The 144,179-nt window shown below is 44.4% G+C and overlaps 5 protein-coding genes and 6 non-coding genes across 12 annotated transcripts; 7 read left to right on the plus strand and 4 right to left on the minus strand.

Annotated features, from left to right (window-relative positions):
* The first annotated feature begins 27,453 nt into the window (after positions 1 to 27,453).
* Positions 27,454 to 27,525, plus strand: trnag-ccc (transfer RNA glycine (anticodon CCC)). The gene has a single exon. It is a non-coding gene; the product is annotated as a tRNA-Gly (tRNA).
* A 1,632-nt stretch (positions 27,526 to 29,157) lies between these two features.
* On the minus strand, positions 29,158 to 29,231 carry trnan-guu (transfer RNA asparagine (anticodon GUU)). The gene has a single exon. It is a non-coding gene; the product is annotated as a tRNA-Asn (tRNA).
* Positions 29,232 to 29,348: 117 nt separating this feature from the next.
* trnam-cau (transfer RNA methionine (anticodon CAU)) lies at positions 29,349 to 29,420 on the minus strand. Its single transcript has one exon. It is a non-coding gene; the product is annotated as a tRNA-Met (tRNA).
* Positions 29,421 to 58,482: 29,062 nt separating this feature from the next.
* On the plus strand, positions 58,483 to 58,554 carry trnad-guc (transfer RNA aspartic acid (anticodon GUC)). The gene has a single exon. It is a non-coding gene; the product is annotated as a tRNA-Asp (tRNA).
* Positions 58,555 to 59,748: 1,194 nt separating this feature from the next.
* LOC132383854 (late histone H2A.2.2-like) lies at positions 59,749 to 112,120 on the plus strand. Of its 2 annotated transcripts, XM_059955052.1 has the most exons (4): positions 59,749 to 59,902; positions 83,097 to 83,496; positions 84,195 to 84,412; positions 111,398 to 112,120. In XM_059955052.1, exons 1-3 carry the CDS (start codon positions 59,780 to 59,782, stop codon positions 84,338 to 84,340), a joined length of 669 nt encoding a protein of 222 aa, XP_059811035.1. In that variant the 5' UTR covers positions 59,749 to 59,779; the 3' UTR covers positions 84,341 to 84,412; positions 111,398 to 112,120. The 2 variants fall into 2 exon arrangements, 1 of the variants encoding a protein (XP_059811035.1); XR_009508779.1 differs by lacking the exons at positions 83,097 to 83,496; positions 111,398 to 112,120 and having other exon boundaries at positions 59,766 to 59,902; positions 84,195 to 84,329.
* LOC132383883 (histone H2B-like) lies at positions 69,427 to 71,062 on the plus strand. Its single transcript, XM_059955083.1, has one exon. The coding sequence runs from the start codon at positions 69,663 to 69,665 to the stop codon at positions 70,035 to 70,037; it is 375 nt and encodes a 124-aa protein (XP_059811066.1). The 5' UTR covers positions 69,427 to 69,662; the 3' UTR covers positions 70,038 to 71,062.
* Positions 101,738 to 102,798, plus strand: LOC132383899 (histone H1-like). The gene has a single exon (XM_059955097.1). It carries the CDS (start codon positions 101,741 to 101,743, stop codon positions 102,401 to 102,403), a length of 663 nt encoding a protein of 220 aa, XP_059811080.1. The 5' UTR covers positions 101,738 to 101,740; the 3' UTR covers positions 102,404 to 102,798.
* LOC132383871 (histone H3) lies at positions 103,086 to 103,948 on the minus strand. Its single transcript, XM_059955070.1, has one exon. It carries the CDS (start codon positions 103,915 to 103,917, stop codon positions 103,507 to 103,509), a length of 411 nt encoding a protein of 136 aa, XP_059811053.1. The 5' UTR covers positions 103,918 to 103,948; the 3' UTR covers positions 103,086 to 103,506.
* On the minus strand, positions 104,524 to 104,928 carry LOC132383900 (histone H4). The gene has a single exon (XM_059955098.1). The coding sequence runs from the start codon at positions 104,926 to 104,928 to the stop codon at positions 104,617 to 104,619; it is 312 nt and encodes a 103-aa protein (XP_059811081.1). The 3' UTR covers positions 104,524 to 104,616.
* Positions 112,121 to 141,524: 29,404 nt separating the features above from the next.
* On the plus strand, positions 141,525 to 141,596 carry trnam-cau (transfer RNA methionine (anticodon CAU)). Its single transcript has one exon. It is a non-coding gene; the product is annotated as a tRNA-Met (tRNA).
* A 589-nt stretch (positions 141,597 to 142,185) lies between these two features.
* trnaa-ugc (transfer RNA alanine (anticodon UGC)) lies at positions 142,186 to 142,257 on the plus strand. The gene has a single exon. It is a non-coding gene; the product is annotated as a tRNA-Ala (tRNA).
* The last annotated feature ends 1,922 nt before the right edge of the window (positions 142,258 to 144,179 follow it).

Below are 144,179 nucleotides of genomic sequence, written 5' to 3' on the forward strand. Positions count from 1 at the left end.
TCCCACAGATATCTGATGGTGACATTTCAACATTGTGCAATAATGTGTAACAATTGCCATCACGAGGGAGAAGCTAACAGGAAAAAAAGCAAACATTACCAGGTCCCAGTGACAGGCACTGAAGCCTGGAGAGAAAGTAGAGACACTGAAGTCTGTCAAAACTCACTGTTACAGAAAGGTCCCAGTGGAGTTGAAAACCATTGTTGAAGAAGGGTGGAAGATAAAAACCAGGTGACTGTAGTCCAGTTAACTTCACTTCAGCTACTGGAGCCTATAATCTGTGAAGAAATAACAAGTCATTTGGAAAAGTCTAATGCATTGAACTAAGTCAACAGGGTTTACAGTCAGATTCACACAGCACAGATATGAACCCCTCAGCTCAAAAGGTCCACGATGACCAAAGTTCCCATCTGAGCTTGTGCTCTGTAACCCCCTCGCCACCACATTATGAACAAGGCTATTGTCCCATTTCCCTGCATTTAGCCCATATCCTTCAAAACCTTTCCTTTTCATCTACCTTTTTAATGTACCTGACTCAAACACTCCCCTTGACAGCTCAATCCATTTACCGATCAGCCTGCATGTGGAAAAGTTGCCCTTCAGGTTCCTATTAAATCTCATCTCAAACCAATGCCCCCAGTTCTTGATTCCCTTACCCTGGCAAAACTCTGTTATCTTTGACCCAACCCAGGCCCCTTATAATTTTATACACCTCTGCAGTATTGCCACTCATTCTCCAATGTTCCAAGGAAAATTGTCCAAAACAGTTTTCACTAATCAGTCCGTTGAGATCCAGTAACATACCTGTAAATCTCCTCTGCACTCTTTCCAGCTCAATGCTGCCTGTCATATAGCACGGTCACAAAAACTAAACACTATTTATGAAATGCGGCCAAACCAACGTGTTGGACAACTGCACCATTTCATCCCAGCTTCTATATTTGGTGCCCTGACTGAAGGCCGGTGTTCCAAAAGCCTCTTCACCACCCTGTCCATCTGGAACCTGGTTTTTGTCTCTGTAACTGGGGTTACAGAATGTTAAGTGAATGTTTGACAAACATACCAGAGATTTGAGACTTTACAGGGGAAGTTGGAGAAGTGGTGATTTTGGATTGTCAGGAGCCATTTGCCAAGGAGCCACACGAAAGGCTGGTGCACAAGACCAGATCTCCGTACTGGGAAGGAGGTGTGTTAATATTGACTGAAGACTGGTTATCATACTGAGACAGAATAACAGGTCTGTTTCAGGCTGGGATGACATAACTACTGGAGTGTCCCAGCAACCTGTTTTGGACACTCCATTATTTACTATTGATATTAATGACCAGGAGGAGTGGCAGAGAGTGAGGAATCCATGATTGTCAATGACAGGGAATGTGGTATGGGCATGTTCTGATTGGACATTTGGTCTCTCCAACAGGATATGGGGAAGCTGGTGAGTAGAATACTTGGTAAATGGAATTTAATGTATTAAGTGTGATGATGTAGTAGGAGGAATCAAAATTCACTACTATTTATGTGGAGATAAATTGTAAATGAGAGAAATAGAGAGGGGTCGAGGTGCTGCCTGCAAAACAAAATAGAAATGGATGCAGTGAAGGGTTCATAAGACCATATATGACCAAGGTTCAGAGGTGAATGGTTCATTGACATTTATTGCTGGGGCATTAGTGCAGCGAAACAGAGAAGTATTGTTACAGTGTCAAATAAACACACAATGACTGATTTTGGGAAGTTAAAGCAGGTCAAAACATATCCAGTGAATGGCAGGGCCCTGCAGAGCACTAATGAAAAGATGAACCTGAGGCACGGGTACATAGTTCCCGGAAAGACCCAACACAGGTAGAGAAGGTGGTGAAGAAGGTGCACGACATGCTTAGCTTCATCGGCAAAGGCTCTGAGAGGAGTTTGGACATCACGTTACAGATGTACAAATCAATAATTAAACCACACCAGGAGTACACTGTGCAGTTCTGTTCACCACGAGAGGAAGGATGTGATTAAACTGGAAAGGTGCAGAAATGATTCACAGGAATGTTACCTGGACTGGGGGATTGAGTTACAAGGAAAGATCAGACCGACTGGGACTGTTTTTCCTGGAGTGAAGTAGGCTGAGGGGAGACCTGACACAAATTTTTAAAACTATGAGAGGTGCAGACAAGGTAGACAGTCAGAATCACTTCCCCAGGGTAGAAATATCAAATATGAGAAGGCACAGCTTTAAAATGCCAAGGTGAGAATTTAAAGGTGGTTTTCAGGGCAGGTAAGATTTCTGTTTCTGTACAGAGAGTGGTGAAGGCTGGGTTTGGTCTGCCATGGGGAGTAGTGGAAGCAGATACGATAATGACATTTAACAGGGTTTTAGATAAGCCATGAATATTCAAAGAATTGAAGCACATGGATTACACGCAGGCTGAAGAGATTTAGTTTCATTTGGCATCCTGTACAGCACAGACAAAAGAAGGGTCTGTTCCTCTGCTGTACTATTGTGTGTTCTCGGTGAGCCTCAGTGACGGGGAATTCTTTAGCCGGGGTCACAGACAGGCGTATCTGTGGCAAGGAGAGAGACTGCAAGATGGTGCATTACCAGCCTGGTACCAGAGCCAAGGATGTAACTGAACAAGTACAGGCCATTCGGAAAGGGCAGGGTGAGCAGCCAGAGGACGTGTCCATATTGGTTCTAACAAAAGAGCCAAAGTCCTGCAAAGAGATTTAGGGAGTTCAGGAAAAAGTTAAGCAGAGTCTCTTGGGGGGGGGGGGGTAATCCCAGTGTCACCTGCTAGCGAGGGAAGAAATAAAAAGGTGGTTCAGTTTTATGTGTGGCTAACAAGCTGGTGCAGGTTAGTTACATGGATCATTGAGTTTTCATCAGGAGAGGCGATGGGAAGAGTTGACAAATAGACAATTTACAGTGTCTCAGGAGCACTACAAGTGTGCAGATAAACAAATATTAGAAGTAAGAGAAAGAATGAAAAGTTACCACAAACAGTCTGACATGAGGGGTGTCATCACTTCCCCGGGGGTCAGAATGACTTCATACAGCGCTCCTTGGAGCAGCACAATGGTGTTAGTCTGTTACTGAAGATGCTCCTCTGTTCAGCCATGGAGGCATGCAGAGGGTGAAAAACATTGTGCAGAATTGTCAGGATTTTCTGTCTGGTCCTTTGTTCCACCATGGCCTCCAGTGTGTCTAGTTTGACTCCAGTAACAGAGTCAGCCTTTCGAATCAATTTATTCTCAGATGGCATCACCCATGTTGATGCCACTGGCCCTGTACACCACTGGATAGTTAGGCCAAGTTAATGAACACAGGGGCACCAAGGGGCAGAAGTGTGTTTGTATCAGTGCCTAGTTAATCCAAACGTACTTAGAGTCTGAATTAGTACATGGCACGGAGATTCAGCCATTACAGTGAAGGGTAGGACTGGGAGCTAAGCATTCCAGGATTCAGATTCAGACAGTTCAGAGGGAGGTGAATGAGATTGGGGAGCTGTACTGCTGATCAGGCAGAATGTCACAAATTCAAGGTCATCCCGGAGGCTCATCCAGTGAGACCATGTGGTGGAACTCAGGAATGAGAAAGGCACAATCACTGTGATGGGATTATACTGTAGGGCTCCCGATAACCAGTAAGAGTGAGGAACAGATATTTTGGCAGGTTATGGACTGATGTAAAAACAACAGAGTATCTATAGTGAATAAACTCCCCAGAGTGACTGGGACTCCCTTATCATCTGAGTCTTGATTGGGGCATTATTTGTTAAGTGTTTTCAGCAAGGTTTCCTGAAACAGTATGCAGATGGTCCACCAGGAGGGAGACTTTCTTGACTTTGCCTTGGGAAATATGGGACTCACCAGATTGTGGTAGGAACAACCAGTGTTCAAAGAGGAATTAGACAGGTCCTTCAGGGGAAATAACCAGCAGAGCTGTGGGGACAGAGTGGGAAATGGGACTGTGGAAATGTTGTAACAGGAGTTGGTATAAACTTGATGGTCAAATAGTCCAGATCATCCCAGAATGATCCTGTGATCTGTAATAGTCTGAAAAAATTATTCTAGTCACCGGTGAACCTTCTAAGCTCCAGGGTGGACAAGATCAATTGTGTAATAAGGACACACTTCGGTAAAATCACTGACACCATATTCCAAGCACACTGAGCTGAAAGAGCACAGCACCGGCCAGTGAGGACACAGACCAGTACAACACCCGGCTCTCTACTACAAAGTTCAAAGCTGTAAGTAAATGTATTATTAAAATACATTTCTGTCATTGTATGCAACCCCGGGATATATTTTCTTTTGGGCATACCGTTGGTTTGTTAGAGCTGTTGGGCAGGGTATAAACTAATTTGGCAGGGGCATGAGAACTGGTGTAAAAGGACTCAGGACAGTACAGATGGTAAAGAAAGAAAATATAGCATGCAGTCACACTGTCAGGAAGAGTGAGCAGATGATAGGACATAACTGCAGCCAGCAGAGGGATGCAGAATCAATAAGGGTAGCAAATCCAATACTTGTAGCGTCATTCATCAATGCACAGAGTATAAAAAATAAGGTGGATAATCTTATTGCCCTCTTACAGATTGTCATGTATAATGTGATCATCACAGAATCACAGATGAAAAATATTTATAGTTGAGAGCTACATGCCCAATTTGACATATCAGAAGGACAGAAAGGTAGGCGATGGGGATGGCATGGTTCTGCTGGTAAAGAATGTTATCAAATCAGTAGGAAGATGAGCCATAGGATCGGAAGATGTTGAATCATTGCGAGTAGAGTTAAAAAAAACTGCAAGTGTAAAAGGACGTTGATGCAGTTATAAACAGGCCATCAACAGTTGTTTGAATGTGGACCACAGATTACAACAGGAAATAGAAAAGGCATGTCAAACGGGTAATGTTATTGGAGATTTCATGGGAGATTCAACATGCAAGTCGACTGGGAAAATCAGGTTGGAAATAGATCTCAAGAGAGTGAGTTTGTTGAATGCCTAAGAGATGGCTTTTTAGAGCATTTTGTCATTGAGCCTACCAGGGAATCAGCTATACTGGATTGTGTGTTATTTAATGAACAGGAGGCAATCAGGGAACTTCAGGGAAAAGTACCCTTAGGAGGCAGCGATCACAGTAACATTGAGTTCAACTTGAAATTGGATAGGGTGAGAGTACAGTCTGACATAGCAGTGTTTCAGTGGAGTAAAGGTAGTAACAGTGGTATGACAGAGGAGTTGGCTAAAGTAAATTGGAAGGAGATGCTGGCAGAGATGGTAGCAGAGCAGCAAAGGTGAGAGTTTCTGAAAAAAATGAGGGAGGTACAGGATAAATGTATTCCAGAAACAAATAAATACTCAAATGGCACAATAGTACAACTGGTTCAGCTCGCTTCTCCACTCTGCACTGAACTAAGCATCTGTGCACAGACTCTCTTTGAGCATTTCAGTTCAAAACGCTACAGAACTTGCTTGTGTTTATTGTTTGCAGGATTTGTCTTTCTTTCTGCACATTGGGTGTTTGATGGTCTTCTTATTTTATTAGTGGGTTCTTTTCACTTCCTTTGTTTTATGGCAAACTGTTTGAAACAAACCTCAGTTGCAGAATGTATACGTACTTTTGATAATAAATTTACTTTGAACTTTGATTCAAAAACCTGATGCTTGAGGGATAAAGTAAGGACAAAAATTTAACAAAACTTAAAACTGATGCTCCATTAGTTACAGGCCAGGATGCAGAAAAGTGGAAAATGATAAATATTCTTCCTCTTTTTAAGAACTGCAATAGGGACAAGACAGGAAAGTATACCCTGGTGATTCTTACATTCGTGGGAGGGATATTACTCGAAAAGATATTTAACGATAGGATCAGCTCAGGCTTTATAAGGCATTGGTCGGATCACACTTGGAGTACTGTGAACTGTTTTGGGTCCGTTATCTAAAAGGCTACAAGTTCGTAGAGGAGGTTCACAAAAATGATCCTGGCAATAAAAGGATTAATGAACAACGATTGTTAGATGGCTTTGGGCCTGTACTCTCTGGACTTTAGAAGAATGATGGAATCTCATTGAAACCAATCAGATATTGAAAAGGCCTAGAACAGAGTGGGGAGGGTATTTCCGATAGTGGGGCAGTCGGGGACCACAGGGCACAGCCTCATAATACCATTAGAGCAAAGATATGGAGTAATTTCCTTAGTAATGGGTAGTGAATCTGTGCTGCCGATGTCAGGATGTTTTTCTTTGACCAGAGTTCAGCGATTAACACCATCATTCCCACAGTCCTGATCAATAAGGTACGGAACCTGGTCTCTCTGCAATTGGATCCTCAACTTCCTAATCTGGAGACAACAGTCTGTGCAGATTGGTGATAAAACGGGCTAATCCCTATTGACATCAATGGATCTGGGGTTAAATGTGATGCTGGTCCTGACTCTGAATTCATCCCCACAGACGGATGTGGCCAACTTATTGGGTACATTGAAAGTGGAGGTTCTTGATTGTGGGGGCGGGGGCAGAATAAGCGTGTTCGAGAGTGTTAAGAGATGTGACATGATCTCTTATTCCTGGCAGAATGGGGCAGCAGACATGATGGGACAAATGGCCTAATTCTGCTCCTGTGTCTTATGGTCCGCTGGTCTCGGAGCAGCTGCAGGACATTTCAAAGGGAAGGTTGAGCAGCCAGACACCGTGGTGGACGATGCATGTTGGTAATAGCAACGTAAGGAGGAGGAGGGATCTGGTCCTGTGCAGAGAATTTAGGGAAATAAGACAGACAGACATACTTTATTGATCCCGAGGGAAATTGGGTTTCGTTACAGCCGCACCAACCAAGAATAGTTAAGAAATATAACAAAATAAATCCATAAATAATTAAATAATAAGTTAATCATGCCAAGTGGAAATAAGTCCAGGACCAGCCTATTGGCACAGGGTGTCGGACACTCCGAGGGAAGAGTTGTAATGTTTGATGGCCACAGATAGGAATGACTTCCTATGACGCTCAGTGTTACATCACAGTGGCTGAATGTACTCCTGTTCCTAACCAGTACCTGATGGAGTGGATGGGAGTCATTGTCTAAGATGGCATGAAACTTGCACAGCATCCTCTTTTCAGACACCACCATCAGAGGGTCCAGTTCCACCCGTGCATCATCACTGGCCTGACAAATAAGTTTGTTGATTCTGTTGGTGTCTGCTACCCTCAGCCTGATGCCCCAGCACACAACAGCAAACATGATAGCACTGGCCACCACAACCTCACAGAACATCCTCAGCATCGCCCGGCAGATGTTCAAGGAACTCAGTTTCCTCAGGAAATAGAGACTGCTCTGACCCTTCCTGTAGTCAGCCTCATGGTACTTTGACCAGTCCAGTTTATTGTCCATTCGTATCCCCCCCCCCCAGGTATTTGTAATCCTCCACCATGTCCACACTGACTAAAAAGTAGTAAACTCTGTATTACTCCCAGTGACACTTGTTAGTGGGGTGAGATATAGAGAGGTACCACTAATGAATGTGTGGCTGAGATGCTGGTGCAGGGGGCAGAGTGCCAGATTCATGGATCAATGGGACATCTTCTCGGGATGGGTAGGCAGAAACTGTTCACCACCTAGGGTCTTTTAGGGAAAGACCAGTTTTCTTCATCCTAAAACTGCACGGAATAGTTTTGTTTGTGACAGGGCGGAGGTTGAAAGGGAATCTGAAGGTTGAGTTGATGCAGGTGGATAAAATTACGTGAGGCATACAAAGGTTAGTGAGACAGAGACTGTTTCCAGTGGTGTGGCTGTCGAAAGGGAATAGTTGTAAGGTGATAGGGGGTGATTTAAAGGGAATCTGAAGGGTAAATATTTGACACAGAAAATAGCTGGTATCCCGAATGAGCTGCCAGAGGAGGTGGTGGAGGCATAAACACACAAAGTCTCTGTTGATGAACAATTTCCAGGAACCTTTCATTACTGTGTTCATCCTGCCCTGGTTTAACTCCCTGGTGCTGGGTCCATTGTTGTTTTTCCATCTGTATGAACGATCTGGATGAGAATGTGGTAAACTGGATCAGCAAGTTTGCAGATGACACCATGATTATGGGGTATGATAGACAGCAAAGGCGGCTAGAAAATCTTGATGTGGGATGTGGACCAGCTGGAAGAATAAAGCAGGCTACAATCTGGAATACACTGTCTGAGGGGTAGTGCAGGCTGGTATTTCAGAACCATCAGGATGAGCATTTGAATCTCCAGAACAGGGTAGGAGACAGAACAAGTGCTAAGTTAGTGGAGACAGATTCTCGATGGTCAGTATAGACATTCAGAAACCACTGACTGTGAAAGTGCAGTGGGAACCTGGAAGACAGAACTTCAGGACGGACATACCCAAAACACTCAGAACCCAGGACAATGCATTTTTGTTGGACAAAGGTATTAATGCATTAGGGTTAATAGTGCATCAACCCCCTCAAAAGGCTAGCAAAATGCACCCATTCCCCGTGCTCCAGTAACAGTACTTTTAAATGGGAATTTGGTGAAGAACGCTGGTTAATATTAAGAGAGATGGCAGACAGCTTGGTCACAATGGAAGGATGCAAATATCTTCTCAGAGGATAAGGGGTTCAGTGGAACAAGCTCACAGCTGAGAATGAAGGTAACAAACCCCACTGCAGTGGAGCACTGCTGTTTCCAGGGTTGTCCAGGGCAGAGACAGACCCTCTGGCCCATCACATTTATGCTCCCCCATCACACACAGCTATACTAATCCCACTTTCCTGCATTAGTTTCATATTCCTCCAGGCCTTACTCAATGAAGTACCTGTGCATGTGTCCCTAATATTGTTACACAGTTCCCTGTATGTGGCAGCACAGGTAGATAGGGTCTACTTGCCTTGTCAGCTAAAGAACTGCTTCTCATTAGAATTGTACAAAACTGCTTAAAGACAGATGTAAAGGGGCTCTGAAGGGTACATACTTCACACAGAAATAGCTGCTATCCTAAAGCAGCTGCCAGAGGAGGTGTGGGGGCAGAAACCCACAAAGTCTCTGTGCTGTCTTTACGACAGTTATTTAGTTTATAATATTTTCGCTTAGTAATTCATTCAATAGTATTTTCTAGTTAGAATTAGGAGTGTTTAAAGTATATTCATTGCATGTAAAATATATCGGCATGCGATGTCGTCACATCCGGTTTCGCCGCTTCTTGTGGGAAAACACCGGTTTGAAATTAGCGCGAGGGTGGGGGCTTTCCACGAGGCTCACCTGAGTAGAAGTAGTTTGCAGGCATGAGAAATCACAGTGAGAGCAACGCTGTAAGTTAATAGATAATCGATATATTGAACTAAGATGTTAATGCCGATCCTGTTAGAAGTAACGACGGTAGATAATGTTTATGCTTTCGTTAGTTAAAGAGTCGCGGATAGTTTGCATGGAAGTGTATTTAAAGTAGTCAATGGAGCAGGTAAACTCTCCCTGTATACTGCACCTTAGTGTAATGTAGTTATAGTCACCTTTGCAAGTATTTACACTTGAAATGTGATATTAAGGAAGGAACAAATACTGTATCAATCTTGTATTGTTTTATCAACAGTTTTCACCATATGTTAATGTGAAGAGTGAACAGTAAATGGTTAATCTTACTGCGATCTGGTTTGCATTGGCTGTGGTTTATCCGGACGTTAAATTCGGCGTTCGTTACACCCGAAGGAGAACGTTACAGTCTCTGTTCACTAAACATTCTCAGGAACCTGTCATTCACTGTGTACATCCTGCCCAGTGATTTATACAGAACTGAAACCGTCCCTTCGGTAAAACTCATCCACGCCGACCAAGTTGTCGACCTGAACTCGTCCCATCCACCTGCATTAGGCCCGTGTCCCTCTCAACCTTTCCTATCCACGTAACTGTGAAAATATGTTTTAAATATTGTACCTGAGGCAGGGAGCCGGTGCGGTGAGGCGCTGACAGACACTCACTGTTCCGTGGGCAGGATGAGGAAAGGCCATTCCCACAGTGGAGCCAAAACCCAAAGTAGAGACCGACTCCACTTTACTACAACCCCGTGCCCACCATCCCGGACCGTTCCCCAGGCAACAACGTCTGTGCAGGTGGGACCTCGGTGACGTCAGCTCGTTACAGAACGGCAAATGCGCTGTCTCAACAGCCCAGGAGGCGGTGCAGAGTGAGCTGTCAATCAGTGGAGCCGCTGAGAAATTACGAGCATTGCAACAGAGTGGGTACAGGGGGGAATTTCCGGGAACGGTGACCCCACCCACAGGAACTGAGTGTTATAGACAGTAATATTCACATTTTAATATGATTCCTCGGTCTTATAAATATTTAATATTTGTATTTTGTATATTTTTGTGTGGATAATCTTTTATAATCTGGGGTAAAAAATATCCACTGAACCATAGAACATGACAGCACAGAAACAGGCCATTAGGCCCATCTTGGCTGTGCTGAACCATTTTTCTGCCGGGTCCCACTGCCCTGTAACTGGGCCATATCCCTCCATACACCTCTCATCCATGAACCTGTCCAGGTTTTTCATAAATGTTAAAAGTGAGCCCGCATTTACCACTTCATTTGGCAGCTCATTTCACACTCCCACCACTCTCTGTGCGAAGAAGCCCCCCCCCCAATGTTCCCTTTAAACTTTTCCCCCTTCACCATTAAGCCATGTCCTCTGTTTTTTTTTCTCTCCCCTAACCTATGTGGAAAAAGCCTGTTTGCATTCACTCTATCTATACCAATCATAATTTTATATAACTCTCTCAAATCTCCCCTCATTCTTCTATGCTCCAGGGAATAAAGTACCAGCAACATCCTTGTAACACTTCTCTGCACTATTTCAACCTTATTAATATCCTTCCTGTAATTTGGTGACCAAAACTGCACACAATACTTCAAATTCGGCCTCTCCATTGCCTTATACAACCTCACTATAACATTCCAACTCTCATACTCAACACTGATTTATAAAGGCCAATGTACCGAAAGCTCTCTTTCCAACCCTATCTACCTGTGACGCCACTTTTCGGGAATTTTGTATCCGTATTCCAAGATCCTTCTATTCTACTGAACTCCGCAGTGCCCTACCATTTCCCTTGTATGTTCTACCTTAGTTTTTCCTTCCAAAGTACAATACCTCACACTAGTCTGTATTAAACTTCATCTGCCGTTTTTCAGACAATTTGTCCAGCTGGTCCAGATCCCTCTGCAAGCTTTGAATACCTTCCTCAGTGTCCACGACACCTCCAATCTTTGTATCATCAGCAAATTTGTAGATCCAATATACCACATTATCATCCAGATCATTGATATAGATGACAAATAACAATGGACCCAGTATTGATCCCTGTGGCACACCACTAGTCGCAGGCCTCCACTCAGAGAAGCAGTCCTCCACTACCACTCTCTGGCTTCTCCCAATGAGCCAATATCTAATCCAATTTACTATCTCACCATGTATACCTAGCGACTGAATCTTCCTGACTAACCTCCTATGTGGACCTTGTCAAAGACCTTAATGAAGTCCATGTAGACAACATCCACTTCCTTCCCTTCATCCACTTTCCTTGTAATCTCCTCAAAAAACTCTAATAGATTTGTTAAATGTGACCTACCATGAACAAAGCCATGTTGACTCTCCCTAATAAGTCCCTGTCCATCTAAATACTTGTAGATCATATCTCTTACTGCTCCTTCCAATAATGTACCTACTACTGACATCAAACTTACCAGCCGATAATTTCCCAGATTTCTTTTAGAGACTTTTTTAAACAACGGAACAACATGAGCTATCCACCAATCCTCCAGCACCTCACCGTAGATACCAATATTTTAAATATATCTGCCAGGCGCCTGCAATTTCAACACTAGTCTCCTTCAAGGACCGAGGGTATACCCTGTCAGGTTCAGGGGATTTATCTACTCTGATTTGCCTCCTCTTCAATCTGTATAGGTTCCGTGGCCTCACTACTTGTTTGCCTTATTTCCATTGACTCCATGCCAGTTTCTTTAGTAAATACAGACACAACATACCCATTTAAGATCTCCCACATTTCTTCTGATTCCATACATAGCCGACTACACTGATCTTCAAGAGGACCAATGTTATCTCTTATTATCCTCTTGCCCTTAATAAACCTGTAGAAGCTCTTTGGATTATCCTTCACCGTGACTGCCAAAGCTACCTCATGTCTTCTTTTTTCCCTCCTGATTTCTTTAAGTATCTTTTGTAATTTTTATGCTCCTCAAATACCTTATTTGCTCCCTGTTTTCTGTTCATGTCATACATGTCTCTCTTCTTCTTTATTAGAGTTCCAATATTCCTAGAGAACGAAGGTTCTGTATCCTTATTCACTTTGCCTTTAATCCTGACAGGAACATACAAACTCTGCACTATCAAAATTTCTCCATTGAAGGCCTCCCTCTTACCAATAACACCCTTGCCAGAGAACAACCTGTCCCAATCCATACTTTTTAGATCCTTTCTCATTTCTTCAAATTTGGCTTTTTCCAATTGAGAACCTCAACCCAAGATCTATCTTTATCCATGATCAAGTTGAAAGTAATGGTGTTATGATCACTGGAACCAAAGTTTCCCCTGCACACACTTCCGTCACCTGTCCTAACTCGTTTCCAAATAGGAGATTTAATTTTGCATCATCTCTAATTGGTACCTCGAAATATTGATTTAGAAAACTTTCCTGAAAACACATTACAAACAAAAAATTGTCTAGACCTTTAACAGTATGGGAGTCCCAATCAATATGTGTAAAATTAAAATCCACTACTGTCACAACTTTATGTTTCCTGCAGTTGCTTGCTATCTCTCCGCAATTTGCTCCTCCAATTCTCACTGGCTATTGGGTGGAAAACCAAACAATCCCATTAACGTGGTCATACATTTCCTGTTTCTCAGCTCTATCCATATGACCGCAGTAGAAAAGTCCTCCAATCTATCCTGCCTGAGCATCACTGTAACATTTCCCCTGACTAGCAATGCCACCCCCACTCCCTTCATCCCTCTGCCTCTATCACATCTGAAACATCGGAACTCTGGAACCTTAAGCTGCCAGTCCTGCCCCTCCTGTAGCCAAGTTTCACAATTGGCTACAGTGTCATAGATCCACGTCATTTCACACCCTCAGCTCGTCAGCCTTCCCGACAATACTCGTCACATTGAAATAGACACACCTCAGAAGATTACCCCTGCTCCACTATCTACTCTGGCATTCTGGTTCCATCCCCCTGCAAATCTGGTTTAACCCAACCCCCCCATAACACTAACAAACCACCCTGCAAGGATATTGGTCCCCCTGTAGTTTAGGTGTAACCTGTCTCTCTTGCATAGGTCCCAATGATCCTGCAATGTGAAACCCTGCCCACTACACCAGTTCCACAGCAACGTGTTCATCCTCCAGAGCATCCTATTCTTACCCTTACAGGCACGTGGCACAGGTAGGAATCCTAAGATTACCACCCTTGTGGCCCTGCTTTTTGACTTCTTACCAAGCTCTCTATACTCATTCTTCAGGACCTCCTCACTCTTTCTTCCTACGTCATAACGTCATAAAACATTGTAACTAGACCACTGACCCCTTGCTGAGAAAAGAAAGCTACGGAAAAATATTGTCAAAGCCAAAATTTTAATCTAAAGTAAGTTAATAGAAACATAGAAAACCTACAGCACAATACAAGCACTTTGGCCCACAAATTTGTGCCGAACATGTCCCTACCTTAGAAATTACTAGGCTTACCCATAGCCCTCTATTTTACTAAGCTTCATGTACTTATCCAAAAGTCGCTTAAAAGACCCTATCCTATACGCCTCCACCATGGTTGCCAGCAGCCCATTCCACTCACTTACCACACTCTGTAAAAACTTACCCCTGACATCTCCTCTGTACCTACTCCCCAGCAGATTAAACCTGTGTCCTTGTGGCAACCAATTTAGCCCTGGGAAAACACCTCTGAATATCCACACAATCAAGGCCTCTCATCATCTTTTACACCTCTATTAGGTTACCGCTCATCCTCTATCGCTCCAAGGAGAAAAGTCCCTGACACCCTTTCTATGGCTTCCACATCCTTCCTGTACGTGAGGAAACCAGAACTGAGCAGGTACTCCAAATTGAGTCTGACCAGGTTCCTGTACAGCTGCAGCATTACCTCTCGGCTCCTTAATTCAATTCCATGGTTGATGAAGGCCAATACACCGTATGCCTTCTTAGCCACAGAGTCAACCTACCCGGCTGCTTTGAGTGTCCTATGGACTCGGTTCCCAAGATACCTCAGATCCTCCACACCGCCTAGATTCCTAACATTAATACTATATTCTACCATCATATTTGAGCTACCAAAATTAACCACTTCACACTTATCTGGGTTGAGCTCCATCTGCCACTTCTCAGACCAGTTTTGCATCCTATCAATGCCCCATTGTAACCTCTGACAGCCCTCCAGACTATCCACAACAACTCCAACCTTTGTGTCATCAGAAAGCTTATTAACCCATCTCTCCACTTCCTCATCCAGGTCATTTATAAAAATCACAAAGAGTAAGTCCCAGAACAGATCCCTGAGGCGCACCACTGGTCACTGAGCCACATGCGAAATATGACCCGTCTACAACCACTCTTTGCCTTCTGTGGGGGAGCCAGTTCTCGATCCATAAAGCAATGTCCCCTTGAATCCCATGCCTCCTTACTTTCTCAATAAGCCTTGCATGGTGTACCTTATCAAATTCCTTGCTCAGTTCTGGTTTCCTCACTACAGGAAGGATGTGGAAGCCATAGAAATCCTTGTACCCTATATCTACTGCTCTTCCTTGAACAATGTGTTTAATCACATCCTCAAAAAATTCAATCAGGACCATAAGCACGACCTGCCCTTGACCAAGCCATACTGACTACGACTACTCCTATTTATGATACCTTTCCAAAAGTTCATAAATCCTGACCCTTGAGATCTTCTCCATCAAATTACAAACACTGAGATAAGACTCACTGGTCTATAAATTCCTGGGCTATATCTACTCCGTTTCTTGAATAAAATAACAACATCTGAAACCCTCTAATCCGCCAGAATCTATCCCGTCCACATTGATGCTGTGAAGGTCATTGCCAGCAGCTGAGCAATCTCCTCCCTTGACCCCTGCTGTACCCTGGGTTACATCTCATCTTGTCCAGGTGACTTAAACAAATTGATGATTTCCAAAATCTCCAGCACATTCTCTTTCTCAATATCTACATGCCCTTGCTTTTCAGCCTGCTTCACATCATCACTACAATCACCAAGATATTTTTCCAGAGTGAATACTGAAGTAAATTATTCATTAAAGTACCTCCACTATTTCCTTTGGTTCCATACACACTTTCCCACTGTTACACTTGATAGGTCCTACACTTTCATATCTTATCCTCTTGATCTTCACATACTTGTAGAAGTCCTTGGAGCTTTCTTTAATCCTGTCTACCAAGGCCTTCTCATGGCCCCTTGGGGCTCTCCTAATTTCCCTTCGAAGCTCCTTCCTGATAGCCTTACAATCTTCTAGATCTCTAATATTGCCTTGTTCTCTGAACCTTTTGTAAGCTTTTCTTTTCTTCTTGACTAGATTTATTACAGCCTTTGTACACCACGGTTCCTGTACCCTACCATAACTTCCCTGTCTAATTGGAACGTACCTATCCAGAACTCCGCACAAATATTCCCTGAACATTTGCCACATTTCATCAGTACTTTTCCCTGAGAACATATCTTTCCAATTTAAGCTTCCAATTTCCTGCCTGATAGCCTCATAATTCCCACTTACTACAAGAGAATGCTTTTCGAACTTGTCTGTTCCTATCTCTCTCCAATGCTATTGTAAAGGAGATAGAATTATGATCCCTATTTCCAAAATTCTCTCCCACTGAGAGATCTGACACCTGACGAGGGTCATTTCCCAGTTGTTATAACAGTGCGCATATTTCACCATGTAGTTCAAAGTTCAAAGTAAATTGTATTCTCACAGTGCATGCACGTCACCACATTCAACCCTGAAATTCATTTGCTGCAGGCCTCCTTTGTAAATCTTTTGAATAGTAACTGTGAACTGTAAATATCAGGAACTATAAACTGTAAACAAACAGTGCAAATGCAGAAAAATAAATAGCAATAAGTAATGAGCATGAAATAACAATATAACAGAGCCCCTAAATGAGTCCTTGCATGAATGCCGCTGTCCCCTTTTCTTCAGGTCCCTGATGTTTGAGGGGTGGTAACTGTCCTTGAACCTGGTGGTGCAAGTCTTGAGGTACCTGTTCCTTCGACTTGATGGTAGCAGTGAGAAAAGAGCATTGTCTGGATGGTGAGGATCTTTGATGATGGATGTTGCTTTTCTACGACTATGTTTCATGTAGATGTGCTCAGTTGTTATGTATGTATAACCCGTGATGTACCTGAGCTGAATCCACTACCTTTTGTACGATTTTCCACAAAGGGCATTGATGATCCTATACCAGGCCATGCTGCAGCCAGTCAGCACACTTTCCACCACACATTTATAGAAGTTTGGCAAAGTTTTCGATGACATGCTGGATCTCTGAGAGCCCTGAGAAAGTAAAGGTGCAGTCGTGCTTTCTTCACAATAATATTTATATGATGGGTCCAGGACAGATCCTCTGACAGAGACACACTGGAATTTAAATTGACTCTCTTCACTTCTCATTGTCCAATGATTACTGGCTCATGGTTGTCTGGTTTCCCTCTCCTGAAGTCTGCAATCTGTCCCTTGGTCTTACTGACACTGAGTGAGAGGTTGTTGTTATTATGCCATTCAGACAAGCTTGATCTCTGGAGTCTTGCTCTGTAAGATCTGTCTGTATGCAGGTAGGACAAGTACAGTCAAATTATCTGACTTAGCAAAATGCGGTGTTGGGAGCAAACAATAGGCATTCCTTATTGTAGTTCAGTAGAGGTGTAGTGTGTTGGGACCTCTGGCACAAAAGGGTACTACTTTCAGATTCACTTTTTTCAGCTACTTACAGGAAAATGAATACAACGGAACTTATGAAAACTATAAACAGCAAAGACTGACAGACAACTAATGTGCAAAAGACAGATCATGCAAATAAAAAATTAATTTTACTGTGACATCCAGTTGTAGAATACTTGAAAGTGAGTCTGCAAATTGTGGAATCAGTTCAGTGAAGGAACCTGTGTCATTTCAAGACCATGACTGCTGGAGGGTAAAAACTCTTCCTGAAGCTGGCGGTGTGGGACCTAAGGCTCCTGTGCATCCTTCCCGATGGCAGCTGTGAGAAGAGAGCATGAGGTGGATGAAGGATGTTGTTGATGATGGATGCAGTTTACTTGTAGAAGTGCATCTTGTAAGTGTACTGAATGATGGGGAGGGCTTTGCCTGTGATGAACTGGGATGCATCCACTAGTTAGAAACATTGAAACGCTACAGCACAATACAGGCCCTTTGGCCCACGATGCTGTGCCAAACCTGTACTTTATTTTAGAAAATTTGTTTTAAAAATTAACTGTTGTTATCCATTGCCCTCTATTTTTCTAAGCCTCACATACCTATCCAGGAGTCCCTTAAAAGACTCTATGCTATCCGCCTCCACCACCTTTGCCAACAGCCTATTCCATGCACTCACCATGCTCTGTGTAAAGAACTCGCCCCTGACATCTCCACAAAGTTCTTGTAGACCTTTCCTTTCCATTCCTAATCATTGTGTTTCCATATCAGGCCATGATAAATCCAATTAGGTTTCTCTCCACTGTGCATCTATATATGTCAAAGTTTTAGGTGTCATGCGGACTATACTCAGGTAGAGTCGCTGCCTTCTTTATAACGGCACTTACTGCTAGTCCCAGGACAGATCCTCTGAAATGATAATGCTGAGAAATTTAATGTTACTGACTCTCTCCAACTCCAGTCCCTGATGATGACTGTCTCGTGGATCTCCGGTTTCCTCCACCTGTCGTCAGTGATCAGCTCCTCGGTTTTGCTGATATTGAGTGAGAGGTTGTCATTGTGGCATCATTCAACCAGATCGTCCATCTCCCTCCTGAGGGCAAATGTGTCAGAACCTTTGATAAATCCAACAGCAGTGATGTCATCGGCAAACGTAAATATGGTATTGGAGTTGTATTTAGCCACACAATCGCTGGTATAAATTGAGTAGAGTAGTGGACAAAGCTCACAGCCTTGTGGTGCACCAGTGCTGATGGTGATTGTGGAGCAGATGTTGTTAACATCTGAGAAGAAGATTACATGAAAATCAGCAAAACATAAGAATGAAAATAAGTTATTTTTTCCACAAGCATCTGAAAAATGGGGGCCCATTTGTCCATGCTGACGTTTGTCCATCCGCAAGGAGTACTGTGAGCAATGCTGGACTCTTTATCCAAGGAAAGATGGTCCAGAGCAGTTCACAAGAATGACCCAGGGAACTATGGAGTGAGTGATCCCGGCTGAAAGTGGAGAGTGGGGTGGGTGGAAGGATGTGTTTAGTGCTGGAATCCCTTTGAAGATGGTGGACTTCATGTAGAATGTTGTGCTGAATACGAACACTCGTGAGGTGGTACGTAAGGGCAAGGGGAACTGTAAACCTGTTATGGCAATGAGAAGATGGGGCAAGGGCAAATGTCTGGAAAATGGGGGAATAGCTGAGGGTGAAAGCAGCAGCAATGAGAGAGGAAGGGAAACCTTGTTCTTTGCAGAAAGAAGTCATCGCTGTTATTCTGGCAAGGAAAGCCTCATCCTGGGAACAGATGTGGTGGCGACGAATAAAAGGATGACATTTGTACAGAAGACAGGGTGGGAAGAGCGGTAGTCAAGATAGCTGTGAGAGTCAGTAGGTTTATAGAAAGATATCACCAGACAGTCTGTCTCCAGAGACCAACTGCTGCTGTCGCCTTTTATACACAGTGTCCCGACCTTCCCGAAAATCGCGCAGAGAGAGGCGAGGAGGGGAGGAGACAGTCAGTATGACAGACAGAGCTGCAAGCGGCCTCTCGTCATCCAGCTCCACGTTCACTCTCCCTCAACCACCAACTTCCAATGGTTTATCCGCAACAGAACAGAAACACAGCGCTTGGATAAACCTTCAGGCGCACAGTGTTGGTACTGATCAGTCTGTAAAGTTTACACCTAACACTCTGGATACCTGACACATAAACTCTCTAAATTTCTGCTGAAATCTCCTAAAACTTAATAATGTTAATCTGGAACAATGATTGACTCAAAGATGGGAATTCTGACATTCCAGTAAAACACAGAGACAGCTGGAAACACACAGCATGTCAGGCAGTGCCCGTGGATAGAGATACAGAGTTAACGTTTCAGGCCGAAGCCCCTTCATCAGATACATTCAGTCCACATTCCGAATTCCGTCTGAGGCTGCGAATGGACTTTTGTGAATGATGCACCAGGTCTCCAAGTTCCCTCTGCACCACCAGACCCTGTTGCCTTTGAACAATTAGAGAATGTTCTGTATTAGTTATTTTTCCTGTCACACTGTACAAGTTCACATCCTCCCTCCCCCACAATATCCCAGCTGCCAGACCTGGGTCCAATCACATCACCCTTTGTAATACTCCTCACTGCTCTTCACAAATCATTTCCCATCTCTGTTTGTCATCAGCAAGTTTAACACAGTCTGCACTCATTTTCCCCAACCCCCTGTGATGGAGCGGCTTATCAAACGTGTCCTGGACATTTCAGATCAGTGTGTCCCTGGGTCCCTTTATCCACAGTTGGTGTTACTGCTCCAACCACTCAATTGTACTTGTTAAACGTGCAATCACTTTCACCAAACCCTGTTGAGTTTGCCTGATGGTTTGAAGTTTAGTAGGTTTGCAATAATTTCCTGCTTTGTTACAGATCCATATATTTTCCTGGTACAGGTGGTGATCTGACAGGTCTGGAGTTTCCTGTTTTCTGCTTTTGCTTCAGACTACAGAATCTGCAGCATTTATTTTAATTATTTTCTATTTGCTTATTTTTTTCCTACTTGGAATGAAGGACTTACTCAATTTGTTTTCTCTACAGACGCAGTCTAGTTTATTTTTCCTGACCATCCTCACCCAGGTCTGCCGTCACATCGAAGTTTATTGATACGGTTCATTTGGTCCTCAGTCTGGCTATTTAGGAAATTGGATCCAGAACTGTCTTTGCAATAGGAAACAGAGTGATGGCAGAGTGCGGTTTTGTGATCAGATGCTGGTGACGTGCTGTTTCACTTCGATCTGTACTGGGACCTTTGCTGTTTGTGATATGGCTGAGTGATTTGGGAGTGGATGTAGGGACCGTGAGCAGTAAGATCACACTGAGTGTGAGATGGGTGGAGTTATTGCTGTGTGGAGGGTGGTCTTAGGCTAAAGGGTGACATCGATGTGGTGGTGAAATAGACTGAGAGCAAAACAAGTAGGTCAGTTTGTGTGAGAGCTGGGATTCCCCATTAAACAATCCCAAAGCCCCGACAGGGAGAGGTCAGGGGGATAATATGTGTCATCTCTGCAATAGTGTAATGAGCAGGAAGAGACAACCCTTTCATCTGCCATATCAGTGGCTCTTAAATGAGCCTTTTGTTGTGTTTGGTGCTGAGGCCAGGCTTAGGCTAGCTTCTGGCAGATGCAGTGGGTCATCTGAATGTCTTTGGGCACAGGGGTGACTGGCTTGGTGTGGATGGTGCAAAGAGCCTCACCAGATAAGCCTCGCTGGCCTCCTGCAGGCCTTTGATGGCTGAGGTCTGGAAGCGTGGATCGGTTTTGAAGTCTTGCGTGATCTTCTGCACCTGATGCTGGAAGGGAAGTTTGTGGATGAGCAGCTCGGTGGATTTCTGTAGCATCGCTTCCCCCTCAGAGTCACGGTGATGGGCCAGTAGGGCCCCAAGAATACGTACACAGACACCCAAGGATATACAGTGCTCCTTTACATTTAGCAATTATTTTACAGGGATCGGTATTTTACATGTTGCTTCCATGTCGGCTCATTAACCAGCCACATGCCACAAAATCGTACCACTGACACTCAGTCAAGAGTTTGACCATAAAATTTCAAATCAATTAATATTGAGGATGATATGGATAAATAAAGAGATGTATTGATCCTTTGTAAAACACATATATTTTAGCTACTGAAAGCTTAAACCTGCATCTATTCACCCGCTGTTCAACATTATTAATCACGAATCACATTCCATTTACAATTAAACTGAATTTTCTACCTCTAATCCATTAAGATCCATTCATCTGCAAAAATTGATATCCCCGCTCCCACCAGTACCTATCTCAGAGAAAGTATCAGTAGTCATAATATTAAAAAATAAGGACTACAATCTCATTCTCCAGCACATAGAAGCCCAAATGTACCTTAACCACCCTTACCTGCCTGGAACCTACATAAAAAAAACTTTGGAAAAAATGTACATCCTTCCTCTCACTCCAAATTTCCATAATTTAATCCTCTCATAACATATCATATGATTTTTCAATATCAAAATACTGCATTTTGCAACTTCCTTATTTCCCTGTGCTTTCCTAATATCATCTTCCAAACATAATGTCATTCAGCTCTTTTAAAATCCGCACTGATAAAATGCTATATCACCTCTCTCTCCCAAAATAAAATTCAATCGTTCTATTACCATACGTTCCATAAGTTTACCCTAATGATATTGGGCTATAAATAGAAGGATCCTATGGGCCTTTCCAGGTTTTGGACCATTTTCTCTGAGGAACCAAGATGGCCTAAGCTCCAAATATGATCCAAAAATGGTAATATTATCTCAAGAGTTGTAAGCCATCTGTTGAAACATGCAATAACATATATCACCCTTTCCTGGAGCCGTCTGACCTGTACTATCAAAACCTTTCTTAAATTCGCACAAAAAACTATACATCACTATCACTGCTAAAGATGGCTTCCAATACATCAGCGGATTCACTTAAAACCTCATCCTTACATCATTTAGGCTCTTAAAATTAAATTATATTGATTATGAATTGCAGAAAGTTACTAAGCCGGTGCTTAGCCTTCTCTAGATCAATACTGGAATGTTAATTCTATGAGTTAATAACACCCCCCCCCCCAATTTTCTTAATCGTTCCCTAAACATCTCTAAGTTTAATGTCGTGTCAACACTATCACAAGATAACCTCCAGTAAACCTCTTTCAGAACCTTCAACAATTTCCTCACCACACCCTGTGGCCTTTCATACTTAATAAGATCACTTGGAGAGTGATAATTCCCAACTCTCGCAACCACCTTATGTCTCTCCCTAATTGCCTCTGCACACTCCTCCATCCTCCATGGTACTGTATTCATCCTACCAATGCCATTTTAACAGGAGACACTTACACAGCAGTTTGATGAATAATATGACATAAACCATTCATTGCAGAAATCCATATAATCTTCGATGTTCAGCCCTGACCGACATTCATAACATAAAAACTCTCCCAATTTGCTTTACCAAAATTCCAACTCGCAAAAGCAGATTCTGTTCCCCTATATAACTCCAAACACAAGCTTAAAAATATAGGATAATGATCACTCCCCAATGTTTCATCACCTATGACATCACTCACTCCAACCAGAATGCTTGATACTGGAGTTAAATCTACAGCAGTTTTCAGCCTATTATAAACATTAAATCTCATAGCCCTCCTATCATTAAGGCACAAAGGTTAGAAATAACTAAAAATTCCTTTACCAACAAACCATTCCATGAATGGCCCCACAGTGAACTATGTGCACAAAAATCCCCACACCACACCATCCTTAGTGAGCTGGAGCTAGAATTGAATTGAAAATACACTTGGACTAAAATGTTAAGGGACCTGTGCTGTCGCCAGTGGGATCATCAATTGATCTGTCACCTCTCCTCAGGAGTTTCGGCCCGCTTATGATCAAGGTTCCCTCGAGGTGGCGGGCCGGCAGTGCTAAAGCACCACCTCCAGCTGGTAAGCTTAAAAACTTGGCAGCTGTCTCTCAGAATTGTTGGTCGCTTCGATCCAACAGATCGTCTACTCTTCAGGTGTCTATGCAACTACTGGAAGGTTTGCAAAAGATGGAAACACTGTCCGATTATCTGCCACTCCGGACGTCCACTCCCATGATGATCCTTTCTCTGCTGCCTCAGTGACAGCCCAGCTGGTTGACTTGATCTCTCTTCTAGTGAAGCCCGGGTCACGCAGCCACTTCTGGAAAGTGAACACAGTAAAGCCACAGCAACCGACTTCGAATGGATAACTTGAGACCTTTCACCCTCTGTCTCTACGTATACATTCAAGCAAATCAAAGAAAAGCTTCCCACAAGAGATTTACCAATTTAAAACCCCTAACTGTTGAATCAAATACATCTACTACAAGTGCCTCACACTTTATTTACATCCAGAACTCTATGTCCGATCCCTTTCCTTATTAAACTTGCAACACCACCCCCTCTACCGATTAACCTAACACATCTAATTACAACATAATCCTGCAAAGGGAAACATAAACGTGGTAACAGTCAGGTTTCCTGAATAGATATGATATTGGGTGAAATTGATAAATCCGAAATAAATGTCTTAATGTCTTGACAATCAGACTTCTCGCGTTCCACTGCAATATTCTTAATCCCATTATTTATCCGCAGAAGGAGACTGAAGTAGAGATACACCCACCTATTAAAGCATCATTTACAGTTTCCCACATGACGCCAGTTATGAATAGACGCTTTTCAGCAGCTTTCACAATAACTTTAATTTTCTCTGAACGGTAACTGGGCAGTACAAATCACCACAGGCTTTATAAACATCACATGCTTCAGTGTATCAACAAGTAAAATATGTTTAGTAATGGAACTTTAGTAATGCGACATATAGTCACTGATTTCACATTCTGTTTTCCAACTGGTAATACTTGCTCAACATTTGGTTTAATTTTTCGCAAGGCATCTGCATAAGACACACTTTACTATAACCTTATCAACCAGCTGCCTTCTTAAGCACCTCACATCCTTATAAACTGCACTATGTTCTCCTCGCAATTACAATAATTAAACTTTCCAGCTTCACTTTCTTCATACTTATGTTCCCACTACACTCTCTACAACTTAGTTTCCCATGATATACTGCCACAATATGCCTAAAACTCTGACATTGGTAACATCGAAGCAGAGGTGGAATATAAGCTTGTCCATTACAACACATATATCAATGCAGTTAAACTCTCAATCCTTTCTCCATTTCTATCAACTTGCAATCTCTTTACCTTCTCTACCTTGCCTCCCAGTAAATGAGATTTAATGATTTCATCTCCTCTATCGAAATCTCCACCAGAACACCGGTTGTAACACCACTAATATCTCTATTTTCATGAGGCAACATAGATTCTATCTTACTTTTACCCAAATAAAGCTCTCAAATATAACGCCTTCTCACACTTTCTTATCTTGAGTCACGATTAGCACATCACCTCCTCTTCCTTTCTTTTTCAATCCTTTTATTACATTTCAAATTAATAAGGTTATCGATATTGATAATGGTACATAGAGATCAGGATTACATTAATAAAGTTTGACATGGAAAAACACAACCTTAAAATAGCAAATAGTGTTTAGCCTCCCAATCTCTCAGTAAATAACCATGAAAAAAATATATTTATAAAAAGGGAAGAAAAAAACCCAGACGAAGAAAAACTAAACTTTAAAAAGAACAAACAAAGAATGTGCTGCCATGTTTCATTGGTTAAAATTTTAATTTTTGTTAACTCTGCTCCTGTATACATGAACAAAAAATCTAAAAAGAGGATGCAGAAAGAGTCGAATTACATGATATGAAAATATGGAATAAACGGCCTCCAAGTTTCTTCAAATTCAACCGAAGGATCCATAGTACCACTGCTATTATTAGCCCAAATTGAGATATCTTATCGTGTGGGAAAAACATTGAGGAGTGGTAGGAGGACTGAAAGCTTTCCATTTAAGTAAAATGGATCTTCTGGCTATTAATGTCACAAATGCAATTAAACGACAAGCTGATGAAGATAAGTGACTGGAGTCTATCACTGGTAGTCCAAAAATTGCCGTAATAGGATGAGGTTGTAAATCAAAGCGCAGAACTACTGAAATAATCCCAAAAATATCGTTCCAATATTTTCCTGGAAGAGGACAAGACCAGAACATATGTTTCTAGGAAGCTACTTCAGAATTACATCTACCACAAAGAGGATTTTTATGAGGGTAAAAACGAGCTAACTTATCTTTGGACATATGAGCTCTATGAAGCACCATCAATTGTATCAAAGTGTCTCTGGCACACATTGAAGAAGTATTAAATAGTTTATGAATTTTCTCCCATTTCTCTGTAGATAAAGTTATCTGAAATTCTTTTTCAGATTCAGATTCAGATTCAGTTTATTGTCATTTAGAAACCACAAATGCAATGCAGTTAAAAAATGAGACAACATTCCCCCAGAATGATAACACAAAAACATATGACAAAACAGACTACACCAGAAAATCCACGTAACGTTTGGCAATCCCCAATCCAGAGTCCGGAGAGGCTGCTGCGTATTAATATCGCGCTAGCGTTTAGCACGTTCCCCGGAAAGGAGCTCCAAAATCCACCAGACAAAAACAAGACCAAAAACTAAAGCTACGACATATAGTTACAACAGTGCAAACAATAGCATAATTGATTAAAAAAAACAGACTATGGGCACAGTAAAAACAGTCCAAGATGTTAAAGGTAAGTTCTGTAAGTTCAAAAGAAATCACTACAGTTTCCACAAGTCCCCAGGGTCCCGACAGACTCGCCATCCCAGTATTTCTTAGTTTTATCAGATGTATATAGACGTATTTTCGTAATCAAATGAGAAGTAATTGCTATTAAACTCTTCTTAATGTTGAGCACAATCTATAATCCCTAAAGCAGATTTCAACTCTCTGGTTAAATTGCTGGAGGAAATCGGGGCTGATGAATGGTCTCGGCATGAATTGTCGACTGAACTCTTTTCCATAGATGCTGCCTGGACTGTTGAGTGCCTACAGCATTTTGCGTGTTGCAACAGTTAATTTAATGGGATTGATAAAAGAAGGTTGTTCCGGGTCAAATTTAAACAATACTGTAACTTGAAGTTGAATTTCATTTTTTTTTTTTCAAAATATCCAGCCCTTCCTCTCGATCAGTTGAAATCATTCCCAGATTATGCAACTTTCTTCCGTTTTCCAGATCTAGATTCAACTTCATTCCAACCTTCACCCGCACTCGCCAGACTCTTCAGTTCCGGTTCCTTTTCTAGACACTCGCCCCCCCCCCCCACCTGAACATACATTATTTCCCAACATTCCCACGCATTCACAACCAGCATCATCAACCGCCACTGTCAGCAACTCGAACCCTCTTCATGTGTTCTCCTATGAATCAGGTCTAGGGGCCGAGCCACGCAACCCGTGTTGTAAAATCGTCACAAAATTTAAGCGTACATTCCTCCAGTGCACTTTGTAAGCGTCTGTTCCGAGGGTCCTGTGTTGCAGGAGGGGCTGCGTGGCTTTACGCCCGGCGGTAAACACGTCCGCATGGTATCGTTCTCTCCAAAGTGTTTCAGCTGTTCCTTTCTCTGTCTTCTCCACACAGTCACCCAGACAAACTGAGAGCGTCGGCAGGAGTGCTGGGAAAGTGCGGAAGTTCATATCTCACAGCAACTGCCCCTGTTTAATGTTTCGGAGTGAAGGATTTGGTCACCGAGTGTAACGCCGAACAGCGTTGAGATACAGTCACGATGAGGGATGACTGAAAAAAAACGCTGAACAGAACGTTCTCGTTCTCGGGAAACTCTCCAGTTCCGGGCTATTTGCACACTAGATTGTCCCATCTTCTCATACCGGTTTCATGTGAAGCAGGAAAATTTTCTCCCCATCGGTAAATTTCACCCCGGTCTCCTGCGTGACAGGCGGGGATTGAACTAACGAGGTATAAACAAGAGTGTGGAATCTCATACGGATGTCAGGGTTCAGGAGAGTTCATAAAGTCACTCTGATGTTTGTTCGTTGAGAGTAGAGCTGGCGCTTTTTACTCATCCCCTCCTCACTGTGTGACTGGAGGAGTCTCAGCATTCTTCAGTGATTCAGTCATTTACTGAGTTCAAGTACTGGCCAAAGGAAGGGTTCCATTAGCATCCAACTGCGTGTTGTTTGAACGGACAATTATAATCAGCAGTTGTTTCCCCCTTCCTGAAACGTGAAGCAGAAAACCATTTGCAGCCCTTCGAATCTCTCGGGTCGATTCTCCATTTACTCGGATCCCAGGTGCTGTGTTTCTCCGGTCTGTCGGAATGTCGCGATATCCAGTGATCAGAATAGGAACTGCAACGGAGAGAGGAATGATCCTTCAGAAAACAGCTCAGAAAATGATATTCGAGTGACAGAATCTTATAGCACAAGAGAACATTCAGTATCCGAATCTCGTTTGTATCGGGGTGCGATGGTGGTATAGTGGTGAGCATAGCTGCTTCCCAAGCAGTTGACTCGGGTTCGATTCCCGGCTATCGCAGGTCGTTCACTTTTAGAACTATGAACGCAGAATTCACGGGCAATTTGCTGTGAATGAAGTTCACTCCATTGGATCAGATGGATCCCTCATGTACGATGGTGGTGATCCCTCATGTTGGATGAGCCAGGACCCCAAACTGAATGAAAAACACAACATTAGACCCGGGAAGTCCGTTAGTTCCAAGGAATCGGCTCGAGGAAACGCACACTTTCTGGTCAAATCGAACAGGCAGAATCGTGATCAAAGACACAACGCGACCCGGATATTCTCTCGTTCCCCTCGTTCATCTGGCAGAAAGTACAAAAGCCTGAAAGCACAATTCACAGTCTCAGGGATAGTTTCAGTCCCACTGCTGTGTCTATTGAATGGTTTCCCGTTAGATCGGACGGACGCTTGACCTCACAATCCACCTCGGCATGAAGCTGCACCTTATTATTTACCTACACCGTGCTTTCCCTTTCGCTGTTACACTTTATTCTGCATTTTGTTATTGCTTCACCTTGTTCTCTGCCAATACACTGTGTAATGATTTGATCTCTATGAACAGTGAGGATGAGAAGCGTTTAACTGTATTTCGGTATATGTGACCTAAACACGTAGAACAGATTCAAATCCCACTGAGCCCGTTGCGGCAGCAGTCGGGAGCGCCGGCCTCCGGACAGCGCAGAGGTACCCAGCTGGTAATGAAACGCAGCAGAAAAAAAGAGCTGAGATCACAGAGGGGGAGCAGTGAGAGAGGGTTTCACTGAACTCTCATCGATGAGAAGATTCACACTTCTTCAGAGTAGGCATCCCCTATTGACTTCAATGGATCTGTGTTGAGAGGGTGAACGGCTTTCAGTTACTCGGTGCAGACATCAGCGAGGATCTCACGAGGTCTGTACGTACCGGCTGCGTGGTGAAAAGGGCACAACAGCGTCTCTTTCACCTCAGACGGTTGAAGATATTTAACACGGATCCCCAAATCGTAAAGACTTTCTACAGGGGACCATCCGGTATGGATGCATCACTACCCGGGATGGGAACTGTAATTCCCTCAATCGTAGGAATCTGCAAGGAGCGGTGCGGGCAGCCGAGCGTGTCTGTTGATATGATCTTCACAGTATTCAGGACATTTACAGAGACAGGTGTGAAATAAGGCCTGAAGGATCGTTGGGGACCCGCGTCACCCCAATCTCAAACTGTTCCTGCTGCTACCATCCGGGAAAGAGTACAGCAGCATAAAAGCCAGTACCAAAAGGTTCCGGGACAGCTTCTTCCACCAGGCCATCAGACCGACTAATTCACGCTGATACAATCGTATTTCTATGTTATATTGACTGTCCTGTTGTACATACTATTTATTACATATTGCTATGTTGTACATTGCACATTTAGACGGAGACGTAACGTAAAATGTTTACTCTTCACGTATGTGAAGGACGTAATTAATAAAGTCCATTGAATTCAATTCCACGCAAGTGACTTCGCAGTGTAACAGTTGAATCACAGACGGGAATATGTGCAGATGCTGGAAATCCAAGCAACATACACAAAATGCTGCAGGCTGCTTCGTGATCCTGAAGAAGTGTTTCGGCCTGAAAAACCGACTGTGTACTTTATTCCACAGAAAATAAACCAGTGGATCACTAGCGTCCCTGGGTGGGCTCGAACCACCAACCTTTCGGTTAACAGCCGAACGCGCTGACCGATTGCGCCACAGAGACGACTATTTAAAAGAGTACGAATAAATGATAAATTCCAATTGAAATGCAATTTCTTGTTATAGGTGCATAGTGTTTTAAAAAACAAAGTTGAATACCAGCTGCCGCCAACAGAGAATATAGCAGAGGATGGTTTCGATCCATCGACCTCTGGGTTATGGGCCCAGCACGCTTCCGCTGCGCCACTCTGCTACAGAAAGTGTAATCAGTTGTTGAACTGTGAATGCTGCGCTTTTTCATGTGTATGTATGCATTCGTTTATGTCTGTGTCTGAATCTGTACATACAAGGTCTGGGTCTGTGCCTGTGTCTGTACATGTCTGTGTCTGTATATGTCTGGGTCCATTCCGTCTTTTTCCCGTTTCATACTCACGTTCTTCAGGTTCTTTTGATGATTCCTTGTTTCTACTCTTTCTCGTTCTCTCCACCTTCCCTATTTCTCTGACTCACCCAGTTATTATCTATCTGCCGTTTATGCTCTATCTGTCTTGCACCTCCTTCCCGATATTTCGCCACTGAAATGCATTTTACATCATTTAAATATTCAGACGGACAATTCATCTCTCTGGTCGGCTTTTTTAAAAATAAATAACGACGTTTTCACCCCAGGTGCCATTAACTTCTGTAAAGGGGGTTTCTTCCTTTTTCTTTGTTACTGTGCATGTAATCAAAAGGGCTTCTTTATTTTGTTAACTAGCAGGAATGCTAATTTACTGATAACGACAATTGTATTCCTTTGTAAACCAAATGGCGATTAATGTTCTTTCTTCTGAGTCTGTAAGCTTTTGTTGACGGGCTTTTGGGCAGATCGGCGCGAGGGGGTCGAGAGAGAGGACGCAATGCTGTAAACTGGGCGAGAACGGAATCGAAGCGGGGGTCCGAGGCCCGGAGATACTCCGAGGAGGGGGGATGAAGCTAGAAGTGCTTGGTTGACCACTTCGGAGGGTCCTGAGCTGCGAGTCGAGGAGTTCGGAGGGGATCGAATGATGGCCAGAAGACTTCAGAAATTGAGCTCCAACGGTTGTGCACGAAGTGGATTGGACTTTGATAAGTTTGGCGCCTTTTCTTTATTTTTTGTCTCTTCATATATACTGTATCGTTATTAATCACTTAGCTATAGTAATCTTTATAAATTGTACTCATTTAATCGCATATGGTGTACTGTCTGTTTTGGGGCGAGGCGGGGACATCACACAGCACCCACACCAGCTGATTACCCAGTTTGGCGGGGCCGAAGGCTGCTCCCCCTAGACGAGAACGAGTGTGAGCGAGCCCGAGGTGACCCATGGGGTTACACTTCCTTATCCTGTCCTGATGATTGGATGTCTGCCCGAGTTCCTTCAGTGTTGAAACTGCAGATCAACTAGTGAAGCGGAACTCGCGCCATTAATGTACTGCAAACGCTGACATCAAATGCAACAATTCCTCCTCCGGGATTAACTGTTGGTGTCATGTTCAGACCATCACAGCCGGAACAGTTAGTGACGGATGGGGAGATGTGGAGTAACGCTGATGCTTCGCCCCTCCCTGCCACACGGGGGGAGGGGGGGTTCCATTCCTGCACCAAAGCTGTGTGACTGACACAGTAAAGGTCGGGTTTCAACTATCCTACGTCGGACGGTGTAAATACAGACTGGCAGTTGTTAATCCCGTGGCCAGTTGAGTTACTCCAGCATTTTGTGAATGTTGCTCTGAATTTCGCAATCTGTGATTTCCCGCCGATTTTTCAATTCACAGGCACCAACCTGGATTTCGTTACATGCAAGCATACGATTTCTCATTGAAATATATCCGGGTTGTCAAACGTACCTGAAATCTTCTTTCTGAGTCACCGAGCACAAACAGCGAACATTGAAAGATAGAAAACACAAGTCGGAGGGGATATCCAGCTTCTCCGGACTGCCCGCTATTCAATCCGATCCTGCCTTGATTTCTCGAACTTCCGGTAATGCCCCCTCCCCTTCAGAATTTCCTTTTCCTTCTCTCACCTTATCTCCTTGCCTGCCCACCGCCTCCATCTGGTGCTCCTCTTCCGTTTGGTTTCTTCCATGGCCTATTGCACTCTCCTTTCAGACTCCCTCTTTTCCAGTCCTGTATCTCTTTCGCCAAACAATTGCTTGCTCCACCCCAGCCCCTCCCAGATTCACCTAGCACTTTGCTGCTCCCTTTCCTCCCTCCACCTTTTAATTCTACTACTCATATTTTTTTTTTCTCCAGTCCTGCTGAAGAGTCCTGGCCCGAAAAATCGACAGTTCACTTTTCCATAGATGCTGCCTGGCCTGCTGAGTTCCTCCAGCATTCTGTGTGTGTTGATCCGTGTCTTCTATCTCACTTACCAAACCAGTGAATCTGCTTCCTCGTAGCAGCTTCCCAAATCTTTGTTTAAGTATATATTCTGAGAAATGTTCTTATATTGCAAAAATAAATTTCGAATTGATTAATTGATTAAAAGCTATTAGCACATACCGAAACAAGCCACAGAAAATGTAAGTTAAAGACGCTTTTTGAGTAAAGAATTTTTTTTTCCCTCCCAGAGGCAGACTCTTGATATGAGCTGTTTTTCTGGTCTTGGAATGAGTTCCCAAACATTAAATTGACATTATACCAGAGACTGACTGGTACCGAATGAAACCCACACTCTCACAATGTATCAGAAACTGACTGGTACAGGAGGAACCCCACCCTCACACTGTACCAGAGACTGACAGGTAAGAATGAAACCTGCACTCTCAAACTGTACAGAGACTAATGTGTGCAAAAGTTTTTGATTTGCCTATTTTGTGAACCGTACTCAAATTTACTGCTAAACCCTGCACCATGTCCTCTTGTTTCCTCTGGAATAAATCCACCCATCACTTGACCGTGACCAGTCTCTACCTTTCTAACATGGGATTAAACTATACCTGTGTCGTCTCAAAGTGAAAGCTAACATTGTATTTGCCACCTTCCTCCCAACTCAGCTGCAAGCCAGTATTTGGGGAATCCTGTACAAGGATACCCAGCTCCATTTGTACCTCTAATGTTTGAATTTTCTCCCTATTTAGTAAATCAGTTACTTAGAAAATACATTGTTCCTTATATAATGCTTAATAATGGTGTCTGACGTCATGGTAAACACTGAAATCAGGCCATTTGACTGTTACCCACTTCTGTTCCTCAAAAATGTGTGGAGATATTTGCAATTTTCCAATGTCCGGAAACACTTCTGTATCTAGTGATTCTTGAAAAGGAGCAACTAACGCTTCCACCAACCGTTCAGCTACTCTTTCATATCTCTGCCATGAAGTCCTTCTGTCCCAGATGAGCTGGCGACATTCAGATTCTTCCGCTTCCCAAGCGCCTCAGCCTGTTCAGTTATGGGAGGCTACGGGACGACACCCAGTGACTGGGGCGTGGTAGGCGAGGCAAAGGTGGATACGCGGGACAAAAATGTTCAAAAGACATGATTAACTTGGTTGTGGGATACAGATGTAGACACGGTGTCCCGGGCCATGGAGACCAACGACTTGCTCCTTCTTTCTGTAGAAAGTGAAATTAATAGCCAGCGCTGGGACTGAGAATGATGAGCCGACATATTTTGATAGTTTTGAAGATTTCTCCCTGTGCCATAGACTGGGACACAAGTGTGCACCTTGATACATCAGAGACGAGGGACGCATGACGCTTTGATGATGCAAAGAATTAAAGCCAACACTTAAGAAAAAAATCAGGAGGGCGAAAGGAATGTAGAAGGCTGCTCTGGCAGTCAAGGGGAAGGAGAATCCCAAGGGCATCTACAGATATATTAAGAACAAAGGAATAGCAAGGACAACATCAGCGTGGTCATCTGTAAATGGAGCCAAAGGAGACTAGGGAGAACTTAAATGAAAATTTATCACATTTATTTTCCCAGGAAATGGACGGACAGTCTATATAACTAAGATAAAACAATACTGAGGTCATAGACACTATTCTGATTACAAACGAGGAGGCAAATCGTGGTCTAAACACCCCACGGCCTCGTAAGGTGCTTTCTCTTTGCCACGTCGTTTTGTACATCGAACCGTGCATAAAAGACAATCAGCCTACTACGCAGAGAGGCGTCTCTGTCGCGGACGTGCGAGTTAAAGTTGCAGTCCATTATGGTCTGAACACCCTGTCACCTGCACAGGTAGTTCTGGTCTCCATATCTGACTCAACGTGTCCGGGTTTTCAGAGGACGTTCACCAGCTCGCTCCGGAAATGAAGTTGTAACCATATGACGGAGAGATTGAGTTGCCTTGGACTATGCTCGGCGGAATCCAGGCAATTCAGAGGAAATCTTATAGAAACACGGAAAACTCCGAGAAGGATAGATGAGATAGAAACAGGAAAGTTGTTTCGGCTGTTAAATGAGAAAAGAACGAGGGGACATAACTCAAGAAACTGAGGAATACAATTAGGATGGAGATGAAGAGAACAGCGCATCAGCGGAACGATGTGCCCAGGGAGGAAGTAGGATATAAGTAGTTAGGTACATTTAACACAGAGTTAGACAGCATTTTGCACAGAAAGGAATTGAAGATAGGGGGAAAGGCTAAATTCATGTAACTCAGGCCACGGCCAGATACCCGTGATATTACTGAATGGCAGACTAGACTCGATGATATGATGGCCTACTCCTGCTCCTATTTCTTACCTCTTATTTCTATAATGCTTTATATTTTGCATTATAATGCTTCGTTCTGTGTGTGTGTGTGTGTGTGTGTGTGTGTGTGTGTGTGTGTGTGTAGGATGGGATGTGCGGTTTTCAATGCCTTTATTGTATCTTCATTACACAAAACCGAGCCAGAATTTTTTGTTGTCTCCAGGCGACAATCCCATGACATTATATTTTAGAATCTGTGTTAGATAAATATTTTGTATAGGGAATCCCACTCCATGATTAGGCCCCTGTGAAACTCTGCCCGCCACCATTTGTTTTCGTTATTTTATTCCGGAATCAGTGCCGGATGAACATTTGAATGCGGAGCCCCATCCCTTTATTAGATCCCCATGAAACGTTGTCCACCGCCTTTGCTTTCTCATCTTTACAATCCCACGTTGGGATCTTCTCATCACTCTGGCTCATAAACCTAAAATTTCTCCGCCTCACTCCCCGGCTACCATGGATACGGGTTATTTCAACCCAAGTGACAAGGGTCAGATTTGACTTATCAACATGATTGTCGCGTTGATTTTAAATATGTAAAATATGTTATCGTTATGCGAATATAATATATGTTCACGTATATGTTATCGTCCTTAAATTTTGATGAAACGTGGCAATAAAAAACACCCCCAGTGCAGCGCCAGTTCTCGTTCGTTTGAAGGACCTGTTTATACCCATGAAAGGCAGTAGTTGGAGCAGACTATTCGCACATCCGCGGTAAAGAAACTATTTCTGATACGCAGACATAGAATTGTTGATTACTGTGACAGGAAATATAGGAAATTAGCACGTTTCTGCCAAATAAGTTGCACATCAAATCCTCGCTTGATTGGTTTTGTTATTACAGCATTGGTAAAAAAAATTATATTTACCACATAGTAGCTTTCGATTCAGAAGGCAGAATGCCAACTAAGCATCTTTTTTTATTGTGCTCTACACACGGTCTTCTGCAACAGACACTGCCCTCTCCTCAGTCAGCTCCTCAGTTACCGTCTCTGCACCATCTCATTTTACCTCTGTCCGGGCCTAATTTCTGCCGTAAGGTCCATCAGCATAATCTGGCGATTCGGCCCATTGTCTGTACTGCTATTCCATTATGTCGGACTTATTACAACCCCATTCTGCAGCCTCCCCCTCTGGCGTCCTTAATCACGAAAAGGTGGGAAGCCACAGCTACGATTCTGAACCAGCGCTCACATTAACACTGCTGAACAAGTCCATTCATGGGTCTAACTAGGGCTTCGTTTGTCAATCATTGGAAGGTACCACACGCTGTCTGAACGAAAAGGCATTAGTCACATTCATTGCACTGGCACAATGAAATTGCAGATTTACCAGCTCACTTTAACAGACATCAGGTGTTCATGTTCCAGGAATATTACTCCAGCTGTCACAGATATCCCTGGAACAATCGACCATCCTGTGAATGGGAATAGAATTTTACCAGTGTAAGAAAAATCAGACTGGCTTCACATAATTCGTTGACCCATATTCCGATATTAAAGGAAATTCTGAATACACTTTTTGCTAATGTAACTATCACATGAGCTCCTCTTAATTCGTTGGTACGAGACCCATTTATTTACACTAACTATGCTGACTTCACTAGAAAAGGAAAACTACTGGCATTCGCTCACTTGGCGTCACATTTACCAGACATATAAGCTATGCATAACTTTGTTTGAACTCCCGTCAAAGCTTTCAATTCGATTTGCATTTTATCTACAGAACCGGCCATCCAACGTAAGCAGATGTTTGACGCCACTCTTCATGTCCTCTCTGAATTCCCCCTGTGACAGAGTGTAGATACACGTGTTGGTGCAGGTACTGAGAAACTGCAACATGATTCCACACCAGGATGTACCTCAGGTTATTCAAATATTGTTCTGTGTAAAAGTAATTCTGAATTTGCCAGTTAGAAGTATATTAAATAAAGGGGATCTGCAACAATATGTTGGCTGATAGAGCTAACAACAAAATCATCGACCTTCGCCGGTTCCCTCGCTCTGTATTCTTATTTCCTCTGCTGATCCTCAGACCCCGGCGGATTCGGTTAGACGCTATAATATGCCAGACTGTTAAAGCATTAAACAACAGAATCAAGCCGATTGGAAATAAAGGTGTAGTAATGGAGTTATACAACCAGTATGATTTCCATACGGTAAATTAAGGTATTCCGCTTTCAAAAGGCATCGCCAGAAGTACAATGGAACACGCCTCGCACAACTCCCCAAACCCACAATTATTATTATCACAGTCGTTGTCCTCTCGGTGCAGTATCGCTCCCGCTGCTTATGACTACAAACTGCAATACAGCGATCGAACGTGAAAGCCACCGTGAGCCGAACAGAACAGTCCATGTTTGCGACGCTCAGGCAAATGTCACGGAGCAAACCAATGGAATGAACAAAGGACCGGCATAAAAAATAAATATTATTGATCTGATCGAGTACAACACCAATGATAGTGCAGATTAAATCAGCTGCTGCCATTCCCACCAGATAACAGGAGATGCATTTGGAAAGACCACATTTTCCTCGAGACAGGATCGAAATCGCCATTAAATTAACTGCAGGAAAGCAGAGTTGTTTTCAGGAGCATAAACACTGATCCGTTTCACTTGGGAGCCATGCGGAGAGAAGCATTGAAGCGGACTGAGTGAACGTCATTTTCTGATCCTATGCCGGGACAGGCTGGTCTCAATTTGGATAGAGGAAATATGGTTCGCACGGGCTCCGTCACTGCCCTTCGATTGAAGGATAATGGCGGAACAGACCAATAGTTGTGCTGCAAATTTCCCGAAGTTGTCAGCAGAGATACCAGTGGGCGGGTTATCGAACGACTCATTTAAACGGACCCACCGTTGTAGCTGAGAACGCTGAAGGTTGTACTTATAGCGGGAATAAAATTGTCACAGGGAGATTGCTTCTTCCGACACAACATATCTCAGTTCACGAAACTTAGAGCTAAAGGTATATTTCGATGCACAGCTGCAACAAACTGAAATCTTGAATATTAACATTAAAACCAGCCAAAGAAGGAGAAATGTTAAATCGGAAGATATCTGTGCGTTATTATGGAGTTTTAAAGGACATTTGGACAACTGGAAAAATAAGTTTCTTTTTTTTGCTTTAAAATAGAAAAGAACGACCGTGAGTCGCCTAAAACCAGTGAGCTGGATGATAAAGGTGCACCGATGGAATCGATTTCCTTTTTGTTTATGTTAAGTTTTGAGTTTTTATGTTGATACCGAATCAGATTTGGAGCACATCATGCTGTTACTGCTTTGGAAATTCGAGTGAAGTAAACACTGGAACAGTTTCAATATTAACACTCATTAATTGCTAAAGTTGGATGTTAGAAATGATAGAAAAATAAACAACGTATGTTTAGTCCTGAACAGGCTAAAAACACTGATCACGTGAGGCACCATCTGTAACAGATTTTATATCGTCATTATGCCGTGCAACAGATACAGTATGAAGAACAACAGCCAGCTCCTGTTTCTTACCAGGGATACCAATCGCTGCCAGTACAGGATAGTCGATACTGGCTATGTAGTAAATTGCTGCATATCCCATTTTCCGTGCGATGAAGCGATCTGTACAAAATGGTCCAACTACCGAAATCTACTGTTGATTGTTTTGTAAGTTCTTATACAGGAGATGAAAGTGCATCTGATAATTAATCATTGCACCTCGTTAGTCACATCAGTGGCAGTCTATTGCACAAAATTCTCAGGTAAATAATTCATATGATTCGTGCAATGAAAGTCGGTCCCAGGAACAATAAAAAAAAACAATTGTTTATTCACCCTTTAAAAACAATATTGTATATTCCTTGCCTGACGCTAAATTTGCAGGTTTCAAATGTCTTCATATTTTTACAGTGGGCACTATCCACAAATAATTATCATTTGTAACAGTAGGCAGAACCCATTAAGATACTCAAATTAATAAAAAAATGGTATATTTAGTTTGTCTGTTAAAATCGATTATCTTCTTTTCTGCGTGGGGAACGTTCACACCTGTTTGTTTTTATTTAGATTTGGTTCCACAGTACTAGTCAATTTGGATGAGGAATTACTTCCTAAACGATTAGATTAGTTAAACGTATATCTCGAAGGACATCACCACGCCCACGCTGATATGTGGGTCATCTGAGATTACTGTAGACTGACTGATTCATGAAACTAGCTGTAACATATGGGAAGATTAAGTATCTATATCTACTAGCAGAAAATAGAACTGTTTAGCCCAAGGAAACGCGATTTTTCCCACTAACAGTGCAACGCATCTCTGATCTCACCATTCGCGTTGTGTGAAATTTCTTGCAAGTGTTTTATTTTCATGTATTACCCGCCGTTTTTTTTTCCTTACCTTTTCAAGAATTTAAAAGGTTCAGAATCCACAACATTTTTCATCAAGTCTGAAGGAAACAACGTCTAGAAGTGTTGATCTATCCACAGATGATGTTAGTTGCGATATTCGCCCTACTGGATTTAAGACACTTGGGTATTTAAGCCAGATTACATTGATAATTGTGAATAGAAAGCGACATAAAATGGCAATAACTTATACTCGCACTGTGTTTGTGTTTGGGAAAACTCATGCCTTCATTAAATCTCCATAAATCACAGCCAGGCCAGTCTTTTCTCTTTCTTTCTAAGCAACAATCACACGTTATTTTATTCTAGAATCTGTGCCTGATAAACACATTTTGTGGGAATTCCCACGCCTTGTTCTATCACTATGAAACACTGCACGGCCAGTCCTTGTGTCCCAGCGAGATAATCGATAATGAAATATTGGAATACTGAAATACTTGAAATATTCAAGTCAGACAGGATCTCTACTTTTACGGTTTCTTGTAGAGGATCCCGTTCCCTTTTTCCCAAACGCATCCACCTCCTTGCTGATTATAATATTTCATTCTGAAATTGTTTGTGGCAGACTACAACGCCAGCACAGGAAAAGGGGGATTATGGGCCAGTTGGCTAGTTATAGATCGATGATTGGGGAAGTGTTCGAGTCCATCATTCAGGACTAGGTTTCAGGATACCTGGAGACTAATGATAAAGTAAATCAAAATCAGCAAGGCTTCTGTGCAGGAAACTCTTGCCTGAAAAATCTATTAGAATTCTCAGAGGAAGTACGAAGCAGGGTGGACAAAGGTGAAGCGCTGGTTGTCATTTACTTCAATATTCAGATGACATTTGATAAGGTGACACACATAAGGCTGTTTAACAAGATAAAACCCTTTGGTGTTACAGGAAATATACTGGCTGTCAGGTAGGAGGCAGCGTGTGGGAATGAAGGGGACGGTTTCTGGTTGGCTGCCAATGAATAGTGGCTTTCCTCAGGGGTGAGGATTGGGGCGGCTACTTTTCACGTTGTTTGTGAATGATTTAAAAGTGGAGTTAATGGGTTTGTGGCGAAGTTTGCGGATGCTACGAAGGTAAGTGGAGGAGTGGGTCCTGCAGAGGAAGCACTGCGATTGGAAGAATTGGAAAAAACGTGACAGATGGAAAACAGTATTCGGAAATGTATGATATTGTACTTTGGTAAAAGGAGTAATAGTGCAGCCGAATCTCTAAATGGAAATAAAATTCAAACATCATTGAAGAGTGCCCAGAGGAGGTTCCTTGGTATGAATTCAGGGGTTAACATATCAGGTGTGTTTGGCAACTCTGGGCCTGTACCCACTGGAATTTAGAAGAATGTGGTGACTCTCATTGAGCCCTATCGAATCTTGAAAGGACTGGATAAGGTGGATATGGAGAAAATGTTTCCTCTAGTGGGGTTATTTTGACTGGGGGCACAGACTTAGAAGTGAGGGGCGAGCGTTTAGAACAAGGTTAAGGAGAATTATGTTTAACCACCGCACGGTGAATCTGTGACTGGCCAAGTCCGTGGTTCTATCGAAAACGGAAAATATGAGTTTCCAAATTGGTCGGGGCATCAAGGGATTTGATGAGAGGGCAGGCGTATGGGGTTGAATGGGATCCCAGATGAGCCATGATGAAATGACGAAGCGAATTCGATCGGTGACCTAATTCTGTGCCTATGTCATGGGCTTACAAGCCGAATAACTATGGTTGTGATGAGGGGCCTGGAAGTTCAACCTAACATTGGATTGGTCGAAACAACATTTCAGTAATTCTCGAGTTATAGTCGGATGTTTGGATTAAAATGTCTCGATCTGATCAGTTAGTCTTGGCACTACAGGTTTACATGTAGCTGGGAAGGATATCAAAGTTTCTACCTGCCGTGCAAATAATCCTTATTATGCTGGAGAACCGCATGGGTGTCAGGATATGACAGCAAATGATCTTTAGGGACCATTCTGTTTCCTATCCTATCCGTATCAGCCATACGTTCATATAGTACACAGGAAGCAGGTGAGAACACGGAGATAGGCTACTCGAACACTGCTACTCCCCCTTCCGCAACGCTTACAAAGAGATCCTTCGCCCAACACCCACCCCGTTTGGATAATCAGATCACTCCTCTATTTCCTGGTGCCAAAGTGCAGGCAGAAGCTGAAACACGAGACGGCCATAGTTAGAAGGGCCCACTGTTGATCCGACTAATTGGCCTCCATGCGGCAGGACTGCTCCGATGACGTCAACTGCAATGTGTTTCCTGATGAGGACATCTCCGAGTTCACGGAAGGGGTCCGGAAGCGCATCGAGGATGTTGTTCCCCAGAAATCAGTCAGGCTCTTCCCAAATCAGAAACTTTTGATCAACATTTCCGTGCAAGAACCATTTACAATAGACAATAGACAATAGGTGCAGAAGTAGACCATTCAGCCCCTCGAGTCTGCACCGCCATTCTGAGATCATGGCTGATCATTCACTATCAATACCCAGTCCCTGCCTTGTCCCCAGATCCCTTGATTCCCCTATCCATCAGATATCTATCGAGCTCCTTCTTGAAAGCATCCAGAGAATTGGCCTCCACCGTCTTCCGAGGCAGTACATTCCACACCTCCACAACTCTCTGGGAGAAGAAGCTCTTCCTCTACTCTGTTTGAAATAACTGACCTCTTATTCGCAATCCATGCCCTCTGGTACTGGACTCTCCCAACATCTGGAACATATTTCCTGCCTCAATCCTATCAAATCCTTTAATTATCTTAAACGTTTCAATCAGATCCCCTCTCAATCTCCTCAATTCCAGCGTGTACAAGCCCAATCTCTCCAATCTCTCTGCGTAAGGCAGCCCTGCCATCCCAGGAATCAACCTAGTGAATCTACGCTGCACTTCCTCAATTGCCAGAATGTCCTTCCTTAAACCTGGAGACCAAAACTGTACACAATATTCCAGGTGTGGTCTCACCAGGGCCCTGTACAAATGGAAAAGGACATCCTTGCTCTTGTTTTCAATTCCCCTTGTAACAAAGGCCAACATTCCATTTGCCCTCTTCACTGCCTGTTGCACTTGCTCATTCACCTTCGTTGACTGGTGAACTAGGACTCCTAGGTCTCCTTGCATTTCTCCCATACCTAACTCTACACCGTTCAGACAGTACTCTGCCCTCTTGTTCCTGCTTCCAAAGTGGATAACTTCACATTTATTCACTTTGAATGACATCTGCCAAGTATCTGCCCACTCACCCAGCCTATCCAAGTCTCCCTGTATTCTCCTAACGTCCTCTTCGCATGTCACACTGCCACCCAGTTTAGTATCGTCAGCAAACTTGCTGATATAGTTTTCAATGCCCTCATCTAAATCATTGACATAAATCGTAAAGAGCTGTGGTCCCAATACAGAGCCCTGTGGTACCCCACTAGTCACCTCCAGCCAGTCCGAGAAACACCCATTCACTGCTACCCTTTGCTTTCTATCTGCCAACTAGTTTTTTATCCATGTTGAAACCCTGCCCCCAATGCCATGAGCTCTGATTTTACTCACCAATCTCCTATGTGGCACCTTATCGAATGCCTTCTGAAAATCTAGGTATACAACATCCACTGGCTTACCCTCTTCTTACATCCTTGTTACACCCTCAAAAAACTCCAACAGATTAGTCAAGCATGATTTGCCCTTGGTAAATCCATGCTGGCTCGGCCTAATCCTATTTCTGCCATCAAGATGTGCCAATATTTCGTCCTTAATAATGGACTCAAGCATCTTCCCCACGACTGACGTTAGGCTAACAGGGCGATAGTTCTCCGTTTTCTCCTTCCCTCCCTTCTTGAAAAGTGGGACAACATTAGCCACTCTCCAATCTTCAGGAATAGAAGGAACATTGGAAAATGATTACCAATGCATCCGCAATTTCCTGAGCCACCTTATTTAGAACCCTCGGATGCAGACCATCTGGACCCAGGGATTTATTAGCCTTCAGTCCTACCAGTCTACTCATCACAGTTTCTTTCCTAATGTCAATCTGTATCAATTCCTCTGATATCTTATGACCCTGGCCCATCCATACATCTGGGAGATTGCTTGTGTCCTCCCTGGTGAAGACAGATCTAAAGTACGCATTAAATTCTGTTGCCATTTCCCTGTTTCCCATAACAATTTCTCCCAATTCATTCTTCAAGGGGCCAACATTGTTCTTAACTATCTTCTTTCTCTTCACATAACTAAAAAAAGTTTTTGCTATCCCCTTTTATATTCCTGGCTATACTGAGCTCATACCTGTTTTTTTTTTCTCTCCGTATTGCTTTTTTAGTTAAGATCTGCTGTTCCTTAAAACTTTCCCAATCATCTGTATTCCCACTCATCTTAGCTCTGTCATACTTCTTTTTCTTTAATGCTATACAATCTCTGACTTCCTTTGTCAACAACTCTGGTCCCTTCCCTCTCTTTGAATCCTTCCTTCTCATTGGAATGAACTGCTTTTGCATCTTTTGTATTATCCCCAAGAATATCTGCCATTGCTGATCCATTATCTTTCCTACCAGGGCATCCGCCCATTTAACTTTGGCCAGCTCTTCCCTCATGGCTCCGTAGTCTCCTTTATTTAATTGCAACACTGACACCTCTGATCTGCCCTTATCCCTCTCAAATTGTAGATAAAAACTTATCATGTTATGATCACTACTTCCTAATGGCTCATTTACTTCAAGATCACTGATCAATTCCTATTCATTACACATCACCAAGTCCAAAATAGCCTCGTTCCTGGTTGGCTCAAGCACAAGCTGTTCCAAAAATACTTCCCTTAGGCACTCCACAAACTCCCTATCCTGGGGTCCAGCACCTACCTGATTCTCCCAGTCCACCTGCATGTTGAAATCTCCCATAACGACTGCATTACCTTTAGCACATGCCAATGTTAACTCCCTAATCAACTTGTACCCAATATCCACGCTACTGTTTGGGGGCCTGTACACAACACCCATTAGGGTCTTTTTACCCTTACTGTTCCTCAGCTCAATCCACATAGACTCTAATTCCCCTGTTCCCAAGTCACCTCTTGCTAAGGACTGAATATCATTCCTCACCAACAGGGCCACCCCACCCTCTCTTTACCGCGTGAGATGGAGCTTACATTGCCGGTAATCAACAAGAGCTCAGGAAAAGCAGCTTTGATCTGAGCAAAGACATCAACGCAGCGAAATAACGACACGGAGACCCGATTCAGATTCAACTTTCCACCATGTGTGATGCCTGTGTGAGAAAACTACAGCTCTTGTTGAATACTACAGTTGAACCTTCCGTGCCATAATTCCCTCTAGGCTCGACAAGAAGCTCAGAGACCTCAGCCACGGATGTATTTGAACTTGTGTAGCTGGATCCTGGACTTCCTGTCAGGTGGCCGCTAGGTTGTAAGAGTGGGCTCCCTCACCTCTGTCCCTCTGACTCTCAACATAGATGCCCCTCAGGGCTGTGTACTAAGCTGCCTCCTTTACTTTCTATATACTCATGGGTGTATCGCCACCCACAGACCAGCGTGCTAATTAAATTTGCTGCCAACTACACCGATTGGCCTAATCTCAAATAATAATGAGGCAGCCACGAGTTATAAGAAGGGATGGAAAGAGTGTTCTTTGGAAAGTTATAATGTTGAAATTGGGAGCGTGAATATAGGATTCGCTGATGGAGGGCGAACTTCATCTCAGCCATCCATAAATCTGATAATGAAGGAGAACCTTGCAGTCCCATGAACTGATACGCATCGATATTTGTGAGGCTCTGGTCTTACTGAGTTGCAACATTTCTGTCTATTGACTGGACACGATTTGTGGAGAAGGCAAAGGAGACAATCCATCAATAGGCTAAGCATACGAATGTTATTAAGGCATGCTGATAAAGCAAATGAAATGTTGAGGGTCTCAGACTAGTGGATTGACTTTTGTAGATGCGGATCAAATGTTCATTACATGAGTGGGTGAGGATACTATCGTATGCTGCGGTAATATCAATTTTATATACGATGTGTCTCACCTTAGTCAGCTGAAGGCTGCAGTTGTGCAAAAGGAACAGGCTGTCGGTCGTTTGGCTTGATCAGCGCTTTAAAGAAAACATTATGATAATTCAGGTAATCCTTCGAGATCATTTCCAAAAAAAAAAAACGTTTCTTTGATAGAATACAATATCCAGGATTTTGACTATTGTTCACCGCATCTGTTCCACGTAATTCAGGGCGGTTGCACATTTGAGAACAAAGAGCCATAAGTTGCCGATTGTCACTTCTTGGGAAGAAGACAGTTAATAAATGTTGGTCTGGGACAGAGCCGATGAAAAGGTGTTAACATTTAGACACATGACCGACAGCCAATGAAATTCGAAAGGATTATGCGAATTGGACATATCAGCAGAACCTTTTATAATACTGGAGGCGGTAACAATGGAAACGATCAATTATCGCGGATGGGACGTGCACCACGGACACGTAGAGATTCGAATCAGGACTAAAAGAAACATCCAGTCAGCAGCAGAAGCTGCTCTTTAACTGGTATCACTTTTCTGTGCTTTGAATGTTCATGAATGAACAGAAAAACTTCGTTGATGTGCACACAGTTACTGGTTGTGTAAGTTCATGTGTTCTACTGTTCAGGCAATAAAGGTACTTGTCGGTAAATACAGATTCTCCTCGTATTCCACTGACAAGGGATTACAAGGGATTATTTTTGTAATATCACTTTGGAAAACTGAGCTACAAATGGGCTTGTTGTATGAGGCGGACATTGAGGTCAGAGATTTGTTCAGTGATTTCACAGTTTACACCATTTGGATTCATCATCAACAGGAACAGGGACGAGTGGAGATGAAATGTTCAACGGTTAATCTGAAAACTAAATCGTCAGGCATTCATTGCAATCATAGCATCATCGAGAAAATTAAGCCCATCATTGACGCATCATCAAATGTGCATTTACCTTATCACAGGGTTAGAGGATCTGCAGGATTTACCATGTGTAATGCTCGCCCAATGCGCCAGCTCTACTACAAGGACAATGTCAGTATGTACACGGAATCTTCAGCAACGGACGGTCCCCGTGCCAGTGTCATTCCGTACTGAGATGGAAGTATATCATTCGTTCTCCATTGTTCTTCGTTCGAAGTCTTTCCATCCATCGAGGTAAAAAGAAGCTAACCACTACATTCCCATGGATCAGTTTGAGATCGGTGATAAATGCCACCGAGGTAGCAAAGCGCATAAGCGTAATAAATCAGCAAATAAAACCAAAGGGTCACAAGGAGACTCTTCGGGAGGCCCGAAACGTCGACCGTTCTTTTTTTCCATAGATGCTGCCCAGCCTGTTGAGTTTCTCCAGCATTTTGGGTGTGTTGCATCGCTATATAGAGTAGCGTTCTAGGTCGAAGTCTGAATCCTGCGAAGAACTATGAACTTTACCATCAAGGCATGTCAGATCTTTCGGTGAAATTTCCAGTTGACTTTCGATACGCATGCATTTCATATTACACGTCAGCAAATCAGAACTCTTGTTTTATATCTGTTTTAATGTCGCTTCAATATCGTCAATAGCGTGTAAACCGTCCGGCATTCTCCGCTGACATATGTTTACAAGTTTCAATTTTAAAGCTGTGGTTCTAGTTCCCGAACTCTTTATGCTCAAAGGAAATGTCTCCGTGACCATTATGACTGCTCTCTTCACCATTTTCAGCTCCAATGGCGGGTCAAATGCCGATGACACGAGCAATCACCAGCTCGCTTGTACGTTATAGACTTCGAATACCCCTCAGTAAACTGCTGAAGGGTTTTAGATTCAACTGTTCTCCCGGCGGGACTCTGTCTTGCAGAGTGCAGATTCCGGACGAACAGTATCCTGGCACAAAGATTCCAGGGCAGTCATTTTAACATAAAATCCGGGGGATGGGACGATTCTCTGAGGTCCAGCGGAGTTATCAAGTCAAACGGATCAGTTTTGGCGCGGACGAAATTGTTTCCATGTCTTTCCGGTTGATTTAACAGCGATTGTGATCCTGTCTCGGGGAACGCGTGGTCTGAAATGGATCAATGTTACCTGGTGAAAAAAGGTAAAAACTGATCTCATGGGATTTGTCTTCTTTGCTATTGTGTAGCAGACTAATTACATCTACAATTATTCAAACTCTTGCTCATTATCCGATTTGTCTTCTGAAATGTGGCCCAATGATTGCAATTATTGATTTTTCCGTTCAGCAAACAGCGGATTTCAATTTCGACCTCCATATCGCATTTTTTTGTCAAAGGCTGCGGGATCGATACTACACCACGAGAACAGACACTGTGGTTATAGTGACCGGGACTGCCGTGAGCTCCGCGATGAACGGTCCGTTTTACTTTGCCCTGGAACCTGTCGTCAAACTTGACAACGTACAGCGGGGCTGTTTTCCCAGGGACGATGAATTCCTTTATCAGCGTGTAAAGAACACGAGTGACCAGACAGTATCTTCACTGTCTCCGCCTCTGTATTTCTGCTGTTCAATAGGTTTGCAGTCAGATAGAACTTCGCGGCAAAGAAAGTCGAAATGGGGACGTCGAAGCAAAAGTGGAAATCAGAAGGACGAAGAGGTGGTGAGCCCGAATTTTGTTGTTCGCTGTATCAGTTAATTCCCCTGTTACTCGGGATGACCTGTTGAGTATATTCTATGATCTGGCTTGTGGTCAATTGTTCTACGCAGACAGATATTTGAATGTCCTGACATATATCCTGCAGCTGTTCGCGTATATGTTGTCAGTAATGTGTATATGAAGCAACACGTGCATCAATGGACGAACGCAGAGAATGCTGTGAAAAGAGCTGAAGAATGGATTAACTGTGTGTTTGCATTAAGTCGCCTGAAGTGTAGATCCAATCTCCCTAACTGCCAATCGGCTTCCACTGGTACTCTTCCCCCAACACTTTCTTCAATGGCCTTCTGTGCTATTCAATCAAATTCCTCCTTTTTCAGCATCTTTTTACCAATAGTCTTTCCAGTTATTTACTTCAAACAACCCCTACCCTCCAGGTTTCACCTCTCACCGTGTACATCTTCCTCCATTTCCCCATTTAAGCCTTACTTCTAATCTATGTTTTACTGTCCTGGTGAAGGTTATCGGCCGAAATGTCGACCGCTTCCTCGTTTCCATGGATGCTGCCTGGTCTGCTGAGTTCCTCCAGCATTGTGTGTATTATTTTTATTTCCAGTATCTGGAGACTCTCTTTTGTTTCTGATTTGGTCCTGACCACGGTGAGTCCCCTGTCTCCTACCACCTCTTTACTCCTGTCAACCACGTACACTGGGGTAGTTTCCCGCAGCCAATGGACGCAGCATCCAGCGCGACTTCGGTATGCCGAAGAAAACCGTTTGGATCAAGTTTGATTCTCACCATTCAACAGTTGACCTCGCTGCCTGCTGTCCGCCATTTTCAATATCACGGCGCAGCAGTATTTTTCTGAGAGATTCTCAGACGGTCAGCCCGAGTCCACTGCCTCATACCCTACCCGATACTGGGAGTTTCATTGTCAAACGAGACAATGAAACCCCGGAAATATTCAGCAGTGAGATAGAAAGCGCGGAACGAAAGGTAAAACAAAACCACAAGTTGATACTGTGCCTTTAGAGCTTGCCAGTACTGATGTTATTGAATGAGGTTGTGAAACGAAATGATCCATGTCCGACCATAGCAGTGTTCCGGCAGGCAGGATTCACGGAACGATAACGGTAGGAACTGTTACGGGAGGAATTATGCGAAAGCACAGTGCAACAACGATCAGGGTAAAGGAGCATCACCACAGCTCAGTTTGTTGTGGAATCGAACAGGCAGAGTCGGGCTTTAAACATAGACGCATTAGAAAGCAGTGAGACGAAATCCGGTGCAGATCGCTCCGGCCACAAACGGTGGTGGTGGTGTTGAGGATGGGAGAGCAGGTGCTAGATCGGAGCCGATTGCGTTGTGTTGAAAATCGAGGAAAATGCTGCATGGAAATGAGAATAAAAACCAAAACTGACGAAGTTGGAAGCACACAGAAGAAAAAGAGACTGTCAGTGTCCCGATTGGCAATTCTCCATCTTGATATTACCTTCTTAATTGTGCTTTAATCCCGTCGTCTGATTTCCAATCATTCCCAGTTCCGCCAATTACAGCACACCGGGTTCCCTTTAGCGAACATAGGAGAAAACTCGAGTGTCACAGCTCTGGTTTGCCGGTTCGTTGGTTGATTCTGGTGTGAGTAAACCTCGTTTCCTGATTCCTCTGGACTGTCGGTTCTAAGCTCCGCATCATTTCCTGGATATATCGTCGTAAACCTTGTCTCCGTGTTAAGACTCTCCCGGATACCGGTTCCTCGTTAGCGACGGTGCTAACTCCTCACGTCTCTGCCTTCGCGCCTGTGTCCTGCACTTGGGGTCGCCCTCAGCCTCGTCCTTGCAACAGATAGAACTGGCCAAGAGTGAACCCAGCGGACACGGACATCGTGCAACAGGTCCACGCCAGCCAGGGCTACCTACTGGGAACCCACGACCAACTGCTCAGAGAGGTCACGGAAATACTTCGTGTGTTGTCCACGAAAGTGAGGAAGGTCAGTGAGCAGGTTGAGCGGGCATCCACTTCCCTTACTCCGTCCCTTCCAACAACCCCGACTGACCAAACCGCACAGCCTGGGATGTTCACGTCTCTTTGGTCGGCAACACAGTCCACTGGAGAACTGTACATACCCGGGCCGGAATCCTACGCTGGGAACCTAGGGAAATGGCAGGCCTTATATTACAAAGCTCTTTGGTCTTTGAGCAACCCCCACGTCCGTACACCTCGGACAGATCAAAGATGGTGTACATCGAGAGGAGGTCTGATTCTGATTCAGCTTGGTGCTGCGCAAGCACCGCCGGACAGCTGTTATAATGCTCAGTCGGTGTGAACGGCCTGAGAGTTATATTGCAAAGTGAGCTTTGTTGACTCGATCCCCTAAATTGATATCATTGAGTCTATCTTTAAAAATAGTCATGTCAGAAATACTGCGCAGCTCTGGCGACGGAAGATTCCACTCTCTTCTTGATTTGGGTAGATTTAATCTCACCCATTCACCTCAAGCCACTATAGTTCTAGGATGTCCCTGGCTGAACCACCATAACTCCTACATCGACTGGTCCAGCGGGAGCCCGTTTAGCCACGCTACCTGTCTACGGTCGGCTCTACCCATTATGGAGGTTCCCACCACCTCTCCTGTCTTGGAAGTCCTCGCCTTGTCCAGAATCCCCGCAGAATACCATGACCTGGGACAGGTATTCAGCAAACAACGGGTTCTTTCCATGACCCGCACCTCGCGTATGATTGCGCTATCGACCTTCTCCCCGGAGCCTCGTTGCCCACCAGTCGTCTTTATTACTTATCCCGCCCGGAGAGAGAAGCCATGGAGAAATATATTAGTGAGTCCTTCGCGGCGCGCATCATTCGACATTCATCCTCCACGGTAGGCGACGGTTTCTTCTTTGTAATGAAGAAGGATGGGTCGCTTTGTCCTCGTATTGATGACCGACTAAACAATATAACAGTTAAAAAGAAGTACCCACTACCCCTCATTAACTCTGCATTTGAACCATTTCACAGAGCCACCATCTTCTCGGAGTTAGAGATTCGAAGCGCCTGCCATCTAGTCAGGATGAGGGACGGAGTCGAGTGGAAGACGGTTTTTAATACACATTTGGGCCACTCTGAATACTTCTTCATGCCGTTTCACCTCACCAATGCCCCCACCGTTTTTCAAGCCCTAATGAATCATACACAGAGGGACTTTATTAATCCTTTCGGGTTCGGCTACCTAGATGATATCTGAATATTGTCTAGCAGCGCCTAGAACTACACTCACCATGACCGTCCAGCCCTCCAGAGACTGTGGGAGAACAAGTTATTTGTGAAGGCTGAGAAATGTGAGTTCCACGTCCATTCGGTCAGCTTCCTGGGCTACATCATTGAGAGTGGGCAGCTGAGGGCAGACCTCGAGAAGATCCGAGCGGTGGAAGAATGGCCCAGGCCCACAACCCCCAAGCACATTCAGCGTTTTTTGGGGGGTTTGCAAACATTTATCGCCGACTTATCAGGGATTACACTCGGGTGGCGGCGCCCCTTACCCGACTTTCCTCGCCTACAACACCTTTTTGTTGGGATTCCGAGGCTGATTCGTCATTCACTCACCTGAGGAGGCGGTTCACAACCGCTCCCATGCTGGTCCCTCCCGTCAGTTCATTGATGAGGTCGACGCCTCCGTCTCCGGGGTAGGGTCAGACCTGTCTCAACGATCAAGTCCTGACGAGAAGCTGTACCCTTGTGCCTTCTTTTCTCGCCGACAGTCCCCCGCCGAGCGGAATTCCAACGTGGGCAATCGGGAACTACTGGCAATCAAGCTAACATTGGAGGCACTGGCTGCAGGGGGGTGGGGGGGCACCCATGCATTGTTTGGACTGATCATAAATTCCTGAGGACTCTCATTTCTAAGCTCCGCATCATTTCCTGGATAAATCCTGGTGAAAGTTGTCTCCGTGTAAAGACTCTCCTGGAAACCGGTTCCCCTTTCGCGACTGTGTTAACGCCTCATGACTCTACCTCCGCGCCTGTGTCCTGCACTTGGGTACGATCTCAGCCTCGTCCTGGAAAAGGGAGCATTAGTCTGTTGGTCAGGGTGGATGTAAAATATGAAAGAAAGCGCAGAACTCGACGGATCAGGGACAGTGGAAGCAGACATATCAATTGTCTTTGTTCCAGCCATGTGATTGGAGATGGAGGCTGACATTTTGTGAAACTGTTTTACATTCTCCGTTTTGTGAGATGGAGTTGCTGTGTTTTCTGTATTTTAAAGTAGACACAATGATGTTTCAGGAAATTTAGTGGACGGGAGATCTGTGAGGTGTCGTTTGATATATCAGAAGATGCGGGTTTGTGGAGATCAGTGGCTGCCTGGAGTGATTCGAGCTGGTTACTGAAGAGAACGAACAACCATAAATTGTAGACTATCAGTTGCTGGGAGGAGGGTAATAAATGGATGCTGGCCTGGAGCAGAGCTAATAAAATGGTATAAACGGTTAAGCAAATGACCTACAGCAAGCCAATGACACTGGAATGCAATGTTTAGTTGGTAAGGAACAGGGATACATGTGGACACTTCGATTGTGCTGTCAGTGACAACTCCGGAGAATCCCCATCGCGAGGAAGAACCCACACGCCAGGGGCTGGAGAGGAAATGATCAAATGTTTGGCCCACGAAGATCCCCCTACTCCGGTGCCATAAACTGGACAAGTTGTCTGAGTGAGTATTGGCACAGAGGGAACAGTAGAATTCACTTTCCAAGTTGTTGGCCCGGAGTCAGCATCGTTTGGCTGTTGTTTGTGCAGAGACAATAAAGCGTGACCTTCGACTAATTATGAGTTCCGTTAATGAACATAGAAATATAGAAACATAGAAAACCTACCCCACAATACCGGCCCTTCAGCCCACAATGCTGTGCCGAACATGTACTTACCTTAGAAATTACCTGGGGATGACCAGAGCCTTCTATATTTCTAAGCCTCATGTATCTACCTTCTTACAAGACCCTATTGTATCTACCTCATCCACAGTCGCCGGCAGCCCTTTCCATGCACTCACTACTCGTTGCGCACAAAAATACCTACTCCTGACATCTCCTCTGTACCTACTTCCAAACAGCTTAAACGGTCAACACTCTAACACTCACAGCAAACTACCCGTGAATTAGTGTGAGTCGACTACATGGCCCGTCGAATTCCGAGCAGATGATGTTCTGTAACAAGTTATTTCAAGATTGAAGATTGAATTAGCAGGGGAAAAGTAATTAACTGAATAAAAGACCAACAGTCGACGCAAAAGAGAAAAAAATACAAATCATGTAAACAATTGAAGCGAACAACAATTTGGATTCGGCCGAAAGTCTCCCTTATCAGTTCATCATATTAGCGGGCACGGTGCACAGCAGCCGAGGGCAGTTTTCTCAGGCTCAGCGCCATAGAGATGACCATCGCGGAGATAAAGAGAAACCGGCTCTCGTCGCGACCAACAAGAAGTCTTTTCAATCTGTCTGGGCCGGCGTTTAAATTGATTCAATGACAGAACTGCACCATGGAGAGAGGAGTAAAGATCGCGGAGAGCGAGGGAAGTCAGCTCACGCCCCCGATCTGGCCGTCGTTTATATAGTCTAAACGGTGTATGATACCTCACATTAAGACCCGGGCACCGGGCCTAGACCAAGTTGGCTAGCACTTTGTTCTGGGCCCAGATTCCGTCACCAAACGCGAAGCCGTTTTCATGCATCACAGAAACAAGAGAGAATCTGCAGATGCTGGAGTTCCAAGCAATAAACACACACACACACACGCACACGCACACGCGCACACACACGCACGCACACACACGCACGGTTTGAGGAAATCAACAGTCCAGGCAGCATCGATGCGGAAAAAGTTCATTCCACGTTTCGGGCCGAAACCGCTGGGCAGCTGGAGAGAAACAAAGATGAGCAGTGGATTTAAATGGTGGGGGAGGGAACAGGGTGAGATACGGGGTTGGAGAAGGGGAGGTTGAGTTGTAGGGATAGAAGGCCTTGGATGAAAGAAAAAGGTGAGGAGCACCAGAGGGAGGCGATGGACAGGCAAAGAAATAAAGTGAGTGACGGAAAAAGGGAAGGGGACTGGTGAAGGAGAGCGCGGGTGGGGTAGGGGGCGTTAATGAAAGTTCGAGAAATCAATGTGCATGCCATCAAGTTGGAGGCTGCCCAGGTGTTGTTCCTCCATCCTGAGTGTGGACTCATCGTGACAGTAGGAGGCCATGGATCGACATATCAGAATTGGAATGGGAAGTGGAAATACAATGGGTGGCCACGGATAGATCCGGCTTCTTCTGGTAAGAGGGAGCGTAGGTGCTCTGTGAAATGGTCTCCCAATCTTCGTCTTATTCACCAATATACAAGAGACCACACCGGGAGCACCAGACACAGTATATGACCCCAACCAGACTCGCAGGTGAAATGCCGCCTCACATGGACTTTGAAAACCAGTGAGCGAAGAGGTGTAGGGGCAGGTTCAGCACTTGCTCCATTTGTTGGTTTAAGTACCAGGACAGAGATCTGTGGGGTCGGGCAAATGGACAAGGGAGTCGCATAGGGAGCGGTCCGTGTGGAATCAGGAAGTGGGTGGGGGTGACATATTGCAGAGAAGGGAAAGATGTGCTTCGTGATGGGATCCAACTGGGGATGGCGGAAGCTACAGATACTTATGTGCCGGCCACGGAGGCTGGTGTGGTGGTAGGTGTGGACAAGCGAAACCATGTCACTGGAGACGTCGCGGGAAGATGGTGTTCGAGCAGAAATGCTGGAAACGGAAGAGATGCAGTTGAGAGTTGAGTTGATGGTGGAGGGAGAGACGCCCCTTTGAGGGCATCTCCTTTGTTCTAGAATGAAAACCTGATTCTGAGAGCAGATGCAGCGGAGACGCAGAAGCTGAGAGAAGGAGATATCTGTAACGAACAGCCTCATCCTGAGCGCCCAGGACTTAACCCGGTAAACCTTCTCCACACACATCCTGGTATAATCCTGTCCTCTCCATAATGTGGCCATGAGGAGCCGGTGCTATCCGAGTGCATCCAGGTGCTAAAACACATTATCAACGGACCAAAATCAGATTCAAGGAATAAAATATTCCCGACAACCACCACAGCCACCCCCACCCACCCCCGCCACACCGAGGCTTGATGCCCAGTCTCAGCACATACAAGTCATCAAGCACATGCAGAATATCAGTAAAATACAACGACTCGGAATGTGTATGTTCATAGTCCAGACATCCCAGCCCACCGAGCTCATCTCTCAACAGGCTCCCAACGACCATCCCGGCGCATGACAATGCCGTGGCTTACAGGCGCAGTCCTCAAACATGCAGGCTCATATCTAAGGGTTATTTCTTTTTTTACTGCTATCTATCTATTTATTACTAATTTACTTATTTTCACATTGGTTGTTTGCCATTCTGCTTGTGTGTAGTTTTTCGTTCATTGATGTTGTTGTATTTCTCAGATCCACTGTGTAGGCCAGCAAGTAAATAAACCCCAGAGTGCAATATTGTGATATATACCTACCTTGATAATGATATTACTTTGAACTTTGGATGTGCTCTCAGAGTTCCCATTCCTCATTATTTATTGTTTACTCTCTGGCTTTTTCTCAGATTATGGAAGCTGGGAGCACACAGCTCCGTCCTTACAGCGTTTTTCAGGACCATGGTGTTACAGGACACAGTACAAAAACTAGACTCAGCTATGTAAAAGCAACACAGAGAAAAATAAACAACAACTACACTAGACTAAAGACCTACCCAGGACTGCATAAAGTGCACAAAAGAGTGCAGGCATAACAAGAAATAATAAACAGGACAATAGAGCAGAAAGGTGTCAGTCCAAGCTCTTAGTATTGAGGAGTCTGATAGCTTGGGGGAAGGAACTGTTACATAGTCTGGCCGTGAGAGCCCGAATGCTTCGGTGCCATTTTCCTAGACGGCAGGAGGGAGAAGTTTTTGTATGAGGGGTGCGAAGGGTCCTTCATAATCCTGTTTCCTTTGTGGGTGAAGCGTGTAGTGTAAATGTCCGCGATGACGGGAAGAGAAACCCCGATGATCTTCTCACCTGACCTCACTATCCGCTGCAGGGTCTTGAGATCCGAGATGGTGCAATTTCCGAACCAGGCGGGGATGCAGCTGCTCAGGATGCTCTCAATACAACCCCTGTAGAATGTGATGAGGACGGGGTGTGGGCAATGGACTTTCCTCAGCCTTCGCAGAAAGTAGAAATGTTGTTGGGCTTTCTTTGCTATGGAGCTGGTGTTGAGGGACAAGGTGAGATTCTCCGCCAGGTGAACACCAAGAAATATGGTGCTCTTAACGATCTCTACAGAGGAACCATCAATGTTCAGCGGGCAGTGGTCGCTCAGTGCCCTCCTGAAGTCAACAACCATTTATTTTCTTTTGTGCACATTCAGAGACAGGTTGTTTGCTCTACACCAGTCCATTATCCTCTGCAACTCCTCTCTGTAAGCTGACTCGTCATTGTTGCTGATGAGACCTACCACGGTCGTGTCATCGGCGAACTTGATGATATGGTTCGAGCTGTGCGTTGCTGCACAGTCGTGGGTCAGCAGAGTGAACAGCAGTGGACTGAGCACACAGCCCTGGGGGGCCCCCGTGCTCAGTGTAATGGTGTCGGAGATGCTGCTCCCGATCCGGACTTCCTGACGTCTCCTAGCCAGGAAGTCTAGGATCCAGTTGCAGAGGGAGGTGTTCAGGCCCAGTAGGCTCAGCTTTCCAGTTTCTGAGGGATGATTGTGTTCAATACTGAAGTCTATGAACAGCATCTGAGCATATGTGTCTTTTTAGTCCAGGTGGGTTAGGGCCAGGTGGAGGGTGATTGGCAATGTCATCGTCTCTTGAGAGGTTCGAACGGTAAGCAAACTGCAGTGGGTTCAGTGATGGGGCTCGCAGGGTCTTGATATGCCTCATGACGAGCCTCTCGCAACACTTCATGATCATGGATGTGAGTGCAACGGGACGTTGTTATTTAGGCAAGACACTGAAGACTTCTTCGGCACGGGGACGATGGTGGCGGCAGGGTATCCTGAACAAGGGCTCCTAAATTCCCTGTGCATCTCTGCATCTTTGAATTATCTCACCAGCTAAATAGTATTCTGTCCGTCTATTTCTTCCACCAAAGTGCATGACCATACCCTTTCCAATATGTTATTTCATTTGCCACTTCTTTGCCCATTCCTTTAAACTATCTAAGTCTCTCTGCAGGGTCTCTGTATTCTCAACACCACCCACTCCTTCACCTATCTTTGTATTATCGGCAGATTTAGCCATTATTTGATTAATCCCATAGCCCAAGTCATGGACATAGATCATAAGAAGCAATTGTTCCAACACCGACCCCTGTGGAACGCCAATAGTTACGGGCAGCCAGCTAGAATTGTATGCATTTATTCCACTCTCTGCTTTCTGCCGATCAAGCAATGCTTCACCCATGCTAGTTACCTGCCTGTTATTTCAGGGCTCTTATCTGTCTCAACAGTCTCCTGTGCAGCACCTGGTCAAATGCCTTCTGAAAATCCAAGGGCACCACATCCACTGTATCCCCGTTGTTACCCTGCTTGTAATTTCATCAAATAATTGCAGTAAGTTAGCCAGGCAGTACTTTCCTTTCAGGAAGCCATGCTGGATTTGGCCTAACTTGTCATGTTTCTCCAGCTACTCCGGAATATCATCCCTAACTATCGACTCCAACAACTTTCCAACCACTGATGTCAGGCAAATTGGTCTCTAGCTTCCATCCTGCTGCCTCGTGCCCTTCTTAAATAGGAGAGTAACATTTGCAATTTTCCAGTCATCCAGGACAATGGCAGAATTTATCAAGTCTTGAAAGATCATTGTTAATACCTCCACAATCTCTCCAGGTACTTCCTCCAGAAACCGGGGTCGCATTCCATCAGGTCGAGGAGATTCATCCACCATCAGACCACTAAGCATACCGAGCACCTTCTCGGTCGTAATTTCCACTACACATACTTCACTTCCCTGGCACTCTAGAATGGCCGGTATACTGCAGCTGACTTCCACTGTGAAGAGTGATGCAAAATACTCATTCAGTTCCTCTGCCATCTCTGCATCTCACGTTAATATATCTCCAGCGTCATTTTGTATTGGTCCTGTATCTACCCTCAACTCTCTTTTATCGGATGAAGAACTTCATGCGGATGGTGTTTGGAATCTGGAACCCATGCTGAGTGGCTGGTGGAGGCAGGTACACTCACAATATTAGAGAATTGTCCGGACGAGCACCTGGAATCCTCAAGACACTGGAGGCAATAGCTGGTAAGCGAGCTCTTTTCTGTTGTGATCGGTAGTTAATTGTCAACACGGACACTGTGGGCCGAAAGGCCTGTGTCAGGGTTGCATGATACTCTGATTCTATATTATACTTGTAAATCATAATAAAATGTTTTGAAAACACGAGTAAATCTGCAGATGCCAATAGACAATAGGTGCAGAAGTTGACTATTCGGCCCTTCGAGCCTGCACCGCCATTTTGAGATCATGGCTGATCATCTACGATCAATACCTGGTTCCTGCCTTGTCCCCGTATACCCTGATTCCCCTATCCATAAGATACCTATCTATCATGTCGTAATGATGGGGCCGGGGAATGAGGAGAGAGATGCCACAGGGTATAATTACACAGAGTGGGTGGTGAGTAGACTGACACACTCAGTGTGAACACATCATCCGACATGTTTTGATGTGTCCTGGTTTGTTGTGGGAATCTGGATTAGAGTGAGTACAGGGAGCTGTACTGATCGGTTCACCGGGGAAAATGTGAGGGACAGCAAATCCATCCGTGATCCACCGGCCAGCCTAGGGTGAATAGTAATTTTACACTCACTCATCTATTTAAATAATTTCGGGAGTTCGTACGCCAGTTGGCAGGGTTAGAGCACCCGGACGCTGGAAGTCTGCACGGATCGGATTCTGTGAGCGGTTTTCATCTGATCGTTTCGATGGAGGAAGATCAAAATTCTACTAACTACGATCGTCGGAAATCGAACCTGCGTCAAGTACCTGGAAGACAGCTATGTTCAGCATTATATCACCAGCGTTCTATTATTCTGCAGGGGACTCGGGTCCTGAACCGTCTCCAATAGTGTATGACCGTGGCTGGGACTGGTTTCAAACTCTGGTGACTCAGTCTGCTGCAGTTCCTGATATATCCAGTTGAGGTCGCATTTCACCGACAGCCCGGAGATACACAACAGCCAGTTTTCAGCGAATAGTTTGAAGTGGATTCGATGAGCTACAAATCTTTTCCCTCCTGAACCATAACAAAATCTGATATATATACTGTGATTAAAAATGATCTTTCCAACAACACGGAGTTGGGCTCGAATGAGAACGGTACGTTTCACTAATCCTTGAACACAAAAAAATGACTATATCGCTGGAGAAATAGCTATAATAGCGAGATAGCGAGAAAACTGGGACAGTGTTGTGGGAAGGACACGAGTGAAAGGCTCCAGTATTGCAATCAATAAACATCAAGACAAATCTATTTATCCTCGTGTACTCTTGAATACGCATGCCAAGAGTTTTCACTTGCAGTTCCTCGTTAGTATAGTGGTTAGTATCCCCGCCTGTCACGCGGGAGACCGGGGTTCAATTCCCCGACGGGGAGAAGCAAGAGTTTTGCAACATTCTTCAAGAAGAATATTGTCTTAAAACGACAAATCAAAGCCGACAGAGAACTTGTGTTTACGCGATCAATTCATTGGGCATTGGGAAGGTGGAATAACTCGGGCTGCTGTGAGCCCGGGAAGGTAGAGGCTTCCAAGAAGAAAGGGGCGTTCACTCTCTTTCCTCATATGTCCCCTGAGAATCTATATCTCATCACCGTTCGTTGTTAAACTCAGTGATAGATTCCATCACTCCGAGCACATTAAACCGGGGTTTTGTTGTCAGCTATTAACTCCTGCAAAGTCCCACCGAGGAGTAAGTTAACTGACCAATATCAGTCCTGTTCGACGGTGCCGGTCCGAAACGTCCACTGTCTACTCTTTTCCATTGATGTTTCCTGGTCTGCTAAGTTCCTTTAGCATTTTGTGGATGTTGCTCTGATTTCAAGCATCTGCACATTTCTCTTGCTTGTAACCAACATTAACTGTCAGATCGGAACTCATCGTGTGCATCCTCATCTTGTTTTGGTGCTCAAAATGGCTCCAGTCCCCTGCTGTGCACAGGGACACTAAGCTCTCAAAGACCATTCTTGTCTGGGTTGTTTGACATTCTCTGTAAACTTTCCTTGCCACATTCTACATTCACTTGACTTGCTGTAACTTCCACGCTCTCCGCATCCCTTTTGTCTTGCAAAGGAATAATACATGGATTGTGGCTGCTGTTAAATTGCATAGAAAATTCGGCTCTCCACAGTGACCCTGTCATCAACTATCTGAAGAGGAGGACTGCTGAAAGATAGGGGGCAGCTGTTCTTTGGGTTATCACTCCACACAGTGCTCCCAGTAAGAAATTTAAACAAGTTTCAACATCAGCTGGAGTATAAACCCCCTTGCCCACTGTACACTGGAGTGACACAAACATCCTTGCAAGGAATGAGGCTAATCAAGTAATGGCCGCGCCGCATTGTTTGGTTGCTTGTCGTCGTCTATTGCCGTTCCTGTTTAAGCCACCGTTCCTGGAAATCCAACCCCCCCACCCCAAATCCCATACCGATTCTATTTACAATTCTCGCATGTTTTCTCGTGGCTGCACTGATTGACAGCTCCTTTTGCCCCACCCAGTCACGTGATTCAATCCTCACCGAACACAACGAGCTGACGTCACATATTCAACGACGTTGTTTCCCTGGAAACAGTCCAGGGCGGGGGCGGGGCGAAAAGTCTGAGATGTTGGAGTCGGTCTCTATTTGTTGGGGTTTCGGCTCCACTGTGGGAATCGGCCTCTCCTCTTCCTGCCCACGGAACAGTGAGTGTCTGTCAGCGCCTCACCGCACCGGCTCTCTGCCTCAGGTACAATATTTAAACCATATTTGCACAGTTACATGGATAGGAAAGGTTGAGAGGGACACGGGCCTAATGCAGGCGGATGGGACGAGTTCAGGTCGACAACTTGGTCGGCGTGGATGAGTTTTACCGAAGGGACGGTTTCAGTTCTGTATAAATCACTGACTCTATTTTGGGAGTTAATTCAAGATTCCAGCTGTTCTCTGTGTGAACTAAGTACCCTTCAGATCCCCTTTAAATCTGTCTTTAAACAGTTTTGTATAATTCCAATGAGAGGCAGTTCTTTGGCTGATAAGGCAGGTAGAACACACAACCCTGTCTACCTGTGATGCCACATACAGGGAACTGTGTAACAGTATTAGAGACAGATGCACAGGTACTTCAGTGAGCAAGGCTTGGAGGGATATGAAATTAATGCAGGAAAATGGGATTCGTATAGCTGTGCGTGATGAGGAGCATAAATGTGATGGGCCAGAGGGTTTGTTTCTATCCTGTACAACCCTGACGACAGCAGTCATCCACTGCAGTGGGTTTGTTACCTTCATTCTCAGCTATGAGCCTGTTCCAGTGAACCCCTTATCCTCTGAGAAGATACCTGTACCCTCCCACTGTGATGAAGCTGTCAGCCATCTCTCCTAATATTAACCAGAGGACTTCACCAATTTCCCATATAAAGCACTGTTACTGGTGCACAGGGAATGGGAGCATTTTGGTCACCTTTTGAGGGTTTTGGTTTACTGTGTGACCATTAATACTTTTGTTCAGTAACAAAAGTATTGTCCCTCGTCCTGGGTTCTGAGTGTTTTAGGGAAGTCCATCCTGAAGTCTGTGTTCCAGGTTCCCACTGCACTTTCACAGTTAGTGGTTTCTGCATGTCTATACTGAACATCGAGAATCTGTCTCCACTAACTCAGCCCTGGGTCTGTCTTCTACCCTTGGTGATTCAAATGCTCATCCAGATGGTCCTTAAATATCTGCATGCACCACCCCCACAGGCTGTGTGTTCCAGATTGTAACCCTCAGATCCTCTTTAAACCACACATTTCTCACGTTAAGCCCATGTTCAAAAACACCTCATACTTGTGTGCATTAAGTTCCATCTGCTGCTTTTCCAGCTTGTCCACATCTCATGCCAACATTTGTTTCCATTCCTCACTGTCCACTGCACCCCTAATCTGGGTGTCTCCTACCCTGCCCTGGTGATTCAAATGCTCATCCAGATGGTCATTAAATACCAGCCTACACCATCCCTCAGGCAGTGTGTTCCAGATTGTAAACTCTTTCATTTTGCCACCTGCTCCACATCCTACATCAAGATTTGCTAGCTGCCTTTGCTGTCCATCACACCCCTAACCTTGGTGTCATCTGCAAACTTGCTGATCCAGTCTACCACGTTCTCATCGAGATTGTTAATACAGATGGAAAACAATGGACTCAACACTTGGAAGATCAACCAGGGCAGGATGAACACAGTAATGACAGGTTCCTGAGAACTGTTCGTGACCAGAGACTTTGTGTGTTTCTGCATCGAACACCTCCTCTGATGGCTCACTTGGAATACCTCACTGTGAAATACTTACCCTTCAAACTCCCTTTAAATTTCCCACCTCTCAAATTAAAACTATTTCCTTTAGTTTTACACCCACATCAAGAGAAACTATCTCTGTCTCTCTCACCTCTGTATGTGTCACATAATTTTATCCACCTCCATCACCTCACCCTGCAGATCCTCTTTAAACCTCCAACCTGTGATGTTAAAACTATTCCCTGCAGTTTTAGGAGGGAGAAAACTGTTCCTTCCCATGAAGACCCTAGGGAGTGAACAGTTTCTGTCAATCATTCCTAGTAGTTATCCCCATTGATCCATGAATCTGAATCTTTGTCCCCTGCACCAGCTCATCAGGCACACATTCAGCAGTGGTATCTGTCTGTATCTCCATGCGCTAACAAGTGTCACTGGGAGTAATATAGAGCTTACTACTTTTCAGTTTCTGTCTTATTTCTCTAAATTCACTGCACAGGAACACATCCCTCCTCCTCCCTACGTTGCTATAACCAACATGCACTGTCCACCACGATGTCCGGCTGCTCAACCTTCCCCTTGAAATGTCCTGCAGCTGCTCCAAGACCATAAGACACAGGAGCAGAATTCGGCCATTTGGCCCATCCTGTCTGCTGCCCCATTCTGCCAGGAATAAGAGATCATGACAGATTAACCTTCGCGAACACTCATACCCCACCCCCACAATCAAGAACCTCATCATTCAATATACCCAATGATTTGGCCACATCCGTCTGTGGGGATGAATTCAGAGTCAGAACCAGAATCAGGTTTATTATCACCGGCAGGTGTCAGGAAATTTGTTAATTTAGCAGCAGCAGTTCAATGCAGACATGATAATATAGAAAGAATAAGTAAATTATAGAATGTGTGTGTATATGGATATTATGTAGATTAAATATAGTGCAGAAACAGAAATAACAAATAATATATCAAATACATCTGTATAAGGTTTTGAGTGTTTTAAAGTGACAAACCAAATATCTTCAAACTCCTGATGAAATATCTCCACTGTCTTGCTCTCTTTATACTGTTGCTGCATCGATATGTTGCAACCAAGTTAGATCCTCAGAGATATTGACACCCAGGAACTCAAAATTGTTCCCTCACTCCACTTCTGATCCCTCTGCGGACTGGTTCATGTTCCTTAGCCTTACCCATCCTTCAGTCAACTCTTTTGTCTTACTGACATTAAGTGCAATGTGCACTGAGGTGGAGTGTGGCAAGAAACAGAGGATAGTGATTTCCTGAATTTGAAGAAATCAATGGTCACGCCTTTGAGATTGGAGTCGACACAGTCGGAATGTGAGGCGTTGCTCATTCAACCTGTACTTGGCCTCATTGTAGTAGGAGAGGAAGCCATGGACAGACATGTTGGTGATGGCCCTCCGTTGGTCAGGGTCGACCATGGATATTCTGCCCTCGCTGTGAAAGTCAATATGCAAGCCAGGGTAGTACGTTATATAAAGCAAGCTGTTGCCCATGCAGGGGCTCCTGCTCTCCACGCAGCTGATGAATCCAGTGCAACAACAAAGACTAATGCAGTCAGGCACCAGCTGTGTCACAGGATTGCCTGTCTGCATTGAACATCGGACTGACAGGGAATCCAGTTCTGTATTTTTCCTCAGAGTTTACTCCCAATACCTTTCCCTTGAATGGGTCTAGCCTCAAGCCAGTGGGGGTTTGAGATCAGAATTTTCCTTCCACTGGATGAGCTGCCAAATGTGGGTGACAAGCCCCATCTGCCCTAAGCAGTTGGTTATATGATCCCAGTAACCCATTTGCACCTTCCGCTGGCACTAGAAACAGTTCCATCGGGCTTAGTAGCTAAGCCATATGTAAAAGCCAGGAGCTGGATTTGGTTGACAGATGCATTTTGAGGCAGCATTTGATAGGAAGTGCCAGCTTGACCCCATTACCACCCTGACACCCGGTTAAGACAGCTGTAAGGCACTGATATGTGGGTATGGGAATAGGAAACAGAACTAGAATAGGTTGCCACTGGCAGGTCGTGGTTGTTGCAGCTCACAGAGCAAAGGTACTCAGTGCAGAGGTATCCCAATCTGCTTCTGATTAAGTCTCTCATAAAAATCACAGTTCTATTCTCATCTCTCTATGATATCCTCCCCATGTCTTTCCCTTCCCCCTTTCCCAATCACTATCCCCACTATGAAAGTATTCATGCCTCTTGGAAGTTTTCATGTTTTATTATTTTGCAGTATTGAAAAACAGTGCATTGAATTTGGGTTGTTATGATACTAATCAATGGAAAAAGACTTTTTTTGTCAAAGTGAAAACAGATCTTTACAAAGTGCTCTAATTTAATTACAGATAAAAAAACCACAAAATATTTGCCTGTCCACATATTCACCCCTTTAATATGACTCACCAGATCAATACTGGTCCAGTCAATTGGTTTTAGGAATTGCATAATCAGTTAAGTGGAGATCACTGTGTGCAGTCAAGGTGTTTCAATAGATTGTAGTAAAAATACACTGATATCTGGAAGGTCCAGCTGCTGGTGCATCAGTATCCTGGGAGAAATTACACCATGAAGTCAGATTAACATTCCAAGCAACCTCTGCAAAACGGTTATTGAAAAACACAATTCAGGAGATGTATAAAAAATTCAAGTCACTGAATACCATTGGAGTACAGTTAAGTCACGCCTCCAGAAATAGAAAGAACATGGCAGAGCTGTAAATCTGCCGAGAGCAAGACATCCTCAAAAACTGAGTGACTGTGCAAGAAGGGGCCAGTAAGGGAGTCCACCAAGCGACCTGTGACAACTCTGGAGAAGTTACAGGCCTCAGTGGCTGAGATGGGAGTGACTGAATATACAGCAACTGTTGCCTAGTTGTTTCACTGTCACAACTTTATGTGAGAGTGACAAAGAGAAAGCCACTGATGGAAAAAAACTCTCATGAAATCTCACGTGGAGTTAGTCAGAAACCTTGAGGGGGAACTTTGAAACCAGCTGGAAAAAGGTCCCATGGTCTGATGAAACCAAAATTCAACTTTTTGGCCATCTGACTAATCATCAAGTCTGGTGTAAGCCAAACACTGCACATCATCAAAAACACACCATCCCTACCGTGAATTACATTGGAGGCTGCATCACGCTGTAGGAATGCTTCACTACAGCAGGTCCTGGAAGGCTCATAAAAGATGATAAAATGAATGCAGCAAAATGCAGGGAAATCCTGGAGAAAAACCTAATGCAGTCTGCAAGTGAACTGCAAGTTAGGAGAAGGTTTATTTTCCAGCAAGACAATCACCATAAGCATAACAACGAAGCTACACAGGAATGCCTCAAAACAAAGTTAATGTCCAGGAGTGGCCAAGTCAGAGTTCAGACCTCAATCCAATTGAGAATTTGTGGCTGGACTTGAAAAGATCTGTTCGCTCATGAACCACATTCAAACTGACAGAGCTTCAGCAGTTTTCTAAGAAGAAAGGAGAAAATTTTCAGTGTCCAGATGTGCAAAGCGGATAGGGACCTATCTACACAGAGCCAACGGTAATTACTGACAAAGGTGCATCAACTAATGACTGAATTGAAGGAGGTGAATACAAATGCACTGAATTATTTTGTGTTTTATATTTGCAATTAATTTAGATCACTCTGTAGAGATCTGTTTTCACTTTGACACCACAGAGTCTTTTATGTTGATCAGTGTCAAAAAAGCCAAATTCAACGTTTCAAAACAATAAACTTGAAAACCTCCAAAGCAGACTGAATACTTTTGATGGCACTGTGTCCACCCCTTCACCCGCACGTTATAAACAAATCCACCCTGCTCCTTTCCATTTTGCTGATTCCATGTGGAACATTAAACATGTAGGAATGTCAAATTCGCAGTCCAAGTCCCTGTAACCATGTCCCTGCAATAGCTGTTAGATAAAGCACTGTACACAATGTGGAACAGATGGCAACCTGCCCTTTGGCCCACAATATCTGCACCAATCATAATAATGTACTATATAAAGTACTGGTGCGATCTCAGTGTTGTGAGCTGTTTTGGGTCCTTTATCTCAGGAAGGATGAGCTGGATGGGTTACAAAGAATGTTCTCGAAAGTGATTCCAGGATTAAACAGCTTGTCATATGAAGAGTGTTTAATGGCTTTTGGCCTGTCTTCACTGGAATTTAGGAAAATGAGTGTTGACCTAATTGAAATTAAATGGTGAAAGGCCTTGATAAATTGGACGGGCAGAGGATGAGCATCTACCTCTTGCCCAACCCTCTCCTGACTGTTACCCACTTACCTGTCTCCCCAGGCCCCAGAGGGACTACCTGCCTATAGCTACTCTCTATCCCTTCCACTCTTTCCCTGACCAGATGAAAATCATCGAGCTGCATCTCAGGTTCTCTAACACGGTGCATAAGGAGCTGCAGCTCCTGGATTCTTGTTATTTACCTTCTTGATCAAAGCTGCAACATTTGCAACACACCAGCACTGTGGGACCTCACATGTTGTGATTGAGGACGCACTATTCCTTGCGAAATCCCAAGCAATCTACTCACTTGCTTCTTTCACTATTGTAGGATATATTCCTTCAGGTCCTGGAGTCTTTTCCATCTTATTGCTTTTCAGACGTCCCAGCACAACCTCCTCCTTAATCTCAACAAGTCTCTGCACATTAGCCTGCTCCACTCTGTTTTCATTGACATTCAATTTCTTCTCCTCGGTAAATATTTACACAACATTCTCATTTAGTACCTCTGCCACTTGGTCTGACTTCATCCACATCATTCATCCTTTAATCTTGAGTAGACCTTTCCATTCTCTGGTTAGCCTTGTTTTATTAATGCAAATCAAAAGGCCTTGGGATTATCTTTGATCCTACATTGCAAGTAGAGTTTGTGGTGCCATTTGGCCTTTCCTATCAGCTCCTTTAGCATTTCTCTGCTATCTTTATATTCCGAAGATTACCAGTCTGATTTTAGCTTCATAAACCTTCCATATCCTTCAATGTAGGATCTTTCCACTCATCTGAAGTTCCCTTACCTTACTATCCTTGTCCTTGCTCCTTACAGGAACATGCTGATCCTGAACTCTGAGCTGCTGGTATTTAAACAACTCCCACATGTCAGATATGGACTTGTCTGACAGTGGCTGCTCCCAATCAATGCCCCTTGACTTCTGTCTTACTCCGTCCTAACTTGCCCTACTGCAATTCAGTACCTTCATACAAGATCTGTTTTTATTCTTACTCATAACCAAAAAAAAAGTTGCGATTACTGTTCCCAAAATGTTCACTGACACTTAGCGGTCACCAGGCCTTGCTCGTTTCCCTAAACTAATTCCCGTATGTTCTCTTCTCTGGTTGGGCTCTGTACATAATATTTCAAATACTCTTCGGATTCACTGAAGAAATCTCGTGCATCTAAGTATTGAGAAAGATCTAATTAATTCTATGGAAAATAAAGTCCCCCACTAAGACAACCCTGCTTGGCACCTCTCCATAAACATAAACATCTCCGTTCCTGCACCTCCTGGTGGTAATTGGGGGCCAATACGATAATCCCATCAATGTAACTGCAGATTGCCTCTGCAGGCAACGGACAATGGTTTTGTTTGGCCACTTGGTCAGCATGGATGTGTTGGGCTGAAGGGCCTGTTTCTGTGCTACATAACTCAGTGACTACGTCTGCGGCTGTGGCAGAGCGGGACGGACAGTGTCAGTTGTGAGAAGGTTTGGGGGATGTCGACAAGAGAGTGAATGGTTGAGGATGGGACAGATGGAACAGAATGTGGGGAAATGTGAGATCACCCATTCCCAGGAACAAACTGTAAGAGTTATTTCCACATGGGAATGTTCAGAGGGACCTGGGTGTCATAAACAAATCACTTGAGTTAACATGCAGATACTACAAGTAATGAGAGAGCAAACATTATTTTGTCCTGTGATCCAGGAGGAGTGGAGAAGAGGGGTACAGATGTCTCACTGGATTCTATAGGGCCCTGGTGAGAGCACAGCGTGAATGTAGTGTCCGGGTTTGGTCACACTTCCTCAGAAAGGATAACCGTGAAATAGAGGGAGCGCAGTGACTGTTCCCCACACTGACTGGGCTGGTTGCAGGGATGGAGGGTTGGTTATGTGGGAGGAGAGTGAGTGGGTTGGGTCTGTATTCCCTGCAGTCAATGTGAAAATGAGGAAATCCGTTAGATTCTTTCAGGCTGTGACAGACAGTAGGCAAGGGGGATCTTTCCCCTGAATGAGAGCTCCATAACTGAGGAAAACACCCTCAAAACACGAGGGAATCTGCTGATGCTGGAAATCCAAAGCAACACACACAAAATGCTGAAGGAACTCAGCAGGACAGACAGCCTTTATGGAAAAGTGTAAACAGTCGACACTTCGACACTTCGGGCCGAGACCCTTCCATCAGTTCTCATCCTGGTGATGATTCTCAGCCCGAAGCATCGGCTCGTTACTCTATTTCATAGATGCTGCCTGGCCTGCTGACTTCCACTAGCATTTTGCGTCTGTTGCTCAGAATGAGGTGACAAGCATTCGAGGTGGAAATGAGATGATATTTATTTAAGCTGAGCACAAAGAACTTCTGCATTCCTTATATAAGTAATCTGGAGCCTCAGGTGCTGGACTGAGTCAAAGCTGAGATCAACAGTGTCTGGGAGAATTTTAGTCACTAAATGAGTCCATAAGACAATCAGATATAGGAGCAGAATTCGGCCATTTTGCCTGTTGATCCTTCTCTGGCATTTCATCATAACTGATCATTTTTTCCTCTTAGTCCCAATCGCCTTCCTTCATTTGTATCCCTTCATTCCCTGATCAATCAAGAATCCATCAATCTCTGCCTATACCCAGTGATTTTGCTTCCAGAGCTGCCTGTGGCAAAAAATTCCACCGATTCACCACTCTCTGCCTGAAGAAACTCCTCCTCATCTGCATTCTGAAAGGATGCCGCTCTATTTTGAAGCTGTGTGGTCTGGTTGTAATAAATAAAGACAGGTGTAAATTTAAAGTAGGAAAGTTGAACCTTACTAGGAGGTAAGACTCAGAAGATTGTACTACCCAAACGGTCAAAATAAAGCCAAGTAACAAGGTCTAAAATACCCACAACATGCAGGATTACATTCCTCTCATAATCTTGGCCCATGGGATAAACACAAGCTGGGCCTGATCAACCCTGCCTGGTTCACCTGGGTGTTGATGTCTCATGCTTAAAGACCGGAAACCGACAATGACCCAGGTTGCATTACTAATGATGTGTCCCTTTGCACACCCAGTTCATTAAGCCAAGTGGTGTCGGACCACATTAATGAAAGGCATCGGCTAGATCAAAGTGGCTCCACTACACGTCCCGATCCACCATAGCCCCACGTATCTCACCATACTAAACTCCACAGCTTTATCTCTCCCAGCCTCACGCATACATCCACCAGCCCTACCCTGAAACCTAATCCTCAGGTCCAAGGGGGCACACACCCCGATTAACCAAACCCCCACAAACCCAATGTGTAAGGAGGAGGAAAATCCAATAAAGGCAAGAGTTGGTCCTGGTTAGTGAAGGTAGGCGGGATCAAAGTGGCAGTGTTGCGTGACACTTAATCGAGAGTGACGAGATGAAGAAGCACAAGAGGTGTGATTCTCCCACTGCCCGCACGGTCTCTTTGTTATTTTAATTTTGATCTGATAGTCCTCTGTCTGTTTGAATATTTTGGTATAATTCATATTTAATTCCAGTTTGTTTTTTGTCAGTGTTGAGTCTAATGCAATGTGTCTGTGATGCAGCTACAAGTACGTTGTTCCTTTCTCCTGGGCATAAATAAACTCGATTTGAACTTTTCATTGAAATGTCCAAACCTCTCCTTCGCTCTCTTGCTGCCCTGTGTCATGAACTAAACGTTTTAGTCTTTAATTTTACTATATTTCATCTGATTTTATTTGCATTCTACTTTTGAAATTTGCGTTTCCCTTTTCAATTTTAGCCCGCACCCCCGCCTGTCTCTGCCATTCTGTACTTCCTCCTGCATTAAACAACAGCGGTAACCACCACACATTGGCGCCGCCTCCCGTCCCCCGGCGTTCCAATTGGTGATTCCTTTCTTCAAACAGCCAATGAAAATGCTCAGCATTCCTATCCTCATTAACATACCACTTTGGGCGCTGCCTATTTAATCCGGGCTCCAAACAGCTTCTGCTTATTATTGTGTTTGAAGCCGACGGGGAAATGCCTGATGCACCGAAACCCGCTCCCAAGAAGGGCGCCAAGAAAGCTCCGTCCAAACCGACGAGCAAATCTAGCAAGAAGCGCAAGAGGTCGAGGAAGGAGAGTTGCGCCATCTACATCTACAAAGTGATGAAGCAGGTTCACCCCGACACCGGCATCTCCTCCAAGGCCATGACCGTCATGAATTCATTCGTGAACGATATTTTCGAGCGCATCGCGGGTGAGGCTTCCCGTCTGGCCCATTACAACAAGCGGTCTACCATCAGCTCCCGGGAGATCCAGACCGCCGTGCGCCTGCTGCTGCCCGGGGAGCTGGCCAAGCACGCCGTGTCCGAAGGGACAAAGGCGGTGACCAAGTACACCAGCTCCAAGTAAAGACAAAACAAACGGGAAAATCAAAGGCTCATTTAAGAGCCACTCACGTTTTCATTAAAAGAGTTATTCAATGTTGAGACATGGATGTGAGGTAAATTTGTAAGTTTCTTGTTGACACGCTCATTCAGAATCTTATTTCCGTTACTCAGAACTTGCTGTCCACTCTTCAGCGTAATCCCGATTTCTCTGTTAATTCCTGCCCTCTGCACAGACACGGAATCGCTACGCACCCCTTCCCCGTTGTTACTTCTAGGTCAGGAGTCGGCAACCTTTACCACTGAAAGAGCCATTTGGACCCATTTCCCACAGAAAAGAAAACACTGGGAGCCACAAAACCCATTTGATATTTAAAATGAGATAACACTGCACACAACGCTTTTTTTGTCTTTATGCTATGTATAAACAAACTATAATGTGTTGCATTTATGAAATTGATAAACTCCTGCAGAGAAAATGAAATTACATTTCTGCATGCAACAAAAACATTTTGAACTCCGAAAAAAAGACGTTGGGTTGAAGGTTACTTTTAAGTAAAATACTCAGTCTATTTGAGTCCTTCTTGTATTTATGAAAAACGCCGAACTTAAACTGTCCGCCAGCAGCAAACCAAAAATAACGTCAGCCAGCTGTCACCCTGAAAAATAAAAGGACTATTTCACTGAACAATGAAAAAATATGAATATACCTAAAATAATAGGCAATTAAAATATTTATCATACTTGGTTAATGGGATTTCTGCTCCTGGACTTCAGCGCACAGCGTCTGCACATCAGGGCTATATGACGTCACCTTCATCGCAAGCTGTTATCTGTGAGGCGTGCACGATGTTTGTTTTTAATAAAGTTCATGTTGGAGAACACCTGCTCACATACATATGTGGATCCAAAGATCGACAGGACTCCAAGCGCATACTTCTTAATGTTTACCTAAGTGTCGGGGATAGCATTCCATGTTTCGAACACAAGTTTGTCCGATTTGGAGAGGTTTTCAATATCACTCCATTTGTGATTCTGAGCAAGAACGGACTTCTGACGGGCCACATCTTCAAGGTCTGCTGTCAAGCGTCTAAACTTGGACACCCATATGTCTTTGTCGGCTATGTCGGCCAGTTCCAGCTCAAGATCAGGTTGACTCACACCTGCCAATGCAGTCGTATTCAGTTGGGATGGATCGATGCTTAGGGGGTGGCCGGGAAGGATAATGTGTTTTTTTCCTCTCTAAACTCACAGAAGTGTTTCCCAAACGATGCTTGGATTGCGATGATTGCAGAATGTAATACTCCGAATTAATCATGACGTGAGCATGTTTGAACTCTTTCAAATTGGGGAAGTGAGACAATGTGCCTTTCTGTAAATCTCTGGCAAGCACTGTGAACTTGCGCTCGAATGCCAAAACATCCTCCAACATGTGCAGGGCTGTGCGTCCTTTCCCCTGAAGAGCTGCGTTCAGTGTGTTCATGTGCGCTGTCATGTCTACCATGAAGTGTAGCTTTTCCAGCCACACTGGCTGTTCCAGCTCAGAAAAGGTGAGCCTTTGCTGCCCAGGAAAGTTCTCACTTCTTCTGGACACGCAACAAAGCGTTTCAGCACCTCCCCTCTGCACAGCCACCGGACTTTGTTATGCAGCAGGAGATCAGAATATGCGTTTTCCAGCTCGTCCAGTAACAAACGGAATTGACGGTGATTTAAACTTTTTGCCATTATTTTATTGACAATCTGAATGACAACATCCATTACTTCTGTGCATTCCGGAGGAAATGTTTGAGCGCACAGTGCCTCTTGGTGCAAGGTGCTGTGAAAAGTCAGCAGCTTTCTGACCAGCGACTTCTGCAGTAAAGCCACAAATCCCTTGTGCGCTCCTGTCATACTTGGTGCCCCATCAGTAGCTACTGACACCAGGTGGGTGATCTTTATTCCTTTGGCTCTTAAACAATTCAAGACAGCCTCATAGATGTCTCCCCCCCCCCCCCCCCGTGTATGGCCTTTTAGAGGCGGTATTTGTTCAATGTCTTTAGACTCGTCACAGGCAATTGAGTAGGCCACAGCTGAATTGATGTCTTTAATTTGCTTGTCTTCTGCAATTCTTATGGTTCTGTCTTTGACAGTCTTTGCAGAGAGGGGCATATCCCTGATTTTCTGCACAATTTCACTCTTGTTTTTAAAGCCCGTGAATAGATGTTCTGAAATCTTAATGAAAGATTCTTTTATATATTTACCATCTGTAAACTGCTTCCCGTGCCTGACTATTTCCTGAGCGGCAACAAAACTAGCATATGTAGTTGATTTTCCAGACTTCATCCACTTCTTGAAATGATTTTTGCTCAGATCAACCTTACGCATCAGTTCTGAAACGGCTTTTTTTCTCTCATCTCCATCCGGATATTTTTGAGCAAAGGCTGCGTGTTTATTCTGGAAATGTCTTGCGACATTTGACTTTTTGTCATTTGCTACTTTCTCATTGCATATTAAGTATACCAGTAAACCAGTCTCGTCAGCAGTGAAAGCAAATGAATCTGCCCACGTATCATTAAACATTATGTTTTCTTCAGTCACTATTCTTTTTTTAGAATTCTCCATAGTTAGCCTACCTTGGATTGAAAAATTAAAAAAAATCGCGCACTGGCGGGTGTCAGGCATTGGCAGTGGTGACGTATATTAATAGCGACAAAAAACACGTTTTATTTAGATTGTACAAGATCACGATAATCTTCAAATTTAGAATTACATTTCAAAAACTAACAAACTAACGTAAGATACATTTTAATTAAATACTCATCATTTATTTTCCAAAGCCACAGGGAGCCGCAGCACAGAGATGAAAGAGCCGTGGGTTGCCGACCCCTGTTCTAGGTCATCAAATTCCCCTAACGTGACACTAATTGTTTCTGGTTTAGTTACTGCGGGGAATGCGGTTCATTAAGTTTTGTCCCATTTTGTTTACTTCTCTTAACTACATTCCAACGCGAGTGCCGAACACTGTCACGGTTCGTTCAGAATATTTCTGAAGCCCACTTTCTGAAGGGCGACCCGATGCTAAACTGACTTTAGTCTACACAATGACCGACCGCGAACAGACGCTGACAAACGGTTTTATTCGAATCATTTATCAATTGATGGAAGTCGGTGAACTAAATTACCAGACACCATCACAATATTAACTATACTTGGTTTAAATATTTTGGACTTCAGTAACGTGGGTAAAGGGTCGACAAACAAACCTGTTGTGGTTTAATTTTAGCAACAAAGGCGTTTTTGGTGTTTTGCAATTTTGAGTTTATTTCGGCGGTTAGACGGTTATTTTTTGCGCTTCAGTCGTTGCTGTCTCTTGACTGGTGAAGAAAGCAGCTCCCTAATTGGAATATTTGTTCTTTCCAATCAGATCAGTCACAGATTCACCAATCATTAACATCCCAGTACATTCCCCCAGACTCCATAAGAAGGGCACTTTCCGGAAGCCTGATTTTCAATAGTCAAGACCTCAAGTTAATTTCTGAAAAAAAAAATCTATCTGCTGTTGTATGTATTCAGGGAACCTGGTTGCTACCACATTTAAGTTCTTCTTTCCGAGATTATATTGTAATTGGGCGTTGTGTTGCAAGTTTCATAACGAGAGGGCTTAACGTTTTGGATATAAATGAAATGTATGAGGCATTTGAAGACATATGTTCTTCCACAGGTAGGGGCTTTAAAGTGGTATATTATTATAACCATTGTGGAAAGTTTTTGATTGATTTGTTGGAGAGTATACGTTGGAGTCCCTTAGCTCACTAAGGGTTGTATGGTGTGGGGATTTTAACACATAGTTAGTAAACTGTGGGTTTGTTCTCAGAATGATGGATGGTTTGATTGTAGAGGAGTTTTAGATATTTCACATCTTGTGTGTTTTAATGGTGGGAGAGGAACAAGATTTAATGTGCACAATAGTTAGGAAACTACTGTAAATGCAACTTTAGTTTTGAACATTGGAGTGAGTCGTGAGATGTCATGGGTGATGAAGCATTGGGAAGTGACAATTTCCCTGTATTTGTAAGCTTGGGTATGGATTTATATCAGGGACAGGAGGCCACTTTTAGGAGGTGGAACTTTAGTAAAGCAAATTGGGAGAAGTTTTAATGATTTATGTGGTGAGCATCTGTATGAGCTGAATGGTGAGTATGATGTGGTTTTCTGCAAAGAAACATCACATTATTCATCAAACTGGGGTGGATGAGATTCATATTAAAAAGTGCATTAATAGCAGAAAGGCTGTACCCTGGGGGTCGGAGGAGTGTGCAGAGACAATTATTGAGAGAAAGTTAAGAAGTACTGTATCACTCACTGAGTGATCATATTAAGTGTAGCAGGTCACAGGCCGTGGTGAGGAAAGTAACGAAGGTTGTGAAAAAGATTTAATGGAGGTCATATTGTGATAGTATTGGAAGGACTATTAAACTTGGAGATGTTTGGGGAATGATTAACAAAATGGGGGTGCGGGATTCACAGTGTTCCCAGTATTGATTGAAAAAGTTAATACAATTGTTCCTGAAAGAGAGAAGGTTGAGTACTGGCTCGGTCATTTGCTGCAATTCATAATCAAAATTGTTTAAGAGACTAAAGAATGTAGGGATAAGCTTTTAAGAGAATACTTTAATATATTGGAAACCAGCTGTAGCAATGATAGTGATGTAGAGTTTCCTTTGTGTGAATTGAAGGAAGCTATTAATAGTACAGGTCAGATGACTCCAGGAATGGATGATACATGTTATTGCATGTTTAAATGTATGGCCAACAACTCTTTTGAGATAATATTGCACTTTTTGAATCATACTTGGACTTCCAGGCCATCTTCCCTCCTCATGGAAAATGGCAATTGTAGTGTCTTTTCTAAAACCTGGGAAACCCCTGTTGGATACTTCTAGTTATCACTGATGTCCCATTTGTGTAAAGTTATGGAATTTATGGTGATAGAATGGTTGAGTAATATTTTGGAAAAGAGAGGTAATGTGCTTTTGTTAATATTGTTACGTATTCAGGCAACAATAAATATATGAGTTCGGCAAGGGTTTCATAACAAACAACACGTTTATTAAACACAGAAAACAAACCCCCCAAAAGTAAACAAACACTACCGTAACCGGAAACAGCTGCTGAGCGGCTGTTCAAACAGTTCGTAAAGTGATATTCCAAAAACAGTTCTTTAAAGTGGTATTGCCAAAAGTTCGATATGCTCACAGTCCATTTAAAAGGAGAGACTTTATAAGACGATTTAGGTTCTCTTTCACGTCGCTTGCTTCGATCCCCGACGTCGAACTTCCCACGAAGAATTCACGAAACAGAACGGCTTAAAGGCACTGACCTTTCCTTCTCCACTACCTTCAATCCTTTCTAGTTAAACCTAGGGATTAACACGAAGATAGTCAACAAAATCCTTCCAAATAAGGATCAAACAAATGTCGCCCCTGTTTCACCGTAGGAAGCGATTTTCCTCGATCTTTAACTTCCAACTTCGAATCTTCACTCTCCACTAATTTCGAACTAACAGAATCATAAAGAACCTGCTGGCAATGACCTCTTAAACTTTAGGCATTAAATAAAAACTTCATCCTTCAGCTAAACTGCGTCATCACTTCAAACACGCAGTGGCATGGAGTCAACCTGGCAAATCCAGCCACGAACTGTCCCTCCTCACAGGGTGGGGTCTACCTTTTATAACCTGTAAAAAAAAAAACCCGTCACATGATCTCTACTGGTGGGAAAATGACGGCACCACCATCACAAGACCATCACCTCAAGTCCAGTACAGCTTCAACCCCAGTCACATGACAAGGGCACCACTGTCATGTGTCACGAGTACGTAACAATATTCTGGATTAATTTGAGGGGCAAATGCTGGTTCAATGCCACATGTCCCAAAAGCTGTCAATATTTTTATGCAGAAAACTCAGCATCTACTTCAACACAGCAAGCTTCCACAAAAAATATAATCAATGAAAATGTCAATCCATGGCCTCCTATACTGTCCCAATGAGGCCACACTCAGGTAGGAGGAACAACACCTTGTATTCTGCCTGGGTAGCCTCCAATCTGATTGAATGAACATTGATTTCTTCATCTTCTGGCCATGCCTCCCCTCCATCGTCATTCCCCGTCCCCTTTTCACTTTTGTTACCTGCCCATCACCTCCCTCGAGTGTTCCTCCTCAATCTTCTTTCTTCCATGGCCTTCTGTTCTCTTTATCAGACTCCACCTTCTCCAGCCCTGTATCTCTTTCACCACTCAACTTCCCAGCTCTGGACTTCATCTGTCCCCCCCCCCCCCCTCCCAGTTCCACCTATCACTTTGTGTTTCTCGCTCCCCTCCCCACCTTTAAAATTTACTCCTCATTGTTTTTCAGCATTTTGTGTGTGTATTCCTTGGATTTCGAGCATCTGCAGATTTTCTCCTGTTACTCAATGACAACGGGCATTTTGTATGACAACTGTCAAAGTCCCACTCACTGAGAAATGTAGAACCCAAGGTTCAGCAGATGCTGAGAATAAACTGCAAAGTACCACACACAAAGTACTGCAGGAACTCAGCAGGACAGGCAGCATCTAAGCAAAGGAATAAACAGTCTAGATAGGATGAAGTGTCTTGGCCCATAATATTCATTATTTATTCCTTTCCATAGATGCTGCCTGGGCTACTGAGTCCCCCCAGCATTTTGCAAACATAAACCTCCTTTTTCAGTCAATCAGTTGCCAAATGTTTCTGAACTTTCATTTGTAGCCTCATCCTCCTGGTCTGAATCCTTCCTTCTACACCCTGTAAACTTGAGGCTCCATCACGTCTGGAGTCCCAAAGCCCTCATTAGTGTAGAGCCCTCTTGTTTCTGCTCCATCGAATATTTAACCACCATTCTGCTCATATTTCAGAGGATAGCATTGTATTGCAACAGCCCGGCTGTGTAAGGCACAGCCCTTCAAAATCTGTGAAAATGACCCAAAACAATGAATAGAGCAGAACACGAAGATTTTAACCACACAAGACGTCATCCTTGGTCCAGAGCTGTGAGGAATGAAGACTATTTGGGGCAAAACCCTAGTGAATTCATCTTCTGCAGTTTCCAGAAAGTTATGGATTTAATTCAAAGTAAACCTCTGCAGTCACAGGCTGAGCAGTTGCAAAATGTATATTTTAGGGTGAGTGACAGGTGAACAGCAGTGATGGATTTGAAAGCTCTGGTGTAGAATAGGAACGTGAGCTGGTACTAGATGAACTGAGTGGCCTCTCTACTATACATTAGCTGTGTGACAGGCAGGAAGCTCCTGAGACACAAGATTTGAAATAGAGCTGATTAATTTGTCACAGATCTACAACATTAATGCCAGAGTATTTTCAGACTAACATCAGCAGAACAAACACTCCAATGCTCTGGGTCCAGGGTTCAGTCACAATATCTGCAGAATCTGATATTGACAGTCTCACATGAACTTCCAAATAGATTCAGTCATCATGATGGTTAAAATGTTCATCTAGAGCTTTATTAAACTTCTTCCCTGATGTCAAGTTGCCAGTGTTTCTGCAGGTGGGATTACTGAGTAAATTTCTTTGCTGACACAAGACCGAAGTGTGTCCTCTATGTATTTTAAACTCACTGGAGCCTCACAAAATGGCTGAACCGATTGAATCTCCTCCCACACTTGGAACAGGTGAGAGACAGAGACAACTGAGCCAAGTCTAGCTGCTCACCGGTGTGACCCGGCTGATGGCGTAAGAGCCATGTGACTGAATGAATCCTCTCCCACACACGGAGCAGGTGAATGGCCTCTCCCCCTGTGAGCTGGCTGGTGTATCTGCAGGTTCAGTGGCCTGGTGAATCCCTTGCAAAATGAGAGGAAGTGAATGTCAGCTCAGTGGTATCAACTCTGTGGCCATTTATCAGGTCAGATCAAGGACATGTCAGTGTATTGGGGTTCTCCTTGCTCAGACTGGTATGCTGTCCTCTCAACCATCTCCTCCTTCACATTCAATGATTAGTAGTATTCGAATGTCGGGGAACTGATAAACACATGAGAATAGACACACTGTTGTGTTTGTGATTCTCAGACATAAATTCTTTGCCTTTTCTGCCCTGTAAAATGTTTGCAAAGAAGACCAATAGGTGAAAGACAACATTTCAGCTGAGATTATTTAGTTTTTTCATTGATGTCTGATGTCACACTGTTACAGAGAGGCTGAACACAATTTGGTGGTTCAACACTTCTAACTGGGAATAGTTCAGGCATAAGGACACGACATCAGATTCTCTGTATTCCTCTCTGCCCTTCATCAAGCTGTGACTTGGCTCAGTTTGTCTCTCTCCATTAGTACAGCTTCACATTCCGGGTATCTCCCACAGACCTACTAAGAACACGCATTTGTTGGCATTTGTCAGTGGTAAAGTCAGAGTCAGCAATGCCATTGAACCTGAAGAGAATGTGATCAGGCTTTCTCGTTGCAGACTGACACTGCGGTATTCTTGTGGTGTGAATGCTACTGGTACCCAGTATGTTATTGTGGATTTTTACAATTAAAATGGCATGGGGCATTTTATGTTTAGGGACAACTGTAACAACTCATTTATTATCCTCCAAACACAGAAACAAAGCACGGTTTAAAATTAAATGACATAAATACATCATAACATCTGTCCAGGCTTTTAAAGAGAAACACAACTCAATGTTGGTGGTTGTTAATTCTGCATGTTTCCACCCATTACATTAATCTACACAGACACCCCTCCCCCCCAGTCCTCTCACTGCTCCCCCTCTGTGATCGTTATAGCAGTTTATTTCCTTTCAATGTCAGTTCTGTCCGTTTGACAACCTTCCTCACCACCCACAACTGCACCAACATTCATATCATCAGTGATCTGATCAGCCCGTGTGTATTTTAATCAGATCATACAGAGGCCCCATCACTGATCACTGTGGACACACTGGTTACATAGCTACAGTCAAAATCATTTTCAATTCCATCAGTCCGAATGTTGCTACATGATACTGTTACGTACCCCGAAACTGGGTATCTTACCAGCAAAGAGAGAAGTGTCCGTTTGAGTCTGGTGATACTATTTTCAACAATATTTATTAGCAAAAATATACAAAATAATATCAATGCGAATATACGTTAACAATACTAAACCTAAAAGTGCAGGTAGAATAATAATCACTAGTGAAACAAGCTCCATCGTTGTCTAGGGGATAATGAATTGTCAGATGGATATATAAAGTTCCGTTCAGTTCATGCAGGTTGCGGTAGTTGTTTGTCGCGGTGTTTCAATTGTTGAGACAGAGAGAGAAAACGTGGGAACAGTAACAGCTATTATCTTGCCAACCTTCCTTTATCATTTTGACCCGTCGATACATTGTGGTTGTGGCCATTCACGTATGACCCCTCCGTCCTTCAGCTAGTCCATTCTTCCGTGGTGGACTCGTCACCCAGGCAAGGGTGGACAACACACAAGCCCCCACCAGTCTCGCTACAAAACACTGTGAGTTAAAAGTTACCAACCCTTCGTTTGGTCTCCGGTATCCCACCCTGTCTCGTGAGGTTCTGATGCTCACTAGCGTTTCTGCTGGTGTGTCTGAGGGGTGTTACCCCAGACCTCACTTTTATCCCCACTCACGGGGTTTCAGGTGTCAGTCAGGTTGGGATGATGTAACCCATCAAACCAGCCCACTCTGGTTGCCCCCTGAGGGGTTTCAATGAATAGAAATGTACCAAGTAAACAATCCTTCTCCACAAGACAATAGCAGTAAATCAATGGCTTTTGTCAGTAGGAGACGTTCCATCTCAGCTGTGTCTCTCTCTCATTCTCTTTCATGAGCTGTTATCAATAACAACTGCTCTGGCAACTTTCCTTTATCTCTCTTACTTCCTTGATAACAGCATTGAAATAGTAGTGATCTGCGATTCTCCAAAAGGCGGGGGGGGGGGCATGGGCGATATTGCACCCTTCTGCTCATCAGAGTTGTTCGTCCTTCGTAACAATACAGATCATTCAAACCCTCCCACACAGAGACTCAAGGGAAGTTACATATTTATCACAAGCCCAGAATTGGATTCAATGGTCTGGTATTGTTGCTCTGGATGCTCTGCTGCAAAGTCCATTCAGAGTAGTTCAATGTAACCAGGTACATCATCCCTGAGATACCAATATACAACATTGTGTCACAAACAAGAGAAAATCTGCAGTTGCTAGAAATCCAAGCAACACACACAAAATGCTGAAGGAACTCAGCAGGCCAGGCAGCATCTGTAGGACAAAAAAATACAGTCAATGTTTCAGTCCAAAAACATTCGGCAAGACTGGAGACAAAAAAGATGAGGAGCAGAGTTAAAAGGTGGGGATAAGGGAGAGAGAAAACAAGGTGATGGGTGAATCTTGAAAGCGAGGAATGAAGTAAAGAGCTGGGAAGATTGCTGAAAGAGAGAGAAGGCCATGGAAGAAAGAAAAGAGGGGAGGAGCACACGGCAGAGGTGATGGGTGGGCAATGTGAGAGAAGAAAAAGGGGAGGGGAACTGGTGAGGGGGGCATTACCAGACATTCAAGAATTTGACGTTCATGCTATCAGTTTGGAAGCTACCCAGATAGAAAATGTTGTACTTCCAAGCTAAGTGTGGCCTCATTGCATTGTATGATTTTTATTTAAGAAGCAAACTTGATCTAATCAGAGTTCTATAGTAAGACTGAATCTGAAAGAACTTAATACATTTACACTGCATGAGAAATTGGATGATACAGTGTGAAGTCCAACTGCCACACTGTACCAGACAGTGACGGGTACAGAATGAATCCCGCACTCTCACACTGTACTAGAGAGTGACAGGTACTGAATGAACCCCACACTCTCACACTGTACCAGAGACTGACAGATACGGAATGAACCCCCACTTTCACACTCTACCAGAGACAGACGGGTAAAGACATTCTGTTGTTTAACAAACATGGACAACCCTCATTACCACCTCAGTAGCACCACTTTGACCACTTCATAATGCAATGGGCTCTTGTTGAAATTCTGCTACCTCTTTATAATTCTGTAGAGTATGTTTTTATTTTGTAAATGTTGTGTCTCCAATACTGTGTGTCTTTGAATCTGCTGTAAGCCAGTTGTATATAACAATAAACAACTTTCACCCTCACTCTAAAATGGGTCTCTCATGATGACTTTCGATCTCCTGCTGCCATGTTTCATTACATAAATGTTTCATACTTTCAAGTGTGTGTTTTTCTCATACCTTCTGCTTTTCTATCAGATACGATAGGTTGAATGGCCGAATACTGCGCCTGTACTTTATGATCCATTTTGTATTTTCGATTTCCTTCCTGCCGAATTACCCAACAGCGGCAACTCCCAGCGATCAGCGCCAGTTCCCAGTCCACGGTGTTACCCAAAGCGACAATGGGCAGTGGAGAGAGACAAAGCAGGTTCACCCCGATACTGGCATCTCCTCCAAGGCCATGAGCATCATGAACTCGCTCGTGAACAATATCTTCGAGCGTATCGCGGGTGAGGCTTCCCGCCTGGCCCATTACAACAAGTGGTCAACCATCACTTCCCGGGAGATCCAGACCGCCGTGCACCTGCTGCTGCCCGGGGAGCTGGCCAAGCACGCCGTGTCCGAAGGGACAAAGGCGGTGACCAAGTACACCAGCTCCAAGTGAAGCTCCCCAGTGAGATGATCGAAAACACAATGGCTCTTTTAAGAGCCACTCACAATTTCAATGAGAGAGTTGTACTACCATTTAGGTAATAAATTATACATATTTTATGTCTGGTGACTTTTACAAGAGCTAAGTCACAGTTGGAATAAACTCCCACTGCACTGAAAAGGAATCGTTACCTCCCCCTCCCCATCAGTCCGTCCCACTCTGTATCCACACCACGCAGAGGATTGCTACCATTGTTGTTTTATTTCTGGCTTCAGGAGTTTATTGGTTGCAGTTGGGTAACACCCGAATCTAATTTTAACACAAGCCTAAAAGATCTCATGACTCTTTCATAGAAAAACTTTTTAAAATTGCAGACTAGACGCTGGTCACAATTTGAGAAGCGCCATTTGTCTATAACCTGATAATGTTCACACAGTGACCGACTGTGGGCAGAAGCTGAGGGTCAGTTTTTTTTCGGTTCATGGAAACATAGAAAATAGGTGCAGGAGTAGGCCATTCGGCCCTTGAGCCTGTACTGCCATTCAATATGATCATAGCTGATCATCCAACTCAGAACACCGTACCTGCTTTCTCTCCATATCTCCTGATCCCTTTACCCACAAGGGCCATATCTAACTCCCTCTGAAAGATAGCCAATAAACCAGCCTCAACTGTTTCCTGTGGTAGAGAATTGCACAGAACCACCACTCTCTGTTTGAAGAAGTTTCTCCTCATCTCGGTCCTAAAAGGCTTCCTCTTTATTCATAAACCCTGACCCCTTGTTCTGTACTTCCCCAACACCGGGAACCATCTTCCTGTCCAATCCCTTTAGAATTTTATACGTTTCAATAAGATCCCCCCTCAATCTTCTAAATTCCAGCGAGTATAAGCCCAGTCGATCCAGTCTTCCTTCAAATGAAAGTCCTGCCATCCCAGGAATCAATCTGGTGAACCTTCTTTGTACTCCCTCTAGGGCAAGAATGTCTTTCCTCAGATTAGGGGACCAAAACTGCACACAGTTTTGAAAGGGTTGAAAGGAATTAGAGAATTGAGTTCCCAGACACTTGGGTCCTGTTTCAGTAACAGAGGGAAATGCGAAATCCCAATCTTAAAACCGGTCTGGAATTATTTCATTTCAAATTATATTTAAATAATAGTTTGATTTTTGGCGGGCTTTTTCCAAATTTCAGTGCACTTTGGGGAGGAGACGTTTCCTATGCGCGCTTCTGCTTTTAAAGACTGCTGATTGGTGATTAAGGCAGTTCTTCGATTGGGACGTTTCTCTTTACTAATGAGAATAAGCAGGATCACACCAATCACAAACATCAGATTCTATTCTCAAAGAAGGTATAAAAAGGGCGAGTTGGGGTGGGGTGAACATTCCTTTATTTTGTTTTGAAGTTAGCAGTTGTTGCGACTGTGGAAATGTCTGGACGTGGAAAAGGCGGCACTGGCAAAGCTTGGTCCAAGGGCAAATCTTGCTCGTCCCGGGCTGGACTACAGTTCCCTGTCGGCCGGGTTCACAGACTCCTAAGAAAGGGCAACTATGCTGAGCGGGTGGATGCCAGAGCCCCGGTCTATCTGGCTGCTGTGCTCGAGTATCTGACGGCGGAAATCCTCGAATTGGCGGGCAACGCGGCCCGGGACAATAAGAAGACCCGCATCATCCCCCGACACCTGCAGCTGGCCGTCCGCAACGACGAGGAGCTGAACAAGCTGCTGGGAGGGGTGACTATCGCTCAGGGCGGTGTGTTACCCAACATCCAGGCCGTACTGTTGCCCAAGAAAACCGGCGCTGCCAGTAAGTGAAGCGACGTAAGCTGAACCTGTTTACCCAAAGGATCTTTTCAGAGCCGCTCACAATGTCCATGAAAGGGCTGAGCAGCGGGTGATTTCCATCCGTTTGATATTCTGTATCTGTCACAGCCTCGACATGTTTCTTCCGGAAGGTAAACCGATATAAGTCTGCACAGAAACTGGTTCGCTTCAGTCCCGACTCATTTTCTCCCCTCAGCCGGCTGAATGGAGTTCACTCCCTTTGCAGAGTGTCAGCGGATCACTGGGCGCAGGGTCGTGAAATAACCTTTCGGAGTCAGCCCCGGGAGGGTGAATTTAATCTCCGACCTCTGAACGACTCCGCTCTTGATCACCTAAAACCGCGTTATCTGGGTTCCACATTACGGTTTTACCCCGGACCGTTCCGGTTTGCAGCGGGTGGGAACATCGCCTGTTTGTTGCTTCATGAGCGATTCCCATCGCCTCACTGAACAATATTTGCGACTTTCATTTCAAAATCAGGTTTATCACCGGCATGTGACGCGAAATTTGTTAACTTAGCAGCAGCAGTTCAATGCAATTCATAATCTAGTAGAGAGAGAAAAACTAATAGTAAATAAAACATAAATACACATGTATATTGAATAGATTTTTTTTAATGTGCAAACACAGAAATACTGCAAATTAATGAACGCTGCGTTTATGTGACTCCGCTCCCTACAGATGTCCTGGGTACTATCAGCAGCTTCTTTCCGTCCTGTGCAGTAGTCCCTCCATACCAGACAGAGATGCAGCCTGTCAGAATGTTCTCCGCGGTCCGGCTATGGAGTCTACAAAGGCACATTTACCCTGTGAAACTGACGGTGTAACGTTCTCCTTTGCGTGTACTAATAACGCCGAATTCAACGTCGAGATAAACCAGTCAATGAGACCAGATCGCAGTAAGAATAACCATTTACTGTTCACTCTTCACATTAACATATGGTGAAAACTGTTGATAAACAATACAAGATTGATACAGTATTTGTTCCTTCCTTAATATCACATTTCAATTGTAAATACTTGTAAAGGTGGCTATAACTACATTACACTAAGGTGCAGTATACAGGGAGAGTTTACCTGCTCCATTGACTACTTTAAATACACTTCCATGCAATCTATCCGCAACTCTTTAACTAACGAAAGCATAAACATTATCGACCGTCGTTACTTCTAACAGGATCGGCATTAACATCTTAGTTCAATTTATCGATTATCTATTAACTTACAGCGTTGCTCTCACTGTGATTTCTCATGTCTGCAAAGCAACTTCTGCTCAGGTGTGCCTTGTGGTGAGCCCCCACCCTCGCGCTAATTTCAAACCGGTACTTTCCCACAAGACGCGGCGAAACCGGATGTGACGTCATCGCATGCCGATATATTTTACATGCAATGAATATACTTTAAACACTTCTAATTCTAACTAGAAAATACTATCGAATGAATTACTAAGCAAAAATATTATAAACTAAATAACTGTCGTAAAGACAGCACACTCCCCGCTTGACCTTCGTAAGGTCACAATGAGCAGAGTACAAAACTTAGTCTCTTAATCAGTCATTGGGTAGAAGTAGAATAACTTCTGTAACTGGCCTTTGGTAAATTTTCACATCGCCTTGGTCGGTAGTCTTCAATTCGATCTTCCTGACATGTCCATCCCCACTAGGGAATGTAGCAGTGATTCTGGCCGTTGGCCAGCTGTTGCGGGCGATTTGCTTGTCCCTGAGCAGGACTAAGTCTCCAACTTGAAGATTCCTGCGGGGTTCTGTCCACTTTTGTCTCTGTTGCAACAAAGGTAGATATTTTTGTCTCCAGCGAGACCAGAGCTGATTTGCCAGAGCCTGGACTTGTCTCCATTGCTTTGTGTACAAATCCTTGTCTGAGAAGTCTCCTGGTGGAGGAGGTGTTCCTGCCTTCTGTGTAGGGAGCATTGATGGCGAAAGTATGAAGGGGTTTTCTGGGTCAGAAGGCACAGGTAGGAGTGGTTGTGCGTTTATAATGGCTGTGACCTCTGCCATTAGGGTGCACAGTACCTCGTGGGTCAATCGGGTGCGTTGCTGCATCTCAGGTTTCCTTTTCCGGGTTTTCCGTAAGGACGTGAACCATTTGACTGCCTGCTCTTTGTTATCTGGTGAGCACTGGCGTGGTTCTCTGAAAGGCAATGGGGCAAACCCATTATTTGCTTCATCTCTGAAGACCTTGGGGTCCTTTGTTTTTAAAGAAATGGCATCTTGAGCTGATTGTGCAAGTTTATTTCCGTGCTCGGTTTGAACGAAAACTGACTGACCTAGCGTCTCGTCGGTTACTTTACGATTGTTAACGTCTTGTTGTGCTTCCTTGATATACATGGAACTTGTGCAGAGTTGAAAAATCGAATGGCGGCCACTCTCGAGCACATTGGTCTTGAGTGTGTCAACCGTCGGTTTGTGTAAGTCACCGGGGCACACCTCTCCTATCACCACCCAGCCCAGATCCAGACGTTGCGCGAAGGGGGCGTCGAGTGGTCCATTGACCTGCTGCCTAACCTTGTGTACCTGGATAACATCTCTTCCTAATAGCAGGAGTATTTCCGCTTTTGGATCCAGTTCTGGGATGTGTTTGGCGATGTGGTGGAGATGTGGCTGGTGTAGCACCGTACTTGGTGTCGGGATCCCAGTGCGGTTATTCATGATTCCATCGCACTCTAAGAGTGGAGGGAGACAGATGATGACTTTACCATCCAGGGACTCGATCTGGATGCCCTCTGCCTTCCTTCCTTGGGTTTCCATGTTGCCTGAGCAAGTTTTGAGGTAGTATGGGAACCGCTCACTCTCAATGTTGAACAATTTAAAGAACTCTGGACTGACTAGTGAGCGATTGCTCTGATCGTCCAGAATCACATAGGCTTTGATGGCCTTGTCTTTGGCTCCTTTAGGGTACACCTTAGTGAGGCAGATCTTGGAACAAGAACGGCTTGACTGAGCTTGACCGCAAACTTCTGTACAGTTCGAGCTGACAATTGTTGTCCTGGAGTGAGCCTCTCCCTCCCTGCCGTCCTGTTGTGGGGGTGAAGGAGCGTTGTCGGTTTGCGGTGGACAATCCTTGCTAGGGTCGTTGCTAGTTGTAAGGGCTTCGGTCTTGAGCACTGAGATGGGTTTATCAATGTTGAAAACATTCGAAGAGGATCTACTTGGCTTGGTGTAAATTGTACTGCTTCCTGGACCCGCGAGGCTAGGGTCGTTTTGCTTCTTCACCTCTCTGCACACAAACCTAGCGAGGAGCTCAAAGGGAGGAAATTGATCATCGTGCTCTTCCTTGTAATCTAAAGCAATGGACAGCCACCTGTCCTGCAGCCCAAAAGGAAGTTTGTCCACGACTTGTCTAATCCCGAATGAAGTATCTAGGTATACTAGACCAGCTGAGTAGCCATCTTCTTTGGTGCCTTGGATCTCCATGAGTACATTTCCGAATTCTCTTAACTTAATGTGATCTTTGGCTGACACCTTAGGAAAGTTTTCCAGACGTCGATATAGCGCCACTTCAATAGTTTCGGGGGACCCATAGTCCTCCCGAATTCTCTCCCACGCTTTGCTTAAGGCTAGTTCGGGTTTGTTGATGTACACTGAACGTATGCGTCTCACCTGGTCGCGTGATTCTTTCCCCAGCCATTTCGCCATAAGGTCCAACCTTTGGGTTGCACTGAGCTGGACTCCGTCGATCGCGTTGGTGAATGTGGAGTACCATGCACGGTAATTTTCAGGTTTATCGTCAAACTGGTACAGTCCCAAAGTGACGAGATCCCGTCGTGCTAAATACTGCATCATGGGATCGGCTGTAAGCGGCATGCGGGCTGGAGAAGTACGTTGGCGTCTATATGACTGAGAGCGTACGTTTCTCATGGAATTTGCCATCCTGGATTCGACCTCCGCGTCTCTTCGCATCAAACTTTGTAAGTTTGGTGTCAAGAAGTATCGGTTGTCAGCTCTTTCATTCTTGAATTCATCACGGAGTCGCGAGGGTAAATTTTCTTCCTCGTATGGATGTGATGCAATCGTGTCTCTCTGAGGTTCCTCGTAGCTGGGGAAGTTATCGAATATGTATGGAGAGGGGAGACGAGCCTGCCTGTCTATTTGAGATTGTACATAGTCGCTTGTGCGTTCCAGTCTGGTCCTTTCTAAAGTAGATCTTACTTCGGTCAGATCACGCGACCCTTCAGCTTCTTCTATGTACTCTGCTTCCGCCATGGCAGCTTCTTCTTCTCTTTCTAGCTGCAGCACTTGCAACTCTGTCAATATTTTTGCCATTTCCAACAGGGTTTCGGCTTCTCTGGCGGCCTCTGCTCTTTGTCTGGCGGCCCTTTCGGCTTCTCTGTCGGCCTCTGCTCTTTGTCTGGCGGCCCTTTCGGCTTCTCTGGCAGCCTTTTCTTTCTGGATTTTGGCTTCTCTGGTGGCCTGTTTCAGTTTCAAAACTGCTTCTTGTCTGGCGTAACGCAGTCGCACCTTGGCGGCTTCTGCCTTGGCTCTTGCCTGGGTGGACTTACTTGATGTCGCTCTACTGCCCTTGTCGCTGGGCGCCATCGACTTGATCCCGGATCGAGCTGACATTGCAGCACTTGGAACACCTGATAACGCCTGGGTGGGCTTACTTGATGTCGGTTTACTGCCCTTGTCGCTGGGCGGCGTCGACTTGATCCCGGATCGAGCTGACATTGCAGCACTTGAAACACCTGATAATGCCGCTTTTTCACTGTAACGTTCTCCTTCGCGTGTACTAATAACGCCAAATTCAACGTCGAGATAAACCAGTCAATGAGACCAGATCGCAGTAAGAATAACCATTTACTGTTCACTCTTCACATTAACATATGGTGAAAACTGTTGATAAAACAATACAAGATTGATACAGTATTTGTTCCTTCCTTAATATCACATTTCAATTGTAAATACTTGTAAAGGTGACTATAACTACATTACACTAAGGTGCAGTATACAGGGAGAGTTTACCTGCTCCATTGACTACTTTAAATACACTTCCATGCAAACTATCCGCAACTCTTTAACTAACGAAAGCATAAACATTATCGACCGTCGTTACTTCTAACAGGATCGGCATTAACATCTTAGTTCAATATATCGATTATCTATTAACTTACAGCGTTGCTCTCACTGTGATTTCTCATGCCTGCAAAACAACTTCTGCTCAGGTGTGCCTCGTGGTGAGCCCCCACCCTCGCGTTAATTTCAAACCGGTACTTTCCCACAAGACGCGGCGAAACCGGATGTGATGTAATCGCATGCCGATATATTTTACATGCAATGAATATACTTTAAACACTTCTAATTCTAACTAGAAAATACTATCGAATGAATTACTAAGCAAAAATATTATAAACTAAATGACTGTCGTAAAGACAGCAAAAACGGTATCAATTGAAAAAAAAACTCGTCCTCCACAGCCTCTGAATATAAATGAACAGTTTGCGAAAGCAACGGTCAGTTTGGTCAGATCTCCCGAGAGGCTCCTTGTGTGAGGACGTCTGAGATCAGACTTTGGTTTGTGCAGGGTGGGTGGATCCAGTTCTTCAGCACCGTAGTACCAGTCACTTCTCTACAAATTCCTGAGTCTGTCTAATACTTCCCTGAATACCCCTGTGCTCTCTGCCTCTGCCACCACACCTGACAGTGCAATCCAAATCCCCACCACTGCTTTCTTCACATTCTTCCTCCGATCTTAAATACATGTTTTCTTCTAGAAGACATTTCACCCCTGCGAAAAATATTAGACTGTCCTTGTAAATGTCACCTCTGGAGCAGAAGAGGTTCCAATGATCCAGAATCCTGAAACACTTTCCCTGCACCAGCTCCTCAGTCACTCACCAGCACTCCAGCCGTCCCAGTCAACATGATGTAATTTGTAATGACCCTCTATTACAACCCTATTGAGTCCTCTAATTCCTGCTGACTGTTTGATGTCCTATAATACAATCCATGAGAGAATTCATTCCCCTGTGCTCTCTGCCACCACCCCTGACAGTGCATTCTGTCCCCATTTCTCTCTTTCCTTCACTTTCTTCCTCTGACCTTAAACACATGCCTTCTAGTAGAAGACATTTCACTCCTGTGAAAAATATTACTGGCTGTCTACACTAACTATGACAAGCAGGCTTTTATAATCTTCTATAAAATTTCTTCTGAGCCAATGCCATCAGATGAAAAGGTTCCAGCATGTCCACCCTCTCCTCACCACACACCTCCTCCAGACATCCTGGTAAACCCTGTCTGCCCCTGCTCCTGAACCTCCACATGCTTCCACATACAGTGTTCAGTACACTGTACTCTCACTGTGGCCTAGCCAGCATTTTGTAAACCTGTAACATTATATCCTGGTGTTTGAACTCAATGCCTTGTCTGATGAAGGCAAACATGCCGTACACCGACTTTTCCTCCCTGTCAACCTGTGCTCACAGTCAATCTCAACATCCTTCTCTTTGCCAATACTATTCATGTTCCTACAATTAACTGTGTACCCACCCTTAATGTTGGATCTCCCAAAATGCACCCCTGGGCATCCTTTTCAGCAGAATGAATGTCAGAATGCAATGGGATTATCATTAATTCTACTCGCCAGAGATTTTTCATCATTGTTTCTAGCTCTCGAAATGTTCTTGAGTTCCCTTCTGTTTTTTAAATATAGTCCTCAAACACCCTGGTTGATTCCAGCTTCCTAAGCCTTACATATGCTTCTCACTCTTCACTGACAAAATGTGCTTCCTCTCTCATCATCCAAGGTTCCTGAACCTTGTCATCCTTGACCCTCCCTCTTACTGGAACAAACTGGCCCTGAAACACTGTGCAGCTGATCTTTAAACAAAATCATGTCAGATGTGTATTTGTCTCAAAATCAATCCTTACAGTGCTAAGCATTAAATTTAGCTTCAATCTCTCCATTCAGTGACTGGTGTTCTGGTTCACATCCCCGTCAATCTAATTTCAACCCTCTCAGGGAGCAGCAATAAACCTCATGATACAGACCCCCCTCCAGTGAAGGTGCAAGCCATCCCTCTTGTAAATGTCACCTCTGCACCAGAAGAGGTTCCAATGTTCTGGAATCCTGAAACCCTGTCCCTGGACCAGCACCTCAGCCACACATTCATCTGCTCTAACTTTCTGTCCCTAACACCACTACCACACAGCATGGGGAGTAACCGGGTGATTACAACCTTTCAGGTCCTGCCCGTCAACTTGTTCCCTGACTCTCTATATTCACTGTAGGATCTCATCCCTTTTCAGGGCCCCAGATAGTCCTTCCAGGTGAGGAAAACGCTTCACCTGCGAGTCTGCTGGAGTTGTCTATTGCATCCGGTGCTCCCGGTGCAGCCTCGTCTACATCGGCGACACCCAACGCAGATTGGGGAACAGCTTCGTCGAACAGATCAGCTCCACCCATCACAATAGACAGGACCTCCCGATTGCCACCCACTTCAACTCTGCCTCTCATTCACATCTAGATATGTCCATACATGGCCTCCGCTACTATCATGATGAGGCCCAACTCAGGTTGGAGGACCAACACCTTATCTAACTGTCTGGGTAGCCTCCAGCCTGGTGGTATGAACATTGAATTCTCCAATTTCCGGTAATTCCCTCCCCCTCCCCCTATCCCAGGTCGCTCTCTGCCTCTCTCCCCTTTCTACTTTCTGCTCCTTTATCTCTACTTTCTGCTTTATACATTCCTTTCTGCTTATCCCCTCCCCCCTTTATCTTTCCTCTGATTGGTTTTCCTCCTGGCTCCTCTGGGTCCTAACCCCTCCCCTATCTCTATTACTGGGCTTCGGCCCTCTCTTCCCCCCATTCCTGATGAAGGGTTTCGGCCCGAAATGTTGGCTACTCTTTTCTCACAGATGCTGCCTGACCTGCTGAGTTATTCCAGCGTTGTGTACATATTCTCTCATCCCTTTTCTACCTGTCCACTGGTACCGACGTGAACCACCACCTCTGGCTGAATGAACATTGCTCAGCAGCTGCTCTGAGACGTCCCTGACACTCAGTTATACAATTTACAAAACTTTTTGAAACCATCTATAAAAGTGTTTAGGAGAGGAAAAAGATCAAACAAGAAGGTAAGCTAGCCATTAATATTAAAGAGGATACCAAAAGTTACTTCAGATATACAAAGTGTAAATGAGAGGCAAAAGTCAATATTAGTACTTTCGAAGATGATGCTGAAGAGGTAGTAATGGGGTACAGGGCAGTGGCAAAGAAGCTGAATAAGTATTGTGCTTCAATCTTCACTGGAGAAGACAATAGCAGTCTGCTGGAAATTCAGGAGAATCAGGGGGCAGAAATGAGTGAATTAGCCTTTACTGAAATATCTGAAGGTAGATAAATCAGCTGGACCAGATTTTCTACACCAATGCTATGAAAGAGGTGACTGATGAGATTAGTAATAATCTTTCCATAATCCCTGGATTCTGGCGTGGTTTCGGAGAACAGGAAAATTGCAAACATCATTCTACTCTTGAAGAAGGGAGGAGGGCAGAAGAAAGGAGGCCAGTTAGTATGACGTCAGTGGTTGAGAAGATGATGGACTCAATTGTTAAGGATGTATTTTCGGGCTACTTGGCAACACATGATAAAATAGGACAAAGTCAGCATGGGTTCCTTTAGGGGATATCCTGCTTCTTGAGTGTGTTGAAATTCCTTGAAGAAATAAGCAGGATAGACAAAGAGAATCAATGGATGGGTGTGTGTTATGCAATTGGATTTTTAGAAGGCCTTTGACAAGGTGCCACACATGAGGCTGCTAAAATTAAGAGCCTATGACACAGGAAAGATATGAGCATGGATTAAGACTTGGCTGATTGGCAGGAAGCAAAGAGTGGCATAAAGGAAGACTTTTCTGGTTGACTACAATGACTAATGGCATTTTTTTGGGATCACTTCTTTTAAAGTTACAGTATATATCAATGATTTGGATGACAGAAATGATGGCTTTCTGACCATTTGTATATTAAAATAGGTAGCAGGAAGCAGAAAGGCTACAGAGAGGCTTAGACAGATTGTGAGAATGGGCAAACATATGGCAGGTGGAATAACATGTCGAGAAGTTTATGGTCAAGGACACTGGTAGAAAAATTGAAAGAATAGACAATTGCTCTAAAAGGAGAGAAACATCAAAATCTGACATGTAAAGGAACTTTGGAGTAGAGGAGGTTCCTGAAGGTTCATTTGTACTGTGAGCAATTCTGGGCCACTTATCGAAGAAAGGTGTACTGACATTGGAGAGGGTTCAGAGGAGATTCACGAGAATGATTCCAAGATTGAAAGTTTATCATATGACGACCATTTGATTGTGCAGGGCCAGACTGACTGGAATTCATGAGAATGAGAGGGGATTTCATTGAAACCTACCGAATGTTGAAAGGACTCGGTAGAGTGGATAGGGAGAGGATAGAGGGGGAATCCAGGAACAGAGGGCACAGCCTCTGAGTCTAAATGGAGATGAGGAGGAATTTGTTTAGCCAGACTGTGGCTCAACCATGGAATTTATTGCCAGAGGCCATCATTGGGTATAATTAAGGTAGAGGTTGATACATTCTTGATTTGTCAGGGCATGGTGGGTTAAGGGGAGGTCAGGATATTGGGGCTGAGAGGGAAATGGATCAGCCATGATAAAGTAAAAGAGCAGACACAATGGGCCAAAGGGCCTAACTCTGCTCCTATATTTAATGGTTTTACAACAAAAAGGCTCCATCCCGGACAAAATCTTGGTAAACCTGCTCTACAGTGTTCCTGCTTCCTGCAATTGACATGGGATGGGGACCAGAGACCCAGTTCACTCATTACAGTCATCATGTTCTTTCTGCAGTGTGTCGACCAGACCTGCAGACAGGACTCCAGCAGTGTGGGAACCCACATGTTATCAACCTGGTGCCTAAAACCTCTTTGTTAATCTATTATCTCTTTATTTTCTGCCATTAACACCCGCACCATCCCCAAAACTCACTGTGGTTTACAGATGTAGTTTCACTTCACAGCAATAAGTCTGTTCATATTAAATATCTCAGTGTTAGTTGTCAAATCTCTCTAGCTTTATATTTCACAAATTGCTGGAGGAATCAGCAGGTCAGGTAGCATCTATGGGGAAAAGAGTACAGTCGACTTTTCGAGCCAAGACCCTTCAGCAGTCCTGCTTTTCTTTCCCATACATCGTGACCCCTGTTTCCATCCAAGGGGTCAGTGTGGACATGGTGGAGGATTACAAATACTTGGGGATATGAATTGACAATAAACTGGACTGGTCAAAGAACACTGAGGTTGTCTACAAGAAGGGTCAGAGCTGTCTCTACTTCCTGAGGAGACCGAGGTCCTTTAACATCTACCAGATGATGCTGAAGATGTTCTACAAGTCTGTGGTGGCCCGTGCAATCATGTTTGCTGTTGTGTGCTGGGGCAGCAGGCTGAGGGTAGCAGACACCAACAAAATTAACAAACTCATTCGTATGGCAAGTGATGTTGTGGGGGGTGCAACTGGACTTTCTGACAGTGGTGTCTGAAAAGAGGATGCTGTCCAAGTTGCATGCCATCTTGAACAAAGTCTCCCATCCACTTCATAATGTACTGGTTAGGCACAGGAGTACGTTCAGCCAGAGACTCATTCCACCAAGATGCAACACTGAGCATCATAGGAAGTCATTCCTGCCTGTGGCCATCAAACTTTACAACTCCTGCCTTGGAGTGTCAGACACCCTGAGCCAATTGGCTGGTCGTCGACTTATTTCCACTTGGAATAATTTACTTATTATTATTTAATTATGGTTTTATATTGCTATATTTCTACACTATTCTTGGTTGTTGCGACTGTAAGGAAACCCAATTTGCCTCGGGATCGATGAAGTATGTCTGTCTGCCTGGCCTGCTGAGTTCCTCCAGCATTTTCTGTGTGTAGTTTGGATTTCCAGCATCTGCAGACTCTCTCTTGTTTGTAGCTTTATATCTCGCTCTCTTTCTTTTTTCGTACATCTTTATTGTTTTCCTTTACAGTAAGTTCTTTTCCCCTTTCCCAGTTATAGATTTAACACTGAAATGTCTCGCCGTGCAGTCACTGTCCGCTGTTGCTCCTATGATTGACAAGTACATTGCTCCTCCTCCCGGGCTGCGGCCAAGATATCATGTGATGAGCATCCCTTTCGCTGCCCTGATGTCGCAGAGTCAGAAAGCCTCCGGAACGTCGTTGCCTTAGCAACAGACCCAAGTCTCCACGTAGAAGGATCCTGGGTTGGAAGTGCAGAAAAGGCTTCCCCCCGACGGGCCTTTTTCATGAAGGGCTCAGTGATTTATTTGCAATATTTGCGGGTGACCGGCGGCTTCTCTGATTGACAGCACGCACCCCCCCCCCCCCTTCGGGCCGCAGCCTCCTGCCTCGTTGCTGTGATGTCACAGTGACGCACCTGTTTCCAAGGCAGCGGGCGCGGGAATGTGGCAAGGCCCCGCGGACGGGGGAGGGGGAGCGCCTTGGTCCCGGGGATCTGTGCTTGTTCAACCTCGCCTTATAACTGAAACTGTCCTTCCTGTGATGTGGCAACCGGCTCTGATCGCAAGATTTTAAAATGTTTCTAATGTGTCCGCCACAATCACTGGCAGTTTATTCAAAATACCCACCACCCTCTGCCCATTATGTCTGATCTGAAATACCTGCCTTGTTTTTATCAGCCATTTCCTGTGAAAAAGACTACGTGCTTTTACCCTGTCTATGCTCCTCATAATCTACAGACCTCTACTAGGATCATCTCTGAATCTGCTCTGCTCCAGGGAATAAAATACTAGTCTATACAACCTCTCTTTGTAACTCAGACTCCCCAGGACAAAGCAAATATCTGCTATTTTTCTTTCTCCCTGCACTCTCTCTAGTTTCAGAACAGTTTCCTACCAACACTATACACAATATCCCCCGTCAGTCCTCACCAAAGACTTTTATATTTACAGCATATTTTCTCAAATCAAAGAAAAACCTTCTCATCTCTGCAATGACTGAAGAAGGCCAGCAGGTCAAACACCATATCTAACTGAGATGTCACTTTCAGTGAACTATGCATTCACATGGACATTGTTTCTATAAATTACTAACAAAAAGATCCCAGCACCTAGAGGCGCACAACTAGACAGAGACCTCCAGTTTGAGGCACAGCCCTCAACCGTCAGCCTCTGCTTCCTGTCACTGAGGCAATTATGAAACCAATCAACTATCTCCCGTGGATTCCATCTCTCAGATCTAACCTCCCAGACCAGAGTCAAAGGCCTGTCTCCTGTCCATTTAGACAACATCCACAACTAACCTCATCTACGCACTTGTGAAACTCCTCAAAGAGCTGCAAGATAATTGTCAGACATGATTTCCCTTGCACACAACTGTGCTGTCTGTCTTGAATCAGACCAAATGTTGGTAGATCCTGTTTCTCAAAACCTCCTCCAATAAATTACCCAACACTGATATCAGACTGATGGGCCAGTAGTTTCCTGACTAGTTTCCTGGCACTGCATTAAAACAAAAGACCTTAAGTTATTGGAGCAGGATTGGGTCTTTTGGCTCATCCAGTCTGTTCCATCATTCCATCATGCCTGATTTATTATTCATCCCAACACCATTCTCTGCCCTTTTCCCCTTAAACTTTGATGCCCTTAATAATAATTAAATCATCCTAACCTCTGTTTTAAATAGACCTACTGACTGCCTTCATGGCCGCCTGTGCCAATGAAATGTATCGATTGATCACCTTCTGAATACAGAAATTACTCATCTCTATTCTAGAAGGGCATCTTTGTATTGAGGGTGTAGTCTGGTTCTAGACTCTTCTATTATTGGAAACATCATCTCATATCAACGCTACCTACGCCTTTCAACATTCAATATGTTTCTATATGATGCTCCCTCATTCTTCTAGACTCCAGTGACTACAGGCCCAGATCTTCAAATGATCGTTATATCCTAACTGTTTCAGACTTGGGATCATTCTCGTGAATTTCCCCTGTAAACTCTGCAATGTCAGCACAGCCTTTCTTAGAAAAGTGACCCAAACCTGCTCATGATACTCCAAATAAGTTCTGGCTAAAGCTTCAGCTTTTATATTCTAGTTCTTTTGGAATGAATGCAAATATTGCATTTGCCTTCCTTACTAGCATCTAAATGTGCACATTAACCTTTAGGGAATCCTGCATTAGGAGCCGCAAAGTCCCTTTACATATCTGATTTCTGTTCTTTCCCTGATTAGATGGAGTCTATGCCTTTATTCCTCCTCCCAGTGTTCATGACCACACACTTCCTTACACTGTATATTGTCTGGAACTTCTCTGTCCATTCTCTAAATCTGTCCAAGTGCTACTGCAGACTCCCTGCATCCATAACACTGCCTGCCTCTCTGTCTATTTTTGATTCATCCACAGACTTGGCCTCAAAACTGCAAATTCCACGTTAGTCACTCTCCAATCATGTCTAACCTCAACTGATGCCTGTGGTGAAGCAACAATCTCTCCCGTGGCCTCTACAGTGTATTCTCTAACTTCTCACAAAATACAAGAATGTACCTGAAAGGCCCGGTAGGTTTAACAACCTTAAAGCATCTTATGGCCTCCAATATAGATCCCTGCTAACTTGAATGTGGTCGAAGATATCACATCTGATTCATGCCATTTCCGTAACTCCATCACTTTCCATAATTTTCTCAATGGTGATATAACTGTCAAAAATATTCATGGAAAGCCTCTCCCATATCCTTCAGTTCCACACACAGATGGCCATCCTCATCTCCAAGTGGATCAATTCTGTCCAAATTCCCTTTTCCTCTGAATGTACCGAGAGAATCTCAGGGGATTTTGCTCAATTTTCCTTCCAAATCCTGATCTTCTCCTATTGTAGTCCTAACTTTTATGAGAGATGCTATGTCTAATAATATTCTTGAACAATTCCCCTGGCATTGATCCAGGTCTCACCATTTCATAATTTCCTGGGTTGACTCTGTTGCCGGAGGAACAACATGCCCTGGAATTTCAGCATTCCCTTCTCTGATCTCACTATCCTCCAGGACCACATTGATGAATACTAATATGAAGTAGTGGTTTAGTCCCTCACCCACTTCAGAAGTAAACTTTCTCCTTTGTCCTTGTTTTGTTGTACCCTCTCCATAGTGCCCCTTCTCCCCAAAGTTATTTCCTGTCCCCGTTTGACACGTCTGATTCTCTGTTTAACTTCTCTCTTGCTTGCTTCATATTGCCAGAGGCCTTCTCCAATTTATACATCTGAAACATTCCTTATCTTTCATTTTCTATCAGATTGAATTCATAACATCTCCTACCCCTGTGCCAGACTTTACCAACCTTGTCTTTCTTCCACATAGAAACAGTCTGAATTCTGACCTTTAACCACTAGTCACATGTCAAATGTGGATGGACAAAACACAGCTGCACCCATTCCCCTCACCTCAGTTCCTGTCCAACACAGTTTCCCTTAGTTATATACCGATTAACCACATTACCTCTATGACGAGTCCTGTGCTTACTTACTGCTCTCAGAATGAAATTTCTATCTGTTGCCAGGCTCATTTTCCAATACAATGCCTTCTGTAACCCACTTCCCTGGTTAGACTACCCACTTCTATGTTAAGAAACATCCCAGTATTCTTCTAACATACACAATGATATCTAAGCCCCTGAGTCTAAGGGAGTCCCAGTCAACTGGGGAAATTATTCACCCACTGCAACGACCCTGTTGCTTTTACATCTTTCATGCCCTGCTACATTTCAGTTTCTTTACCTCCTGCTGGCATTTGGGAGGCCAGTAGCACAACTCCATTGGTGAATGCACCTCTCTTATCCTGAGCTCTATTCACACTGGATAAACCCTCCAGTGTGTTCTCTCTTAGTCCCTCACCCACAATTCCATATAAAGGCTGATCTGCCATCAGCCTCTTCTTGTATGTTGATCCCACTTCCCTGATTTTATAAACACTTATCTTGCTCCACGTTAAATCTTTATGGTCATCCAGCGTCTCCACTCCTCTCAGTTAGGGGATTCTAGTGTTTGTTATACAGTGTTTTGTTTGTTTTATCATGTCTGGTCTTGTCAAACAGTGCAGGCATGTTCTTTGGTTTCCTGCAGTTCACAATTTTGTGCACCACAGTCACAAACAGTCATATGATTATGTAGACAGAGAGGGAGTTTAAATGAAGTGAACATGGGCAGTTGGCATATTTTGCATGTTATCGTTCCAAGGGAATCGTTTGATTGTGCATATTTAGGCACTTATCAAGATCCAATAAAAAGAAGTTAGATTTAAAGAGAGCAGTCATTGTATGAGTGGGCCAAAATTGGAGTGGGGAGATGAGGCTTTGGCACATCTGAGAGGTGTAGGCAAGAAAGATAAGTTTTTCTTTATTCCTTACTTCTTCTGTATTACTCATTTGAAGCAGAAAGGATGCCAGACAAGATACTGCCTAATATCAGCGTCACAAAATTGGGTTGATAGAAGGTGACAGAGGGTGGTTGTGTCAGCTTATCATTCAGGTTGGAGGCCTCTGACCAGTGACGTTCACAGGGATCGGTTCTGGTACTGTCATTTGTCATCGATGTGAACACTTTCTCTGACATTGTTGTGAACGTGATTAGTGAGTTTGCAGATGACAGCGATGCTGTTGGTAGAGTGGGATCCCGAATGGGATGGGGACGAACTGGGGAAGTTGGCCAAAGAATGGCAGATGGATGTTGATGTGGACAAGTATGAACTCTTGCATTTTGAGAAGTCCAAGGGAAGGACCTGCACAGTAAATTCTGTTCCTTGGAGAGTATTGCAGACAGAGTGTCCATGGAATACAGGAACATCATTCACTGAAAGTGACAACACAGGTAGTCAGGATGGTGAAGATGATGTTTGCCCTATTTGTCTTCATTGGTCAGGGAAATGAGTTACAGGATTTGGGATGTCATATGACAACTGTAATCGTCGAAGTGAGATTGCACTGTAATGTGCACAGTTCTAGTCACCCAGCTACAGGAAGGATGTCATGAAGCTGGAAAGTGTGGAGGGAGGTTTGAGGAGGGTGTTACTGACACTGGAGGATTTGAATTATTTGCAGAAGTTTGGACAGACTGGGACTCTCTTTCTCAACTGAGAGATTAAGGAGCTGACCAGTGACCATCCAAAGCTTTACAAAATCAGTACGCGATAACTGTTTGTGTCAGGGCAGGGAAGTATAAATTTATAGGACAATTGTTTAAGGTGTAGGGGAAACATTTAAAGGCTACCTGACTGGTGGGGGGATGCTGCATGTTTGATGAAGGAGACCAACACTGCAGTAATGTGACGGATTTGATGAGATTTTCTAAGTAAAGGATTCAAATAAAATGATGAATGTTGATTTTGATGGGATTACACTGCTGGCCTCCCAATAGGCTGAGATATTGTGGAGCAGACATGTTGGTAAATCACACAGAGGTGTAATGGGAACAGGCTTACAGCAGTCGGGCATATTGACATCCCCAGCATTAACCAGATTGCCTTTGTATGAAAAGCTTCAGTTTCCAGGAGTAATTTGGCAGATGCAGGATCAGTTCATCCCTCAGCAGGAACAATATATGAAAGGGAGAATGAGGCAATCATCACCAACAATAGAAGACAAAAGCAGCATAAAATAACATGAGAGAGCAGAGAATATCACAAAAGTTAGTGGGAAGCTAAAGGATTAGGGAACTTAAAAAGAACAGAAGGTAACTAAAATTGTAATTTGGAGAGAACAGATGAATTATTAAAGTAACTGGCCAATAGTATAAAGGAGAATACAAGATTTTTTTCAGACATTTAAAGAGTAAAAGAGAGGCAAGACTGGATCAGGATTCAGGTTTCCCATTCTCACCTTCAGAATCACATCCCTCCCTGATCTTCTTTTACACTGTTTAGTTTATTCAGTATTTCTTATTTAACCTGGCAATCTTGATCATTTAGTGAAGAGGGCCACAGCGTGGCAAATGCATTTCAATACAGATAAATGTGATGCAGTGCACATTGCAAAGTCAATCCAGTGTAGAACTTACACTATGAATGGTCGGTCATTAGGGAGTGTATTGGGCTGGAGAGATTTAGGGGTAAATCTCTCACACACAGTTCATTGAAAGTGGTGTCACTGGTAGACAGGGTGGTGAAGAACTGGGTTTAACATGCTGGTCTTCATTAGTCAGGGGATTGAGTATATCAGTTGGGACATTATGTTACAGTTGTGTAAGTGACTGGAGGTCACACTTATCGTTTTGTGTACAGCTCTTGTCACCATTTTAGGAAAGGTGGTTAAACTGGGGAGAGTGTAGAGAAGACTTCCAAGGATGTTTCCGGGATCTGAGATTCTCAGTTACACAGAGATGTTGGTCGGACAATGTCCGTTGTTCTTTATTCTTTGGTATCAGAATCATTTACCACCGTGTTACATGACAAGGAATCTGTCTTTTTATTTTGACGGCAGTACAATGCGATGAAGGTGCAGATGTGAACATTGTATCGGCATAACGCCAAGAGATTCTGGGAATCGTGAACAACGCGGACAAAATGCTGGGGGAACCCAGCAAGTCAGGCAGCATCTCCCACCAGAGTCTTGATGGCTGTTTATTCCCACCATTGATGCTGCCTGACTTGCTGATTTCCGCCAGCATTGAGTGTGTACTGTGTCAGAGAGAGTGAGTTAAAGGAGCGGGCGGCTTAGAACAGTGTCCCTGTGTTTGTGAGTCCGAACACATCGTAGGATTCCTCAGCGCCTCCTGTAGAAAATGAAAAGATGTTTTTTTGATACGGAAGCACCCACTCCCCGGCTCGGTCTCGAAGAGGGAATTAACTGCAAAGTTTTAATTAGTTTAAATAATTCAGCCAAAAAGCAGAGAACAGGTCTACGATCGGGAGAGAGAACGCGGGCAATGAAGTAACGAAACGGGTTAAAATAGAAAGCGCTGCCTTTAATCCCGATTAAACTTCTTTCCAGCGAACATTCTGGCCTCAGAGACAGACAGGGACTAGTCCGAGTCTCCGCAGCGTCCGATTTGAATTGGAATCGGCGAGTTTTTGAGGAGAGAGAAGCACAGAAAAATGAAGCTGCCTGGAGCAGAAAGCAGGATGTCTCCGCCCAGTCCGCTCGCTGCCTTTAAATTGCTCTGCGCCGCCGCCTTTCGCTTCATTTCTCATTCAGTTCTGATTGTGAGAAGGATTTATCAGAGTCGCCGACATGACCGAGACAGCACCCGCCGAAACGGCTCCTCCAGCCGCACCCGCCGCCGCAAAGAAGACTCCCAAGAAGAAGGCGGCTGCCCGGAGCAAACCAACCGGTCCCTCGCTGGGCGAACAGATCGATAAGATCGTGGCGGGTTGTCACGATAGGAAGGGTATGTCCGGTGCGGCCATCATGAAGGCTCTGGTTGACAGCGGTGTCGATGTGGTGAAACGTCGCCCCCAGATCAAGATGAGCATCAAGAGGAAAGTGGAAAGCGGCTCCTTGGTTCAGATGAAGGGTTCTGGTCTTTCGGGATCCTTTAAATCCGGTAAAGGGAAAAGTGCCGTGAAGGTGGTGAAGAAAGCGAAGAAGCCATCGGCAAAGAAATCTCCAAACAAGAAATCTCCCAGCAAGAAGCCTGGCGCCAAGAAACCAGCGGCTAAAAAAGCGGGAGGTAAGAAACCAGCGACTAAGAAAGCGGCAGCAAATAAACCCGCGGCTAAGAAAGCGGCAGCTAAGAAACCCGCGGCTAAGAAAGCGGCAGCTAAGAAACCAGCGGCTAAGAAAGCGGCGCCGAAGCCCAAGAGCCCCAAGAAAGCTGCAGCCCCGAAGACGAAGGCGGCCAAGAAGCCGAAGTCGAAATCCGCGAAACCCAAGAAGACAGCAGTCAAAAAGTGAATTGAGAATCCACCATATGTAACTATCTGAACCCAACGGCTCTTCTCAGAGCCACCCACATCTCAGAAAAGAGCTGATTCAAAGTGTTGTGATTCCCGTCCCGGGTCTGACTGAGCTTTCCGGGGGAACTTCTCACATAGAACCGGAGATTGACGGTACCTGACATATGGTGCGGCCGTGCCGAATCAGTGTCTGAAATGAGACACGGATGCCCGAGCTGAGATTGGGAGATAAGGGATGTGGGCAGTTTTTGGCCCAATTCCTTCTCCGATGCCGGGAGAGAGTGACTGAGACATTGACAGCAGCGGAGATTCAGCTGAGTTGATTGGGAACTGCTGAAACCTACGCGAGAGGGGAGGGGGCGTGTTGAGAGAGGGATCCGTCTCTGGGACGGACTGCAGCGAGAGGATATATGATAAACTACCCGGTGGCATTGCCGACTGACCTTCATGCAGGCCCCAGCTACAAAACTACATTGTTAATTTACACAAAACACCAATAACAAAAATGTACAAGAGAATGAAATCTAATTTAAAAAATCACTATTTCCTGGTAGTCACCGCCCCCCCCCGAAATCCCTCACTATACCCCTCGCGTCGGCATGCTCCACTCCAAGCACAGCGGAGACGAACGTATCCCCATGTCCAAAGCAAACAAAACGGTAACAGCCGCACCAGCTGTACATGACAGGTTTGTGGGAGAAGTGAAGGGCCAGATGAGACCCTGACAGGGAGGGAAGCGCGTTAATCTCTGGATGCATTCAAGAGAGAGTGAGATAGAGCTCTTAAAGATAGCGGGGTCAAGGGAGAGGGCAGGAATCGGGTACGGATTGTATATGATCAGCCATGATCACAGCGTATGGCGGTTCTGGCTAGAAGGGCCGAATGGTCTAATCCTGCACCTACTGTCCATTGTCTATTACTTCCTATCCCTCGCCGAATTACCCTGTCTGCACAGAACTGATGCTCGAGGTCAATTAGTGCAAAATCGATCGGCAGGGCAGATCGCTACTACAATAATGATGAGCAAGCTACAGCCCTTCCCTTTGCCGTGGTAGTGGCTCTTAAAAGAGCCTTTTCTGGTGTTCGGCGTGCAGGCTGGTCTTAGGCGCGCTCCCCGCGGATGCGGCGGGCCAACTGGATGTCCTTGGGCATAATGGTGACTCGCTTGGCGTGGATAGCGCACAGGTTAGTGTCCTCAAAGAGCCCGACCAGGTAAGCCTCACTTGCCTCCTGCAGGGCCATGACGGCGGAGCTCTGGAAACGCAGATCGGTTTTGAAGTCCTGAGCGATCTCCCGGACCAGGCGCTGGAAGGGAAGCTTACGGATGAGCAGCTCGGTGGATTTCTGGTAGCGCCGGATCTCCCTCAGAGCCACGGTGCCGGGCCGGTAGCGATGAGGCTTCTTCACTCCGCCGGTGGCAGGAGCGCTCTTCCGCGCCGCTTTGGTCGCCAACTGTTTGCGAGGAGCTTTTCCGCCAGTCGATTTGCGCGCTGTCTGCTTGGTGCGGGCCATTCTGCTTCGGAAGTGAGAACACAGACTGAAATACAGGAACAAGTTAGACGAAACGAGCTCCAGCACAGGCTTTTATACCGCTGGGAAGGGCCGTCCCATCGCTTATGATTGGCTGAACACCGACTGTCTATTAAAGGATCCACTTGCTGCGATTGGTTTATTAATTTCAAGCAGGCTGGCGGCGAATAACAATTTAGGACAAAATGGGAAACTGTTAACTGGCGGTCGGACTTCATCCAATCGGAATGCACTGTGATTGGCGCTCGATTAATTTCAAATCGCCCGCCAATTTCAGCGCACCCAGCAATGGTGCATGATAAATTTTTATAATTTACAATTAATTCTATCACGGATTATACATTTTCAGTTTCATTTAATATCTAAATCACTCAGTTAAAATTTGAATGCATAATTACGGAATTGTTCCTCTAAACGAGGGAACTTATTTCTGACCCAGACGGACGGGAAGATTAAGATCAATACAAATGCATTCAGCATTTACGGTAATCACCGTCTGTCAAAGCAGAATCGCGGCTAAATTTCAAGCGGAACAGAGAAATCGATTTCAAATGTCAATAGATGAATACAGTAGGATCGATAAAAAATAATTAAAAGGTTGTGGACACAGCTCCGTCTGTGAGGCGGTGGGTGGCTCTTAGAAGAGCCTTTGTGTTGTTCTCGGGAGGAAGTGGGAGTTTTTCAGCCGCCGAAGCCATAGAGAGTGCGGCCCTGACGTTTCAGAGCGTACACCACATCCATGGCAGTGACCGTCTTGCGCTTGGCGTGTTCAGTGTAGGTGACCGCATCCCGGATCACATTCTCCAGGAAAACCTTCAGCACCCCGCGGGTCTCCTCGTAGATCAGACCCGAGATCCGCTTGACGCCGCCACGGCGAGCCAGACGCCGGATGGCCGGTTTGGTGATGCCCTGGATGTTATCACGGAGCACTTTACGGTGCCGCTTCGCTCCGCCTTTGCCCAGTCCTTTGCCTCCTTTCCCTCTGCCAGACATGATGCTGCTTCACTCAGGTCGCTGCTCAGTGACAAACCGACTGCTGATGTCTCCTTTTATACACAGCGCCCCGACCTGCCCGAGAAACGCGCAGAGAGACAGAGGCGGGGAGGGGAGGATACACAGTCAAGAGTGACGGACAGAGCCGAGAGCGGCCTCTCATCGTCTAGCTCCGCCTTCACTTTATTACGCCCGCCATTATCCGACACAAAGCGCTTCAGCAGAAAAAAAACTCCCTCACACACAACATACAGGCTGGAGGATTTCTGGAAATTTGCTGATTCGCCTGCTTTAAATTATAGGAAGTGCTTTTCCATTTCGCAAATACCCAAGAGGTCTCTCCCTCCCCGGCCCCATGACCAGTGCGAGCGCCCTCACACACAGCAGTTGGTGGCCGAGGGTGCAGTCACTTCCAGTGATGAGAGGGTTAATTCATTAGAACGACTATTCCTCTGGGTCGCGAGGGAAATGAAAGTCCGGTCACACAAAGGAACAGGATACATAGGCAGACACAAGGATATATATACCGTACTTCTGATGTCTTCTAAAGCCCAGGTGAAGTGGTGGCTAAGGAGCTGGTGCGAGGTGGGTGGGGGCTTCACGTACAAGGATCATTGCGGTCCCGAAGGAAAGGTGAGACAGGTCCAAGGAGGAGGGGAGCCAATATGTTTTACGGTGACGTTTTTCGTGCTACACCAAAGGGTTTAAATGAGCAGGTATGAGGTCCAACAAAGTGATTTTCAGGAACTAGGTTAAAAAGCAGGACTTCCAGCATTGTAATTACGGAATTGTGGGTCAAACCTTGTGCTGGTGTGGTGAGGAAGTGACATGCGGTGCAGTTTAATATGTTGCTGAGGAACTGATGTAGGAGGGAGGTCTTCAGATTCATGGATCAATGGGCTCCCTTCCAGTCAGGTGGGAGACCGGGACAAACAAGGCCATTTCCATCTGAATCGGAGGGGAACCAATATCCTCACCAGGATGTTTGATGGTGTTACTTGGTAGAGTTTCAACTGGAATAGCAAGTGGGAGAATGCATGAATGACAAGACAGTCTGAAAAGAACGAGGGCCAATGTCAGGCTAACAAACATGCTGGGACCGATAGGCTGAAATTAGTTTATTTCAACATTAGGAGTATTATGTTGTCGAACAGACAGGGCTGACAGCTCAACAATCCTGTGTTTCATTGTTTTACATGTGAGTGGGGTTTAACAAGAGCAGGGGTTACCCCACTGGGAATGTCACAACAAACTGGAAGGCTCATTTACAGAGGCAATCTACAGTTACACTGATAGGATTATCATACTGGCCCCCAATGACCAGTGCGGGGACTTTTTCTTCCCTAGAATTGATTGGAACTTGCTTAATACTTAGATGCACAAGATTTCTTCATTGAATCTGAAGAGTGTTTGAAACATTATGTACAGAGCCCAACCAGAGGAGAGAACAGACAGGAGGAATTCGTTTTGGGAAATGAGCCAGGCCAGCTGACAGTGAAGAGTCAGTGAATATTCTGGGATCTTATTTTTTTTCTTAGTGATGAGGAAGAATAAAATCAGATCTTGTATGAAGGTGCTGAATTGCAGGAGGGCAGGTTAGTACGGAGTAAGACAGAAACCACGGGTCATTGATTGGGAGCAGCCACTGTCAGACAAGTCCACATCTGACATGCGGGAGCTGTTTAAAGACCAGCAGATCCAAGTTAACCAGAGAATGGAAAGGTCAACTCAAGATTAAAGGAAGACTGATGTGGTTGAAGTCAGACCAAGTGGCTGAGGTACTAAATGAGTATGTTGTGTCAATATTTACTGAGGAAAAGGAACTGAATGTCAATGAAAACAGAGTGGAGCATGCTAATATGCAGAGACGTATTGAGATTAAGGAGGAGGTTGTGCTGGGACGTCTGAAAAGCAATAAAATGGATAAGACTCCAGGACCTGAAGGCATATATCCTGCAATAGTGAAAGAAGCAAATGCGCAGATTGCTGGCGATTTGACAAGGACCTGTGTGTCCTTGATCACAACATGTGAGTTCCCACAGGACTCGAGTGTCGTAAATGTTGCAGTTTTGTTCAAGAAGGGAAATAACAGAAATCCAGGAATCTATCGGCAAGGCAGCCTCATTTCAGTGGCAGAGAACCTACTGGGGAGGATATTGAGGTACAGGATTTATGCACATTTGGAAAGGCATGGCCTGCTTAGGGACAATCAGCATGGTTTTGTGTGGGCAGATCACACTTGACAAAATTGATCGAGGTTTTGGAGGTGGTGGTATAGACTCTAAGATATAGGATCAGAATTAGGCCCATCAAATCTTCTCTTTCATTTCATCATGGCTAATCCATTTTCTCTCAACTCCCGAATCTCCTGCCTTCTCCCTGTAACCCTTCATGATCTGACCAATCAAGAATCTACCAACCTCTGCCTGAAATATACATAAAGTCTTGGCTCCACAGCTGCCCGAGGCAACAAATTCCACAGATTCACCACTCTCTGGCTAAAGAAATTCCTCACCTGCACATTTTACAAGGATGATGCTCTATTCTGAGGCTGTGTCCTCTGTTCTTAGACACTCCCATTGTCTGCACATCCACTTTATCAAGGCCTTTCACCATTCGATAAGTTTCAATTAGGTCAGCCCTCATTGACCTAAATTCCAGTGAGTACAGGCCCAGAGCAATCAAACGCTCTTCATATGCCGAGCTGTTTCATCCTGGAGGCAATTTTGAGAATCTCCTTTGAAACACATCCAGTTTCAGCTCATCCTTCCTAAGATAAAGGGCCCACAAATGCTCATAATACTCCATTGAGACCTCACCAGTACTTCATAAAGTCTGAACACTGTTATGATTTGTGCAGATATTGTGGACTGAAGGCAGGTTGCCATCTGTTCCATATTGTGTACTGACGAATATGTTGGATATTCCAGCTATTGCAGGGACATGGTTACAGAGTCTTGGACTGGGAATCTGACATTCCTACATGTTTAATGTTCCACACGGAATCGGCAAAATAGAAAGGAGCAGGATGGATTTGTTCATAACGTGCTGGTGAAGGGGTGGATACAGTGCCATCAAAAGTATTCAGTTCCCTTTAGAGGTTTTCATGTTTATTGTTCTCCAACGTTGATTCACAGTGGATTTAATTTGGCTTTATTTTCCCACACTGATCAGCAAAATGGACTCTCTGGAGTCAAAGAGAAAAACAGAACTTTACAAAGTGATCCAATTAACTGCAAATATAAAACAAAAAATAATTTAATTGCATTGGTATTCACCTCCTTCAAGTCAGTAATTAGTTGATGCACCTTTGTCAGTAATTACCATTGGCTCTGTGTGGATAGGTCCCTATCCGCTTTGCACATCTGGACACGGAAAATTTTCCCCATTCTTCTTTCCAAAACTGCTGAAGCTCTGTCAGATAGCATGTGGTTCATGAGTGAACAGATCTTTTCAAGTCCAGCCACAAATTCTCAATTGGATTGAGGTCTGGACTCTGACTTGGCCACTCCAGGACATTAGCTTTGGTTTTAAGTCATTCCTGTGTAGTTTTGGTTTTATACTTGCGGTCATTCTCCTGCTAGAAAATGAATCTTCTCCTAAGTCACAGTTCACTTGCAGACTGAATTAGGTTTTCCTCCAAGAATTCACTGAATTTGGCTGCATTCAATTTACCCTCTACTTTTCTGAGCCTTTCAGGGCCTGCTGCAGTGAAAACGCCCACAGCATGATGCAGCCTCCACCAGGCTGGGATGGAGTGTTTTTGATGCTGTGTGGTGTTCGTCTTGCGCCAAGCTTAGTGTTTAATCTGACGGCCAAAAAGCTCAATTTTGTTTCATCTGTCGATAGAACCTCCAGGTGAGATTTCATGAAAGCTGTTTTCAACAATGGCTTTCTCTTTGCTACTGTCCCAAAAAGCTGACAGGTGAAGTATCTGGGCAACAGTTGTTGTATACACAGCCTCTCCCATCTCAGCCACTGAAGATTGTGATTTCTCTAGAGTTAGCATAGGTCTCTTGGTGGCCTCCCTCACTCGTCCCCTTCTTGCACAGTCACTCAGTTTTTGAGGATGGCCTCATCCTGGCAGGTTTACCGCTCTGCCATATTCTTTCCATTTCAGGATGAGTGACTTAACTGTACTCCAAGGGATATTCAGTGACTTGAAAATTTTCTTGTAACCGTCTCCTGAATTGTGTTTTTCAATTACCTTTTTGCAGAACTACTCAGAGTGTTAATTTGTTTTTATGGTGTAGTTTCTCCCAGGATACTAACTACCAACAGTCGTGTATTTTTACTACAATCAATTGAAACACCTTGACTCACACAGTGACCTCCACTTAACAGATAATGTAATTCCTAAAACTACTTGACTGTACCTGTGATGATTTGGGGGTGAATATTTATACAGTCAATTTTTTTGTGTTTTATATCTATAATTAATTTAAAACAATTTATGGAGATCTGTTAGGAGTGGTCTCAAGATCCTCAGGTGTTCCTCCCGATGGGATAAAGCACAAAAGGGGAAATATCAAAGAGAGATGAGAATGGAAATGAGATTGTCATGAGAGATTTAATCGGAAGCAGATTGGAGCACCACTACATTGAGTACGTTTGCTCTGTGCGCTGCAACAACCACGATCTGCCAGTGGCAACCCATTCTAGTTCCATTTCCCATTCATAGACTGACACAGCCTTACAGCTGTCTTAACCCATGGTGGGGTAGTAACAGGGACAATCTGTCACTTCCTATTAATTGCTGCTTCAAATTGCCTCTGTCAAGCAAGTCCAACTCCTGGCTTTTACATATTGCTTAGCTACAAAGCCCGACAAACTCTTTCTTGTGATGGGGAGGGTCTAACTGGGTTTACTGGCATCATATAACTAACTGCTATGGGCAGATGGGGCTTTCACCCACGGTTGGTAGCTCGTCTAGTGGAAGGAAAATTCTGATCTGAAACCTCTACTGGCTTGTGGCTAGACCCATTCATGGGAAAGGCTTCGGGAGTAAACCCCGAGGAACAATCCAGAGCTGGATTCCCTGTCGGTCCGATGTTCAATGGAGACTGGCAATCCTGTGATACCATTGGTGCCTGACCCCATCGGTCTCTGCCGTTGCTCTGGATTCATCAGAAGTGTTGAGAGCCGAAGCCCCTGCATGGGTAACAGCTTGCTTTACGTATTGTACTACCCTGGCTTGCAAATTGAATTTCACAGCGAGGGTACAATATCCATGGTCGACCCTGACCCAGCAGAGGGCCATCACTACAAAGTCTGTCCATGGCCTCCTCTACTACTACGATGAGGCCAAATACAGGTTAGATGAGCAACATCTCATATTCTGACTGTGTAGCCTCCAATCTTGACAGCATGAACATTGATTTTTCCAAATTCTGGAAATCACTACCCTCTATTCCCCCCCCCCTTCCAAACTGCTCCTTTTTTTCTGACTTTTCCCCCATTCTGGTGCCATTTAACCCCTTGAATTCTCTTCACACATCTTCATGAGCTGCCCATCAACTCTCTCTGGTTCTCCACCTCCTTTGTGTCATCCCATGGTCTAACGTTCTGTACTAATGGATTCCTTTCTCTTCTTCTCTTTTCCTTTTCTACCTGTTACCCAGCTCCTCACATCATTATCCCTCCACAAACCACACCCCCACACTCACATATCCTCCTCCCCTCCCCCCAACACCTTATTCTGAATTTTGTCCCTTTCTTTCTAATCCCAGTGAAGGTTCTCAGCCTGAAATGTCGACCGTTTGCTGAGTTCCTCCAGCATTTTGTTGTCAGTTTGCTTCAGTCTGTGTATTGATCAAACTGGTACAGTTGAAGAGGAATTTGTGGAGTTGCCAGAGACAGTTTCTTTCAGCAGGATCATACCCAGGAACAGGACATTTCAGATGTAATCTGTGTAATGAGGTGGGAATACAGATAGATCTTGTGGTGAAGGATCTGTGAAGAAGTGATCACAATGTGGGAGAACTCCAGAGCCTGATTGAGGGTGAACACCAGGGTCCAGAACCAATGTCCTCAACCTAAATAAAGGCAATTACAGTGATGTAAAAGTGGGTTGTCTGGGGCAGATAGGGTAAATAGGTGCAGGGACAGGTCAGTGATGAACAGTGGCAATGTTTAAGGAGACTGTTCATAACACTCAGCAGACATTGATACCAATTAGACAGAGGGATCAGAGACAGCAAAGAATCTTCTGTGCTGAATGGAGTTCAAATGATACATTAAATTAAAGAACATATAAAGAGGCAAGGGTTGGCGTTAGAAAAGAGGATCGGGATTTTTCCAGGAACCAGTGATGAGACAAAAGCTAAAACTAATAAGGAAAAAGCAGATAAGTTAACTCAATAATCTGCAGTAGTGTTCCCAATGGGGACACAGCAAACATCCCACAGATATCTAACGATGATATTTCAAAATTGTGCAATAATGTGTAACAATCACTATTGTTATGAAGGTACCACAGCTCTGAGGGGCCGAAGGAGCAGGAGCCGCCCCCTCCTTCCGGAGAATCGCAAGATCGCTATTAATTCGGGTCTCGGAAGTGAGAGACAATGCAATGCTTCTGACCATTGTTCTTAGAGGCACCTGTGTGTCCTTACTACGTGACAGATGCCATGGACATGAACACCCTCGGGACATGTGGGGGTGGAGATTGCATCCCCCTACTTTGATGGACAGCTACAACTCTGCAAGTAAAGATAGAAGCGGACTGCAGGATGCAGTACCCTAGCGATGCACCAGAAGAACTTGCTTGCTCAAAGCTCCCTTGAGAGCTGGAAGCCACTCAACTCCTAACACCTTTGCCTGGGGAGCGGGTGGCTGATAATACCGAGAAGGACTTCAAACTAACAACGGGGAAACCAACGCTCCCCTGGTTTTAACGGAGTGGCTTCATAAAGACACGGGCAAGTTTTCTTTTCGTTTTCACCGAACCCTCTAAAACACGTGAAACCCAACGATTCCTCGAAAGGCTAAAGTCTGCAGACTTCTGAATGACTTTTTATATTTCCAATGGACAAAAATATTATCCCCTAGACAACAGCCGAGATTACTTCTTAATGATGATTATGACTATACCCGCGCTTTAGATTGAGTATTGGTGATGTGCGTTATCTGAATGTTTGCATTAACCTTACTTTTGTGCCCCTTTATAAATAAAAACATTTGAAAATAGTGACATCAGACTTCAACGGATCTCTCTATCTTTGCTGGTAAGTTCTCTAGTTACGGGATACATAACACTATCAGGAGGGAGGAACTAATGGGATGAAAAGCAAACATTACCAGGTCCCAACAACCTGAACTGGAGGGTTTCACAGGAAGTCTGGAGAGAAAGTAGAGACACTGAGGTCTGTCAAAACTCACTGTTACAGAAAGGTCCCAGTGGAGTTGAAAACCATTGTTGAAGAAGGGTGGAAGAAAGGTGACTGTAGTCCAGTTAACTTCACTTCAGCTATTGGTGTCTATAATCTGTGAAGACATAACAAATCATTTAGAAAAGTTTAATGTCATTGAACTAAGGCAAGAGGGTTTACAGTCAGATTCACACAGCACAGAAACGAACCCTTCAGCTCAAATGGTCCACGCTGACCAAAGTTCCCATCTGAGCTTGTGGTCAGTATCACCCTCGCCACCACATTATGAACAAGGTTATCCTCCTCCTTGTCCCATTTCCCTGCATTTGACCCATATCGTTCAAAACATTTCTGATTGGCCAGTTGTTCTCTCCAACAGGATATGGGGAAGCTTGTGATTAGAATACACGGTAAATGGAGTTTAATGTGTTAAGTGTGATGGCATGTGGTAGGAGGAATCAAAATTCACTACTATTTATGTGGAGATAAATTGTAAATAAGAGAAATAGAGTGGGGTCGAGGTGTTGCCTGCACAACAAAATAGAGACGGGTGCAGTGAGGGGTTCATAATACCACACATGACGAAGTTTCAGAGGTGAATGGCTCATGGACATTTATTGCTTGGACATGAGTGCAGAGAAACAGAGAAGTGTTGTTAGTGTCAAACAAACGAACAATGATGGATCTTGGGAAGTTAAAGCTTGTCAGGACATACCCAGTGAATGGCAGGGTCCTGAGGAGTGTTAATGAAATGATAAACCTGAGGCACAGGTAAATAGTTCCGTGCAAGTGCCAACACAGGTAGACAAGGTGGTGAAGAAGGTGCACAACATGCATAAATTCATGGCAAAGGCTTTCAGAGGAGTTCGGACATCACATTACAGTTGTAGAAATCATAATTAAACCACACCAGGAGTAGCCTGTGCAGTTCTGGTCACCAGGAGAGGAAGGATGTGATTAAGGTGCAGAAATGATTCACAGGAATGTTACTCGGACTAGGGGCTTGAGTTACAAGGAAAGATGAGACTGAATGGGACTGTTTTCCCTGGAGTGAAGGAGGCTGAGGGGAGAAATGACAGAAGTTTATAAAACTATGAGAGGTGTAGACAAGGTAGACAGTCAGAATCACCTCCCCAGTGTAGAAGTATCAAATATGAGAAGGCACAGCTTTAAAATGCCAGGGTGAGAATTTAAAGGTGGATTTCAGGGCAGGTAAGATTTCTGTTTCCATACAAAGAGTGGTGAGGGCCGGGTTTCGGCTGCCATGGGCAGTGGTGGAAGCAGATACGATAATGACACTTAACAGGGTTTTAGATAAGCCATGAATATTCAGAGGATTGAAGCACATGAATTATACATAGGCTGGAGATTTAGTTTCATTTTGCATCCTCTTCAACACAGACAGAAGAAGGGCCTGTTCCTGTGCTATACTGTTCTGTGTTCTCATTGAGCCTGAGTGACTGGGGATTCATTAGCTGGGGTCACAGACAGGTGTATCCGTGGCAAGCAGAGAGATTGCAGGATGCTGCATTACCTGCCTGGTACCAGAGCCAAGGATGTAACTGAACAAGTACAGGCCATTCTGAAAGGGCAGGGTGAGCAGCCAGAGGACGTGTCCATATTGGTTCTAACAAAAGAGACAAAGTCCTGCAAAGAGACTCAGGGAGTTAGGGAAAAAGATAAGTAGAGTCTCTTGGGGGGGGGGGGGTGATGGGGGTAATCCCAGTGTCACCTGCTACCGAGGGAAGAAATAAAAAGGTGGTACAGTTATATGTGTGGCTAACAAGCTGGTGCAAGATGGAGGGTTTTAGTTAAATGGATCATTTGAGTTTTTTTTTCCAGGAGAGGAGATGGGAAGAGTGAAAGGTCACTGGTGGCGTTGACGGATGTGGATTAACACAGAAAGTAAGTCCAAATAGACAAATTACAGTGTCTCTGTAGCACAGATAAACAAATATTAGAAGTAAGAGAAAGAATAAAAAGTTACCACAAACAGTCTAACATGAGGGGTGTCATCACTTCCCCAGCTACGGGTTGACTCATTACAGAGCCGGGGGTCAGAATGACTTCATACAGCGCTCCTTGGAGCAGCACAGTGATGTCAGTCTGTTACTGAAGATGCTCCTCTGTTCAGCCAAGGAGGCATGCAGAGGGTGAGAAACATTGTCCAGAATTGCCAGGATATCCATTGGATCGTTTGCTCTACCACGGTCTCCAGTGTGTCCAGTTTGACTCCAATAACAGAGTCAGCCATTCTAATCAATTTATTCTCAGATGACATCATCCGTGTCGATGCCATTGGCCCAGTACATCTTTGCATAGTTAGGCCAAGTTAATGAACACAGTGGCATTGAGGGCCTGAAGTGTGCTTGTATCAGTACCGAGTATGGAACAGTTAATGCAGATGTACTTCGAGCCTGGATTAGTACATGGCACAGTGATTCAGCCATTACAGAGAAGGGCAGGACTGGTAGCTAAACATTCCAGGATTCAGATTCAGACAGTCCAGAGGGAGGTGAATGAGGTTTAGGGAGCTGTACTGCGGATCAGGCAGAATATCACAAATTCAAGGTCATCCCAGAGGCTCATCCAGTGAGACAATGTGGGTGGAACTCAGGAATGAGAAAGATGAAATCACTGTGATGGGATGAAACTGTAGGGCTCCCAACAGCCAGTAAGAGAGAGAGGAATAGATATGTCAGCAGGTAATGGACTGATGTAAAAACAACCGAGTACCTGTAGTGAATAATCTCTGGAAACTGACTGGGTCTCCCTTCCCACTTGAGTCTTGGTTGGGGCATTATTTGTTAAAAGTTTTCAGCAAGGTTTCCTAAAACAGTATGTGGCAGGAACAACCAGTGTTCAAAGAGAAATTAGTCAGGATTAATGGGTCAAATAGACTAGATCAACCCAGAATGATCCTGTGACCAGTAATAGTCTGAAAATTATTCTAGTCTCCAGTGAATCTTCTAAGCTCCTGGTTGGACAAGATCAATTGTGTAATCAGGACACACCTCTGTAAACACACTGATACCATATTCCAAGCACACTGAGCTGCCAGAGCACAGCACCGGCCAGTGAGGACACAGACCAGTACAACACCCGGCTCCCTACTACAAAGTTCAAAGCTGAAAATAAAGGTATTATCAAAATACATTTCTGCATTAAATACGCAACCCCGGGATTTATTTTCTTGTGGGCGTACTGCTGGTTTGTTAGAGCTGTTGGGGGGGGGGGGAGGTATAAACTAATTTGGCAGGGGCATGAGAACTGGCCTGAAAGGACAGCTGGTAAAGAAAGAAAAGATAGCATGCAGTCACGCTGTCAGGAAGAGCGAGCAGATAATAGGACATAACTGTAGCCAGCAGAGGAATGCAGAATCAATAAGGGTAGCAAATCCAATACTTGAAGTGTTATACCTCAATGCACAACGTATAAGAAATAAGGTGGATGATCTTATTGCCCTGTTACGGATTGTCATGTATAATGTGATCATCACGGAATCACGGCTGAAAAATATTTATAGCTGGGAGCTAAATGCCCAAGTTAGACACATCAGAGGGACAGGAAGGTAGGCAATGGGTTGGCATGGCTCTGCTGGAAAAGAATGGTATCAAATCAGTAGAAAGATGTGCCACAGGATCGGAAGATGTTGAATCATTTTGCGTAGAGTTAAAAAAAAACTGCAAGTGTGAAAGGACGTTGATGCAGTTATAAACAGGCCGTCAACAGTTGTTTGAATGTGGACCACAGATTACAACAGGAAATAGAAAAGGCATGTCAAACGGTCAATGTTATTGGAGATTTCATGGGAGATTTCGACATCCAGGTCAACTGGGAAAATCAGATTGGAAATAGATCTCGAGAGTGAGTTTGCTGAATGCCTAAGAGATGGCTCTTCAGAGCAGTTTGTTGTTGATCCTACGAGGGAATCAGCTATTCTGGATAATGTATTATTTAATGAACAGGAGGCAATCAGGGAACATAAAGTAAAAGAACCCTTAGGAGGCAGTGATCACAGTATCACTGAGTTCAACTTGAAATTGGATAGGGAGAGAGTACAGTCTGACATAGCAATGTTTCAGTGGAGTAAAGGTAGTAACAGTGGTGTGAGAGAGGAGTTGGTTAAAGTAAATTGGAAGGAGATGCTGGCAGAGATGGCAGCTGAGCAGCAATGGTGAGAGTTTCTGAGAAAAATGAGGGAGGTGCAGGATAATTGTATTCCAGAAACAAATAAATACTCAAATGGCAAAATAGTACAACTGTGGCTGACAAGGAAGTCAAAGCTAATGTAAAACCAAAAGGGAGGGCAGAAAACAAAGAAAAAAAAATAGTCAGAATACAGAGGATTGGGAAGCTTCTGACAGCTTACAGAGAGCAACCTAAAGAGGATAAAGATTAAATATGCAAGCAAGCTAGCAAATATTATCAAAGTGGATAGTTTAAGATTTTACAAGTATGTAAAACATAACGGAGAGATGAGACTGGATATTTGACTGCGAGAAGAATAGGCCAGATAAATACTAATGTGTTGGGGTGGGGGTGGGATGGAGATGGCAGATGAACTAAATGAGTATTTTCCATCAGTGGAAGATACTAGCTGTGTGCCAGTTGTTGAAGGGTGTGAGGGGAGAGAAGGGACTGCAGTTATTATTATTATTATAAGGGAAAGGTGCTCAAAAAGCTGAAAGCCCTGAGGTTATACAAGTCACGCTGACCAGATGAACTGCACCCTAGGGTTCTTGCAGAGTTAGCGGTAGAGATTATGTTGCCATTAGTAATGATCTTTCAAAACGTATTGGACTCTGACATGGTGCAAGGGGACTGGAAAATTGCAAATGTCACTCCACTCTTTAGGCGGCAGAAAGGAAATTATAGACCAGTCAGCCTGACCTCAGTGGTTGGGAAGATGTTGGAGTTAATTGTTAAGGATGAGGTTATAGAGTATTGGAATCACAGGACAAGTAAAGACAAAGTCAGCATGGTTTCCTTAAAGGGAAATCTTGCCTGATGAATCTGTTGGAATTCTTTGAGATTGCATGAAGGAAAAATAACGGGGATGCAGATTCTGTCATATGTTTGGGCTTTCAAAAGGCCTTTAACAAGGTGCCACACATGAGGCTGCTTACAAGGTTAATAGCCCATGGTACGGCAGGAAAGTTACTGGCGTGATTACAGCATTGGCTGATTGGTAGAAGGCAGCAAGCGGGAATAAAAGGGTCCTGTCTGGTTGTCTGCCAGTGAGTAGTGGTGTTCCGCAGCGGTCGGTGTTGGGAACATTTCTTTTTATGCTGTATATTGATGATTTAAATGAAAGAATAGATGGCTTTGTTGCAAGTTTGCAGATGACAAGAAGGCAGGTACTGTTCAGAAAACAGGTAGGTTGTAGAAGTACTATGACAGGTTAGGAGAATTGGCAAGACAATGGCAAATGAAATACATTGTTGGAAAATGCATGGTCGTGCACTTTAGTAGTAGAAATAAACGTACCGACTATTTTCCCAATAGGGAGAAAATCCAAAAATCTGAGATGCAAACGGACTTGGGAGTCTTTGTGCAGACCAACCGAAAGATAACTTGCAGGTAGAGTCGGAGGTGAGGAAGGCAAAAGCAATGTTAGCATTCACATCAAGCGGTTAGAATACAAGAGCAGGGATGTGATGCTGAGACTTTTTTAAGGCATTAGTGAGGCCTCACCTTGAGTATTGTGAAGAGTTTTGGGCTGCTCATCTAAGAAAAGATGTGCTGGCATTGGAAAGATTCCAGACGAGGTTCACAAGGATGATTCTGGGAAAGAAGCAGTTATCATACGAGGAACATTTGATAGCTCTGGGTCTGTACTCACTGGAATTTCGAAGGATGGGGGTGGGGGGGGGGAATATAATTTTGAATGTTGAGAGGCCTGGACTGAGTAGATGTGGAAAGGATGTTTCCTATCTTGGGGGAGTCTAGGACTAAAAGGCACAACCTCAGGATAGAGGGGTGTCCATTTAAAACAGAAATGCGGAGAAATTCTTTAGCCAGAGTGTGCTGAATTAGTTCAATGTATAGCCACAGGCAGCTGTGGAGGCCACATCCTTGGGTGTATTTAAGGTAGAGCTTGATAGGCTCATGATAGGACATGGCTCGCTTCTCCACTCTGCACTGAACTAAGCATCTGTGCACAAACTCTCTTTGAGCATTTCAGTTCAATACAAAATTTGCTTGTGCTTATTGTTTGCAGGATTTGTCTGTCCTTCTGCACATTGGGTGTTTGATGGTCTTACTTTATTTGTGGATTTTTTGGCTTTCTTTGTTTTATGGCAACCTGTTTGAAACAAACCTCAAAGTTGTAGAATGTATACGTACTTTGATAATAAGTTTACTTTGAACTTTGATTCAAAAACCTGATGCTTGAGGGATCAAATAAGGACACAAATTTAACAAAACTTAAAACTGATGCTCCTGTAGTTACAGGCCAGGATGCAGAAGAGTGGAAAATGATAAATATTCTTCCTCTTTTTAAGAACTGCAATAGGGACAAAAAGGGAAACTGTACCCTGGTGACTCTTATGTTAAGTGGGAGGGATATTATTAGAAAAGATATTTAAGGATGGATCAGCTCAGAATTTATAAGGCATTGGTCCAATCACACTTGGAGTATTGTGAACAGTTTTGGGCACTTATCTAAAAAACTACATGCTCACATAGGAGAAGGTCTAGAGGAGGTTCACAAAAATTATCATGGCAATAAAAGGGTTAATGAACAAGGATTGTTTGATGGCTTTGGGCCTGTACTCTCTGGGCTTTAGAAGAATAACGGAATCTCATTGCAACCAATCAAATATTGAAAGGTCTAGAATGGAGTGGGGAGGGTATTTCCGATAGTGGGGCAGTCTGGGACCACAGGGCACAGCCTCAAAATACTAGGACATACCATTATAACAAAGATAAGGAGCAATTTCCTGAGTAAAGAGTAGTGAATTTGTGCTGCCTATGTCAGGATGTTGTTCACTGACTAGAGCTCAGCGTTTATCACCATCATTCCCACAGTCCTGATCAATAAGCTACAGAACCTAGTCCCTCTGCAATTGGATCCTCGACCTCCTAACCAGGAAACCACAATCTGTGTGGTTTGGTGATAATCCACACAGATTGTGTGGATTAATGGAGATGGGCTAACCCCTATTGGCATCAATGGATCTGGAGTTGAGAGGGTAAACAGCTTTAAGTTTCACAGCAGCAACATACCCGAAGATCTCACGTGGTCTGTACGTACCTGCTGATTGGTGGAAAAGGCACAACAGCACCTCTTTCACTTCAGATTACTAAGGAAGTTTGCTATGGGCCCCCAAATCCTAAGAAATTTCTTCAGGGGCACAATTGGGAGCATCCCCACTGGCTAGTATGGGAACTGTACCTCCCTTAATCGCAGGATTCTGCAGAGTGTGGCGCGAACAACCCAGCGCATCTGTAGTTGTGAACTTCCCATGACTCAGGACATTTACAAAGACCAGTGTGAGAAAAGGGCCCGAAGGATCATTGTGGACCCAACTCACTTCAAGCACAATTTATTCCAGCAGCAACCATCCAGGAAACGGGTACTGCTGCATAAAAGACAGGACCAACAGGCTGCTGGACAGCTCCTTCCACCAGGCTATCAGACTGATTAACTCACGCTGATCTGAGGGAACATCTATGTACATTGACTGTCCTATTTATTAACAATTATTATAAATTACTATGATAGCACATGGCATATTTAGATGGAGACATAACATAGATTTTTACTCCTCATGTACATGAAAGATGCAAGAAATAAAGTCAATTCAAATTCAAATATCTCTTCTTTGCTGAGGATCAACACTGGCCCTGATGCACCTCAAGAATGTGCAGTTAGTCAACTGCTCTACTCCCTCTATAGCCATGACTATGTGACTAAGTATAGCTCAAATGCAATCTATAAATATGCCTCATAGAACCATTGTTGGCAGAATCTCAGATGGAGATGATTGGACATACAGGAGTGGGATATACCAGTTAGTTGAGTGGTGTCGCAGCAACAACCTTGTGCTCCATGTCAGTAACAGAAAAGAGCTGATTGAAGGAAGGGTAAGAAGAGGGAACATGAACCAATCCTCATACAGGGATCAGAAGTGGACAGCGAACGATTTCAAGTTCCTGGGTGCCAATATCTCTGAGGATCTATTGATGCAGCTACAGTATAAAGAAGGCAAGGCAGCAGATATATTTCATCAGGAGTTTGCAGATATTTGGTTTATCACTTTAAAACACCCAAAAGCTGCTGTAGATGTATTCTATATATATTATTTAAACTTTGCTCTATTTTAATCTACTTTATATACATATTCATATCCATATATACACACATACTGTAACTTATTTTGATATTATCATGTACTCCATTGAACTGCTGCTGCTAAATTAACAAATTTCCGGATAAAAGTGTTTCAGAGGGTTTAAAAATCTGTCATGATCTCTGATTCCTTGCAGAATGGGGCAGCAGATGAGATGGGCCAAATGGCCTAATTCTGCTCCTGTGTCTTATGGTCCAATGGTCCAGGAGCAGCTGCAGGACATTTCAAAGGGAAGGTTGAACAGCTGGACATCGTGGTGGACAGTGCATGTTGGTTATTGCAATGTAGGGAGGAGGAGGGATGTGGTCCTGTGCAGTGAATTTAGAAAAATAAGACAGAAACTAAAAACTAGTCAGCTCTATATTACTCCCAGTGACACTTGTTAGTGCAGGGAGATATAGACAGATACCACTGATGAATGTGTGGCTGAGGAGCTGCTGCAGCGGGCAGAATACAGGTTTCATGGATCAATGGGTCAACTTCTAGGGATGGGTAGGCAGAAACTATTCAGTCCCCAGGGTCTTCTAGGGAAGGAATCGTTTTCTCAATCCTGAAACAGCACGGAATAGTTTTGACGTGACAGGATGGAGGTTGAAAGGGTGAGCTGATGGAGGTGGATAAAATTATGTGAGGCATACAAGGTTTAGAGTGACAGGGACTGTTTCCCGTGGTGTGGCTGCCAAAAGCTAAAGGGAATTGTTGTAAGGTGAGGGGGTTGCTTTTAAGGGGAACTGAAGGGTAAATATTTGACACAGAGAATAGCCGGTATCCCAAACGGGCTGCCAGAGGAGCTGGTAGAGGCAAATACACACAAAGCCTCTGTTCATGAACACTTCCCTGGAACCTGTCATTACTGTGTTCATCCTGCCCTGGTTTAACTCCCCGATGCTGGGTCCATTGTTGTTTTCCATCTGTATGAACGATCTGGATGAGAATGTGGTAAACTGGATCAGCAAGTTTGCAGATAACACCAAGATTAGTGGCATGGTGGACAGCAAAGATGGCTAGCAAATCTTGATGTGGGATTTGGACCAGCTGGAAAAATGAAGGAGGTTACAATCTAGAACGCACTGCCTGTGGGAGTGGTGCAGGACCATCTGAAAGAGCATTTGGATCATCAGTACAGGGTAGGAGATAGACCAAGTGCTGAGTTAGTGCAGACAGATACTTGATGGTCAGTATACACATGCAGAAAACACTGACTGTGAAAGCTCAGTGGGAACCTAAAACACAGAACTTCAGGATGGACTTACCAAAAACACTCAGAACACAGGACAATCGATTTTTAAACAACAACACACACAAAATGCTGGTGGAACACAGCAGGCCAGGCAGCATCTATAGGGAGAAGCGCTGTTAATGATTCGGGCTGAGACCCTTCGTCAGGACGAAGCAAAAGGAAAGATAGTAAGAGATTTGAAAGTACTGGGGGTAGGGGGAAATGCAAAATGATAGGAGAAGACCGGAGGGGTGGGATGAAGCTAAGAGCTGGAAAGGTGACACGTCCCATTCCCATTCTGATATGTCTATCCATGGTCTCCTCTATTGTCAAATTGAATCCAAACTCATGTTGGAGGAACAGCACCTTATATACCGGCTGGGTAGCCTCCAAGCTGATGACCACATTGACCTGCATGTGGCATCACAGAGAGACAGGGTTGTCTGTTGTACTTGCCTTGTCAGCCAAAGAACTGCGACTCATTAGAATTAGACAAAACTGATTAAAGGCAGATTGAAAGGGGATCTAAAGGGTACATACTTCACACAGAGAATAGCTGCTCTCCTAAATCAGCTGCCAGAGGAAGTGTGGGGGCAGAAACCCACAAAGTTTCTGTTCATTAAAACTTCTCAGGAGCCTGACATTCACTGTGCACATCCTGCCCTGGTTGAACCGCCCAGAATAGAGTCAGTGATTTATACAGAACTGAAACCGTCCCTGCGGTAAAACTCATCCAGGCCGACCTGAACTCGTCCCATTCGCCTGCATTAGACCCGTGTCCCTCTCAACCTTTCCTATCCACGTAACTGTGCAAATATGGTTTAAATACTGTACCTGAGACAGAGAGCCGGTGCGGTGAGACGCTGACAGACACTCACTGTTCCGAGGGCAGGAAGAGGAGAGGCCATTCCCACAGTGGAGCCAAAACCCAAAGTAGAGACCGACTCCACTTTACCACAACCCCGTGCCCACCATCCCGGACCGTTCCCCAGGGAACGACGTCAATAACGGTGGACCCGCTATGACGTCAGCTCGTCACAGATCGGCAAACCGCAACACGGTATCACGTGACGTTGAGTCAACAGCTCGGGAGGCGGGGCAAAGAGAACTGTCAATCAGTCGAGACGCTGAGAAATTGCGAACATTGTAACAGGTGGGTACGGGGGGAATTTCCGGGAACGTGACCCCACCCCACCCACTGAAATTGAGTGTAATTTTTATTTGTAATTTTATATGTAATTGACAGTAATTTTAATTTGACTCTTCGGTCTTATAAATATTTCATAATTGTATTTTCTATATTTTTGTGTGGATAATATTTTTTTAAATTGGGCTAAAAATACGTTGTAACCAGATTACTGAACCCTTCATAAAAAGAACTTTCCGAAAAAATATTGTTAAAGCCAAAAATTTTAATCCAAACTAAGTTAACAGAAACATAGAAAACCTACAGCACAAGACAGCCCCTTCAGCCCACAAAGTAATGCCGAACATGTCGCTACCTTAGAAATTACTAGGCTTACCCATAGCCCTCTATTTTTCGCAGCTCCATGAACCTATCGAAAAGTCTCTTCAAAGACTATCGTATCGCCTCCACCACCGTTCCAGCAGCCCATTCCACGCACTGACCACTCTGAGTGAAACACTTATCACTGACATCTCCTCTGTACCTACTCCCCAGCATCTAAAACCTGTGTCCCCTTGTGGCAGCCATTTCATCACTGGGAAAAAGCCTTTGACTATCCACACGATCAATGCCTCTCATCATCTTATACACCTCTATCAGGTCTTCTCTGATCCTCCGTCGCCCCAAGGAGAAAAGGCTGAGTTCACTCAACCTATTCTCATAAGGCATGCTCCGCAATCCAGGCAACATCCTTGTAAATCTCATATGCACCTTTTCCATATCCGTCCTGCAGTGAGACGACCAGAACTCTGTACAGTGCTCCAAGTGAGGTCTGACCGGAGTCCTATATAGCTGCAACATTACCTCTTGGCTCCTAAATTCAGTTCCACGGTTGATGAAGGCTAATACATCGAACGACTTCTTAACCACAGATTCAAACTGCGCAGCTGCTTTGAGTGTCTTATGGACTCAGAACCCAAAATCCATCTGATCCTCCGCAATGTCAAGAGTCTTACCATTAATACTATATTCTGCCATCATATTTGACCTACCAAAGTGAACCACTTCGCATTTATTTCGGTTGAACTCCATCTGCCACGACAGACCCTCTGAAATGATAATGGTGAGAAATTTAATGTTACTGACTCTCCATCTCCAGTCCCTGATGATGACTGGCTGATGGATCACCGGTTTCCTCCCCCTGTCGTCGGTGATCAGCCCCTCGGTTTTGCTGATATTGAGTGAGAGGTTGTCGTTGTGGCACCATTCAACCAGATCGTTCATCTCCCTCCTGAGGGCAAATGTGTCACCACCTTTGATTCATCCAACAACTGTGGTGTCATCTGCACACTTAAATATGGCATTGGAATTGTACTTAGCCACACAATCACAGGTATAATGTGAGTGGAGTAGTGGACAATGCTCACAGCCTTGTGGTACACCAGTGCTGATGGTGATTGTGGAGGAGTTGTTGACTTTGAATGCAACGTCTTCACTGTGGAAGGGAAATAGAAATTACATCTGAGAGAGAAGATTACATTAAATTCAGCAAAATATCAGAATGAAAGTGAGCTACTTTTTCACAGAAATGTGAAAACAGGGCCAACTTGTCCACGCTGATGTTTGTCAGTCTGCAAGGAGTATTGTGAGCAATGCTGGGCCCTTTATCCAAGGAATGATGTGTTTGCATCAGAGAGGGTCCAGAGCAGGTTCACAAGAATGACTGCGGGAATGAAAGGGTTAACATATGAAGAGCATTTGATGCCTCTCAGCCTGTGCTTGCTGGAGTTTAGAAGAGTGAGGAGAGAGTCACATTATAACCACTTGTGTGAACGTGGAGAGGATGCTTTCTGTAGTGTGTTAGTCCAGCACCAGATGGCACGCATTCAGAATAGAAGGATGTGTCCTCAGAACAGAGATGAGAGGCCATTTTTTTTTCAGCCAGAGGTTCATGAATCAGTGGAATCCATTGTCAAGAGTGGAGGAAGCCACACAGTGAGCACTGGATACAATCAATTGACATGTTAATCCATGGCCTCCTCCACTGTTGCGATGAGGCCACACTCAGATTGAAGGAGCAACACGTTATATTCCAACAATCTGATGACATGAACTTCAATTTCTCTAACTTCCGGTGTTGTTGCATGCCTCCTTCACCATTCTTCATTCCCTTTTCCATCTCAGATTATCTTCCTACCTGCCTATCACCTCCCTTTGGTTTTCGTCCCTGTTTTCTTTCTTCCATGGCTTTCTGTCCTCTTCCACTAGATTCTCCCTCTCTAGCCCTGTATCTCTTTCACCAATCAACCTCCCAGCTCTTTACTTCACCACCCCTCTCACAGTTTCACCCATCACATTGTGTTGTTTTCTTCAGTCCTGCTGTAGGGACTCGGCCCGAAACGTTGACTGTACTCTTTTCCATAGAGTCTGCCGGGCCTGCAGAGTCCCTCCAACATTTTGTGTGTGTTGTGCAGATACAGGTGATGATCTGAGCAGGCTTGCAGGTGAAGTTTTGCTTCTCCTGGATGGACTATTTGGGTTTCTGAATGGTGGTGCAGGGGCAGGTGTAGCACATGTTCCGATTACAGGGATGAGCCAGCTGTGAGATCAGTGGGGAGGGATTGATGGATAAGGAAATCACGGATAGAATGATCCCGGCTAAAAGTGGAGAGTGGGACGGGGAAAGGATGTGTTTAGTGCTGGAATCCCTTTGAAGGTGGTGGACATTATGTAAAACGTTGTGCTGGACAGAAGCACACGGGAGGTGGTAAGTAAGGACAAGGGGAACTGTAACCGTGTTATGGCAGTGAGAAAATGGGGTAAGGGTAAATGTCTGAAAAATGGAGGGGATATAAGAGGGTGAGAGCAGCAGCAATGAGAGAGGAAGGGAAACCTCGTTCTTTGGAGAAGGAAGACATTGCTGACATTCCAGCAAGGAAAGCTTCATCCTGGGAACAGGTGTGATGGAGATGTATAAAACGGGCGGCATTTGCACAGAGGACAGGCTGGGAAGAGCTATAGTCAAGATAGCCGTGAGAGCCGGTAGGTTTATAGAAAGGTATCACTAGACAATCTGTCTCCAGAGATGGAGGCAGTGGTATTGAGAAATCAGAGAGATGTGAATATGAAGTGACTGGAGGGTTATGGATGATAAACAGAAGGACATTTAATATGAATTGGCATCAATTTTAGTGCAATATCATGGGCCGAATGGCCTTTCCTGTGCTGCACTCTTTTGTTTGTTCCATATTCCAAGAAAGGGAACATGAAATGTCATGAGTGAGTTTAAGAACATTCAATGGTATTTTTATATACTCTTGAAACAGGATGGTTGCCATAGAGTATGTAGGACCTCTCAAAAACAAACGAGGGAATTTCTGCCAAAAGCCAAAATAAGTGGGTGAGATACTAAATAAGTAATTTGCGTCTTTGTTTTGGTGGATGGAATTTAATGTATGAAGTGTGAGGTGTTGTATATACATTTCGCAACACTGTATTCCACCTGCCGCTTGTTGTCCAGTCTTCTAATTTGTCTAATTTCTACTACAATCGCATTGTTTCCTCAGCATTATCAAACCCCTCCACCTATCTCCATATCATCCGCAAACAAAGCCATCAATTCCATTTTCTAGATCATTGACAAACTATGTGAGAATCAGCAGTCTCAATAGTGTCTGAACACCATCAGTCACCAGCAGCCAACCAGAAAAGGCCCGTTTTATTCCCACATTGCATCCTGCCTGCCAGCCATTCCTCGATCCATGCTGGTATCTTTCCTGTAACCCCATAGGACTTTATCTTGAAAAGGAGCCTCATGTGTGGCACCTTATAAAACACCTTCTGAAATTCCAGGTAAGTGACATCCACTGCCTCTCATTGTCCATCCTGCTTGTTACTTCCTCAAAGAACTCTGACAGATTTGTCAGGTAAGATTTCCCCAAGCAGACTTTGAATTATTTTATCATTGGTCTCCAATTACCTCGGAACCTCATCCTTAATAATAGACTCCAACACTTCCCCAGCCACTGAGGTTAGGCTAACTGGGTTATATTTCCCTTTCTTTTGCCTTCCACCTTTATTGAAGAGTGGAGTGACATTCCCAATGCTCCATTCCTCCGGGACCACGCCAGAATTAAGCGATTCTTGAAAGATCATTGCCAATGCATCCGTCATCTCTTGAGAACCTCTCTCGGGACTCTGGGATGTCCTCCACCTGTCGCAGGTGGTATATCCACCTTAAGGTCTTTGAGTTTGCATCTCACTTTTTCCTTTGTACTAGCAATGTCAATCACTCCTGTTCCGTGACGGTCACAGACTTACGCAGTCTTACGCTAGCGTCTTCCGCAGTGAAGAAACAAGCAAAGTAGCCATGAAGTTCTTCTGCTTTTTCTTTGTCCCCCATCACTAACGCGCCAGAATAATGTTCCTGTGGTCCAATATCACCTCTCTTTTTCTCTTTATAAAACGGGGGAAAATAACGGAAAAACCCATTTGTAACGTTCTCCTTCGGGTGTAACGATAACGTCGAATTTAACGTCGAGATAAACCACAGTCAATGAAACCAGATCGCAGTAAGATTAACCATTTACTGTTCACTCTTCACATTAACATATGGTGAAAACTGTTGATAAAACAATACAAGATTGATACAGTATTTGTTCCTTCCTTAATATCACATTTCAAGTGTAAATACTTGCAAAGGTGACTATAACTACATTACACTAAGGTGCAGTATACAGGGAGAGTTTACCTGCTCCATTGACTACTTTAAATACACTTTCATGCAAACTATCCGCGACTCTTTAACTAACGAAAGCATAAACATTATCTACCGTCGTTACTTCTAACAGGATCGGCATTAACATCTTAGTTCAATATATCGATTATCTATTAACTTACAGCGTTGCTCTCACTGTGATTTCTCATGCCTGCAAACAACTTCTGCTCAGGTGAGCCTCGTGGAAAGCCCCCACCCTCGCGCTAATTTCAAACCGGTGTTTTCCCACAAGACGCGGCGAAACCGGATGTGACGTCATCACATGCCGATATATTTTACATGCAATGAATATACTTTAAACACTTCTAATTCTAACTAGAAAATACTATTGAATGAATTACTAAGCGAAAATATTATAAACTAAATAACTGTCGTAAAGACAGCACACCTTTATATTGCCGTCATATCAGCATCGGTCGATGACTCTGCAGGAGACTGAGGTACTGACTGCCTCCAGTGGTGTATGACATCGATCGATCACCATTCCCGAGCTGCTTTCTGACTCGGGTCACCCTGATTCCTCGCTCTGATGCAGTTCCCGGTATGTCCGGGTGAGGGCGCCATCGTCCGGAGACGCACACCACCGGTGAATAATCAACCCGGAATCAATGAGAGAAGTTCGTTCGGCTAATCTTCGAGCGCAGTAGGTGACTGGATGGCTGGAGAGACCTGAGACACTTTCTATGGGAAGGACAGGAGTGAAAGGCTCCAGTATTGCAGTCAACAAAAATCAAAATAATTCTATTTACCCTTTTGTATTATTGTATATATATGACAGAGTGAAATACCAAGCCCAGTTCCTCGTTAGTATAGTGGTTAGCATCCCCGCCCAACACGCGGGAGACGAAGGTTCAATTCCCCGACGGGGTGACGGTAGTTTTACTGTATTATTATTCAAGATGAATAATGAATTTTAAACATTAATTGCGGACAAGCAATTCGGTATTGAAGCGATCAGTTCTTTTGATATTGGAAAGGTGGAATAGCCCGGGTACTGTGAGCTCGAGACACGGGGGATCGCAGAAGAGAGAGACATTGGGTTCAACCTCTTTCCTCAAATATAATCCGAGAGAGTCTGTAGCTCAGCACCATTCATTGTTACACTCAGTGACAGAGTCCATCACTCCGAACACATTTAAACCGTTGCTTTTGTTGTCAGCTATCAACTCCCGCATGGTCCCACCACTTTACTAAAGTTACTGACGAATATCAGACCTGATGTAGAGTCCCGGTCCGAAACGTCGACTGTCTATTCTTTTCCATCGATGATGTCTAGCCTGCTGAGTTCCTTCAGCATTTTTTGTGTGTTGCTTGGATTTCCAGCATCTGCAGATTTCTCTTGTTTGTGACCAATACTAAATGTCATCCTATAACTCGTCATTTTTATCCTCATCTTGTTTTGGTATGCAAATGGCTCCAGGTACCCTGCAATGCAAAGGGGAACCAGGGCCTCTAACGACCTTTCTTGCCAAGTTTGACTGCACACTATCTGTAAACTTTCCTTGCCAAGGCGCGACATTAATTTAACTTGCTGTATCTTGCACACTCCCCACTTCCCTTTCGTCCTGTAAAGGACAGCATGGATTGTGGCTGCAGTTGAACTGCACAGAGAATTTGGGTGTCCTCAGTGATCCTGTCATCGACTATCTGAAGAGGAGGATTGCTGAACTATAATGGAGGCAGCTGATCTTTAAACCATCACTTCAGCGAGTGCTCTCAGGAAAGACATTAGAACAAATTTCAAAACCGGCAAGAATATAACCCTTGCCCACTGTACACTGGAGTTGCATAAACTTCCTAGCAGCCAATGAAGCTAATCAAATGGATTCCAGAGGTCATGTCTCTCCTGCCCAAACTTCTTAACCTTAGTAACTTCTAACGGGATCTTCACGATTAAATTTGTTGACGTTCCCAGATATAGCAAGTATGTTTGTGGATCATTCCAGACAATGATGTCACAACTACCTCCCCTCTCAGGCAACAGAAAGTTTAATGCTGTTCAGTTTTGAAAGGCCACATTGCAGTTTTCTGCCACCTTGTTGGAAAAGTCTTTGGTGTCCAGACTTGTTTCATATAGGATTATGGCGGTGTTGTTAGCCAATTGCTGCAACACTGGGTCCATATTCATTCTCTCAGGACACCGTAAGGTAGGTCTCCAGAACAGGAACACTACAATCCAGTAACGTTCATCGTTCTCCTTCATCCGTCAATGCTGGCAGGTGTTACATATTTGCTGCTATGTACGCCAAAGAACAATAACCCCTTATCAGCTTTTGTTCAGGGCAAAGACCCATTTAAAGGCAAAACTGATATCCTTGCAAACAACAGTAGGCCTGCCAGCCAATACTGTAAGTGTCAGTACCAGAAGTTGTTGCATCACTGGTGACATAGACATTGCACGTATTGTAACCTAAATCTGATCCCGTTACTCAGTAATTGCAATAACAGACTTCACCATTATCCTCATGAAGCATCTTCAGAGCAGAAGATGTATGCAGTCCATTATGAGCAGTTTAATGCCATCGGTCCATTGGCAAGTGTAATTTCGCTGACCAGTGCTGCCTTCACAGCTCTGATCATGTTATTGAAGTGGAAAACAGAATCAAACTCAGTACAATTGAGGGGTAGAGGCTACACTGTTAACCCACCTTCCGAATAAATGGGTCCCCTACAGCACTTTCAACAACTTGACCGTTTAGTAACAACATGTTTTCATAACTCAGGGTCATGTTCTTTGAGTGGAACAGGAGCTGTGTCGCCTCATCTTTGACATGAGGTGCACAAACCACATATCCACTGACATTTTCCCAGTATCACATCGGGAGAAGGAGCCATTAGGGCCAAAAATTGACACATGGGCTCAGGAGGCATTTTACAACGGGCAGAATTATATAATTGTACAAGTTCTACAGTACAGTTTGGGATAAGGTTACTTAAAGCAAACTTTGCTGTCGGTGGTGGTAGTGGTAGTCGAGACTGAAAATGAGCTTCATCACACCTGCCTTGGCACTGAGGGCATCTCTGAGCTCAGTAGCCAGGCTGTCCATAAACAAAGTGCACCTTCCACTGACGTCTCAATCTTTTACCCCTACCGTGTCCATTACCAACATCCCCATGTTTGATGAAGTGAATAAAGGAACTGCACAATCCATCCATTTAGAATGGTTTGTTTATTTATTTATTTATTTTGCTAAATAACACTATACATTCTTCAGAACAGAAATAGTACCAGTCACAAGTGGGTGACAACTCAAATGCTGGTAAAGCAGATAAAGTTGAAACTAAACTTAGAAGGAAATTGTAAATAGAAATTAATCTAGTAATGATCAGCAACAATGTGATCACTGTCATTTTTATTAAATATAGAACAATACAAGTTAAAATAACATTCCAATTGTATATGGAAGCTGTCATAATATGTTTATACAACATTCGATGTTAATGAGAGACAATGGTAGAGCGGTCCAGGGGGTCCCCATTCCTCACACAAATATTATGCATTCCCTTAACATTTTGAATCACTTGATTTCATGTGGAATTATTATAAACATGACAGAATTTTACCTACCTCTTTTCATCTCGAACAAGTAACATTCTACTTTTTCCGGAATCGGGCCTGTGACCCATTCACAATAACATTCATTACGTTAGAGTAAATCCGTGTACTTCTGAAATACCTTGTAAGCGTACCTTACAAATTCATTCATTCATCTGCTTCTTTTTTGCAATACTGTGTATCTCATGTTAACATTGAGTGTAAAGGAAACACTTCATTTCAACATACCATATTAGTTGAGAGTGCATGAAAGTCACCATACCGATCATTCTCACACAGTGCTATTGAAAGCCTCTGACTGTGGTTTACACCAGCCTCATCAAGTACTCAGGGGTACTACTTGGGTGAGTTTTGTTCTAACTGTGCCTGGGGGATGCAGAGGAACAGGGAATTATAAACATCATTATCTCCTCAGTCTCTGGAACCGGGTGTTTCTTGCTAGACACTGTGGTAGACTGTTCTTTCTTTGCCTTTTCATTCTCTAACTTTAATTCGCATTCTCTGCTCCTACTGCGAGAATCAACTAAATATGTTCGCATTTCACTCTTCCAGTGAACAATCACAGGACACTTAAACGTTTTCTCCCATTTCTCTCCTTCCATCTACACTTCTGCAAGCATTCTCTTCTTCCATTCCACCCACTTCTCAACATATTTCATAGTTTCTGCTCCGGAGCACACGCCACCGGAGTTTTCTCAAGTGACCAGGACAGGGACTCTCACGTGACCATTCAGACACACAATCAAGGCACTCACTCATACTTCAGAATTCACTTTCGCTCGGAATCGCTTCTTTCGTGCATCATGGAATCGAATCTAGCGCAAGGCACTCTCTGTCCATCATGAGGCGATAGGATTCAATCCAACACGAGGCCCCCTCTTTCCCTATTGACTCATGGGATCCAGCACGGCCCGAGGCAGCTACTGTTTCCATTTGTTCACTCACTTGATTCAAGCCCATCTAATGCTCCTGTGTTACTGTTGCAGATTTCCTACATTTGACAAAGGTGATGGACTACTCCACACAAGAGGAATTCTGTGTGAGGACTGATCAGCTAGTGGGGTTGAATTCCTTTCTATTGTACAATAATTCAAGGGTTCGGTATCTCAGTACAAGTGTGTATACATTATGCAACCTCGAGATTCCTCTCCTAACGAGCAGCCACAAAAACAGGGACGCCCCCTATCAAAGCATAGAAACAGGAAGACCGTCATCACCCAATGTCAGAGAGAACACAAACGCAAGCGAACACCATTCTGAACTGAATTCCGCTAGCGAGCCCACAGTTCAAAGCAGAGCCGAGTGAACTTGGGGAACAGTGATATGAGGGCCTTGGCACCCTGATATTTTCAGTTTGGTCCGGCACCTCAATCGATGGCCAAACGTCGGGTGTAATCGCTTCGATACGCTCTAGGACCTGGACCTTGTCGCATCGATCTGATTCCCGATTCGGCACGGCGATTAAGTTTCCGTCCAAACATCGAGTTCAGTGGAATCGGTATGCGCTGGTGCCCGAGCGTCATCACCTCCATTCGGCCTTTGGCAAGGCGCTGAAATTGATCGAACCTTGAGTCCGTTTCCCTCTTGGCGACCGGCCTGCCTCCTCACCTTGCTGCGGTTCTGCCACTGCGAATTACCCTAATGACCTAAGGGAAATTACAGATTATTACAGTAATCGTTAGCCAGAAAAATCTGAATTAACAAAAATGTATTTCGTGTTTCATTAGCCACCAACGAGAAATCGCTTAAATTCACCATCACCATCTTAAATCCATTTCGAATCAACACCCACAGAGATTATCCTGAAGTCACCCATAGTGATAACCCTGTTTTTGTTCCTTCCTATAATTTGTCTCTGTGACTGATGGAGATGAGGCTGTGTAATATAATCCCATCCGATTGTTTGCCCTTCCTTAATATTGTAGCCTCACTCTTAATGCTTCTCACATTCAACTGAACACATTTCAATCCATCTGTCCTGTCGTTTATATCCCCGAACTCCTAGCCATCCATCATACAGCATTACTGAGCATGGCACCTAATTTATATTCAATCCCTCCATTCAGTGACTGGTGTTCTGGTTCACATCCCCCTGTCAATCTCGATTCAACCCTCCCGGGGTGCAGTAATGAACTTTATGATACTGACCCTCCTCCAGTGACGGTGCAAACTATCACTCTTGTACATATCATCCCTGCACCAGGAGGATTCCCAGTGATCAGGTCAATGCAAGCTCGCTTTTCCCTCGGAGGCGGGGTGGGACTCCAAATGGAGATCAGGGGCTGAGGCTGGTTGGTGATAAAGTTTAATGAGAACACAAAGGGAAAATTTATTCACTCTGATGTGGGTGCTGGAACGAGCTGCCAACAAGTGATGCATGCAAGTTTGATGTCAACTGTTAAGAGAAGTTTAAGTAGGTACTTGGATCGTAGGAGTATGAAGGGATATGTTCCCAGTGCAGGTCGATAGGAGTGGGCAGATTAAAGGATTGCGCGCAGATTAGATGGAACGAATGACCTGTTTCAGTGCTATACTTTTCTATGGCGATATGAATCTATGATCCAAAATCCTGAACCTCTGCCCCTGCACCAGCTCTTTGGTCACTCATTCATCTGCTCTAACTTTCTCTTCCTACCCCCACTACCACACGGTACTGGGAGTCACCCAGAGATTACAACCCTTCAGGTCCCGCTCTTTAACTTCTTCCCTAACTCTCTATATTCACAGTACAGGGCATCATCTCCTTTCTATCTGTCCATTGTTACCGACGAGAACCACCACCTCCGGCTGAATAAACGCTGACCCCCTTGAGAGATTTCTCCATCTGCTCGGAGACGTCCCTGACCCTGGCACCAGGCAGGGGACACGCCGGTTTATGATGATGCTGGTGATGCACGGCGATCACTTGCCAGTATCAAACAAAACCACAAACTACTTTATGAATCACACATTCTCAGCAAAACGATCACTGCAATCAAAATGCTGTTGCTTGCAACTCGGAGTTGAGTTTCCAACCGCCTATACGAACTGTAGTTTTTGCGGTGTGAACTGCAGTTTTGAAGCCGCGGGATGGTTGTGCGTGGCGCATACGGACCGAATCGAGGCGATGGGGCCCGGGCCGGAGAGTGGGGAATGAGACAATGTTGGGCCACTCCTGGAGCAGACATGGAAGTGATTCGATGTGACAGAGCTGAGGCGGGACAAGCGGACCTAATGCAGAGTATTGCCTGACCTAGCTTTTACCCAGTGAGCCCCAGAGCCACTCTCAGCTCCTCAGCTTCTCCTTCATTCTGAGGAAAGCAAAGCCAATCCATCCAGTCCCACCTCATCACGGAAAGGCCACATGCCGGACAACATCCCGGTGAATCTGCTCTACACTGTCAGGGAGGTTCATTGCTGCTACCATGGGATTAGCGGGGGGAGGGGAACCAGAGCACCAGGTCACAGATCACAGTGCAGTCATGTTCTTCCTACAGTGTGTCGCCCAGAACTGCACACAGTACTCCAGCGGTGTGGGAAACCAAATATTAGCAAGCTGGTGCCTGACACCTCTTTGTTAATCTAATATCTCTTTATTTTCTGTCAATAAATACTACACCACCCAATAGACTCACTGTTCTTAATTTAAAATTTCAGCGAGAAATCAGCTAATATAACAAATCGTTGGCATTAACATTGTCCTGATGAGGGTTCTACCCAAATCGGCGTTTATTTCTAACCTCCCATCGACAGACCAGTAGACCATTTTATATGTCTGTTTGGTTTTATATCTCGCTCTTTATTTCCCTTTTAAAATATTTGTTATTTTCCTTTCCTTGGGCCCGGTGTGGAGATTTGACTTTCCCAACACATACCCTCCATACCACCACCACCCCCCCAGTCGAGCATTTTTCATGAATTATTTGTATCATTTGAAGGCTTCTCATTAGCTGCTCTGATTGACAGCTTATTCGGACCCCACTCTTCGCACTGGTGGTATGTCTTACAACAGGGTATAGTTTTCATTTCGGCCAGTCATTCAGAGTGGTGGTGGATTGTGAAGAAATGTCATCAGAATTTACAGACGCCTCCAATATTGATTAATCTGAGGATTAACAATGTATCGATGGTGTTGTGCCTGGGCTTAGATTGGCTTCATGTACAGATGATGGGGTCTGTGGAAAAGGGGTTGCAATACTGCCTATGTGGTAAGGTCTGAACAAGCAGTGTTAGCAGCAATGGAAGAATGGTCTTTGGACTGGGTTTTAAATTTTCTGTGTCTAAATCAAAATGTGTGTGTTTTTCAAAAGCAAACACGAGGAAATCTGCAGATGCTGGAAATTCAAGAAGCACACACAAAATGCTGGTGGAACACAGCAGGCCAGGCAGCATCTATAAGGCGAAGCACTGTTGACGTTTCGGGCCGAGACCCTTCGTCAGGACTATCTGAAAGGGAAGATAGTGGACAGTGCTTCTCCTTATAGATGCTGCCTGGCCTGCTGTGTTCCACCAGCATTTTGGATGTGTGTGTTTTACTCGGAAACATGGTGCGGATTATATTCGCCTTACAGTGTATGAGAGTTTGTTGTCTAGTATTCCTGTGCTTAAAAATATCGTTCTTAGGCTGATATGGAGAGCATATATGTAATACTTAACCAACAGGCTGGTATATGTCTAAGGGAAAAGGAGATCCATCCACACACCACCCCCACCTCCCACAAACGCAGGTACTGTGAGAATTAAATTTATGCATCGCGCACGCACACAGTATCAAATTCACACCAGATACCGTTATGAAATACACTTTAAAGAGTTTACTAAAACTAAAAGAGTACTAGGCAATACAATATATATGAAAGAAAAGAAAAAGTAAAAGGCGCCAACTTATCAAAGTTAAGTCAGTTTAGTGCACATCGTTGGAGCTCAACCATCGAACCATCCGACCGTCCCCTCGTCGCTTGCCTCCGACCTCCACGTCGGATGTTCTACAGACCAGTGCACTTTGACTCTGTAGTGGAGCATTTCAGACCACAGCTAGAGATGCATCGGAGGTCAAACAAGGCGAGATGTTTGGCGACATGCCGAGAGGAGAAAATGAGCCCTGCAAACTGGACTTGGTTACTAGGGTGAGGAAGCACCGTCAGACTAATTCTGTTTTAATGGTTTGTTGGGAATATACCAGCAGAGCTGATAAATGTTTTCTGCAGACACTTACAGAATATGGGTGGGAATATGGTCCTGGGGATTTTTGGACAAGTGTTCCAGCCAGGAGGTCCATCATGAACATTTCCAGCTGTGGGAATAGATTTGAGATTACTAGAGGATAAACAAATTCTTGTGGTGGTGAGAGGGCGTCTTGTCGTTTATGCAGCTAGTATTATTTCCTTTTTGCCTATCTTTACAGATGGTTCTAAAAACCCAGTTAGTAACCGGGTGGGCTCAGGGGTATTTATCCACAGCTGCCCCCCTCACTCAACTCCCTGCAGTGTGCGGACCGTCCCAACCGCGCAACAGACGACGCCATTGCCATCAACCTCGACCTGACCCTAACCCACCTGGACAAAATAAAAGACAGACACGTTCGGATGATGTTCATAGACTTCAGTTTAGCATTCGACGCAATCATCGCTCAGAAACTGATTGGAAATCAGAGCCTATTGGGTCTGTACACCTCCCTCTCCCACTGGAACCTAGACTTCCTGACGGAGACCTTTGTCAGTTCGGACCGGGAGCAACACCATCACACTGAGCACGGAGGCCCCCCGGGGCTGTGAGCTCCTTCCAGTGCTGTTCACTCTGCTGACTCACGATTGTTCTGCAACACACAGCTTGAACCACATCATCAAGTTCGCCGATGACACGACTGTGCGGGGTCTCATCAGCAAGAACGAGTCAGCTTACAGAGAGGAGGCGCAGCGGCTAACGGACTGCTGCAGAGCCAACAACCTGTATCTGAACGTGAACGAATCAAAAGAGATAGCTGTTGACTTCAGGAGAGAACGGAGCGACTACTTCCGGCTGACGTCGACGGCTCCTCGGCAGAGGACGTTAAGAGCACCAAATTTCTTGGTGTTCACCTGGCGGAGAATCTCACCTGGTCCCTCAACACCAGCTCCATAGCAAAGAAAGTCCAGCAGCAACTCTACTTCCCGCAAAGGCTGAGTAAAGTCCATCTCCCATCCCACATCCTCATCACATTCTACAGGGGTTGTATTAAGAGCATCCTGAGCAGCTGCATCCCTGCCTGGTTCGGAAATTGCACCATCTCGGGTCGCAAGACCCTGAGCGTATAGTGAGGTCAGCTGAGAAGGTCATCGGGGTCTCTCTTCCCGCCATCACGGACATTTACACTACATGCTGCATCCGCTAAGCAAACAGCATCATGAAGAACCCCATGCACACCTCATACAAACTCTTTGCCCTCCTGCCGTCTGGGAAAAGGCACCGAAGCATTCGGACTGTTACGACCAGACTTTATAACAGTTTCTTCTCCCATGCAATCAGACTCCTCAATACTCAGACCTGGACTGACACCTTACTTCCCTATTGTCCTGCTTATTAATTATTCTAATGCCTGCACTGTTTTGTGTACTTTATGCAGTCTTGGGTAGGTCTGTAGTCTAGTGTAGTTGTTGTTTATTTTTCTCTGTGTTGCTTATTACATAGTTCAGTCTAGTTTTTGTACTGTGTCATGTAACACCATGGTCCTGAAAAACGTTGTCTCATGTTTACTGTGTACTGTACCAGCAGTTATCTATACAACAGAACTTATGGCAATTATCATTAGTCTGCAATTGGTTGAACATGTCAAACAGAGTTGTTATCTGCCCAGACACTGCCTCGGTAATGTAGAGTTTGTAATCGAAGTCTTTAAGAAGACCACAGCTGATCTGTTGATGGAAGTGTATTATGATCTATATGCTCTGAAGTGTGGGGGAAGAACACAGAACACAGAACATAGAAATTTACGGCACATTACAGGCCCTTCGGCCCAAAATGTTGTCCAGACCATGTAACCTACTCTAGAAATTCCCTAGAATTTCCAAGAGGCTCCTAAAAGACCGCATTGTATCCGCCTCTACCACCACCGCCGGCAGAGCATTCCACTTACCTACCACTCTGTGTGAAAAACTTAATCCTGTCATCCTTCCAGTATTTATTTCCAAGCCCCCTAAAACTATGCACCCTCGTGTTAGGCATTTCACCCCTGGGGGGGGGGAGCCTCTGGCTATCCACAGGATCAATGCCCCTCATCATTGTATACATCTCTATCAGGTTACCTCTCAGGCTTCGTCGCTCAGAGGAGAAAGGCCCAAGTACACTCACCAGTGTGTACAGTTTTCATTGGCACCTACACATCTGGGTGTGTTGGGTAATGAAAGGGCAGATGTTACAGCTAAACAGACACTTGCTAAGTCTGAGGTAGATATTATAGTTCATATGCGAAAGCATGAAGTCAAATGTTGTACTAGGTTGCCTGGGGTTTGGAAATAGTAGACAGTCTGTAATAACAGTTCCACAGGGAGGTGGTATTATAGTTTGTTTCTAGCAATCCAAGAGTGGTACCTTTTGGGAAAGAATAGGAAGGAAGATGTGTGGTTTATGTGACTAATTGTCGGACATACGGGTTTGCACTTCTCATTGGCATTTGTTGGGTAGCAGGGGGGGTGTGTCACGTGATTTTTGTAATGTCCCAGAGAGGGTGAAACACGTGATCATGATGTGCCACAGATATTATTTGGAACGAAGGAAGCTGTTTAGACATGTAATGGGTGGAACTGTGGCGCCCAATTGGCAGGATATACTGGCACCTGAGGCAGGGACGGTTATGTCGTGTTGGACCCTATTCAACGTTTTAGCTAAAATAGATTTGGGACGTAGCATCTGATCCCCATCCAGCTTCCCTTCGTATTCCATTACAGTAGGTGGTGCTAATGCACCTGATGGGAGAAAGTAGGAGGAGAGTGTAATGTTGAGGCGGGAAAAGGCAATAAAAGTGACGACTTGTTTGTCCTGCAACCAATACGTGTTGCGGCGGTTACCAGCTCATTGATGTCCTCTGTTGGCGGCTGGGTGTAACACAGGACCTAGACCCTCAATGGCCTCTGAGGCAGCTGGGTGATTTATTGACCTCAATGTGTCTTCTCTTTATCATTTTCCGGCCCAGGAGTCCGGATGTTTCGTTCACGTCATCGTGCAAGTTAAATAAATCCACAACTTGATATACTCATGACTCGATTGACGGCATTCCCGACTGCAGGGAACAATGTTAGTTTGGGTATTTAATGACCATTCCGTTTCAGTCTGCAAGAATCTGACAAGTGATTTCTGATTGAAATATTTAGTCCTTAATTTGACGTGAATGCGAATTTCCTAAAATTTCCTGTTTTTATTCAGGACTAATGTGCAGTCTTGCGTTTGGTGAAACATTTAATTCATCCACTGTTACGTCGGTCTTTTAAATTAATACTCTGATTTCAAAAAGCCTGTTGCTGCTCTTTGCCTTAAATTCCTTCAGTTTTGCAGGTCAGTGGTGTGGGGCCGTCAGACAGTCCCGTCTCCTTTTCTCCCTGACGCAGCTCCCCACAGTGAGAATAAATCGAGGAGAGGTCAGCATATCTTCATATACAGAAGGGATGAAAGGGCATGCGTAGTGATCGGGAAGAGAAACTGAGGTTAGATGAGCGACCAGGATCGAAATGAATGGCGGAGTTGTCTCGAAAAGCCGAATAGCCTACTCCGACTTCTATTTTCTATCTTTCAAAGTCCAACCTTTGGGATCAGAATCTCAGACAGAAGACGTCATCGTTCATTTGCCACTGGGGACGTAGCTCAGTGGAGGAGCGCATGTGTGAAGTCCAGGGTTCAAACCCAGCATTTCAACACTGTTGTTTGTGAAGTTTGAAAACTAGGTGGAAAATCCCAGATGAAGATATTTTCCGCACGATGTTTGGCCTTTCATTGCCTCGTTGAGACGCCGGGATAATCCTGTGACACGTGGGACAGTTTAGAATCATTCCTTGCTGTATATCAGTCCTCGGCAGGGGAATACTAAAAACACCCGCACATTTCGGGAAGGGACGGAAGCTCGGCCGTGATCTTCCGAACATGAGAGCAACAACTATAATTCTCATTGAAACCTACTGAAGGTTGAAGGACCAAGACAAGGTGGACGTGGAGAAGATGTTTCCTATGGTGGGGGACTGTGGTAAGGAGGATCTTGTTTTTAGCCAGAGTAACAAATCTGTGGAATTTCAGCCGCAGACTGCGGTGGATGCAAGTGCATGGGGTTGAGTGGGAACCGGGATCAGCCGTGATGGAACGGCGGAGCAGACTCGCTGAGCTGAATGACCGATTTCTGTTTCTATGTCGTATGGTTTTATGGTCTAACTAAATCCCGATGAAGGGATTGTTTGAGGTACGTACTTGCGATGCGGAAACCAAGTCCGCATCTAAATCCGCGAGTTCCGTTCACAGGGAGGCGAGGTGAACTTCCAGTTCAACTTGGAATCCAAAACTTATTCAATGATCAGGACAGGGTGGGAACGTAAATGGGACCTCGGGATTGAATGTAGTGACTTCCGAGTGTGGCTCAAAATGTTGCTTTTTGATAAGAAGCCCCAGAAGATGGATGAATTGTCCATGTTAACAATTAAATAAGGTAAAGCACATTCAATGGTGAAATATGTGGAACGAGGTGCAAGATGGGATAAAGCATAAACGACACAGAGAGAATAACTGGGTGGTCCAGAAAGTAAGGAAGAAAGAAACGAAAGTGGAGACAGAAAGAGGTAAAACAAGGAATTATCAACAGAAGTGAAGTAATTGGGTATGAATAAGCGGGAAAGATGGAATTGATGCAACATGGACAGACACAGACGGAGACCCAGACATGTACAGACACCGGCACAGACACAGATAAGACCTAAACATATACAGGCATCGACACACCATAGACAGAAACAGACACAGACAGAGATGCGGACATTATACAGACACAGACACAGACTGAGACATGCACAGACATTGTCAAGACAAAGACATATACAAGCACCGACACAGACACAAACAGAAACATAGACCCGGACTTATGCAGATACGCAAAAACACACATCCACACCAAGACACACACGCGGAAACACGCTCAGAACGACACACGCACACGCAAGAGATTGCACATCATTCATGGAAGAGCAATTTTGTTATTTTCATAGCAGAGTGGCGCAGCGGAAGCGTGCTGGGCCCATAACCCAGAGGTCGATGGATCGAAACCATCCTCTGCTATGTCAGCTGCTGCCAACAACAATATTCTGTGAGTGCGCTTTAAAATACGAGGCCATCCCATCATGGGTAGATTCAAGGAAATCAACTGGCTTTCGGCTGGAATGTACTTGTATCTGTTTTCCTTTTTCACTTTTGCGGAGGTTTCTATTTGGTTGGAAAGATTAACCCTTCGTGCATCGAGGTATCTTAATATCATCTATTCTCTGCAGGCCAGGAAAAGAGCGCACTCCGCCTTTCCGGCCGAGATCTTACATCAGGACTGGAGAAAAAGATGAGAAGACCTTGCACAGGAGTCCCTCTCTCTCTCTCTTTCTCTCTCTCGATTTTCCAAATCGTTCGCTGTATCGATTTCTCAGACAATAAATCCTGCTGGAGAATGCTCTTCATCCCATTGCACAATCAGGCACAAATGGAGAGTGTCCACTGGCCGGTGCTCGACAAAAAAGTAGCTGAATCGGAAAGGATTCCCGAGTCCTCGCCAGTCGCAGAGGAAGCAATGTTCGTTATTATCTGTGTTATCAATGATTACTCTGTATCTCAATTGTGATATGCAGGAAGGTTTGGACCTGAACAGTTCTGCTTTTAAAGTGGGGATGTAGCTCAGTGGAAGAGCGCATGCTTTGCATGTATGAGGTCCCGGGTTCAATCCCCGGCATCTCCACGCTAGAGAGCATTGAATTTTGAAGCTCCAACTCAACGTGAGTCTCAACGTGGACACTCCTAAATCAGGAAGGTGCAGTCTAACCGCTCATTACCGCAAAAAAAAATGACTCCTCGAGAAAGTGGACCACCAAAGCCACAGAGATCACCAAGAAAGCACACCGATGTGTCCACCTCCTGAGGATTGAGAATTTCCTTATCATTATTCTAATATAGCTTTTATTTTACATTAGCACTAAACACTCTTATTTTAGGTCTCTTAACCACTTTCTAAACCGTCTGGTATGAGAATGGCAAGGCATCCGACGGCAAGACCATACAAAGGAAAGAGATTCTAACATTGAGACCCAGTGATTTGCGGTCCATTCAGAACTATGGGAATTCTGAACTTCATTCGATCAGATGGACGGATTGGCAGGTGAACAGGACTCGGGATTGGTAAAATAAATCCCGGAGTGTGGGGTATTCTCCGCTGCACCTCAGACTGCCGTCGCTGCTCGTCACGTCGAAGTCTGACTAAAGTAACAGACAGAAAGTGGAGGAGAATTTCAGCGGGCCAGGGGGCATCTCCGCCCGAAACATCAACTGTTTACTCCTCCCCACAGATGCTGTCTGACCTGGTCATTTGCTCCGGCATTCTGTGCTCTGGATTTGCAGCATCTGCAGAATCTCCTGTGTTTATAACCTAAATAACAGCCGCAGACAGAGAGAAGGAAGGCAAGAAGACACAGAGGGAGATAACCAGTGTGTCTGACTGCAGGGCCGTAGGAATATAGTCAGAATGATAATGAATATCACATCCGTTGCTGAAATGTCGGGAGCGAGATATCCTGCTGGGTCGGAGCACAGACACCGGATAATAACCGGATGGGGTAGGAAGCGATGAACAGGGAGAGGAGGACGGGGAGGAAGTTAAAAGCGTAAGAGAGAGACGAGGGAAATTAGACAGGCAATATATTCAAACAAACAAAACAATAGATAATCGGGGGAAAGCGGCCAAATTAACAAATAAAAAGACAGGAGAAGAACAGAGCTATTTACCTATCAGCAGAATGGCGCGGAGGGAATGTGCTGGGCCCGTTATCCAGAGGCCGGCAGATCCAAACCATCATCTGCTATTCTTCAGCACAATATTTTACCGCAAATCCCCGTCAGGTCACCTGTGTACACAACACACATTTCACTAAAAAATAAAAAAAAATACTTGTGCTTCCAATTTAAGTTTCCATCCACTCACTCCATCATTTTCTGAGATTTCTTGAGAATTTCGCGGGTAAAACGACAATTCCTGTCGTGCTCAGCGATTGTCCAGCATATCTTGGTCTCCGCTTCATGAAGCTGTGTCTGGTATTGAACTGATTGAGCAGACAATACAGGAAACAATCATTACCTCACGAAAGACTTGTGAGTGATGAAACGGGATTAACCTTTCTGATCGTGACACTCGGTTAGAAATGCTGAGAGAAGAAGATAACTTTCAGTGTCAAAGAAGGAGAGAAGTTGGGTGGGAAGTGAAAAGGGGGACATCTCTGATGGGGCGAGACCAGCACACGATGGCCGTAAGACATTCGGAAAGAGAAACACTGGGCTAAAATGGCAGACGAACGACGAACAGAAATGTTAATTTCACAGAGAAAGAAGTAACGTGGCTGAGTGATTCCAGACCGAGACGTTTGTGAGACATGTGCTGAAAAACAGGTACAACACACGGCGATCGCCGGGAACCGAACCCGGGTGAGCTGCTTGAAAGGCAGCTATGCTCATCGCTATACCACTATCGCTCCATGTTGCAGGAGTTTCGAGTAGCGAAACGTCTCCCATGCTCCATGTGTTTCCACAGACCCCGAGCTGCTCTCTGTCGGATCAATCCTCACTCTGCAGCAGGTTTTATTGCGGCCAGTTGACATCGCCATCCTCAATCAG

This window comes from Hypanus sabinus, chromosome 31, assembly GCF_030144855.1.
Source record: "Hypanus sabinus isolate sHypSab1 chromosome 31, sHypSab1.hap1, whole genome shotgun sequence".
Lineage (NCBI taxonomy): Eukaryota > Metazoa > Chordata > Chondrichthyes > Myliobatiformes > Dasyatidae > Hypanus > Hypanus sabinus.

Coding starts and splice junctions, on each gene's coding strand:
- LOC132383854 (XM_059955052.1), top strand. CDS start 59,780: ATGTTGGAGTCGGTCTCTATTTGTTGGGGTTTCGGCTCCACTGTGGGA. Junction 59,903..83,096: donor GCACCGGCTCTCTGCCTCAG/GTACAATATTTA, acceptor TTTGTTTTGAAG/TTAGCAGTTGTTGCGACTGT. Junction 83,497..84,194: donor CAAGAAAACCGGCGCTGCCA/GTAAGTGAAGCG, acceptor CGCTCCCTACAG/ATGTCCTGGGTACTATCAGC.
- LOC132383883 (XM_059955083.1), top strand. CDS start 69,663: ATGCCTGATGCACCGAAACCCGCTCCCAAGAAGGGCGCCAAGAAAGCT.
- LOC132383899 (XM_059955097.1), top strand. CDS start 101,741: ATGACCGAGACAGCACCCGCCGAAACGGCTCCTCCAGCCGCACCCGCC.
- LOC132383871 (XM_059955070.1), bottom strand. CDS start 103,917: ATGGCCCGCACCAAGCAGACAGCGCGCAAATCGACTGGCGGAAAAGCT.
- LOC132383900 (XM_059955098.1), bottom strand. CDS start 104,928: ATGTCTGGCAGAGGGAAAGGAGGCAAAGGACTGGGCAAAGGCGGAGCG.